Below are 144,179 nucleotides of genomic sequence, written 5' to 3' on the forward strand. Positions count from 1 at the left end.
GAATCTGGCATTGGTGACACTTGCGAACAAAACTGAAGCAATCTCGCTCCATTGTAAGCCAATAATACCCTGCCCGCAGAATCTTCTTCGCCAAAACATATCCATTCATGTGAGGTCCGCATACCCCCGAATGTACTTCACTCATGATCCGCTTAGCTTCTGTTGTATCTACACATCTCAACAAGTTCAAATCTGGGGTCCTTTTGTACAAAATTTCCCCACTCAGGAAGAAACCGTTGGCGAGCCTCCTTATAGTTCTTTTTTGATCTCCCTTAGCGTGCTCTGGGTATTCTCTCATTTTCAGGAATCGTTTTATGTCATGATACCATGGTTCACCATCTGGTTCTGTCTCAATTGTATTGCAGTAACCGTGTTGATTCCGAATTTGGATTTCTAGTGGATCGATATGGGTGTTTCCCGGATAAGGGAGCATCGAGGCTAAAGTAGCCAAAGCATCTGCTAGCTCGTTGTGAAACCTGGGAATGTACCTGAACTCGATGGATTTGAATCTTTTGCTCAAATCTTGTACACATTGTCTGTATGGAATAAGCTTGATGTCTCGAGTCTCCCATTCACCTTGGGCTTGCCGGATAAGCAAGTCAGAATCTCCCATAACCAATAGTTCGTGCACATCCAGATCGAGGGCCATTTTCAAACCCATGATACATGCTTCGTATTCTGCCGTATTATTGGTACAGAAGAACTGAAGTCGGGCTGTTGCAGGGTAATACTGTCCAATAGGTGAGATGAGGATTGCCCCGATCCCAACTCCTTTGATATTGACAGCTCCATCAAAATACATTTTCCATAGAGGGTTATCGTCTGGAACTACTTCCTCTATTGAGTTGACCTCTTCGTCTGGGAAGTATGTGGTAAGTGGCTTGTACTCATCATCAACTGGATTCTCTGCCAAATGATCGGCCAAAGCCTGTGCTTTCATTGCAGTGCGAGTGACATAGACGATGTCGAACTCTGTAAGTAGGATTTGCCATTTTGCGAGCCTGCCGGTGGGCATTGGCTTTTGGAAAATATACTTCAGAGGATCCATTCTGGATATGAGGTAAGTAGTATAGGCCAAGAGATAATGTCTCAACTTCTGAGCGACCCAAGTCAAAGCACAACATGTCCTTTCTAAAAGGGTATACTTAACCTCATAATTTGTGAACTTCTTGCTCAAATAATATATTGCTTGTTCCTTTTTGCATGTCGCATCATGTTGCCCCAGAACGCATCCAAAAGAATTATCCATCACCGATAGATATAAAAACAAAGGTCTACCAGGTTCAGGTGGGACCAGTACAGGGGGTTTTGATAGATAATCTTTGATCCTGTCAAAAGCATTTTGGCAATCGTCTGTCCACTTGATTGCAGCATTCTTTTTCAGCAACTTAAAGATGGGCTCGCACGTGGTTGTGAGCTGAGCGATGAACCTACTGATGTAGTTCAACCTTCCGAGCAAACTCATGACCTCCTTTTTGTTCTTCGGGGGTGGCAGATCTCGAATGGACTTTATCTTAGATGGATCCAATTCGATGCCTCTCCGACTGACTATAAAACCGAGGAGTTTCCCAGATGGAACCCCAAACGCACATTTGGCTGGATTGAGCTTAAGGTCATACCTTCGAAGCCGTTTGAAGAACTTTTCCAAATCATTCACGTGGTCAGCCTGTGTCTTTGATTTTATGATGACATCATCGACATATACTTCAATCTCTTTGTGCATCATGTCGTGAAAAATGGTGGTCATGGCCCTCATGTAAGTTGCCCCTGCATTCTTTAAACCGAATGGCATGACCCTGTAACAATAGGTACCCCATGGAGTGGTGAAAGCGGTCTTTTCTGCATCACCCTCATCCATTAGAATCTGGTGGTACCCAGCATAGCAATCCACGAACGACTGTATCTCATGCTTTGCGCAATTATCTACAAGAATATGGATGTTCGGCAAAGGAAAATTATCCTTCGGGCTTGCTTTGTTCAGGTCTCTGTAGTCAACACAGACTCTAGTTTTTCCATCTTTCTTTGGCACGGGCACAACATTTGCCACCCAGGTGGTGTATCGTACAGCTCTGACAACATTGGCGCTCAACTGCTTCATTATTTCCTCTTTGATTTTATCACTCATGTCCGTTTTAAATTTTCGCTGCTTCTGTTGGACTGGTGGAAAATCAGGATACGTGGGAAGTTTATGAACCACTAAATCGACGCTTAAACCAGGCATATCATCATAAGACCAGGCAAACACATCTCTATACTCAAATAAAAGTTGAATCAAGGCATCTTTGGTTTTTTGTTCAGTGTGAATGCTTATCTTTGTTTCTCTAACTTCTTCATGACCTCCGATATTGATTGGCTCAGTTTCATTGAGGTTGGGCCTAGGCTTGTTTTCAAATTGTTCCAACTCTCTTTTTATTTCATCAAAGACCTTATCTTCATCATATTCGACCTCTTGATGCATTATTTCGAATTTAGACAGCCTTTTGAGATCTGGGCGTGAATTCCGCATGCATGTCATGTTATTAAAGCCGGCATTAACAACACTGAAATGGAAATAAAAATGGCAGGAATTAGGAAAAGGAAAATATACAAAATTTAACACGAAACTGAACTGCATTTCATTGAATTCGAAAGGATAGGAGGGTTAACATCAAAATAAAACAATCATACTAAGATATTCGGATTACAACCCTGGAAGTAACCCAAAGTACAAAAGAAAGAAGCTGCAAAAGTCAACTACCAAAACTCCTTCCTTATGGGGAGAGGAGTTGCTTCCCAGTTATTGAGCATGGTTTCTGGGCCAATTAGTTGCATATCGGCACGACTAGTGCCTTCTCCCGCATGGATCATGTTCACTTCAAAAAACATCTGCCTGAGGTCTTGGCAAATTTCATCAATGTTTGCATGCGCCTCGGAATTTTCACCATATTTGAATCGTGGCTTGACAAAAGTGTGGAAAATGTGAGGGATAGGTTGCTGCAAGACCCACCCTTGCTTCTTGCAGTGCTTGGCTTTGTCTTTGTCTGCTTGTGTTGGCCTGAAGCCTAAACCAAAAGTACCCCTGTTACTGAACGGAGAAATGGGTTCTGAAATTCCTTGCAATGATGCCCCCAAACCTTTTCCTGGCTCATAACCTTGTCTCATCATAAGTGCAGCCACCATTACAGATGTGGCAGAGAGACGCGGATGTAGAATGGGTTTTCCTTCCTCAACATGGTCCACAACAACCACTTCGAAAGCCTGATAGACAATGGACTCACATCCTTCCTTGGCCTCAATACATGGGATTAACGGGTCTTTATAAATGGATGACTCGTCTTCTCCGTGAACAATAATTTCTTGCATGTTGTGCTCGAATTTGAGCATCTGATGCAAAGTGGATGGCACAGCTCGGGCTGTATGGATCCATGGCCTTCCAAGAAGCAAGTTATAAGAAGTTTTCATGTCCAATACTTGGAAGACAATTTCAAAATCAACAGGCCCAATCGTCATGGTCAGGTCGATCTCCCCAATGGTATCCCTCGCTGAGCCATCAAAAGCCCGGATGAGAACATTGCTGGGTCGGATCCTGTCTGTATTGATCTTCATTCTTTTCAAGGTAGAAAGGGGGCATACATCTACACTCGAGCCTCCATCAACCATGACTCGCTTCACATAATGCCCCTCGCATTTGACAGTCAAGTGCAAAGCCCTATTGTGACCGGCTCCCTCCTCAGGAAGTTCATCATCAGTAAAGGAAATTCTGTTCACCTCAAAAAATCTATTGGCCATCTTCTCTAATTGATTCACAGTGGTATTTTCTGAGACATGTGCCTCGTTCAGGATTTTGATTAGTACACGGGCATGCTCTCCTGAGTGTATAAGCAGAGATAACAGAGAGATTTGGGCAGGAGTCTTTCTCAGCTGGTCAATGATTGAGTAATCGTGAACTTTCATCTTTTTCAAAAACTCCTCCGCCTCTTCTTCAGTGACCGGTTTCTTTATTGGCATTTGGCCTTCTCTGATTTGCTTAGCCTTCCTCAACTCTTCTGGAGAGTAACACCTTCCTGATCGAGTCAAACCTCCAATTTCCCCCACTTCTTCTATGATTTCCTTACCTTTGTAGGTTACTACAGTTTTGTTGTAGTTCCAAGGGATGGTTTTCGTATTTGTTATACGGGGTTGTGTGGCAGGCTTGATTATGATTGGCTCTATTATACTCGTCGTACCGCCCTGATTCTCCTTTGTGATGGGGTGACCTCCAAGGACGTATAACTTTGGGCTTTGAGCATTGGAGCGAACCTCCAACCTCGAGATTTTTGGAACATATAAAATTGCCCCTTCTGAGCCCTGAGCACCTTTCACAATCAACGGTGCATCTAGGCTTGGATTTACTTCCAGTTTGGTTCCCTCTTGAATTGTTACCACTGTCATTTCTGCTCGACCAACCGGCTTGTATTCATGATCTCGGCCAATCATTCCCACAAAATGAACATCATTGTGTACTGGTAACGGGTTATTGGTCACATTAGGAGGGTCCTCACCATTCGTGACTACAATCAATTTTTCAACAATGAGTCTTTCTACGGCTCTTTTCAAGGTCCAACAATCATCAGTGCTATGCCCCGGAGCACCTGAATGATATTCACATCTAGCGTTTGCTTGAAATCCATGTGAATCGGGATGCACATGGTGGGGAGCGATGGGTCCAATCACTCCTATCTGCTTCAACTTTTGGAACAGACTAGAGTATGATTCCGCCAATGGAGTAAATTTTTCCACTGGCCTCTGCTCTCGACCATAATCCTGCCTAGGACGAGCGTTGTAGGGTGCCCGAAAATTTTGCTGCTGAGGTCGGGGTAATCTTGGAGCTGGTGCCCGTACCTGTTGATTAGGAGGACGAGCATATGATTGAGCATTAAACACTGTGTATTGTGGCGGTCCCAAAGAGTACTGAGGAATTGGCGGGGGATAGTAATGTTGAGGGTAGATGGAGTGCCCCTGCTGAGCTTGCACATAAGGGTGCGATGCCCCTCTTTGAACTTCCCTGGATCCCGAAGTCATCATGGACCCTTCATCTCTTTTCTTTCTATTTGCCAAACTTCCCGACCCATTTTGGATAGCCTGGGTGGTGGCTTTGAGAGCAGCTTGACTTACAATTCTGCCAGTCTTGAGGCCATTTTCGACCATTTCTCCTATTTTGATCGCTTCTGCAAAAGGTCTACCCATTGCGGACATCATGTTCTGAAAGTAATCAGGCTCTTGGGCCTCCAGAAAAACAGTAATCAACTCGTGGTTATCCATGGGTGGCTTAACTCTAGCTGCTTGCTCCCTCCACTTGATTGCGTACTCCCTAAAGCTTTCAGTCGGCTTTTTCTTCATATTGGACAGGGAATTGCGATCCGGTGCAATATCTATGTTGTATTGAAATTGTTTGACGAAGGCTTGGGCCATGTCATCCCAGACATGCCAGTGAGAGATATCTTGGTCAATGAACCATTCAGAAGCTACTCCCATAAGACTTTCTCCAAAATAAGCCATCAGCAATTCTTCTTTTCCACCTGCACCCCTCAGTTGGTTGCAGTACCTTTTCAAATGGGCAATAGGGTCGCCGTGCCCATCATATTTCTCGAATTTTGGGGTCTTGAACCCTGGTGGCAAATGGATGTGAGGGAACATGCATAAATCACTGAACGAAACACTTTTGTGACCCCCTAGTCCTTGCATGTTCTTTATGTTCTGTTCAAGACTTTTCATTTTCCTGGCCATCTCATCCGACTCAACCGTCTTGGCAGGCTTTTCATTTTCCACTGGTGACTCGTACTGAGGAGTCTGATTATATGGAGCCGAAACCCCGAAAGCCATGTTTGGAGAGTAGTATTGGCCATCATAAGCGTGAGATGGTGGCTCGTTGATTGGCCTCGTCACAGGATGTGGAGGCGGGATTGTGTATGCCGGTGCGCCAGACACGACTAGAGGAGTGTTCCTGACCGGTGCGACTGGAGGTCGCACATTAGAGGTACCGGGAGCAACGTGGAGGCTGTAGTTTGGCACATACCCTGGTGGTAGGATGTGGTCGCTCGTTGCATGAGGCGGTGGTTGAGTGACCAGGGGTACGGTGGAAGTTCCCTCTGAGGGACCACGGGGTGGAGGCTGACCAGACACCCAAGCTTGATACACATCAGACAATTGTTGTCTCAATTTTCTTATTTCCTCTGACTCTTGTTCAACTGATTGACCTTGTGGATCGTCACTGATCAACTCGATCTCATCATCGTTGGCCATTACTACCGCTCCCTTAGATCTAGTGAAGTAATGGTGTGTTGCCAGTTTCACCACAAACCAACCACCCTAAGCTTACTAGATAAGAGACCGCAAACGTGTTAGGGTTAAGCATTTTATAGATATGAATCACATAATGTGCCATGCTCCTATCATTGTCAATATTTCTAACATGCTTTTGGAGGCTTCATGTTTCATTCCGGCTTATGAGGTAGCTTCTTATTGACGCTTTTTTTTTTTTTTTTTTTTTTTTTTTTTTTTATTTATTTATTTTTTTATTACTCACGCCTCATTTTGATCCATCATCTTAGAATCATTGAAAAAATATTTTGATCGAACCTTTTGTGGGTTGCCTACGTATCATGTCGCCGCATGAATCAGATCATTACGTAGTTCAGGAAAATCCGAAATAAAGTAAAATAAACTAACTTTTATTTTTTACTCATATACAAATAATCCCATAAAAACGACTAGCAAAAAAAAAAAAAGAAATTCGTATTATTTTTTTTGCGAATTTTGTTTTTTTGTTGAAAGAAAACTTCTAAAGATAGATTTTTGTTTTTTGCTTTTTTTTATTTTTGGAATCTTCGAAAGAAATACTTTTTTTTTAAAAAGACAAAAAATATATTTTTTGGATTATTTTTTTTGAATTTTGGGAGAAAGGCTTTTTTTTTATAAAAAAAAAAGAAAAAGAAAATATTTTTGGAAATTTGGATTTGACGTCCCAAAAAAGACTTCTAAAAGAGAAATTAAAAAAAATATATTTTTTTTGGATTTTTGAAAATTGGGGGCCGGAACCGATGAGGTTTGCCTACGTATCTCACATCCGGTGAGAATCAGACCCGCGTAGTTCAGTTAAATCGACTATATTTTTTTTTCTTCTTTCTTTTTTTTTTAATGAAAATTAATCTTTAAAAACCATATGACTGAACCACATCATTTTTTCTTCGTTCAACCGATATATGCTAAAGTCGGTCGACATGCAAGCCTCCCAAATAATGCAACAAGTAGCACATAACATGACATAATGGTCTCAACAAGGAACTTGTCCTAAAAGACAACTCGGCTCATGAGTCGAGTGCTTCTAAGTCAAATGCACATGATGCAAATAAAGCGTAGCCTACTAGGGATATTCATTTCTTGTGGCTTGTTCTTCTAAGTTTGTAAATCCTAAAGGAGATGGTATCTAGACCTGGCTTACTCAGGCGGACAACCCGAGCCGGGGAGCGTCAAGCATTACCAGTAGTAGAACAGCACTGGCTAGCTAACGGCTCTCCCGCCTAAACATATGTGACTAAATCCTTCACCAGAAGCTGGTAGGCTAACTGGCTTTATCTCAAGACAGAAATTTTGTGATGCTGGTAGGCAAACACAACATAACTAATTATCAGAAGACTCAGAGGGATGCGAGAGAAAAATACAATTTATATGTACAGTTCAACAATATCAAAGCGGTAAAAACTCGACAAGTAACACATTAGACTCAAATAAATCACAATATATACAAAAATTAATAAAGCCAAATAAAGTCAATGTACAAGCTCGAATTCTTGAAAAGGGTCCCCAGCAGAGTCGCCAGAGCTGTCACACCTCCTTTTTACCCCCAAAATGATGAAATGAGTATTATTGATTGTGGATGGTGGGTTAAAGAGTTTTTCCAATTAAAGTGACAAACTTGAATAGGGATTATTTTATTTACAGAGTCGCCACTTGAAATTGATTTTTTTGGGTGTTTCAAGTCACCTTTTGTTTGAATCCCTAGTCAAAGGAAAGATTTGACTCTTTTATTATTGGTCTGCAAAACAAAATCCGGGTAAGGAATTCCGTTGACCGGGGAGAAGGTGTAAGGCATTCCCCGAGTCCCGTGGTTTTAGCACGGTCGCTTCATTGACTACAACTTGGCTTAATTATTAGGCCCAAAACCACACGTAGCACGTCATATTGACCCATTTGACTTAGTGAAATTTCTTACAGCTTTCTTCTCCAAAGCTTTCACAAAAATAAACTAATGATAAAATAATATTTAACTCCATGACACATGCTCAAAACAGAATTACTGCAAATGCAAGTGACATGGACAGAAACTGCAAATAATGAAGTAAATATCTAGAATATGAATTAGCGAATTAAGACGACAAACAAAGGCATGCTAATACAAGATATCAATTAAGCGACAGAACTTTTACTTAAACCAACAGGAGCAAAAATAAAATAAAAAATTAAAAAAAAATTAAATTAATTAAAGGGGGGGAGGAGACCTTATGTGAAGCTTTTCAAATATGTGTATTGATATAAAACTCCAAATGTATACAGCAAAGTGGGACTCCGATTGTCAAACTCGCCCACAGAAAACGGACAGCAACAAAACCTCGGACTGGAGCTTTCGAACCTCAAGTGACTCGAACAACGACTTCAAACAAGGAGCCCGAACTCGCCGGTAGCCTCTTTTTTTTGACATAGGAATAGTGGCTGTTTCGGGGTGGTTTAGTGCTGGATTCTTTGGCTGAAAAAATAGCTTTTTTTCTTACTGATTTTCGTCAACCTTTTTTTTGGCTATTTTTGCAGCGAATATTTGCTGGAAAAGGGCTGTTTTTCAGGTATTTTCGGAGCTATTTTTTGGAGTGATTTTTGGCTTTTTTTTTTTTTTTTTTTTCTGTTTTGAACTGATTTTTGCTGGGGTTTTGATGTGGAAACAGAGCTGGTTTATGGACTATTTTCGGATCCGATTTTGAGTGATAAAAGCAGTGTATTTTCCCCCCTTTTTTGGGTGGATTTGGACTGATTTTATGCATGTGGGAGGGGGACAAGCATGGGGGGACAAAAAGTAATGGGGGGACAAAGCATGGGGACAAGAATAATGGGGGGTTTAGACGTGGGGGACAAGGCATGGGGGACAAACAATAATGGGGGGACAAGACATGGGGGACACAAAAATAAGGGGGGACAAGACATGGGGGACCGGTATGGTGGGGACACGCGCGGAAAGACGGGAGCGGAAAATATTCAAACACGGTAAAAAATTAAGTGCTCACAATTTAGTAAGTGTTAGAATTACCTAGTCCTAGGGATTAGGTGCCGTCACGATATCCTACGAAGAGAAATTGGGATCGTGGCAAAAAGATAGAGAGATGGCAGCTTTTGTTCACTGGGAAATTGTAAAATGATGTTTAGGTTATATTAAATGAGGTTGCCATAGCCACTTACAATCAGGTGATAAAGAGTAAACTCAAAGGGGGAGAGTATGAAAGCAAATTCTCTAAATGATGGCAAAAACAAACAGGAAGATCGACTGTGAAAGCAATCAAAGTAGTTCAGTGAAGACTGTAAAACCCATTTCCAATGTGAACTTTCACTGTTTCACTAAACTAATGGAGGGAGAAGAGCTTCTGAACACTCTTATATATTCAGCAGACATAAACTGGAAACATGGCTGAAGAATCACCATATACTATTTGAGATGCTACACTCTCTATCCCCAAGTAGCAAGATACAACTTCTAAAATCCGGCAAAGTTGGGAAACAATTTTGGTAAACAACAAACTAGTTTCGTCAACTATATGAATTTAGACTTCATCATGTTAACATGGGAAACAATTGAATACATGATTACTTAACTAGAAGAAGAACAACTACACCTTGATCCTGAACTAACTAAATCCGCTTTGCAAACTAGTTTTGCTTGCATCATCTTTTATTTCCCAAAGCAAGCAAAATATCAACCTTATTCTAAGATTGAAGAATCAAAGACTTTTGATGATAGGTAGGGTGAAATACCTGTCTACTGAAAATTGTCACAGAGCAACTGCAACTTCTTTCAAACATAATTGTAGACCATAAATAGGAAAATGAAAATAAAAGATGAGCAAATCCTTTTTTAAATGCTAAGTTAAAGGACTTGAGACACTACTTAGAGGTTGGAGGAAGATCTCAAACCACGTCAACCCTTGCTGAAAGGGTTATGCAGAAAAAGATTAGAGCTGATAGAGGGTTGAATTTGCCTTTAAAAGTATCAGACAAATTAAAAACCGAAGCGAGATAACATTGATTTGAAAATGTAATACAACTAACGATTCTCTTAGTCGACATGGTTGCAGGTTAGGCAGTGTCACAATCCTAATTTCCCTCCGTAGGATGTCATGACGGCACCTAATCTCTAAAACTAGGTAAGCCCAACAAGTATGCGGAATAACTGAAATATTAAGCCAAATCTCAAAATGTCAACATCTGTAATAAATAAAATCTGCAATTCGAGTAATAACAACTCCCAAAATCCGGTAGATATAAGTCACAAGCTCTAAAGAGAAATACTAAATATCTCTATACATCAGAGTCTATTGAGGATAAGGAAACAACATAATAAAAATGGAGGGGGACTCCGAGGTCTACGGACACTGGCAGATATACCTTGAAGTCTCCACGTACAGGCTAGTTCACTGGTACCTAGTCTGGAAGGAAGTACCTGGATCTGTACAAACAAGATATGCAGAAGCGTAGTATGAGTACACCACAACGGTACCCAGTATGTGCTAAGCCTAACCTCGGTAGAGTAGTGACGAGGTCAGGTCAGGGCCCTACTAGAATTTATAAGAAACAAGGCAGCGGATACAATGGGGTAATAAAATGACAGAGAAGTGTAACAATATAAATTTATGGAAGGTAAGTACACAGAATCAAAGAAGACAGTTACAACATATAAGGAAACAAAAATCTTACAAGTTAAGGACCAACAACAACAACAAACAATACAAAAAATAAAGGAAATTAACAGGGGTACTCCCGAGGTACCGCCTCGTAGTCCCAAAAGTAAATATCTCACAACGGCACGATAGAAACCTCTTGCAAACAATAACAACCGCACGACAGAAACCTCGTGCCACAATAACGATCCGCACGGCAGAAACCTCGTGCCACAACCAAACAATTATCTCAACAAAAATTACGAAAACCAACACATAACAAATGAAACAAGGATATTACAAGCAAATAATCCTACAGTTAAAGAATGAATACAAAATCAAGAAAGCAAGTAATTCAACTAAGCATGTTGTACAAAATTCAAATAAGAGATAAGGCACGTAGACATGTGCAATTAGGCTAAACATGATGACTACACATGCTAGAGTTAATCAGTTAAGGAAATAAAAAGAAATTACTTAGCAAAAATTGGATTTTTAACGTTTAGTCCGAGTACGCACTCGTCACCTCGCGTACACGGCCTTCACATATTGCAAATTACCATAACAATACCAAATCCTAAGGTGAATTTTCTCCACACAAGGTTAGATAAGTCACCTACCTCAAACCTTGCTCAATCAATCAATAAGAAGGCATTTTCCTCGATTTTCCAACTCTGATCGGCTCGAATCTAGCCAAAACAATTTCATACTATAAATATAACTATAGGAAACTATTTTAAATAATGAAATTACGACTTTAGCAAAGAATTGAAAAACAATCACTCTAAAAGGTTGACCCGGGCCCACGTCTCAGATGCCGACCAAAATCATAAAATCCGAACACACATTCGATATCAAGTCCAACCATACAAGAATTACTCAAATCCGACCTTAAATAGACTTTCAAATCCCCAATTTTTAACCTAAGAAATTTTCCCAATTTTCCCCCAAATTTTCAACTAAAAACACTAATAATTAAATGATGAAAACAACAATAGATTCATGGGAATTAATCAAAAATGAGTCAAGAATCCTTACCCAAACGATTCCTCTGAAAATCCCTCAAAATTTTGCCTCAATCCGAGCTCTCTAGGTCTAAAAATGGATAATGAAATCAAACCCTCGAACTTAGGCCTTTTCTACCGAGCGATTTTGCATATGCGAACCCACAATGGCATATGCGGCTCCGCACCTGCGGAATTTCCATCGCAGGTGCGGTTATCACTTAAAACAACAACCTCCGCTTCTGCGGACCAAAATGTGCATTTGCGCTCTCGCTCTTGCGGAAGGGGCTCCGCTTCTGCGACCCCAGGCTTGGCTAGCTTTTCCGCTTCTGCGCTTCCTCAATCGCCCCTGCGAATCCGCTTCTGTAGAACTCTGACCGCATCTGCAGTCCTAGATGGGCAGGCCACAATTCGTTTCTGCGATCAACCCCCCGCATTTGCGAGCCCTCACCTCCGGCCTGTCCCACCGCATGTGCGAAGACACCATAACCAACCTAACATCAGCAACTCCCCTATTTCCAAAAATGATCCGATTCGCATCCGGGGCCCCCGAGACCCCGTCCGAATATACCAACAAGTCCTAAAATATTATATGAACTTAGTCGAGCCTTCAAATCACATCAAACAATACTAAAAACACGAATTGTGCATTGATTTAAGCCTAATAAACTTTAGAACTTCTAACTTCATATTCAATGTCGAAACCTATCAAATCACGTTCGATTGACCTCAAATTTTGCACACAGGTCATAATTAACATTACGGACCTATTCCAACTTCCGAAATCAGAATCCGATCCCGATATCAAAAAGTTCATTCCCGGTCAAACCTTCCAAAATATTCTAACTTTCCAACTTTCGTCAATTAACGCCGAAATGACCTACAGACCTCCAAATCAACATCCGGACACGCTCCTAAGATAAAAATCACCCTACGAAGCTATTGGAACCATCAAAACTCCATTCTGGATTCGTCTTCACACAAATCAAACTACAGTCGACTTCTATGACTTAAACTTCCAATTTAGGGACTATGTGTCCCATTCCGCTCTAAAACTCTCTCAAATCTGATACCAAGCACCCCTGCAAGTCACAAAACCACAAAATGAAAATAGAGGGATCAATAAATAGGGGATAGGGGCTAATACTCTCAAAACGATCAATCGGGTCGTTACTTCTTCCCCCTCTTAAAACAAACTTTCGTCCTCGAACAAGTATAGAGACATACATGAAGTGGTGAAAAGATGAGGATAACGGCTACACATATCATGCTCGGTCTCCCAAGTCGCCTCCTCAAATGGATGACCCATCCATTGAACCTTTACTGAAGTTATGTTCTTCGACCTCAACTTTCGAACTGCCTGTCCAAAATGGCCACCGGCTCCTCAACATAAGATAGATCCTTGTCCAAATGGACTGAGCTGAAGTCTAAAAAATGAGATAGATCGTTGTATACTTTCGGGGCATGGAAACATGTAACACTTGATGAACTGCATAGAGACTAGGTGGTAGTGCAAGTCTGTAAGTCACCTCTCCAACCATCTCAAGAGGCCCAATATACATAGGGATCAACTTGACCTTCCTCTCGAACCTCATAACGCCCTTCATGGGCAAAAATCGGAGCAAGACCCGCTCCCCAACCATGAATACAACGTCGCGAACCTTCCGATCCGCATAGCTCTTCTGTCTGGACTGGGCTGTACGAAGTCGATCCTGAATCAATTTAACATTTTCCAAAGCATCCTGAACCAAGTCCATATCCAATAGTCTAGCCTCACCCGGCTCGAACTAACCCACCGGGGACTGGCACTGCCTACCATACAAAGCCTCATACTGGGCCATCTGAATGCTCGACTGATAATTGTTATTGTAGGCAAACTCTCCCTCAAAATCCATCATGCACACATAGAGCATATCCTCCAATATCTGAATAGTGCGCTTGGACTGTCAGTCCGTCTGAGGGTAAAATGTTGTACTCAACTCCACCTGAGTACCCAACTCATGTTGTACGGCTCTCTATAATCGTGATGTAAAATTCGTACCCCGGTCACAGATGAAAGATATTGGCACGTCATGAAGCATGATAATCTCCCGAATGTAAACCTGAGTTAGCTGCTCCGAAGAGTAATTAGTAACCATAGGAATAAAATGAGCTAACTTGGTCAATCTATCCACAATCACCCAAACTGCATAGAACTTGCTCTGAGTCCGTGGAAGCCCAACAATGAAATCCATAGTGATCCGCTCCCATTTCCACTCTGGAATCTCTAGTTTCTGAAGCAATCCACCTGGTCGTTGATGCTAATACTTCACCTGCTGACAATTTAGGCACTGAGCTACATACTCTACTATGCCCTTCTTCATTCTCCTCCACCAATAATGCTGCTGATACATCTTTGCGGCACTTGGGTGAATGGAGTACCACGAACTGTGAGCCTCCTGGAGAATCAACTCATGCAAACCATCTACATTGGGCACACACAGCCTACCTTGCATCCTTAATACATCGTCATCTCCGATAGTTACTTCCTTGGCATCACCGTGTTGAACCGTATCCTTAAGGACAAGTAGATGTGGGTCATCATACTGACGCTCTCTGATACGATCATAAAGATAAGACTGAGAAACCACACAAGTCAAAATTGGCTCGGCTCGAAAATATCCAATCTGACAAACTGGCTGGCCAAGGCCTGAACATCAAAGGCTAAAGGCCTCTCTACTACTGGTAGATATGCTAAACTACCCAAACTCTCCGCCTTGCGACTCAAGGCATCATCCACCATATTGGCCTTTCCGGGATGATATAGAATTGTGATATCATAATCCTTAAGCAGCTCCAACCACCGTAAGTTAAGATCCTTCTATTTAAACATATGCTATAGAATATGGTTATCGGTGTAGATCTCACAAGGGACACCATACAAATAGTACCGCTAGATCTTCAAGGCATGAACAATAGCTGCTAACTCGAGGTCGTGGACAAGATAGTTCTTTTCATGCACCTTCAGTTGTCTAGACGCATAGGCAATCACCCTACCGTCTAACATCAACACATCACACCAGAAACCTCATGCCACAATAACAATCTGCATGGCAGAAACCTCGTGCCACAATAACAAGCTGCACGGCAGAAACCTCGTGCCACAATAATAATCTGCATGGCAGAAACTTCGTGCCACAATAACAACCCGCATGGCAGAAACCTTGTGCTACAACCAAACAATTATCTCAACAAAAATCATGAAAACCAACACATAACAAATGAAACAAGGATATTACAAGCAAATAATCCTACAGTTAAAGAATGAATACAAAATCAAAAAGATATGTAATTCAATTGAGCATGTTGTACAAATTTCAAATAAGAGATAAGGCACGTAGACATGTGCAATTAGGCTAAACATGATGACTACACATGCTAGAGTTAATCAGTTAAGGAAATAAAAGGAAACTACTTAGCAAAAACCAGATTTTTAACATTTAACTCGAGTACGCACTCGTCACCTCGTGTACACGGCCTTCACATATTGTAAATTACCATAACAGTACCAAATCCTAATGGGAATTTTTCTCACACAAGGTTAGACAAGTCACTTACCTCAAACCTCGCTCAATCAATCAATAAGAAGATCGTTTCCTCGATTTTCTAACTCTGATTGGCTCGAATCTAGCCAAAATAATTTCATACTATAAATATAAGTATAGGAAACTATTTTAAATAATGAAATTACGACTTTAGCGAAGAACTGGAAAAAAAATCACTCCAAAAAGTTGACCTGGGCCCATGTCTCGGAACCTAACCAAAATCATAAAATCCGAACACCCATTCGATACCGAGTCCAATCATACAAGAATTACTCAAATCCGGCCTCAAATCGCCTTTCAAATCCCCAATTTTTAGCCTAAGAAGTTTTCCCAATTTCCCCCCAAATTTCCAATTAAAAACACTAATTAAATTATAAAAACAACAATAGATTCGTGGGAATTAATCAAAGACGAGTCAAGCGAGCTCTCTAGGTCCAAAAATGGATAATGAAATCAAACCCTCGAACTTAGGCCTTTTCTATCTAGCGATTTCGCCTCTGCGAACCCACATCCGTATCTACGGCTTCGCACATGCGGAATTTCTATCGCAGGTGCGGTTCTCACTTAGCCTAACAACCTACGCTTCTGCGAACCAAAATACGGATCTGCGGACCATTGGTCGAATGGTTGGAATTCCTTTTTTTCCTCCACAAACTGACCAGTATCCACAATAATTGATTGTAGGGCATTAGACGCCTCAACCTTTTTATTCAATTTAGCCTGCAGGTTATGGATATCTGAACCAAATTGGTTTATCTCTTGGATGAGCTCGGTTCTTACTTCTATCACTTGTTTTGTCATATTTGAAAGACCATCACGAAGAAACTCATGAGATTTTATCTGTTAAGCTTGTTCCTCTAGCCAAGATTGACTCACTATATATGCTTCTTCAAAATTATCTTCTGGTGGGAACTCTCTCTCTTTAGCCACTTCGTCCGCCTCGGCCTTCATTCTCATGATTGCTGCACTAATTCTTTGTATAGCCTTTTGATTTTCATCTTGTTGCTAGGCTACTTGCCTCATCATGTCCATAATACGAGCAACACGCTCTACATCCTCCACTTCATTGCTCTTAGCAAACTCATAAACATTATTAGAAATATCATAATAAGGGCTTAGAGAATGGTAAAAAGAATTAGGACAACCATCCCAATGGACACCTTGACAACCACAAACATTACAAAAATTTCACTCATAAGATTGAGATTCACAATTTTGAAATAAGTGTGATCCTCCACAATATGGACAGGGATCACCAAAATAAGAATAACCAATATTTGACCAATTCTCATTCCAAGATTTCTTGTCAACAAATATAATAAAATATTAAACTAAGCTAAAATTTAAAAACTTGAATAGACAAAAAGTAAAAATCTAATCTAGTAGACCAGTTAATTTCTAAGTCCCCGACAATGGTGCCAAAAATTTATTGCTCCCAAACGCACACGCAAGTATACGTGGTCGACAAGTAATATAGGATTGTAAATCCAGATGTCGTACCCACAGTGACTTGTGATTAACTATCAACTAAATTAAACCCAAATAATTAATCTATTCAAGCGATTTACTAACGTATGAATATTAAACTATAACTAATCTAGAGTTGCAAATTAAGAGATTAAAGAAAACAAGTTGGCGAAATTAGACACAAATTCAATGAGAGTCGATATTCTAGAGCCATGGGTTAGCTAACAATCTCGTTGAGTCTTCCACTTAAATTGTTTAATTAATTTATCTGGTTTTTTGGTTGACAAGGTTAATATTACTCGTAGCCTTCTCCTGAAATACTACTCGCCTATTCAAGGTAACCTAACGCCTATATTCCTATCCTAACCACAAATTTGTTCCCGATAATCAGGTTCAAGATCTCGCTCTACTCAATCTTATATGCAATCTAGAATTCCATCGCCCGAGTTCAATCCTAGATTCGTAGATAGTATTCAATTGGTGATCGAGCAATCAAATAATTAAGCGCAAGATTGAATAAATAAATTAATATGTGATAAAATAATAACAATTCAAGTTTCAAACTATAACGTTCATGTAGTACCATAAACTCTAGAACTAATAAACTATGAAATTAAAGGAAGGGAAGAGAAGAAAACTAGTTGGAAGCCTCCTCCAAGCATGGTATGTGTTCCCTCATATAAATTCCCCTTCAAAGTATGTTAGATCCCCTTCAAATTAGTTTTAGAACCTCTTTTATATGAGTTGGGACCGTGTAAGGCCGAAATAACCTTGTCCCGAGCAAAATAGACGAATCCCGCCTACAACGTCCAGCGCAGCGCGTCGCGCTGGCCCTGGCGCCGAAAATAATATGTTTTACGCCTCCAATTCTTTCTTTGCTTCCAAGTATGTTTTCTTTGCCTTCTTTAATTCTTTGCTTGGAATGTATTTCCTTTGCTTTTTTTGTCTTTCATTCGGGGGACAAACACCAAAGGGTGTCCTTCTTTTTTTACTCTTTTAATTTTCTATCTTTTTTGTTCTGTATTTTATTCATTTTACTCCAAATCTCTTTATTTTCACACCGCTTTATTCCTACACAATTAAAATATAATATTAAGCACAAAGTAATATAATTAATACTCAAAAGATGATTAAACGTGCTACTATAATATGAGGCAATAATGGTTAAATATATGAATTTTTGGCGGAACATCAACACCCCACACTTAGACTCTTGCTCGTCCTCGAGTAAGCATTAAAATCACTCTCAATAAATCAAGCCTAGCAACACCACCACTTCGGTTGATACTAACAGTTGGGCCTTATAGCAACTAAAACCATCAAATATACACTTCATGACCATCGCGCAAAATATACAAGTCACAAACAAACAACAAACATTTAACCCCCTAACATCAAAGAGGGACTCTAACTCACCAAATTTAAGCTCGCTCATCAACTCTGTCAAATAAAGCTAATAACATCACCTATATATCACGAAACAAGTGCCCTCACAAGAATAAATAGTTCATACACTCAAATCAAAGAACGAATATAATTTAAGGACTTAAAATCAAAGAACAACTCTCTCACTCACAAGTAATTCACATGTATGTACAAAGAACCATAGACTTGCCCATTATGTACATCTCTACTAATTAAGTATGCTCAAATAGAATAAAATAGGACTTTAACGGGTTGTAATGTTGGCTAGGGGATGGGTAGGAGAACTATATAATAGTGACTTACACTTTCCTAAGTACTTTGCACATTTTTACTTCATCACCCATTGTTTTTATCTCTTAATTTTATTTTTCAGCCCTATCTTCATCAATTGTTTCACAAGTATTTCCCCCATATCAAGAACGTTTCATTTTTTTTCAAAGCAATTTTTTTCCATTCTCTTTTTTTCCAGTCACATTCTTTTCAAGAGGGCCTTTCATCACTTTTCAGCTATCACTGGTCACTATTTTTCATTTAATCATCCCTTTCTTCAAATTTATCAATTAATATCACAGTTTAAGCAACAATGCTCAAGGAAGCAGGGTGCAAAAACTAGGGATTCAACAAAAGAATCAAGGCAAAAATACGGTTTCCAAACAAAAGAAAACCGGCTCAAAGGGCTAACTAGTGGTACAATATCTGAGAAGACTAAAATTCACAAGACATAACAAAGAAAGTCTATTATCATCTTCTAAACAGAGCAACACTTTTATTTCGCTTCAATAACATGCGGGGCAAGTTCTAGACTAAGATGCAAAATATGGAATATATGTAAGAGATCCTCACCCCACATGGCACAAGTATAAATCAAGATGGATCAATTCTACTCTAAAACAGATGGGATCATAATAAACGACAAAATAATAATAAGTTATATATAGAGTCACAACCCTGAGCCTAGGTGTCAGAAAGTTTGCTATCTTATTCATTACTCAAGCACTCGCAGGAAAATCTACTCAAGATGAGTCCTAAATATGCTAGTATCAAACAAGTCACAAAAGTTTATTTTTCTCCCTCTTTTACTACTCTTAAAAAAAAGGGAAAAAAATCTAATCCTAAAAAATAAAAAAAAATATCCTGTTCAAGTTACATCCCCTGAAAAAGAACCGATACAGAAGAAAAAATCAAGGGGGATTATTATCTAACTAAAACTAATTAGAACAAAAAGAAAATATTTTTTATTTTTATTATACTTTTATTCCTTAAGAAAACTGTCCACAAAATCCATTGTCGGGAAAAGTACAAATTTTCTGCTTTTTTCTTCATTTTTTGTTTTTTTAATACGCAAAAACTAGTACATTAAGAAAGAGTACTACAACTAAACTAGGATAGCACCGAAAATCACCCAGATAATCTCTTTACCCCACACTTAAAATTGTGCAATGTCCTCAATGCATATAATAAATAACAATAGGGTAAAAGAGACTCTCTGGTAGGCCAAAGGCCGAAGCACGAGCAGTTCATGAGATACTCAGACTTCTCCCAGTTATGATCCTTTGTGCGGGCACCCCACACTTAGTTTCAGCCACTTGCTCGCTTATGCATACGCTTATTAACTTTAATTCCATGCTCCTACTCCAACAAAATACAAAAATAACACAAAAATAAATATGAAAAAATAAACAAAAAAAATAATAGAATTGGGTTGTCTCCCAACAAGCGCTTGATTTAATGTCGTGGTACGACGCCATCACTTTCACCATTTTTCCTTCCACTTTGAGGATATGAATTGCGCCCCCAATTTAGCATCAATTTTTCTGTCATGTTCCTGGGGCGGTGGTGTGAAAATAAAGGAACCAAGCAATAGATATCATATCTTGCACTTTTTGGCCCTTAAGTGAGAGGTGTCATTTTGTCTCTTTGGCATCACAAATTTCAGAATATATAGACTTTGTTCCCCATCCATTGACTCCTCCATAGGCTTGAATGGATTAATTCGTGTCACCAACCAAGCACAGTGTTGAAAAGTGGTTAGAATGAGGTGCAATGCACTCCAACTATAAAATCATTTCACTTTTAACATCCTCACTTTTGCACACTTCGTCAACCTTGGCATCATTAATAATATTTTGCTCGAATGGTTGAAACTCCTCTTTTTTCTCCACAAGCTGACCAATATCTACACAATTGATTGTAGGGCATCAGACGCCTCAAATTTTTTATTCAATTTAGCCTGCAGGTCATGGATATCTGAGTCAAATTGGTTTATATCTTGCCTGAGCTCGGTTCTTACTTCTGTCAGTTGTTCTGTCTTATTTGAAAGACTATCACGAAGAAACTCATGAAATTTTATCTGTTGAGCTTGTTCCTCTAGCCAAGATTGGCTCACTATATATGCTTCTTCAAAATTATCTTCTGGTGGGAACTCTCTCTCTCTCTCTCTCTTTAGCCAATATGTCCGCCTCGGCCTTCATTCTCATGATTGTTGCACTAATTCTTTGTATAACCTTTTGATTTTCATCTTGTTGCTTAGCTACTTGCCTCATCATGTCCATAATACGGGCAACACGCTCTACATCCTCCACTTCATTACTCCTATCAAACTCATAAACATTATTAGAAATATCACAATAAGGGCTTAGAGAATGGAAAAACAAATTAGGACAACCATCCCAATGGCCACCTTAACAACCACACACATTACAAAAATTCCACTCATAAGATTGAGATTCACAATTTTACAACAAGTGTGGTCCTCCACAATATGGACATGGATTACCAAAATAAGAATAATCAATATTCGACCAATTCTCATTCTAAGATGCCGTGTCAACAAAGATAATAAAATATTAAACTAAGCTAAAATTTAAAAACTTGAATAGACAAAAAGTAAAAATCTAATCTAGTAGACTAGTTAATTTTGTAAGTCCCCAGCAACGGTACCAAAAACTTGTTGCTCCCAAATGCACACGCAAATATACGTAGTCGACAAGTAATATAGGATTGTAAGTCCAGATATCGTACCCACAGGGACTTATGATTAACTATCAACTAAATTAATCCCAAATAATTAATCTATTCAAGCGATTTTCTAACGTATGAATATTAAATTATAACTAATCTACAGTGGCAAACTAAGAGATTAAAGGAAACAAGTTGGCGAAATTAGATACAAATTCAATGAGAGCCGATATTCTAGAGCCATGAGTTAACTAACAATCTCGTTGAGCCTTCCACTTAAATTGTCTAATTAATTTATCTGGTTTATTGATTGACATGGTTAATATTACTCGTAGCCTTCTCCCGAAGTACTACTCGCCTATTCAAGTTAACCTAACGCCTATATTCCTATGGAATTAGGATTAACAAGAACGCATTAATAATTCTCGTATAATAACCAAGCAAGGCGATTAGGTATATCCTTATCCTAACCGCAAATTTGTTCCTGATAATCAGGTTCAAGATCTCGCTCTACTCAATCTTATATGCAATCTAGAATTTCCTTTTCCGAGTTCAATCCTAGATTCGTAGATAGTATTCAATTGGTGATCAATCAATCAAATAATTAAGCGCAAGATTGAATAAATAAATCAATATGTGATAAAATTATAAGAACAATTCAAGTTTCAAACTACAACGTTCATGTAGCACCCTAAATTCTAGAACTAATAAACTATGAAATTAAAGGAAGAGAAGAGAAAAAAAATTAGTTGGAAGCCTTCTCCAAGCGTGGTATGTGTTCCCTCACGTGAATTCCCTTCAAAGTAAGTTAGATCCCCTTCAAATTAGGTTTAGAACCCCTTTTATACGAGTTGGGATCGTGTAAGGCCGAAATAACCTTGTCCCGAGCAAAATAGGTGAATCTCGCCTACAGCATCCAGGGCGGCGCGTCGCGCTGGCCCTGGCACCGAAACCAGTTTGTTTTCCGCCTCCAATTCTTTCTTTGCTGCCAAGTACATTTTCTTTTTCCCTTCTTTAATTCTTTGCTTGGAATGTATTTCCTTTGTTTTTTTTGTCTTTCATTCGGGGACAAATACCAAAGGGTATTCCCCATTTTTTATTCTTTTAATTTTCTATCTTTTTTGTTCCGTATCTTATTCAATTTTACTCCAAATCTCTTCATCTTCATACCGCATTATTCTTACACAGTTAAAATATAATATTAAGCACAAAGTAATGTAATTAATACTCAAAAGATGATTAAAAGTGTTATAATATAAGGCAATAATGATTAAATATATGTATTTTTTGTGGAACAAAAGATACTTATTTAAAACTAATTTTTATATAATTGATAAATTATATATAACCATGTAATTAAGTTAAAACTTGATTAGGGTGTGTAATAAAGTTTCATATATAGTATAGGAAGCTAAAAATTGTTATTGGATTCGTAGTAGTTGAGTCAACTTGGGCCTGAGCATTTTCACAATTAGGCCCACAATTGAAACCAGACAATAACACCCGCCCAAAACCCCTAAATGATTCTAAAACCCTAATATTTGCATAGGCATAGTTGTTTCTTCCCCTTCTTCTTCGTATTATCCCTTTACCAATTCTTCTTCGTATCTTCCCTTTTCCTCTATTGGTAAGTAAAAGCTTAAATTCTTATTGTTCGCTTGCTGTTTGTTTTTATTTCTAGGGTTCCAACTAATTTGTGATTAAGCCCTAGTAGTTGTTGTTATGATAGTTGAAGATTTGCTTTAACCACAATAATATTAGTTTAGTTTTCAATTTTGTTTGTAGGTAAGCATGATGAGAAGTAAAACCCCATGAAAAATTTAAACCCCACAGAAAGGAAGAATCAGAAGGGAGCTTGAAAAACGTGCTCCTAAACTGGTGAGTTTGATCTTTGCAAATCACTTTTTTTTTTAAAGATGGGATTTTTATTGTGATGACAATCTTATTTATTTATTTGAGGGCAGGTTGAAACTGAAAAAAAGACATTGATATTATATGGTACAAAAACAAGCCAAGTGTTGAATGAGGTGATGACTGAAATTTATCATTTGAAGAGGGATAATTCTGTTAAATATACCCGGAAGAATGATAATGTTAGACCATTCGAGAGCGGGGGCGAGGCTTCTTTGGAGTTTTTCTCTCTTAAGACAGATTGCAGCCTTTTTGTGGTAAGTGTGTACAGGCCGTTTTCCTTTTTGAGGCATTTTTTGGTTTAGTGGGTAGATAAGTGCTGATATATATATATATATATATATATATATATATATATATATATATATATATATATATATATCGCTCCATGTTAATTTGGATTTGTTTCTGTGGCTCTCTGATTATTATGTTGTTTGCTAAGGCTTGTTCTTGAAGGTACAAAAATTAATTGTCTCCAAATATTTAGTAAAGGAGAATAGATCTTTTTTCATAATAAAGAGTTATTTGTGCTCAAAGATATATATTCAATGAAATACAGAAGAAGAAACATAGGTGCAATGTTGTGAATTTGTTGCGTCATTCTGAATCTCCCTCTAACCCAGGCCAAAGAAAGTTTATTTTGACATGGAAGTGCATTGTTTTAATCAGGTTAAGTCGCTGGCTTCTAGGGAATAAGGAACAGAGTCTAAGCCGTATAATGCTTAATGGGTAGCTTGCATAAGTTCATAACAAAAATGGGTACATTATCTGCCTAAGTCCTTTTAGCTACTTGTAACACTATTGAAGAGTCCACTTTTGATCTTCAACTGCTTGATTATTTTTAAATAGAAAAGAGCTATAATATTGTTAGTTGCTTACAGGGGCGGAGCTAGCCTTTTGATTGTCTGTATATCCCTCATTGTGCTACCATAGTTCATTATTTTTAGTGCTAATAGATATAGTGAGGGGTTATTTCTGAATGGTAAAACTAAATTACTCATGTCTTGATGTTATTTTATAGGTGATTAACAATAGTCTTTTGGTAACATGTTGCTTGGTTAACGAGGTTTCTTTTCTAGCGTGGGGGAGAGCACATTTAGAACTAGAGCATCTAGAATTTGTATTTTGTAGCTTTGGAGCACCCTAACTGAAAATGTATTTATGTTCAATTTTTGGTCACTCGAGATATTTATAGTTGATATGTGGCTCCTGATAGTAATTGGTCTATAAGTTATATTACTCATGTAGTAAAATATATAGATGTCATAAAGGACATGTATGAAGGAGTTGTAACTAGTGTTAAAACAGTAGTAGGAAATCCAAAGAAGTTTCCCATATCAGTGGGTTCACACCGGGATTCTGCATTGAGCCCCTACTTATTCACCCTAGTTATGAATGAGCTAACCAACGTAACACAGGATGAGGTTCCAGGGTGTATGATATATGCTGATGATATTGTACTAAATTACGAAACTAGCGAGGGTGTTAACAAAAAGCTTGAGCTATGGAGAAACATCTTAGATTGTAAGGGTTCTGAGATATATAAAGGTAAGACTAAATACATGCATTGAGCAAGTGTTCTGAGATTTATAAAGGTCAGACTAAATACATGCATTGCAAGTTCAGGCTGCACGAGAAGAGCGAAGTTGACTAGATGGATTTGTGGTGCCAAAATGCAATCAATTTAGATATCTAGGCTCGTTTCAAGAGAATGAAATGATAGATCAAGATGGTACTCATAGGATTAGAACTGGATGGTTGAAACGAAGAGGTACTCAAGATTACATTAAGGGATGTTTAGTACGAAGGAGAATATTTTTCGAAAAATATTTTCCAATTTTTCCATGTTTGGTTGGCTTAAATATTTTGGAAAATATTTTTCTCATGAACTCATTTTCTTCCAATTGGAGGAAAATGTTTTCCTTATAAAGAGTTTCCAGAACTCCTTTTCAATCTTCCCCACCCTATTTTCCATCCCCATCCCCACCAACCCCCTACGCAACCCACCCACATCCACCCCTACACAACTCAATAGAAATATTATTAAGGGTGTGTTTGGTATGTCGGAAACATTTTCCGAAAAGTGTTTTCCCATTTTCCACTGTTTGGTTGCACAAAATAGTTTGAAAATTATTTTTCTAGATATCACATTTTCCTGAAATTGTATGAAAATGACTTTCCTAGAAAACTATAGGAAAATATTTACCAAAAATTCCACCTATCCTCATATCTAACCCCCTTCCTCCCCCTTCTCTCCCTACCCTACCTCTCCCACCCCCTCTCTCCAAAGAAGATTTTTTTTCATATTTCAATTTATTTTCTTTTCCGTCACCACCCACCTTGCTACAACCCTCCCCTCACTGCGGGGTATTTTTTTATTTTATTTTAATATTTTCAGTTTATAGGTTCGAAATTTTACGAGTTCCAAAGTTATGAGTTGAGGTTAATGATTTTTGAAGTTTGCGGGTTTAGAAATTATAGAGTTTACGGGTTTGAAAGTTTAGTGGTTCGGAAGTTTATGGAATTTGTGGGTTCGCAAGGTTGTTAGTTCGAAAGTTTATGGCTTCATGTTTACAACAACCTAGTATAATCCCACTAGTGGGTACTGGGGAGGGTAGTGTGTACGCAGACCTTACCTCTACCCTGGGTTGAGAGGCTGTTTTCGATAGACCCTCGACTCCCTCCCTCCAAGAACTCCCCCACCTTGTTCTTGGGATGACTCGAACTCACAACCTCTTGGTTGGAAGTGGAGGGTGCTTACCACTAGAGCAACCCACTTTTGTCATGTTTATGGCTTCATGTTTATTGTATCTAAATTATTTATGAATACTCTTGAGGAGTTATTTTCCTTAATTTGCATACCAAACACCGGAAAATGTGTAAGATTACTACTTGTTTTCCAAACAGTGCTTAGAGAGAAACGGACATGCCCAGTGCAAAGGATCTTCCGTAAGGCAGCGGCTGCTGCTTGAATTCGTGAAGAAAACTTAGTATTCTCCACAGGCAACCTGAACTAATATGCATAGATACAAGCCTGCAAAACATACACAGACATAGCTATCAAAGTTTATACATGTGAAGAAACTGCCTAGAGGTATTGTCATAAAACATTTGCCATCGAAGTGCAAGAAAGCAAAGGGGTAAACCCATTTATTGAGCATTTACTCTCAAATCTTTCAAGCTAAAGCTTGACAGTGGTTCACTGGCACCTATCTAGATCGTTAGGCTGGGTCTCTCAACAGAATACTAGCTGCTATGATGTCATGGCCAGTCTAAAGTAATGCCTTCTCAAATCCACCAAACAGAAGTTCAGATGCTCTAGCAGTTTCCAAAGCATCACTAGACCCAAGAAAGTGTGTCATGGAAAGATGTTTATTCCAAACATTCTACCAAATAGTTCAACTACTACTATCAGCACTCGTCACCTAGTGTCAAACTTACCTAGACTTTGACAAAAATGTGGATATACCAAGGGCAATAGCTTTAAAATTCAGTAGAACGACGAAACAGATTTCGAGATAGACAAACCTGACATAATCCTCCAAGCATTCTTCCTCCCAGAAACATTGACTAGTAACAAATGCAAATTATGTGCAGAAACCATAAAAGTTATCACACATTCACGTGAGCATCTGCATGTCTGTATGACCTGATTGAGGTGTGAGAGGAGATTTAAGATTTGGTCTCAGCATATCCATGATAGTAGAAAAGGAGGGGCGTTTCCACGGCTCACTAAAACATTATCAAAACTAATTTTAGATAACATTAAAGCAATCACGAAACTAAAAGGCATGAACTTGGGGACGAGTACAAGCAACACACTTAGTCCAGCAGGCCTCAATAATAGTCGCCACTTGAGGATTCAAATCACTTGGAATGTCAAGCCTCTTCCCCCTAAAGCCGACAGCTGCTACAACCTACAAAATTAGATTCATTACAGCACATTCTACGCCATGTACGATATAAAAAAACAAACAGTTCAATATTCATGAGGCTCGACAGATGGTCCTCTTATCTATCTTTCAAAAATCAAACTTGTAGCAGAAACTAGAATGTACGATATCACAGGGAAACAGTTTCAACAATCATGATGACCGAGAAATCAACCCTTAGGAGTAACCAGAGGCTCCGAAACTCGGGAATAATGGGCCCGCCCTTGTACCCTTCTTCGCTACAATACAAGGCTTAGTTCACATGGCGCATGGCTTGAACCTGTGACCTACATTCTAGGTCACTTGAACTAAGCCTGTGGGCATATCTATTGTCCTCCTATTTATGGTATCTACTAATTCTATTTGCTTTCCCATCAACAAGTCTATTCCAAATAACTATTCGAATCTTACTCTCTTGAATTAGCTTCTTTGTCCCCATCCTCTAACATGCGACAACCTTTTCCTATCTAGCACCATGTCAATGTGGTTGACTAACTTCTTTACCTCACCCGCATTAACAAATACAATATTTAGATGATTCATCATAATTAAACTACGATTACACTAGTCATCAACTTACCACAACTTTTAGTTCTCTACTTAACTATAATCTTGACAAACTGTACACTAACTGTTACAGACAGTAGGAACTTTTTCTTTTCTTATCTTCTCAAAATATGAACTATTAGAAGACCACAATAAGCAAAACAAAACCTAGAGAGAAGTGGAAAGTAGCATCCTCAGAACTTTCCCATTCAAGGGCCCATGAATGCGTAGCTTTCTTCATTAACCACATGAAAAAGAGAGGCAGATGAAGAAAGGAAATTGAAATGACATTCCTGGAAGAAGTGATCCCACTTGTGGTGCCCTAGTTCCTGGCAGAAGAACCATATGGACCAACTCATTTTCACATCCCAAGAGATAGCCTTTGGTCCTTTCAGTTGATATATTAGTTGTTACCCTCTAGATTCAATTGTAAGGGTAGCATGTGGGCCGGGCTCGGTCCTAAGTGGGCCGGTCCTAAGCGATTTCGGGCTTCACGGGCTTGTTGTTGGAACCGGTCCGGGACCGGGACCACGACCTAACGGTCCCGGGCCTAAACGGGCCTATATATACTTTCTATTTTTAAATTTATTTTTATACAAGTTAGAGAAAAAAAATGATAATAAAAATATCTACGGCAATTCCTAGTAAATTATATTATAGAATTGTCACCTAAATTTTTTAATTCAAATTTAAAGCAAAAATATTGTAAAGAGATATTTAAAGCAATGCGTTATAAAGATGTATATAGAGTATAGTATATATATATATATATATATATATATATATATATATATATATATATATATATATATATATATATATATATAAAGTTATATTCGATATATATATAAGCTTATATATATATACTATACTATACAATATGTATATCCTAAGATATATAAGCTATATTCGATTTACTATATATACATCTTAAGATTTATATATTAATATTTGATTTATATACTATACATATATCTTAAGATATATATACTATATATATTTATATACAATCGAATATGTCTTATATACTATGTATATAGTAAGATGTATATATATATATATATATATATATATATATATATATATATATATACACACTATATGTATAGCTTAAGATACATAAAAACATAAAAATATTGTAAAGAGATATTCAAAGCTATATATATTTTAATTTTTTAATTTTTTAATTTTTTTTAAAAAATATTAAAAAATAGCCGTTGGGACCGTTTGGCCCGCTAAGGTCCCGGGCCCTAGCGGCTAAACGGTTCCGGGCATGACGGGCCCAAATCATAGGACCGGCCCAAGCCCACTAACACCGGCCCAAACGGTCGTGGCGCGTTAGCCCGTTTGGCCCGCGGTCCCGGTCCGGTCGAGAACCGGCCCACTTGCCACCCTTATTCAATTGTTTAGTTCACCATTTACACCTAAAATACCAAGCACAAACCTGTGGTGCGCTCAAATTACTCCATGGTTGTTGTAGTATTGCCAACTCCCATAAAATAACGCCAAAGTTGTATACATCAGATTTCTCATTTGATGGTTCATCACGAAGAACTTCAGGCGCCATCCATTCCGGATGTCACATTAAGCACCAAATCATTCTTTTCCTTATTTAGTTATCAAGAAACGAGCCAAAAGACCAACAGAACACTAAAGGAACCAGAGCTTGAATCAAGAACTTACAGTTCCGGCAGCAGTCTTTGATGAAAGAAATGTATTAGCTTTGAAACGAGAAAGACCAAAATCACAGACCTGATGAGGACATTAGACAAGTGAGAACTTTTAGAATCTTTTACTGATAAAGAGAAATAATAGCTTCATAAAAACTTCCATAAACGAAAATAAGTAATAATAAATTCATTAAAGCAACAAAATCATATTCGCTAGCTAACTTTGAGTAGGACTACCAAGTTTGTTCAGAACTTAAGAATAAATTATAATGTTAACTAAAAGTACAGGTAATACATTATGCATACTGCTGAGCTATGGAGGACAGAACCTCCTTAAAAATCACAGACATTCAAATTGCCTCCTCTTTTTCAAGCAAATTCTCAATCAGACCTCAAGACCTTTTGATATTTTTTTTAAAATCTTTTTTGGTTGGGTTTGAAAAGTCAAATTGAATGATCAAGAAATTAGTGTTTTTCTCGATGGTCCAAGTTGATTAAAAGGAAGAAGACCAGACACATATTCCCGGAGTGAGAGGAGACACATCTATGCTAATATTTCCAGTTAAAAAGAAACTAATTCACCAAGAGGTCGAAAAGGAGGACAAGTTATGTTAAGGAAAAACATGAGTAGAAAAAGCATAGTCTTAACTAGACATAAATTCGTCCTCATAGTGATTTTGGACCAAGCTTCCCTCCAAAATGTAAAATTATTAATTATGTACAAGTGATTTTTTTCTTTAGATAAAAGCTTCAACATATATCCTCTCTTGTTGGAAATTAACCCATTTCATGGGATTGCAATGTTAACTCTCCATCATCTGAGAAATCTGATAAATACTTGATGGTTCACCACTTGCTTTATGTGTTTTAGCAAGTTTGATTAGGTTAGGAAGCTTGTGAAACTATAAAACTTCTCTATGTTTCTCTCTTGACCCTCCGGAAAATATCTGAAGAAGTTAATAAAAAAATATGCCCTATCCAAAATGATACTTCCTTCAGATTTGACTACTCTGACAGCCAAGTCCGACAATATATTAATCATGACAAAAAGGATTGCACCTTTATGTTTGCTAAAGAAATTCTTACTCTCACCTTCACTGTATATTTTTTGTCCACTAGCAGATTTGGAGATTTTAAATCTCGGTGAACAATGGGAGGATTGCGTTTGTGAAGATAATTCATCCCATTTGCCTGCACAACAAGACCATAGTAAGAGATTAGCCCCAATTGAAAAAAATAAGACAGCCGACGTCTTTCATCTAACAACTCTCTCGCACCAGGTCTATGAAGAAGTTTATATAAGCTACCTTTGAAATACATGATAACATGGGAATCGCTCAGCTAAATTGGGAATAGCGTAATGTTTTCTGTTAATTGGACGGGGAAATAATTCTAAGACCTCGATAAATATTCAGTAACTATGAACAAATTTGGTGGCTGAATGACAGCACCCATAAAAAGTAAAATATTTGGATGTCGCAACCGCTTCATTATTGCAACCTAGGACAACCAAAGAGAAAACAGAATTAGAAGAGTGTAGAAGGGAAAATAATTAAATAAAACAGAATTATATTTGGACATATCTTTGGGGCTTGTCTCTTAGTTACACGCTATATCAATAGTATTAGAAAATTAAACAACTCATAAACATTGGTAGTTTGCTTTAGGCGCGTTTAAATAAATTATCGTGACTATTAGTATGGTTCCTTTGGCATAGTCATGATACGTAAACCCCAATTCGAGTGTGTGTTTCACGTGACTCGACCTTACAACTTTAAATAATAATAAAAATTAACATGTTATAAATCGCGGGTGCCTTTCACGTGACGCGATTCACAATGTGTACAAAAATAATAAGTGCGCGACATCGCGACTTATTTAAATAATCTCCGTAAATATTAAAAACGATTAAAAGGTTAAAAACGCACAATAGGTTTCAAACATGTAATAAATCAGATAATTAGGTCAATTATTAATAGTTGAGCGACCGTGCTAAAATTACGGAACTCGGGAGTGCCTCACACCTTCTCCCGGGTTAACAGAATGCCTTACCCGGTCTTCTGTGTTCGCGGACCATAAATAGAGTCAAATTTCCTCGATTTGGGATTTAAAATAAACCGGTGACTTGGGACACCATAACTTATTCCAAGTGGCGACTCTGTTTTTAATAAATAATCCCATTTTGATTAATGTCACTTTAATTGAAAAAAACTCCCTTATCTCCCTTCGGAAAAAAGGAGGTGTGATAGCTCTGGCGACTCTGCTGGGGACAAGAACCCAGAATCTCTGGTTCAGGGTTCAGAATTCGAGCTTAGAATAACTGTTATACTTGATTTTTGTCTATTATCTGATTTTTACGTGTTTGAGCCTAATGTGCTAAATGCCGCTTTTTACCGCTTTGATATTATGTGAACTGTATATAAACTGCTACGAAACCCTTCTTCTTTCTGAGTCTTCTAAATCTTCTGGGGAGCGTGCGCTTCGCATGGCTTCTTTTCTGTTAGAGTCATATCCTAATTTTAGAACGAGGTTCGGACAAGTTGCAAAGCCGGTGAAGCTTCTGTATTCCCGGTACGCTACCCCCCCCCCCGCTGCCCCCCTCGGCTCGAGTTGTCCGCTCGAGTAAGCCAGGTCTAGAACAATACACCCAGGATTTAAACTTAGAATAACATAGCCTCATGCCGGATCCCTAGTAGGTACGTTTGCTTGCATCACGTGCATTTGACTTAGGAGACTCAACATAGGGGTTGAGTCCGTCTAGGACAGGTGTACCCACAATTAAAAGGACCATCCTGATGCATTTTTTACGTGCTACTTGTGCATTAATTTGCTTGGCTTGTATGTTGGCCGGCCTCTTGAGTAAGAGAAAAAAACCAAGAGTGAGGTAGGATAGAAAAATGCCCGATTTTGATAATCCTGATATTCAAAAATACGTTGCTCTGCCAAAGTCTCAAAAAAAAAAGAAAGAAAGAAAAAAAGAAGACAAAAATCATTTCAAAGCAAATCATATTTTTCTGTGCATCAAAATGACAGAACTACGCGGGTCTGATTCTCACCGGGTGTGAGATACGTAGGAAAACCTCATCGGTTCCGGCCCACAATTTTCAAAAAAAAATCGAAAAATATTTTCCTTTACTTCCTTCTTTAGAAAATCATTCTTTTAGCCTCCAATTTTTTTTTAAAAAAAATACAAAAATATTTTCCTTTTAATTTATTCTCAAAATCCAAAAATATTTTCATTCTTCTTTCGAAAATTGAAAAGAAAATTCAAGATTTAAAAATATTTTCTTTTTTTTTTCTTTAGAAGTATTTCTTTCATAAATTCAAAATGAAAGTCCATAAATCCAAAAATATTTCCTTTCTTTTTTTTAGAGGTTTTTCTTTCGAAATTCCGAAAAAATCAAAATTCAAAAAAATATTTTTTCTTTCTTCTTTATAAGTCTTTCTTTCGGAAATTAGAAAAAAATAGTTAGTTTATTTCCTTTATTCTTGATCTTCCCGAACTACGCACGATCTGATTCATGTTCCCACATGATACGTAGGCAACCCACATCAGGTTCGATCGAGAGAAAATAAGAGAAAGGAAAGAAACCAAAAAAAAGAAAAAAAAAGAGAAGGAAAAAAAAAGCGTTTATTCTAACATGCTTATTGTTTTGGAATAAAAGCTAATTGAAGGTGGTCGGTTTGTTGGTTTGCAATGGCGAGTTACAAAACAATCTAAGATCCTTCGAAAATAAAAGCATCTTCTCAACCAATGGAATAAACATAACTGTTGTTGATCCAAGGTCACAGAAAGGCAAATAGGCAAGTTTGCGGTGAAAAATTAAAAAAATGGAGACACATGTGGGGTTGACTTTACCAGATTTGAGCAATAGGATATGGCCTGCTCGGGATGATTGTCAAAATTTGAGTATTGAATCCAAAGCAATCAAAACGGGTAAATACTAGTAATGCTGATGTGCGAATGTGTGGCTAAGATGTCGCTTAGCAACTGGAAAGTCACTCCTCGTTTAGCCATGGTAGCTTATTTTGTCTTCTTTTCTTCTTCTTTTTGTGTTATCGGACTTTGCTATCCTTTATTCAATAAACAACAGTCAGTCATTTTGTGTCCATTTTTGTGCATAGTTCTTTTCATGCTAGTCCTAGTGACATGACATGCATGCGGAATTTTTGGTCAGATCTTAGAAAACTGATTTAGTCTTGAGTTGGATAACTGAGAAAGAGACACTTTTGAAGATAAATAGAGACATGAAACATTTGGAAAATAAGCATGAACCAAGTTTACATGGAACAAAAGCAATCATGCTCATAATAGTTAAGGATCTCTACCTTTTGAATTATTGAGGAGATCGGGCTTAAGGATAACCGGACGGGTTGAAGTCTGTTTAGCACTAAGAGATAGAAAGTATTTTTCAAAAGAAGGTGTATCCCAGTTAACTTGAAATGGATCAGTTTATTGGCAAAATGCATCTTCTACATCAAGACAAAATCGAAGAAAAGTCACCCAAATTGACAAGGGTCATTCACTGCAAGGAAATTATTACTCATACAACTTTACATTGAAAAATACGAGAAAGCAACATGTCCATCAATGCTGTGATTGTGAAGGGCTAACATGATTGGCATTCTCGAGGTTGGGAGGCCCTTTTTCTGATATCCAAACACTTTATACCCTTCGTTATCCTTTCGAGCCTGTGTTATTTTCTTTGACCACCCTCTTTTGGAATCAAGTTTAGAGTTAAAAGTCTAAAAAAAAAAAAAAAAAAAAAAAGAAAAAAAAAAGTCCATGTCCCAAGAGTACAAACTGGGGCGACTCTTAGAAAGTTCAAGTGAAAAAATAGAATAAGAAAAGAACAGTCAAAGTCCATGCCCCCAGAAAATAAAAGCTGGGACAACTTGTTTTGAAAAAAAAGAGAAGAAAGATGGAATAAATGAAAAAAAAAGAGAAGAGAAAGACAAAGAAAAAGAAAGAAAGATGAAAAAAACAATATTATGTCAGATGTTTGAACTACGTTAGACCTAATTCCTTTAAAAGGGATACGTAGGCAGCCTTACAGGGTTCGGTCCAACCAAATAAGAATTCAAAAAAAAAAATCCAAAAATCCCCAATATCTGAAACTGGGGCAAAGAATTTTTTTTTTTTCACTTTTGAAAGAGTCGATTCCAAGAGTTGTAAAGTGTACAACCCATCATATTGAGTCTACTTAGATCCTCCATGCCGACCCATCTTTCCAACCCTATCCAAAACCCTTCCAAATAAAGACCTTCCGATGTGCCTTCAAGAATATCAAGAGAAGCATACAATGAGCAATGGTTGTCACGCGACATAGGACACTGTCAAGTTGCTCATACAAGAAAGCAAAAGAAAAAGAAAAATAAAGAAGAAAAATGAGAGAGTCTTACTAGTGAAAACCCTCACGAGCACTGTAAGACGACGGTAAGCAGAGATGAATAAATGAGAGAGACTTGTTGGTGAAAATCCCTCGGGGCACCACTAGTCGAAAGTGAGTCATGAAGCTGATGCAAAGAATTGACACAAACAAGCCCGACTTCAAATGTCATAGGAATGGTAAAAGGAAAGATTTGAATAGTTTGAAAGATCAGGCCGCTAAGTCCAAAATGCATGTCATGATCATAAGGGCTAGCTGCCCCAAAAAAACCCAAAAAAAATAAAAAAAATCTTCCTCCTTTCCTTCCCGACAGGGGTATTTCTTGTTAATATTGTTTCTTTGCATCATTGTGTCCTTCACTCTAAGTTCGTCCTTGTCAAAACAAGCAAGAAAAGATTTCAAAATCTGCTACCAGCTTTTCAGTTGCACAAAGTAAATTTGGCCAGCACACTCAGTTGTTACAGCCAACATGTCTTGAGGATTCGTGCAATACGAAGGTTTCCCCCAAAAGACTCTTGTCAGCCTATTTGGCTAAAGCAAGCAAAGATAACCTCAAGATTAATCAGGGATTCCCTGTAGTACCGAACAAGGACTATAAAGTGGCACATTGTGCAAAAGACACTTACCAGTTGTGATTCTCTCTGAGAGACAAAATTGCTCCAAAAGCAAAAGCCATTCAAGATATTTGAAAAGGTTATCAAAGAAAAGAAATCTCTTTTTTGAGATAAGGCTGATTGAGCCACAAAACACAAATGGCATTGGGAGCGAAACAATCAGGGTTGATACAGAAAGTAAATGTCCCTTGTAAGGAACAACAGAGTCTCCCAGCAGTGCAGCCAACTACCAATGCAGTCAGTCTTCCAAAAGTTGGATGATCACAAAGTCAAGCCACCCAAGACTCAAGGCCGCAAACTGACCACCACTTTTAAAACTGAGAAAATTTTCTTTGTTTGAAACAGGAACAAAGCAGTGCAAGGAATTTGGGTTTCAAAAAAAGAAGAAGAGAAGAGCCGACAAAAGGGAAGTTTCTCAAATCTTTGCCTTTATTTGTCTTGCTAGTGTGCATAAAATATTTCCATTGCTCTTCACATTTTTCCTCCTAGGATCGAAATCTTAGTCTGATGAATCTTTCTCCTAAGATAAGAAAACCTAGTCTGATGAATTTTCTCCTAGGATAAAAATATCTTAGTCTGATGAATCCTTCTCCTAAGATAACAAAAAGACCTAGTCTGATGAACTTTCTCCTAGGATCGAAATCTTAGTCTGATGAATTTTTCTCCTAAGATAACATAAGAAATCCTAGTGTGATGAATTTTCTCCTAGGATAAAAATATCTTAGTCTGATGAATCTTTCTCCTAAGATAACAAAAAAAAAAGACCTAGTCTGATGAACTTTCTCCTAGGATCGAAGTCTTAGCCTAATGAATCATTCTCCTAAGATAGAAAACCTAGTCTGATGAATTTTCTCCTAGGATAAACGTCTTAGTTTGATGAATCTTTCTCCTAAGATAATAAAAAAGGACATAGTCTGATGAACTTTCTCCTAGAATCAAAATCTTAGTCTGATGAATCTTTCTCCTAAGATAGAAAATCTAGTATGATGAATTTTCTCCTAGGATCAAAATCTTAGTCTGATGAATCTTTCTCCTAAGATAGAAAACCTAGTCTGATGAATTTTCTCCTAAGATCAAAATCTTAGTCTAATGAATCATTCTCCTAAGATAGAAAACCTAGTCTGATGAATTTTTCTCCTAGGATAAACGTCTTAGTCTGATGAATCATTCTCCTAAAATTAAAACTTAGTCTGATGAATCTTTCACCTAAGATAACAAAAAGACCTAGTCTGATGAACTTTCTCCTAGGATAAAAATATTTTAGTCTGATGAATCCTTCTCCTAAGATAACACAAAAGACCTAGTCTGATGAATTTTCTCCTAGGACCGAGATTTTAATCTGATGAATCTTTCTCCTAAGATAACAAACCTAGTCTGATGAACTTTCTCCTAGGATAGAAATCTTAGTCTGATGAATCTTTCTCCTAAGATACCAAAAAAAGACCTAATCTGATGAATTTTCTCCTAGGATAATAAGTTTAAAAAAAGGAAAGTCTGAAAAGAAAAAAAAACAGAGGTCAATTTTTAGTTTTCTTAAGTTATCAATCTTTAGTTTTCTTGAAATCAGGGGTCCCGCCTGGAAAATATGGTCAATTTTTAGTTCAGTCAAGCTTAGTTTATAGTTTTCTCCAAGCTCAATCTCAAATTTAGGAAATGCACTCCCAAGTTTGGGTTTTTTAAATTTTTATTTCTTTAGGAGACGCACATCCTAGTCGAGTCTTCAATTTTGCTCTCATCATTTCATCCTTCATCAATAGCATATGTAATTTATAGTTCTGCTAATAACTCACAAATCTTCCTAGTGTAAACTGGGGCAGAAAAAATTTCTTTTGTTGTTTCTGTTTTGTTGTAGTTGCAGGCGCCCGCCTGGAGAATGAGGGAATTAATTTCAAGTTTTAAAGTCATCAGACACCCACCTGGAGAATGTGGGAATTTGTTTTAATTTTTAAGTCATTATCAAGCGCCCACCTGGAGAACGAGAGAATTTATTTCAAGTTTTAAGTTAGCATCAGGCGCCCACCTGGAGAATGAGGGAATTCATTTCTGTTTTAAGTCAGCAGGCGCCCACCTGGAAAACGAGAAAATTTATTTCAAGTTTTTAAGTCAGCAGGCGCCCACCTGGAGAACGAGGGAATTAATTTCAAGTTTTAAGTCAGCAGGCGCCCACCTGGAAAATGAGGGAATTCATTTCAAGTTTTAAGTCATCACAGGCGCCCACCTGGAGAATGAAGGAATTTATTTCAAATTTTTAAGTCAGCAGGCACCCACCTGGAAAATGAGGGAATTTATTTCGAGTTTTAAGTCATCAGGCGCCAAACCTGGAGAACGAGGGAAGTCATTTAAGGATTCAATTCAAGTTAGAAGTAGCAGAAGCTCGCCTCAAGAATGCTAGCTGACAGTCCGAGATGACCAAAGGAAGAAGTCTCAATCCAGAATAAAAAGAAAAAAGAGAAGTGAATCCAAAATGCAGAAGCTTTGCATTTCCCATCTTGATCCGAAATGCCGAAGAAGAATGAACTACCACCTGCAGCTAGCAAGCATCGAGGATCAGATCAGAGTCTGCATGAAGAACCAGCCAAAACTCAAGATCAAGCTTCAAAAGACTCATAGATAGGAATCTTGTAACTCGTAGCTGATAGACTTAGTTAGTCTTTTTCATTTTTGACTTTGGTGTAAAAAGAAGCTCAGCAAGCAGTAAACAGCAGAAGCAGCAACAGTGAAATCACAGCTTCTCGGTAGTCCCAGCTACCTAAACTTTCAGAACTACACTGACATGATTCCTTTATAGCCAAGGATATGTAGGCAACCTCTGAAGCACGGTTCGGTCAAACATTTTCAAAATGCTTCCCATGGAGTGTCAAACGGGCAAAAATTGCTCACTTTATCTTTGCCCGAAAAACTCTTCATGTTCTCGAGCAAAGAGGGGCAGCTGTGAGCACCTAATTTTTGCCATAATATAAAATTACTCCTAAAAAACCCAAAAAATAGCTTTAAATTATTTTTTCTATATTTTTACTTAGTTTGCTTTGTACGTATTCATATTTGATGCATTTTTAAGTTGCATTTTTAAATCCTAAAGAAAATACAAAAATATTTTTAATTTTTATATTTTGTAGATTTTAAATGCATAATCAATTGCATTTGTAAAACACTAAAATACCAAAAAATACATTAGTAACTCTACATGCATTTTTAAGCTAGTTAATTAATTAGGTCATTAGTCAATTAGTGAGTAAAATATATATAATGGTTTAGCCACACAAATTGATTTTAATTAAAATTTGAGTCCAAAGTGACTAATTTTACAATTGTTTCAAGCCCATACCTGTAGAACCCAATCCACCCCATAGTCTGGCCTATGCTCTTTCTCCCCCACTCTATTAGAGGAGAGGCTAATTTCACTCTCCCCTAAAAAAAGGAAAAAACCCAACAGAGATGAGAGAACCCTAGCGCCGCCCCTGTCTCACTCAACTATTCGGCATCCTCACAATACACAGAGAGGATTCACGCTCACCTCCCCCACTCTTCGAAGATAACGCTCATTTTCTTACCATACTCACCTCTCTGAACAAACACACAAATACACACGAACTCACAGTCCAAATAGCTAAAACAAAGGTTTTTGAATTGAAATTGAAGCTCAGATCTGAAAGACAGAGATACGAAAACAAAATAGAAGAGAAGTTTCTGTCACTATTCAAATGGATTTTGGTGTGCTTTCACGTTCTGGGTTTTAAAACAATTGGGGAGATTTGTTGCTCTGTATTGTTGATTGCTGCTTTGACGGACTCCATCCGTCCTTTTCAGCTTTCATTTGGCCAACATTCCAGTTTACTTTTGCGAAATTAGGTAAGTCATTGAACCTCTGCACCTCACTTTGATTGAGTAATGAAATTGTGTGAATTCCGAATTAGAATATTTGTGTAATCGTTGTTGTTTAGTGAAGTACGACGTGGGGAATAGCGATTTTTCTTTGTCATTTTTATGCTGGAAATAATGGTTCCATAACCTTTGAAGAAGAATTAATATGGTTTTAGCTTCTTTTATTTTGGCATCTTTAGTTACAGTATTTGTTCAAGTTGCTTGTTGACCCTTACACTACTTGTCGTTAAGCACAAATTAATCTGCTTGTTCCGTTTTATTTATGGGTGAATGCAAACAGTTCATATATTTTTATTAATCCTTTTGCTCCCAAGTGAGATTTTAACTTGAACCAGATTCCATTACACACTGTGCATTCATCTTGTAATCTTCAATTGCTGCTCAATTGCCAGACTTTTGGTGTATAATAGACCCTCATTTTGTGCAAGTGGTGAACTGCTGAAGGTGAAAAACTTCACGGAAAAGCAAGTTCACCAATTTCTCCGCTCAGTCATCTTCACTTATAAAAGGATTATTCCGTTACCCATAACAAAATTAGAAAGGATTGATTCGTAATAAGTAGATACGAATTTGTTGTTTATCAATATGATTGATTTGGGAAGGTCTCATAAAGAATAGTTTGAGGTGTCGTGAATTATATTTGGGCATATCTTTGGGGCTTGTCTCTTAGTTACACGCTATATCAATAGTATTAGAAAATTAAACAACTCATAAACATTGGTAGTTTGCTTTAGGCGCGTTTAAATAAATCATCGTGACTATGAGTACGGTTCCTTTGGCGTAGTCATGATACGTAAACCCCAATTCGAATGTGTGTTTCACGTGACTCGACCTTACAACTTCAAATAATAATAAAAATTAACATGTTGTAAATCGCGGGTGCCTTTCACGTTACACGATTCACAATGTGTGCAAAAATAATAAGTGCGCGACATCGCGACTTATTTAAATAATCTCCATAAATATTAAAAACGATTAAAAGGTTAAAAACGCACAATAGGTTTCAAACATGTAATAAATCAGATAATTAGGTCAATTATTAATAGTTGAGCGACCGTGCTAAAACCACGGAACTCGGGAGTGCCTCACACCTTCTCCCGGGTTAACAGAATTCCTTACCCGGTCTTCTGTGTTCGCGGACCATAAATAGAGTCAAATTTCCTCGATTTGGGATTTAAAATAAACCGGTGACTTGGGACACCATAACTTATTCCAAGTGGCGACTCTGTTTTTAATAAATAATCCCATTTTGATTAATGTCACTTTAATTGGAAAAAACTCCTTATCTCCCTTCGGAAAAAAGGAGGTGTGACAACTCTTTTGTTGCCAAGTACATTTTCTTTTTCCCTTCTTTAATTCTTTGCTTGGAATGTATTTCCTTTGTTTTTTTTGTCTTTCATTCGGGGACAAATACCAAAGGGTATTTCCCATTTTTTATTCTTTTAATTTTCTATCTTTTTTTTCCGTATCTTATTCAATTTTACTCCAAATCTCTTCATCTTCACACCGCATTATTCCTACACAGTTAAAATATAATATTAAGCACAAAGTAATGTAATTAATACTCAAAAGATGATTATAAGTGTTATAATATAAGGCAATAATGATTAAATATATGCATTTTTTGCGGAACAAAAGATACTCATTTAAAACTAATTTTTATATAATTGATAAATTATATATAACCATGTAATTAAGTTAAAACTTGATTAGGGTGTGTAATAAAGTTTCATATATAGTATAGGAAGCTAAAAATCGTTATTGGATTAGTAGTAATTGAGTCAACTTGGGCCTGGGCATTTTCACTATTAGGCCCACAATTGAAACCAGACAATAACACCCGCCCAAAACCCCTAAACGATTCTAAAACCCTAATATTTGCATAGGCATAGTTGTTTCTTCCCCTTCTTCTTTGTATCATCCCTTTACCAATTCTTCTTCGTATCTTCCCTTTTCCTCTATTGGTAAGTAAAAGCTTAAATTCTTACTGTTCGCTTGCTGTTTGTTTTTGTTTCTAGGGTTCCAACTAATTTGTGATTAAGCCCTAGTAGTTGTTGTTATGCTAGTTCAAGATTTGCTTTAACCACAATAATATTAGTTTAGTTTTCAATTTTGTTTGTAGGTAAGCATGATGAGAAGTAAAACCCCATGGAAAATTAAAACCCCACAGAAAGGAAGAATCAGAAGGGAGCTTGAAAAACGTGCTCCTAAACTGGTGAGTTTGATTTTAGCAAACCACTTTTTTTTTTTTTTAAAGATGGGATTTTTATTGTGATGACAATCTTATTTATTTATTTGAGGGCAGGTTGAAACTGGGAAAAAGACATTGATATTACATGGTACAAAAACAAGCCAAGTGTTGAATGAGGTGATGACTGAAATTTATCATTTGAAGAGGGATAATTCTGTTAAATATACCCGGAAGAATGATAATGTTAGACCATTCGAGAGCGGGGGCGAGGCTTCTTTGGAGTTTTACTCTCTTAAGACAGATTGCAGCCTTTTTGTGGTAAGTGTGTACAGACCGTTTTCCTTTTTGAGGTATTTTTTGGTTCAGTGGGTAGATAAGTGCTGATATATATATATATATATATCGCTCCATGTTAATTTGGATTTGTTTCTGTGGCTCCCTGATTATTATGTTGTTTGCTAAGGCTTGTTCTTGAAGGTACAAAAATTAATTGTCTCCAAATATTTAGTAAAGGAGAACAGATCTTTTTTCATAATAAATAGTTATTTGTGCTCAAAGATATATATTCAATGAAATACAGAAGAAGAAACATAGGTGCAATGTTGTGAATTTGTTGCGTCATTCTGAATCTCCCTCTAACCCAGGCCAAAGAAAGTTCATTTTGACATGGAAGTGCATTGTTTTAATCAGGTTAAGCCGCTGGCTTCTAGGGAATAAGGAACAGAGACTTAAGCCGTATAATGCTTAATGGGTAGCTTGCATAAGTTCATAACAAAAATGGGTACATTATCTGCCTAAGTCCTTTTAGCTACTTGTAACACTATTGAAGAGTCCACTTTTGATCTTCAACTGCTTGATTATTTTAAAATAGAAAAGATCTATAATATTGTTAGTTGCTTACAGGGGCAGAGCTAGCCTTTTGAGTTACGGGTTCGCGGAACCCAATAATTTTTGTCCAAGCTCTTTTTTTTGTCTCAGGAAATTTAGTGAATATATACAAATTATTAATTTAGAACCTAGTAACCTAAAAGGACTAGAATCTTGAACCCATAAGTTTCAAGTCTTGATTTCGCCTTGGTTGCTTGATTTGTTGAGACACCGAATAAGTAAAAATTTGAACTTAGTATTTGATTGTCTGTATATCCCTCATTGTGCTACCATAGTTCATTATTTTTAGTGCTAATAGATATAGTGAGGGGTTATTTCTGAATGGTAAAACTAAATTACTGATATCTTGATGTTATTTTATAGGTGATTAACAATAGTCTTTTGGTAACATGTTGCTTGGTTAACGAGGTTTCTTTTATAGCGTGGGGGAGAGCACATTTAGAACTAGAGCATCTAGAATTTTTTTTTTTGTAGCTTTGGAGCACCCTAACTGAAAATGTATTTGTGTTCAATTTTTGGTCACTCGAGATATTTATAGTTGATATGTGGCTCCTGATAGTAATTGGTCTACAAGTTATATTACTCATGTAGTAAAATATATAGATGTCATAAAGGACATGTATGAAGGAGTTGTAACTAGTGTTAAAACAGTAGTAGGAAATCCAAAGAAGTTTTCCATAGCAGTGGGTTCACACCGGGGTTTTGCATTGAGCCCCTACTTATTCACCCTAGTTATGAATGAGCTAACCAACGTAACACAGGATGAGGTTCCAGGGTGTATGATATATGCTGATGATATTGTACTAAATTACGAAACTAGCGAGGGTATTAACAAAAAGCTTGAGCTATGGAGAAACATCTTAGATAGTAAGGGTTCTGAGATATATAAAGGTAAGACTAAATACATGCATTGAGCAAGTGTTCTGAGATATATAAAGGTAAGACTAAATACATGCATTGCAAGTTCAGCCTGCACAAGAAGAGCGAAGTTGACTAGATGGATTTGTGGTGCCAAAATGCAATCAATTTAGATATCTAGGCTCGTTTCAAGAGAATGAAATGATAGATCAAGATGGTACTCATAGGATTAGAACTGGATGGTTGAAACGAAGAGGTACTCAAGATTACATTAAGGGTATGTTTAGTACGAAGGAGAATATTTTTCGAAAAATGTTTTTCAATTTTTTCATGTTTGGTTGGCTTAAATATTTTGAAAAATATTTTTCTCATGAACTCATTTTCCTCCAATTGGAGGAAAATGTTTTCCTTATCAAGAGTTTCTAGAACTCCTTTTCAATCTTCCCCACCCTATTCCCCATCCCCACCAACCCCCTACGCTACCCAACCACATCCACCCCTACACAACTCAATAGAAATATTATTAAGGTTGTGTTTGGTATGACGGAAACATTTTCCGAAAAATGTTTTCCCATTTTCCACTGTTTGGTTGCACAAAATAGTTTGTAAATTATTTTTCTAGATATCACATTTTCCTGAAATTGTATGAAAATGACTTTCCTAGAAAAAGTTAGGAAAACATTTTCCAAAAATTCCACCTACCCTCACATCTAACTCCCTCCCTCCCCCTTCTCTCCCTACCCTACCTCTCCCACCCCCTCTCTCCAAAGAAGATTTTTTTTCATATTTCAATTTATTTTCTTTTCCGTCACCACCCACCTTGCTACACCCCTCCCCTCACTGCGGGGCATTTTTTTTATTATTTTATTTTAATATTTTCAGTTTATAGGTTCGAAATTTTACGAGTTCCAAAGTTATGAGTTGAGGTTAATGATTTTGGAAGTTTGCGGGTTTAGAAATTATAGAGTTTACGGGTTTGAAAGTTTAGTGGTTCGGAAGTTTATGGAATTTGTGGGTTCGCAAGGTGGTTGGTTCGAAAGTTTATGACTTCATGTTTACAACAACCCAGTATAATCCCACTAGTGGGGTCTGGGGAGGGTAGTGTGTACGCAGACTTTACCCCTACCCTGGGGTAGAGAGGCTGTTTCCGATAGACCCTCGGCTCCCTCCCTCCAAGAACTCCCCCACCTTGCTCTTGGGGTGACTCGAACTCACAACCTCTTGGTTGGAAGTGGAGGGTGCTCACCACTAGAGCAACCCACTCTTGTCATGTTTATGGCTTCATGTTTATTGTATCTAAATTATTTATGAATACTCTTGAGGAGTTATTTTCCTTAATTTGCATACCAAACACCGAAAAATGTGTAAGATTACTACTTGTTTTCCAAGAAAACATTTTTCACGTAAAACATTTTCCGCTTTACCAAACACACCCTAAGAGTACTTTCTTTTTCATTTCAACAATATGAGTATTTTTTTTTTTTCATTTCAACAAAAAAAGTTACTTTCTTTTCATAATGTAGAAAAAGTATTTTCTTTCATTTCAATAGAATGAGTACTTTCTTTTTATATTGTAGAAAGAGTACTTTCTTTTTCAACCAAAAAAATAGTATTTTCTTTTTAGTTATGATGCACATATTTCAATGTTGAATTTGTATAGAGTCATATATTATTAGCGAATTTTTTGAATATAAATAGTATCTTTCTATTTATAGTATTTTTTAAAATTTGTTTAGTTTTATATTGGATTGCAAACAATATATGAACAAAGTGGAAAATGCAGTCATATATTATTAGTGATATTGCTTGATGTGCATTAAGCACGTTTTCTTTCTAAAATGAAAACTGTCATATTTTGTGGAAGATAGTCAAATTTGAATAAGTTTAATGAAGAAGTATATATTATTCCGGTTAAGCTTATGTCACTAAATAATCTGAGCAAAAGGAAAATTATAAGTTGTACTTGAAAAACTATTACACTTATATAATATGGGTTAACCCATATTCAACTCGCCCATTTAACACCCAACCCGTTTTTGACCCGCATGAAATATGGGCGGGTTGAGACCCAATCCATTTTTGCTCAACCCATTTTTAACCCGTCCAAATCCGACCCAACCCGCCCATTTTCCGCCACTAGTTTCAACTCTTCCAAGTAGTATTGCTCCGGTAAAAGTGTCTATTACATTATTATAATCGATAGTAGATTTCAACTCTTCATGCAGATGAGGAATAACACCTACTGTTAAGTTGGATACTCGGAGTGAGATGAGTTTTTTTCAACTTTTGAAAATCTTGATTTGAACGAAAGGCTATCTTTGTATAAACTATTGAACTCTTCTAGTTTATCGCTTTATCAGGAGTAGTTCTGTCTTTTGTGTTCAGGACTTTTTGCTTGTTGCTTTGTCTTTTGTTTTCCATACCCACTTACAGTCTTTGGTTATTTTGCAGTATGGTTCTCACTCCAAGAAGCGCCCTAACAATCTTGTTATTGGGCGAACCTATGATCACCATATTTACGATCTTGTAGAGGTAGGAGTGGAAGAGTTCAAAAGCATGAAGAAGTTCAAATATGATAAGAGTTTGGCTCCTAAAATTGGGTCAAAGCCCTTTTTTACCTTTATTGGAGAAGGATTTGATAGTGTTGAAGAGTTGAAGCATTTAAAAGAAGTTTTGCTTGATCTATTCCATGGCGAGGTCTGTTCTTTCTCAATCAACTTATTTGCACGGCTTCTTTGAATTGGAAAGAGTACCACTAATGCACGTGGGTTCAATATTGCAGGTAGTGACCAACTTGAACCTTGCTGGGTTAGATCGTGTATATGTATGTGCAGCTGTGTCGCCAAAAAAGGTTTTCTTGACACATTGTGCACTACGGCTTAAAAAATCTGGCACAGTAGTTCCAAGAATAGAATTAGTGGAGGTTGGCCCGTCCATGGACTTAGTAGTTCGGCGACATCGTCTCCCTGACGACAGTTTGAAGAAAGAAGCTATGAAAACTGCTCTTGATAAAGCAAAGAAGAGGGTTTGATTGGCTTAGTCACTTCTTCACATCTTTATTTGACTAACTTGGAGTCTGCAAAATACTTATGTTGTTACTGGCTGTCATTTTCAGGAGAAAAATGTTGTCAAAGATGCCATTCAAGGAAAATACGGGAAGATTTACATTCCAGATCAGAAGGTAAGAAATAAGAATACACTACTCTGGTTGAAAAGAAATTATAAAATTCTATGACTGTTTACCAGTGAAAAATTATTCCTTTCTGTAGGTTGGAAGTGTTGCACTGCCTCACAAAGCAAAAGGAGTTAAAAGGGAGCGAAGAGAAGCTAAGATGAAGAATGTGGCAGACCAGCCTGAAGAAAAGAAACAGAAGCTGGATTCTGAGTGATTTTCAATTCCAACCTTCTGTAGTGTGATGCTCTTCTGCTGAGTCAAATCAGTTTTGTTCTTATGTGCTTTAGGCACAATGCATATCGGAGTCTAATCCCAGCTTTCTGCGAACCAAAGGCCGGATCATTGCTGTCAAAAATATCAACTGGGAGCTTTCTGGAGCGATGGTTCTCACTGTTATTTGAATTTTCACCATTTGGTATATTTGGCGTGTTTCTAGTTATTTGGAAAAATTTCCTCTATTGCTTGTTATTTAGTTCTATCTGTTTGGAGGGTCATTCTGAAGTCTGAAATCTAGAATTTTTATCATTCTATGTAACTCGATACGAATCAACATCCTAAAAATGTAGTTATGTTTAAACATGTCTTTTATTTTCTTTAAGCTAAGAACACTCCAAGCACTCATTATCCTAAAATATTAGCGCTGCCGACTGTTCTTTCGTAGAAGCATGTTCTGAATATAAGTATATCCTGTTGCTAACTGTTCATTCAAAATTGCTGGCATTCAACTAATGTACTACGGCGTAACGCTCTCACAGCCCCAACCCTAGCAAATCCTATTTCATCGTTTTATACACGCACATATATGTTATGTATAATTGTATATATCCTCATTCATAATCCCTTCACTTACAACAACACCACTTGGTTGTGTTAAAAGTCGACCATTATCCTGTCCGCAACCAAATAATATGTATGCATAATTACAAGTACAAGCCATATTTTATTGCAAGGGAAGCGTTAAGGAACTCTACTTCCCAAGTGCGTGTGTTCCCCTTTACAAAATTTTTTAGGGGAAGCAATCAAACAGAGGAAAGCTACTTAGGAAACAAACGTAAATGTCACCATAAAGCACACACAAGTATGGTGTCTGATAGGTGTGCATTTCTATAATCCAACTTTTCATTATAATGCTTATACATATAGTTATACAACAACAATTCTGAACAGAGAATACAAAAAATGTTATTGCTGGCATCAACAAAATCACTAGGCCAAACAGTGCTTAGAGAGAAACGGACATGCCCAGTGCAAAGGATCTTCCGTAAGGCAGCGGCTGCTGCTTGAATTCGTGAAGAAAACTTAGTATTCTCCACAGGCAACCTGAACTAATATGCATAGATACAAGCCTGCAAAACATACGCAGACATAGCTATCAAAGTTTATACATGTGAAGAACATGTGAAGAAACTGCCTAGAGGTATTGTCATAAAACATTTGCCATCGAAGTGCAAGAAAGCAAAGGGGTGAACCCATTTTATTGAGCATTTACTCTCAAATCTTTCAAGCTAAAGCTTGACAGTGGTTCACTGGCACCTATCTAGATCGTTAGGCTGGGTCTCTCAACAGAATACTAGCTCCTATGATGTCATGGCCAGTCTAAAGTAATGCCTTCTCAAATCCACCAAACAGAAGTTCAGATGCTCTAGCAGTTTCCAAAGCATCACTAGACCCAAGAAAGTGTGTCATGGGAAGAAGTTTATTCCAAACAAACTTACCTAGACTTTGACAAAAATGTGGATATACCAAGGGCAATAGCTTTAAAATTCAGTAGAACGACGAAACAGATTTCGAGATAGACAAACCTGACATAATCCTCCAAGCATTCTTCCTCCCAGAAACATTGACTAGTAACAAATGCAAATTATGTGCAGAAACCATAAAAGTTATCACACATTCACGTGAGCATCTGCATGTCTGTATGACCTGATTGAGGTGTGAGAGGAGATTTAAGATTTGGTCTCAGCATATCCATGATAGTAGAAAAGGAGGGGCGTTTCCACGGCTCACTACAACATTATCAAAACTAACTTTAGATAACATTAAAGCAATCACGAAACTAAAAGGCATGAACTTGGGGACGAGTACAAGCAACACACTTAGTCCAGCAGGCCTCAATAATAGTCGCCACTTGAGGATTCAAGTCACTTGGAATGTCAAGCCTCTTCCCCCTAAAGCCGACAGCTGCTACAACCTACAAAATCAGATTCATTACAGCACATTCTACGCCATGTACGATATAAAAAAACAAACAGTTCAATATTCATGAGGCTCGACAGATGGTCCTCTTATCTATCTTTCAAAAATCAAACTTGTAGCAGAAACTAGAATGTACGATATCACAGGGAAAAAGTTTCAACAATCATGATGATTGAGAAATCAACCCTTAGGAGTAACCAGAGGCTCCGAAACTCGGGAATAATTTGCCCGCCCCTGTACCCTTCTTCACTATAATACAAGGCTTAGTTCACATGGCGCATGGCTTGAACCTGTGACCTACATTCTAGGTCACTTGAACTAAGCCTGTGGGCATATCTATTGTCCTCCTCTTTATGGTATCTACTAATTCTATTTGCTTTCCCATCAACAAGTCTATTCCAAATAACTATTCGAATCTTACTCTCTTGAATTAGCTTCTTTGTCCCCATCCTCTAACATGCGACAACCTTTTCCTATCTAGCACCATGTCAATGTGGTTGACTAACTTCTTTACCTCACCCGCATTAACAAATACAATATTTAGATGATTCATCATAATTAAACTACGGTTACACTAGTCATCAACTTACCACAATTTTTAGTTCTCTACTTAACAATAATCTTGACAAACTGTACACTAACTATTACAGAAAGTAGGAACTTTTTCTTTTCTTCTCTTCTCAAAATATGAACTATTAGAAGACCACAATAAGCAAAACAAAACCTAGAGAGAAGTGGAAAGTAGCATCCCCAGAACTTTCCCATTCAAGGGCCCATGAATGCGTAGCTTTCTACATTAACCACATGAAAAAGAGAGGCAGATGACGAAAGGAAATTGAAATGGCATTCCTGGAAGAAGTGATCCCACTTGTGGTGCCCTAGTTCCTGGCAGAAGAACCATATGGACCAACTCATTTTCACATCCCAAGAGATAGCCTTAGGTCCTTTCAGTTGATATATTAGTTGTTACCCTCTAGATTCAATTGTAAGGGTGACATGTGGGTCGTGCCCGGTCCTAAGTGGGCCGGTCCTAAACGGTTCCGGGCTTCACGGGCTTGTTGTTGGAACCGGTCCGGGACCGGGACCACAACCTAACGGTCCCGGGCCTAAACGAGCCTACATATACTTTCTATTTTTAAATTTGTTTTTATACAAGTTAGAGAAAAAAAATGATAATAAAAATATCTACGGCAATTCCTAGTAAATTATATTATAGAATTGTCATCTAAATTTTTTAATTCAAATTTAAAGACAAAAATATTGTAAAGAGATATTCAAAGCAATGCGTTATAAAGATGTATATAGAGTATAGTATATATATATATATATATAAAGATGTATAGTATAGTATAGTATATATATATATATATATATATATATATATATATATATATATATATATATAAAAAAGTTATATTCGATATATATATAAGCTTATATATATATACTATACTATACTATATGTATATCCTAAGATATATAAGCTATATTCGATTTACTATATATACATCTTAAGATTTATATATTAATATTCGATTTATATACTATACATACATCTTAAGATATATATACTATATATATTTATATACAATCGAATATGTCTTATATACTATGTATATAGTAAGATGTATATATATATATATATATATATATATATATATATATATATATATATATATATATATAGTATATACTATATGTATAGCTTAAGGTATATAAAAAGATAAAAATATTGTAAAGAGATATTCAAAGCAATGCGTTATAATATATATATATATATATATATATATATATACTATCGAATATGGCTTATATACTATGTATATAGTAAGATGTATATATATATATATATATATAGTATAGTATATACTATATGTATAGCTTAAGATATATAAAAAGACAAAAATATTGTAAAGAGATATTCAAAGCTATATATATTTTAATTTTTTAATTTTTTTTAAAAAGTTTTTTAAAAATAGCCGTTGGGACCGTTTGGCCCGCTAAGGTCACGGGCCCTAGCGGCTAAACGATCCCGGGCATGACGGGCCCAAATCATAGGACCGGCCCAGGCCCACTAAGACCGGCCCAAACGGTCCTGGCCCGTTAGCTCGTGGTCCCGGGCCGGTCCAGGACCGGCCCACTTGCCACCCTTATTCAATTGTTTAGATCACCATTTACACCTAAAATACCAAGCACAAACCTGTGGTGCGCTCAAATTACTCCATGGTTGTTGTAGTGTTGCCAACTCCCATAAAATAACGCCAAAGCTGTATACATCAGATTTCTCATTTGATGGTTCATCACGAAGAACTTCAGGCGCCATCCATTCCGGCTGTCACATTAAGCACCAAATCATTCTTTTCCTTATTTAGTTATCAAGAAACGAGCCAAAAGACCAACAGAACACTAAAGGAACCAGAGCTTGAATCAAGAACTTACAGTTCCGGCAGCAGTCTTTGATGAAAGAAATGTATTAGCTTTGAAACGAGAAAGACCAAAATCACAGACCTGATGAGGACATTAGACAAGTGAGAACATTTAGAATCTTTTACTGATAAAGAGAAATAATAGCTTCATAAAAACTTCCATAAACGAAAATAAGTAATAATAAATTCATTAAAGCAACAAAATCATATTCGCTAGCTAACTTTGAGTAGGACTACCAAGTTTGTTCAGAACTTAAGAATAAATTATAATGTTAACTAAAAGTACAGGTAATACATTATGCATACTGTTGAGCTATGGAGGACAGTACCTCCTTAAAAATCACAGACATTCAAAATGCCTCCTCTTTTTCAAGCAAATTCTCAATCAGACCTCAAGACCTTTTGATGTTTTTTTTAAAATCTTTTTTGGTTGGGTTTGAAAAGTCAAATTGAATGATCAAGAAATTAGTGTTTTTCTCGATGGTCCAAGTTGATTAAAAGGAAGAAGACCAGACACATATTCTCGGAGTGAGAGGAGACACATCTATGCTAATATTTTCAGTTAAAAAGAAACTAATTCACCAGGAGGTCGAAAAGGAGGACAAGTTATGTTAAGGAAAAACATGAGTAGAAAAAGCATAATCTTAACTAGACATAAATTCGTCCTCATAGTGACTCCTAAATTTCTTGAAACACTGGATCCACGTGTGTTTATGATATGTAAGGTGGACTGAATGCAGCACTATTGCTACATGGCAGCTGAAAAACCACTCTATAGATGGTATATGTCTAGAAGATCGCAAAGAGAGATTTTGGACCAAGCTTCCCTCCAAACTGTAAAATTATTAATTATGTACAAGTGATTTTTCCCTTTAGATAAAAGCTTCAACATATATCCTCTCTTATTGGAAATTAACCCATTTCATGGGATTGCAATGTTAACTCTCCATCATCTGAGAAATCTGATAAATACTTGCTGGTTTACCACTTGCTTTATGTGTTTTAGCAAGTTTGATTAGGTTAGGAAGCTTGTGAAACTATAAAACTTCTCTATGTTTCTCTCTTGACCCTCCAGAAAATATCTGAAGAAGTTAAAAAAAAAATATGCCCTATCCAAAATGATACTTCCTTCAGATTTGACTACTCTGACAGCCAAGTCCGACAATATATTAATCATGACAAAAAGGATTGCACCTTTATGTTTGCTAAAGAAATTCTTACTCTCACTTTCACTGTATATTTTTTGTCCACTAGCAGATTTGGAGATTTTAAATCTCGGTGAACAATGGGAGGATTGCGTTTGTGAAGATAATTCATCCCATTTGCCTGCACAAGACCATAGTAAGAGATTAGCCCCAATTGAAAAAATAAAATGAGAAAGAGGAGGGAGTAGGACACATTTATCCATACCACATCGTAAGCCATACACAGCCGACGTCTTTCATCTAACAACTCTCTCGCACCAGGTCTATGAAGAAGTCTATATAAGCTACCTCTGAAATACATGATAACATGGGAATCGCTCAGCTAAATTGGGAATAGCGTAATATTTTCTGTTAATTGGACGGGGAAATATTTCTAAGACCTCGATAAATATTCAGTAACTATGGACAAATTTGGTGGCTGAATGACAGCACCCATAAAAAGTACAATATTTGGATGTCGCAACCGCTTCATTATTGCAACCTAGGACAACCAAAGAGAAAACAGAATTAGAAGAGTGTAGAAGGGAAAACAATTAAATAAAATAGAATTATATTTGGGCATATCTTTGGGGCTTGTCTCTTAGTTACATGCTATATCAATAGTATTAGAAAATTAAACAACTCATAAACATTGGTAGTTTGCTTTAGGCGCGTTTAAATAAATTATCCTGACTATGAGTACGGTTCCTTTGGCGTAGTCATGATATGTAAACCCCAATTCGAATGTGTGTTTCACGTGACTCGACCTTACAACTTCAAATAATAATAAAAATTAACATGTTGTAAATCGCGGGTGCCTTTCACGTGACGCGATTCACAATGTGTACAAAAATAATAAGTGCGCGACATTGCGACTTATTTAAATAATCTCCATAAATATTAAAAACGATTAAAAGGTTAAAAACGCACAATAGGTTTCAAACATGTAATAAATCAGATAATTAGGTCAATTATTAATAGTTGAGCGACCGTGCTAAAATCACGGAACTCGGGAGTACCTCACACCTTCTCCCGGGTTAACAGAATTTCTTACCCGGTCTTCTGTGTTCGCGGACCATAAATAGAGTCAAATTTCCTCGATTTGGGATTTAAAATAAACCGGTGACTTGGGACACCATAACTTATTCCAAGTGGCGACTCTGTTTTTAATAAATAATCCCATTTTGATTAATGTCACTTTAATTGGAAAAAACTCCCTTATCTCCCTTCGAAAAAAGGAAGTGTGACAGCTCTGGCGACTCTGCTGGGGACAAGAACCCAGAATCTCTGGTTCAGGGTTCAGAATTCGAGCTTAGAATAACTGTTATACTTAGTTTTTGTCTATTATCTGATTTTTACGTATTTGAGCCTAATGTGCTAAATACCGCTTTTTACTGCTTTGATATTATGTGAACTGTATATAAACTGCTACGAAACCCTTCTTCTTTCTGAGTCTTCTAAATCTTCTAGGGAGCGTGCGCTTCGCGTGGCTTCTTTTCTGTTAGAGTCATATCCTAATTTTCCTTTACTTCCTTCTTCAGAAAATCATTCTTTTAGCCCCCCAATTTTTTTAAAAAAAATATAAAAATATTTTCCTTTTAATTTCTTCTCAAAATCCAAAAATATTTTCATTCTTCTTTCGAAAATTGAAAAGAAAATTCAAGATTCAAAAATATTTTCTTTTTTTTTTCTTTAGAAGTGTTTCTTTCATAAATTCAAAATAAAAGTCCATAAATCCAAAAATATTTTCTTTCTTTTTTTTAGAGGTTTTTCTTTCGAAATTCTGAAAAAATCAAAATTCAAAAAAATATATTTTCTTTCTTCTTTATAAGTCTTTCTTTCGGAAATTAGAAAAAAAATAGTTAGTTTATTTCCTTTGTTCTTGATCTTCCCGAACTACGCACGATCTGATTCATGTTCCCACATGATACGTAGGCAACCCACATCAGGTTCGATCGAGAGAAAATAAGAGAAAGGAAAGAAACCAAAAAAAAAAAAAAGAGCGTTTATTCTAACATCCTTATTGTTTGGAATAAAAGCTAGTTGAAGGTAGTCGGTTTGTTGGTTTGCAATGGCGAGTTACAAAACAATCCAAGATCCTTCGAAAATAAAAGCATCTTCTCAACCAATGGAATAAACATAACTGTTGTTGATCCAAGGTCACAGAAAGGCAAATAGGCAACTTTGCGGTGAAAAATTAAAAAAATGGAGACAAATGTGGGGTTGACTTTACCAGATTTGAGCAATAGGATATGGCCTGCTCGGGATGATTGTCAAAATTTGAGTGTTGAATCCAAAGCAATCAAAACGGGTAAATGCTAGTAATGCTGATGTGCGAATGTGTGGCTAAGATGTCGCTTAGCAACTGGAAAGTCACTCCTCGTTTAGCCATGGTAGCTTATTTTGTCTTCTTTTCTTCTTCTTTTTGTGTTATCGGACTTTGCTATCCTTTATTCAATAAACAACAGTCAGTCATTTTGTGTCCATTTTTGTGCATAGTTCTTTTCATGCTAGTCCTAGTGACATGACATGCATGCGGAATTTTTGGTCAGATCTTAGAAAACTGATTTAGTCTTGAATTGGATAACTGAGAAAGAGACACTTTTGAAGATAAATAGAGACATGAAACATTTGGAAAATAAGCATGAACCAAGTTTACATGGAACAAAAGCAATCATGCTCATAATAGTTAAGGATCTCTACCTTTTGAATTATTGAGGAGATCGGGCTTAAGGATAACCGGACGGGTTGAAGTCTGTTTAGCACTAAGAGATAGAAAGTATTTTTCAAAAGAAGGTGTATCCCAGTTAACTTGAAATGGATCAGTTTATTGGCAAAATGCATCTTCTACATCAAGACAAAATCGAAGAAAAGTCACCCAAATTGACAAGGGTCATTCACTGCAAGGAAATTATTACTCATACAACTTTACATTGAAAAAGACGAGAAAGCAACATGTCCATCAATGCTGTGATTGTGAAGGGCTAACATGATTGGCATTCTCGAGGTTGGGAGGCCCTTTTTCTGCTATCCAAATACTTTATACCCTTCGTTATCCTTTCGAGCCTGTGTTATTTTCTTTGACCACCCTCTTTTGGAATCAAGTTTAGAGTTAAAAGTCTAAAAAAACAAAAAAAGAAAAGAAAAAAAGAAAAGAAAAATTCATGTCCCAAGAGTACAAACTGGGGCGACTCTTAGAAAGTTCAAGTGAAAAAATAGAATAAGAAAAAAACAGTCAAAGTCCATGCCCCCAGAAAATAAAAGTTGGGACAACTTGTTTTGAAAACAAAGAGAAGAAAGATGGAATAAATGAAAAAAAGAGAAGAGAAAGACAAAGAAAAAGAAAGAAAGATGAAAAAAACAATATTAGGTCAGATGTTTGAACTACGTTAGACTTGATTCCTTTAAAAGGGATACGTAGGCAGCCTTACACGGTTCGGTCCAACCAAATAAGAATTCAAAAAAAAAATCCAAAAATCCTCAATATCTGAAACTGGGGCAAAGATTTTTTTTTCACTTTTGAAAGAGTCGATTCCAAGAGTTGTAAAGTGTACAACCCATCATATTGAGTCTACTTAGAGCCTCCATGCCGACCCATCTTTCCAACCCTATCCAAAAACCTTCCAAATAAAGACCTTCCGATGTGCCTTCAAGAATGTCAAGAGAAGCATACAATGAGCAATGGTTGTCACGCGACATAGGACACTGTCAAGTTGCTCATACAAGAAAGCAAAAGAAAAAGAAAAATAAAGAAGAAAAATGAGAGAGTCTTACTAGTGAAAACCCTCACGGGCACTGTAAGACGACGGTAAGCAGAGATAATAAAAAAGGACATAGTCTGATGAACTTTCTCCTAGGATCAAAATCTTAGTCTGATGAATCTTTCTCCTAAGATAGAAAATCTAGTCTGATGAATTTTCTCCTAGGATCAAAATCTTAGTCTAATGAATCATTCTCCTAAGATAGAAAACCTAGTCTGACGAATTTTTCTCCTAGGATAAACATCTTAGTCTGATGAATTATTCTCCTAAGATTAAAACTTAGTCTGATGAATCTTTCTCCTAAGATAACAAAAAGACCTAGTCTGATGAACTTTCTCCTAGGATAAAAATATCTTAGTATGATGAATCCTTCTCCTAAGATAACACAAAAGACCTAGTCTGATGAATTTTCTCCTAGGACCGAGATTTTAATCTGATGAATCTTTCTCCTAAGATAACAAACCTAGTCTGATGAACTTTCTCCTAGGATAGAAATCTTAGTCTGATGAATCTTTCTCCTAAGATACCAAAAAAATACCTAATCTGATGAATTTTCTCCTAGGATAATAAGTTTAAAAAAAGGGAAGTCTGAAAAAAAAAAAAACAGAGGTCAATTTTTAGTTTTCTTAAGTTATCAATCTTTAGTTTTCTTGAAATCAGGGGTCCCGCCTGGAAAATATGATCAGTTTTTAGTTCAGTCAAGCTTAGTTTATAGTTTTCTCCAAGCTCAATCTCAAATTTAGGAGATGCACTCCCAAGTTTGGGTTTTTCAAATTTTTATTTCTTTAGGAGATGCACATCCTAGTCGAGTCTTCAATTTTGCTCTCATCATTTCATCCTTCATCAATAGCATATGTAATTTATAGTTCTGCTAATAACTCACAAATCTTCCTAGTGTAAACTGGGGCAGAAAAACTTTTTTTTGTTGTTTCCGTTTTGTTGTAGTTGCAGGCGCCCGCCTGGAGAATGAGGGAATTAATTTCAAGTTTTAAAGTCATCAGGAACCCACCTGGAGAACGTGGGAATTTGTTTTAATTTTCAAGTCATTATCAAGCGCCCACCTGGAGAACGAGGGAATTTATTTCAAGTTTTAAGTTAGCATCAGGCGCCCACCTGGAGAATGAGGGAATTCATTTCTGTTTTAAGTCAGCAGGCGCCCACCTGGAAAACGAGGGAATTTATTTCAAGTTTTTAAGTCAGCAGGCGCCCACCTGGAGAACGAGGGAATTAATTTCACGTTTTAAGTCAGCAGGCGCCTACCTGGAAAATGAGGGAATTCATTTCAAGTTTTAAGTCATCACAGGCGCCCACCTGGAGAATGAAGGAATTTATTTCAAGTTTTTAAGTCAGCAGGCACCCACCTGGAAAATGAGGGAATTTATTTCGAGTTTTAAGTCATCAGGCGCCCACCTGGAGAACGAGGGAAGTCATTTAAGGATTCAATTCAAGTTAGAAGTAGCAGAAGCTCGCCTCAAGAATGCTAGCTGACAGTCCGAGATGACCAAAGGAAGAAGTCTCAATCCAGAATAAAAAGAAAAAAGAGAAGTGAATCCAAAATGCAGAAGCTTTGCATTTCCCATCTTGATCCGAAATGCCGAAGAAGAATGAACTACCACCTGCAGCTAGCAAGCATCGAGGATCAGATCAGAGTCTGCATGAAGAACCAGCCAAAACTCAAGATCAAGCTTCAAAAGACTCATAGATAGGAATCTTGTAACTCGTAGCTGATAGACTTAGTTAGTCTTTTTCATTTTTGACTTTGGTGTAAAAAGAAGCTCAGCAAGCAGTAAACAGCAGAAGCAGCAATAGTGAAATCACAGCTTCTCGGTAGTCCCAGCTACCTAAACTTTCAGAACTACACTGACATGATTCCTTTATAGCCAAGAATATGTAGGCAACCTCTGAAGCACGGTTCGGTCAAACATTTTCAAAATGCTTCCCATGGAGTGTCAAACGGGCAAAAATTGCTCACTTTATCTTTGCCCGAAAAACTCTTCATGTTCTCGAGCAAAGAGGGGCAGCTGTGAGCACCTAATTTTTGCCATAATATAAAATTACTCCTAAAAAACCCAAAAAATAGCTTTAAATTATTTTTTCTATATTTTTACTTAGTTTGCTTTGTACGTATTCATATTTGATGCATTTTTAAGTTGCATTTTTAAATCCTAAAGAAAATACAAAAATATTTTTAATTTTTATATTTTGTAGATTTTAAATGCATAATCAATTGCATTTGTAAAACACTAAAATACCAAAAAATACATTAGTAACTCTACATGCATTTTTAAGCTAGTTAATTAATTAGGTCATTAGTCAATTAGTGAGTAAAATATATATAATGGTTTAGCCACACAAATTGGTTTTAATTAAAATTTGAGTCCAAAGTGACTAATTTTACAATTGTTTCAAGCCCATACCTGTAGAACCCAATCCACCCCATAGTCTGGCCCATGCTCTTTCTCCCCCACTCTATTAGAGGAGAGGCTAATTTCACTCTCCCCTAAAAAAAGGAAAAAACCCAACAGAGATGAGAGAACCCTAGCGCCGCCCCTGTCTCACTCAACTATTCGGCATCCTCACAATACACAGAGAGGATTCACGCTCACCTCCCCCACTCTTCGAAGATAACGCTCATTTTCTTACCATACTCACCTCTCTGAACAAACACACAAATACACACGAACTCACAGTCCAAATAGCTAAAACAAAGGTTTTTGAATTGAAATTGAAGCTCAGATCTGAAAGACAGAGATACGAAAACAAAATAGAAGAGAAGTTTCTGTCACTATTCAAATGGATTTTGGTGTGCTTTCACGTTCTGGGTTTTAAAACAATTGGGGAGATTTGTTGCTCTGTATTGTTGATTGCTGCTTTGACGGACTCCATCCGTCCTTTTCAGCTTTCATTTGGCCAACATTCCAGTTTACTTTTGCGAAATTAGGTAAGTCATTGAACCTCTGCACCTCACTTTGATTGAGTAATGAAATTGTGTGAATTCCGAATTAGAATATTTGTGTAATCGTTGTTGTTTAGTGAAGTACGACGTGGGGAATAGCGATTTTTCTTTGTCATTTTTATGCTGGAAATAATGGTTCCATAACCTTTGAAGAAGAATTAATATGGTTTTAGCTTCTTTTATTTTGGCATCTTTAGTTACAGTATTTGTTCAAGTTGCTTGTTGACCCTTACACTACTTGTCGTTAAGCACAAATTAATCTGCTTGTTCCGTTTTATTTATGGGTGAATGCAAACAGTTCATATATTTTTATTAATCCTTTTGCTCCCAAGTGAGATTTTAACTTGAACCAGATTCCATTACACACTGTGCATTCATCTTGTAATCTTCAATTGCTGCTCAATTGCCAGACTTTTGGTGTATAATAGACCCTCATTTTGTGCAAGTGGTGAACTGCTGAAGGTGAAAAACTTCACGGAAAAGCAAGTTCACCAATTTCTCCGCTCAGTCATCTTCACTTATAAAAGGATTATTCCGTTACCCATAACAAAATTAGAAAGGATTGATTCGTAATAAGTAGATACGAATTTGTTGTTTATCAATATGATTGATTTGGGAAGGTCTCATAAAGAATAGTTTGAGGTGTCGTGAATTATATTTGGGCATATCTTTGGGGCTTGTCTCTTAGTTACACGCTATATCAATAGTATTAGAAAATTAAACAACTCATAAACATTGGTAGTTTGCTTTAGGCGCGTTTAAATAAATCATCGTGACTATGAGTACGGTTCCTTTGGCGTAGTCATGATACGTAAACCCCAATTCGAATGTGTGTTTCACGTGACTCGACCTTACAACTTCAAATAATAATAAAAATTAACATGTTGTAAATCGCGGGTGCCTTTCACGTTACACGATTCACAATGTGTGCAAAAATAATAAGTGCGCGACATCGCGACTTATTTAAATAATCTCCATAAATATTAAAAACGATTAAAAGGTTAAAAACGCACAATAGGTTTCAAACATGTAATAAATCAGATAATTAGGTCAATTATTAATAGTTGAGCGACCGTGCTAAAACCACGGAACTCGGGAGTGCCTCACACCTTCTCCCGGGTTAACAGAATTCCTTACCCGGTCTTCTGTGTTCGCGGACCATAAATAGAGTCAAATTTCCTCGATTTGGGATTTAAAATAAACCGGTGACTTGGGACACCATAACTTATTCCAAGTGGCGACTCTGTTTTTAATAAATAATCCCATTTTGATTAATGTCACTTTAATTGGAAAAAACTCCTTATCTCCCTTCGGAAAAAAGGAGGTGTGACAACTCTTTTGTTGCCAAGTACATTTTCTTTTTCCCTTCTTTAATTCTTTGCTTGGAATGTATTTCCTTTGTTTTTTTTGTCTTTCATTCGGGGACAAATACCAAAGGGTATTTCCCATTTTTTATTCTTTTAATTTTCTATCTTTTTTTTCCGTATCTTATTCAATTTTACTCCAAATCTCTTCATCTTCACACCGCATTATTCCTACACAGTTAAAATATAATATTAAGCACAAAGTAATGTAATTAATACTCAAAAGATGATTATAAGTGTTATAATATAAGGCAATAATGATTAAATATATGCATTTTTTGCGGAACAAAAGATACTCATTTAAAACTAATTTTTATATAATTGATAAATTATATATAACCATGTAATTAAGTTAAAACTTGATTAGGGTGTGTAATAAAGTTTCATATATAGTATAGGAAGCTAAAAATCGTTATTGGATTAGTAGTAGTTGAGTCAACTTGGGCCTGGGCATTTTCACTATTAGGCCCACAATTGAAACCAGACAATAACACCCGCCCAAAACCCCTAAACGATTCTAAAACCCTAATATTTGCATAGGCATAGTTGTTTCTTCCCCTTCTTCTTCGTATCATCCCTTTACCAATTCTTCTTCGTATCTTCCCTTTTCCCCTATTGGTAAGTAAAAGCTTAAATTCTTACTGTTCGCTTGCTGTTTGTTTTTGTTTCTAGGGTTCCAACTAATTTGTGATTTTGTTTCTAGGGTTCCAACTAATTTGTGATTAAGCCCTAGTAGTTGTTGTTAAGATAGTTGAAGATTTGCTTTAACCACAATAATATTAGTTTAGTTTTCAATTTTGTTTGTAGGTAAGCATGATGAGAAGTAAAACCCCATGGAAAATTAAAACCCCACAGAAAGGAAGAATCAGAAGGGAGCTTGAAAAACGTGCTCCTAAACTGGTGAGTTTGATCTTAGCAAACCACTTTTTTTTTTTTTTAAAGATGGGATTTTTATTGTGATGGCAATCTTATTTATTTATTTGAGGGCAGGTTGAAACTGGGAAAAAGACATTGATATTACATGGTACAAAAACAAGCCAAGTGTTGAATGAGGTGATGACTGAAATTTATCATTTGAAGAGGGATAATTCTGTTAAATATACCCGGAAGAATGATAATGTTAGACCATTCGAGAGCGGGGGCGAGGCTTCTTTGGAGTTTTACTCTCTTAAGACAGATTGCAGCCTTTTTGTGGTAAGTGTGTACAGACCGTTTTCCTTTTTGAGGTATTTTTTGGTTCAGTGGGTAGATAAGTGCTGATATATATATATATATATATCGCTCCATGTTAATTTGGATTTGTTTCTGTGGCTCCCTGATTATTATGTTGTTTGCTAAGGCTTGTTCTTGAAGGTACAAAAATTAATTGTCTCCAAATATTTAGTAAAGGAGAACAGATCTTTTTTCATAATAAATAGTTATTTGTGCTCAAAGATATATATTCAATGAAATACAGAAGAAGAAACATAGGTGCAATGTTGTGAATTTGTTGCGTCATTCTGAATCTCCCTCTAACCCAGGCCAAAGAAAGTTCATTTTGACATGGAAGTGCATTGTTTTAATCAGGTTAAGCCGCTGGCTTCTAGGGAATAAGGAACAGAGACTTAAGCCGTATAATGCTTAATGGGTAGCTTGCATAAGTTCATAACAAAAATGGGTACATTATCTGCCTAAGTCCTTTTAGCTACTTGTAACACTATTGAAGAGTCCACTTTTGATCTTCAACTGCTTGATTATTTTAAAATAGAAAAAATCTATAATATTGTTAGTTGCTTACAGGGGCAGAGCTAGCCTTTTGAGTTACGGGTTCGCGGAACCCAATAATTTTTGTCCAAGCTCTTTTTTTTGTCTTAGGAAATTTAGTGAATATATACAAATTATTAATTTAGAACCTAGTAACCTAAAAGGACTAGAATCTTGAACCCATAAGTTTCAAGTCTTGATTTCGCCTTGGTTGCTTGATTTGTTGAGACACCGAATAAGTAAAAATTTGAACTTAGTATTTGATTGTCTGTATATCCCTCATTGTGCTACCATAGTTCATTATTTTTAGTGCTAATAGATATAGTGAGGGGTTATTTCTGAATGGTAAAACTAAATTATTGATGTCTTGATGTTATTTTATAAGTGATTAACAATAGTCTTTTGGTAACATGTTGCTTGGTTAACGAGGTTTCTTTTATAGCGTGGGGGAGAGCACATTTAGAACTAGAGCATCTAGAATTTGTATTTTGTAGCTTTGGAGCACCCTAACTGAAAATGTATTTGTGTTCAATTTTTGGTCACTCGAGATATTTATAGTTGATATGTGGCTCCTGATAGTAATTGGTCTACAAGTTATATTACTCATGTAGTAAAATATATAGATGTCATAAAGGACATGTATGAAGGAGTTGTAACTAGTGTTAAAACAGCAGTAGGAAATCCAAAGAAGTTTCCCATAGCAGTGGGTTCACACCGGGGTTTTGCATTGAGCCCCTACTTATTCACCCTAGTTATGAATGAGCTAACCAACGTAACACAGGATGAGGTTCCAGGGTGTTTGATATATGCTGATGATATTGTACTAAATTACGAAACTAGCGAGGGTGTTAACAAAAAGCTTGAGCTATGGAGAAACATCTTAGATAGTAAGGGTTCTGAGATATATAAAGGTAAGACTAAATACATGCATTGAGCAAGTGTTCTGAGATATATAAAGGTAAGACTAAATACATGCATTGCAAGTTCAGCCTGCACGAGAAGAGCGAAGTTGACTAGATGGATTTGTGGTGCCAAAATGCAATCAATTTAGATATCTAGGCTCGTTTCAAGAGAATGAAATGATAGATCAAGATGGTACTCATAGGATTAGAACTGGATGGTTGAAACGAAGAGGTACTCAAGATTACATTAAGGGTATGTTTAGTACGAAGGAGAATATTTTTCGAAAAATGTTTTCCAATTTTTTCATGTTTGGTTGGCTTAAATATTTTGGAAAATATTTTTCTCATGAACTCATTTTCCTCCAATTGGAGGAAAATGTTTTCCTTATCAAGAGTTTCTAGAACTCCTTTTCAATCTTCCCCACCCTATTCCCCATCCCCACCAACCCCCTACGCTACCCAACCACATCCACCCCTACACAACTCAATAGAAATATTATTAAGGTTGTGTTTGGTATGACGGAAACATTTTCCGAAAAATATTTTCCCATTTTCCACTGTTTGGTTGCACAAAATAGTTTGTAAATTATTTTTCTAGATATCACATTTTCCTGAAATTGTATGAAAATGACTTTCCTAGAAAAAGTTAGGAAAACATTTTCCAAAAATTCCACCTACCCTCACATCTAACTCCCTCCCTCCCCCTTCTCTCCCTACCCTACCTCTCCCACCCCCTCTCTCCAAAGAAGATTTTTTTTCATATTTCAATTTATTTTCTTTTCCGTCACCACCCACCTTGCTACACCCCTCCCCTCACTGCGGGGCATTTTTTTTATTATTTTATTTTAATATTTTCAGTTTATAGGCTCGAAATTTTACGAGTTCCAAAGTTAAGAGTTGAGGTTAATGATTTTGGAAGTTTGCGGGTTTAGAAATTATAGAGTTTACGGGTTTGAAAGTTTAGTGGTTCGGAAGTTTATGGAATTTGTGGGTTCGCAAGGTTGTTGATTCGAAAGTTTATGGCTTCATGTTTACAACAACCCAGTATAATCCCACTAGTGGGGTCTGGGGAGGGTAGTGTGTACGCAGACCTTACCCCTACCCTGGGGTAGAGAGGCTGTTTCCGATAGACCCTCGGCTCCCTCCCTCCAAGAACTCCCCCACCTTGCTCTTGGGGTGACTCGAACTCACAACCTCTTGGTTGGAAGTGGAGGGTGCTCACCACTAGAGCAACCCACTCTTGTCATGTTTATGGCTTCATGTTTATTGTATCTAAATTATTTATGAATACTCTTGAGGAGTTATTTTCCTTAATTTGCATACCAAACACCGAAAAATGTGTAAGATTACTACTTGTTTTCCAAGAAAATATTTTTCACGGAAAACATTTTCCGCTTTACCAAACACACCCTAAGAGTACTTTCTTTTTCATTTCAACAATATGAGTATTTTTTTTTTTTCATTTCAACAAAAAAAGTTACTTTCTTTTCATAATGTAGAAAAAGTATTTTCTTTCATTTCAATAGAATGAGTACTTTCTTTTTATATTGTAGAAAGAGTACTTTCTTTTTCAACCAAAAAAATAGTATTTTCTTTTTAGTTATGATGCACATATTTCAATGTTGAATTTGTATAGAGTCATATATTATTAGCGAATTTTTTGAATATAAATAGTATCTTTCTATTTATAGTATTTTTTAAAATTTGTTTAGTTTTATATTGGATTGCAAACAATATATGAACAAAGTGGAAAATGCAGTCATATATTATTAGTGATATTGCTTGATGTGCATTAAGCACGTTTTCTTTCTAAAATGAAAACTGTCATATTTTGTGGAAGATAGTCAAATTTGAATAAGTTTAATGAAGAAGTATATATTATTCCGGTTAAGCTTATGTCACTAAATAATCTGAGCAAAAGGAAAATTATAAATTGTACTTGAAAAACTATTACACTTATATAATATGGGTTAACCCATATTCAACTCGCCCATTTAACACCCAACCCGTTTTTGACCCGCATGAAATATGGGCGGGTTGAGACCCAATCCATTTTTGCTCAACCCATTTTTAACCCGTCCAAATCCGACCCAACCCGCCCATTTTCCGCCACTAGTTTCAACTCTTCCAAGTAGTATTGCTCCGGTAAAAGTGTCTATTACATTATTATAATCGATAGTAGATTTCAACTCTTCATGCAGATGAGGAATAACACCTACTGTTAAGTTGGATACTCGGAGTGAGATGAGTTTTTTTCAACTTTTGAAAATCTTGATTTGAACGAAAGGCTATCTTTGTATAAACTGTTGAACTCTTCTAGTTTATCGCTTTATCAGGAGTAGTTCTGTCTTTTGTGTTCAGGACTTTTTGCTTGTTGCTTTGTCTTTTGTTTTCCATACCCACTTACAGTCTTTGGTTATTTTGCAGTATGGTTCTCACTCCAAGAAGCGCCCTAACAATCTTGTTATTGGGCGAACCTATGATCACCATATTTACGATCTTGTAGAGGTAGGAGTGGAAGAGTTCAAAAGCATGAAGAAGTTCAAATATGATAAGAGTTTGGCTCCTAAAATTGGGTCAAAGCCCTTTTTTACCTTTATTGGAGAAGGATTTGATAGTGTTGAAGAGTTGAAGCATTTAAAAGAAGTTTTGCTTGATCTATTCCATGGCGAGGTCTGTTCTTTCTCAATCAACTTATTTGCACGGCTTCTTTGAATTGGAAAGAGTACCACTAATGCACGTGGGTTCAATATTGCAGGTAGTGACCAACTTGAACCTTGCTGGGTTAGATCGTGTATATGTATGTGCAGCTGTGTCGCCAAAAAAGGTTTTCTTGACACATTGTGCACTACGGCTTAAAAAATCTGGCACAGTAGTTCCAAGAATAGAATTAGTGGAGGTTGGCCCGTCCATGGACTTAGTAGTTCGGCGACATCGTCTCCCTGACGACAGTTTGAAGAAAGAAGCTATGAAAACTGCTCTTGATAAAGCAAAGAAGAGGGTTTGATTGGCTTAGTCACTTCTTCACATCTTTATTTGACTAACTTGGAGTCTGCAAAATACTTATGTTGTTACTGGCTGTCATTTTCAGGAGAAAAATGTTGTCAAAGATGCCATTCAAGGAAAATACGGGAAGATTTACATTCCAGATCAGAAGGTAAGAAATAAGAATACACTACTCTGGTTGAAAAGAAATTATAAAATTCTATGACTGTTTACCAGTGAAAAATTATTCCTTTCTGTAGGTTGGAAGTGTTGCACTGCCTCACAAAGCAAAAGGAGTTAAAAGGGAGCGAAGAGAAGCTAAGATGAAGAATGTGGCAGACCAGCCTGAAGAAAAGAAACAGAAGCTGGATTCTGAGTGATTTTCAATTCCAACCTTCTGTAGTGTGATGCTCTTCTGCTGAGTCAAATCAGTTTTGTTCTTATGTGCTTTAGGCACAATGCATATCGGAGTCTAATCCCAGCTTTCTGCGAACCAAAGGCCGGATCATTGCTGTCAAAAATATCAACTGGGAGCTTTCTGGAGCGATGGTTCTCACTGTTATTTGAATTTTCACCATTTGGTATATTTGGCGTGTTTCTAGTTATTTGGAAAAATTTCCTCTATTGCTTGTTATTTAGTTCTATCTGTTTGGAGGGTCATTCTGAAGTCTGAAATCTAGAATTTTTATCATTCTATGTAACTCGATACGAATCAACATCCTAAAAATGTAGTTATGTTTAAACATGTCTTTTATTTTCTTTAAGCTAAGAACACTCCAAGCACTCATTATCCTAAAATATTAGCGCTGCCGACTGTTCTTTCGTAGAAGCATGTTCTGAATATAAGTATATCCTGTTGCTAACTGTTCATTCAAAATTGCTGGCATTCAACTAATGTACTACGGCGTAACGCTCTCACAGCCCCAACCCTAGCAAATCCTATTTCATCGTTTTATACACGCACATATATGTTATGTATAATTGTATATATCCTCATTCATAATCCCTTCACTTACAACAACACCACTTGGTTGTGTTAAAAGTCGACCATTATCCTGTCCGCAACCAAATAATATGTATGCATAATTACAAGTACAAGCCATATTTTATTGCAAGGGAAGCGTTAAGGAACTCTACTTCCCAAGTGCGTGTGTTCCCCTTTACAAAATTTTTTAGGGGAAGCAATCAAACAGAGGAAAGCTACTTAGGAAACAAACGTAAATGTCACCATAAAGCACACACAAGTATGGTGTCTGATAGGTGTGCATTTCTATAATCCAACTTTTCATTATAATGCTTATACATATAGTTATACAACAACAATTCTGAACAGAGAATACAAAAAATGTTATTGCTGGCATCAACAAAATCACTAGGCCAAACAGTGCTTAGAGAGAAACGGACATGCCCAGTGCAAAGGATCTTCCGTAAGGCAGCGGCTGCTGCTTGAATTCGTGAAGAAAACTTAGTATTCTCCACAGGCAACCTGAACTAATATGCATAGATACAAGCCTGCAAAACATACGCAGACATAGCTATCAAAGTTTATACATGTGAAGAAACTGCCTAGAGGTATTGTCATAAAACATTTGCCATCGAAGTGCAAGAAAGCAAAGGGGTGAACCCATTTTATTGAGCATTTACTCTCAAATCTTTCAAGCTAAAGCTTGACAGTGGTTCACTGGCACCTATCTAGATCGTTAGGCTGGGTCTCTCAACAGAATACTAGCTCCTATGATGTCATGGCCAGTCTAAAGTAATGCCTTCTCAAATCCACCAAACAGAAGTTCAGATGCTCTAGCAGTTTCCAAAGCATCACTAGACCCAAGAAAGTGTGTCATGGGAAGAAGTTTATTCCAAACAAACTTACCTAGACTTTGACAAAAATGTGGATATACCAAGGGCAATAGCTTTAAAATTCAGTAGAACGACGAAACAGATTTCGAGATAGACAAACCTGACATAATCCTCCAAGCATTCTTCCTCCCAGAAACATTGACTAGTAACAAATGCAAATTATGTGCAGAAACCATAAAAGTTATCACACATTCACGTGAGCATCTGCATGTCTGTATGACCTGATTGAGGTGTGAGAGGAGATTTAAGATTTGGTCTCAGCATATCCATGATAGTAGAAAAGGAGGGGCGTTTCCACGGCTCACTACAACATTATCAAAACTAACTTTAGATAACATTAAAGCAATCACGAAACTAAAAGGCATGAACTTGGGGACGAGTACAAGCAACACACTTAGTCCAGCAGGCCTCAATAATAGTCGCCACTTGAGGATTCAAGTCACTTGGAATGTCAAGCCTCTTCCCCCTAAAGCCGACAGCTGCTACAACCTACAAAATCAGATTCATTACAGCACATTCTACGCCATGTACGATATAAAAAAACAAACAGTTCAATATTCATGAGGCTCGACAGATGGTCCTCTTATCTATCTTTCAAAAATCAAACTTGTAGCAGAAACTAGAATGTACGATATCACAGGGAAACAGTTTCAACAATCATGATGACCGAGAAATCAACCCTTAGGAGTAACCAGAGGCTCCGAAACTCGGGAATAATGGGCCCGCCCCTGTACCCTTCTTCACTACAATACAAGGCTTAGTTCACATGGCGCATGGCTTGAACCTGTGACCTACATTCTAGGTCACTTGAACTAAGCCTGTGGGCATATCTATTGTCCTCCTCTTTATGGTATCTACTAATTCTATTTGCTTTCCCATCAACAAGTCTATTCCAAATAACTATTCGAATCTTACTCTCTTGAATTAGCTTCTTTGTCCCCATCCTCTAACATGCGACAACCTTTTCCTATCTAGCACCATGTCAATGTGGTTGACTAACTTCTTTACCTCACCCGCATTAACAAATACAATATTTAGATGATTCATCATAATTAAACTACGGTTACACTAGTCATCAACTTACCACAATTTTTAGTTCTCTACTTAACAATAATCTTGACAAACTGTACACTAACTATTACAGAAAGTAGGAACTTTTTCTTTTCTTCTCTTCTCAAAATATGAACTATTAGAAGACCACAATAAGCAAAACAAAACCTAGAGAGAAGTGGAAAGTAGCATCCCCAGAACTTTCCCATTCAAGGGCCCATGAATGCGTAGCTTTCTACATTAACCACATGAAAAAGAGAGGTAGATGACGAAAGGAAATTGAAATGACATTCCTGGAAGTGATCCCACTTGTGGTGCCCTAGTTCCTGGCAGAAGAACCATATGGACCAACTCATTTTCACATCCCAAGAGATAGCCTTAGGTCCTTTCAGTTGATATATTAGTTGTTACCCTCTAGATTCAATTGTAAGGGTGGCATGTGGGCCGGGCCCGGTCCTAAGTGGGCCGGTCCTAGGCAGGCCGGTCCTAAACGGTTCCGGGCTTCACGGGCTTGTTGTTGGAACCGGTCCGGGACCGGGACCACGACCTAACGGTCCCGGGACTAAACGGGCCTGCATATACTTTCTATTTTTAAATTTGTTTTTATACAAGTTAGAGAAAAAAAATGATAATAAAAATATCTAAGGCAATTCCTAGTAAATTATATTATAGAATTGTCACCTAAATTTTTTAATTCAAATTTAAAGACAAAAATATTGTAAAGAGATATTCAAAGCAATGCGTTATAAAGATGTATATAGAGTATAGTATATATATATATAAAGATGTATAGTATAGTATAGTATATATATATATATATATATGTTATATTCGATATATATATAAGCTTATATATATATACTATACTATACTATATGTATATCCTAAGATATATAAGCTATATTCGATTTACTATATATACATCTTAAGATTTATATATTAATATTCGATTTATATACTATACATACATCTTAAGATATATATATATATATATATATATATATATATATACTATACTATATATACATCTTACTATATTAAGATGTATACTATCGAATATGGCTTATATACTATGCATATAGTAAGATGTATATATATATATATATAGTATAGTATATACTATATGTATAGCTTAAGATATATAAAAAGACAAAAATATTGTAAAGAGATATTCAAAGCTATATATATTTTAATTTTTTTAAATTTTTTTTAAAAAAATAGCCGTTGGGACCGTTTGGCCCGCTAAGGTCCCGGGCATGACGGGCCTAAATCATAGGACCGGCCCAGGCCCACTAAGACCGGCCCAAATGGTCTTGGCCCGTTAGCCCGTGGTCCCGGACCGGTCCAGGACCGGCCCACTTGCCACCCTTATTCAATTGTTTAGATCACCATTTACACCTAAAATACCAAGCACAAACCTGTGGTGCGCTCAAATTACTCCATGGTTGTTGTAGTGTTGCCAACTCCCATAAAATAACGCCAAAGCTGTATACATCAGATTTCTCATTTGATGGTTCATCACGAAGAACTTCAGGCGCCATCCATTCCGGCTGTCACATTAAGCACCAAATCATTCTTTTCCTTATTTAGTTATCAAGAAACGAGCCAAAAGACCAACAGAACACTAAAGGAACCAGAGCTTGAATCAAGAACTTACAGTTCCGGCAGCAGTCTTTGATGAAAGAAATGTATTAGCTTTGAAACGAGAAAGACCAAAATCACAGACCTGATGAGGACATTAGACAAGTGAGAACATTTAGAATCTTTTACTGATAAAGAGAAATAATAGCTTCATAAAATCTTTCATAAACGAAAATAAGTAATAATAAATTCATTAAAGCAACAAAATCATATTCGCTAGCTAACTTTGAGTAGGACTACCAAGTTTGTTCAGAACTTAAGAATAAATTATAATGTTAACTAAAAGTACATGTAATACATTATGCATACTGCTGAGCTATGGAGGACAGAACCTCCTTAAAAATCACAGACATTCAAAATGCCTCCTCTTTTTCAAGCAAATTCTCAATCAGACCTCAAGACCTTTTGATATTTTTTTTTAAAATCTTTTTTGGTTGGGTTTGAAATGTCAAATTGAATGATCAAGAAATTAGTGTTTTTCTCGATGGTCCAAGTTGATTAAAAGGAAGAAGACCAGACACATATTCCCGGAGTGAGAGGAGACACATCTATGCTAATATTTCCGGTTAAAAAGAAACTAATTCACCAGGAGGTCGAAAAGGAGGACAAGTTATGTTAAGGAAAAACATGAGTAGAAAAAGCATAATCTTAACTAGACATAAATTCGTCCTCATAGTGACTCCTAAATTTCTTGAAACACTGGATCCACATGTGTTTATGATATGTAAGGTGGACTGAATGCAGCACTATTGCTACATGGCAGCTGAAAAACCACTCTATAGATGGTATATGTCTAGAAGATCGCAAAGAGAGATTTTGGACCAAGCTTCCCTCCAAAATGTAAAATTATTAATTATGTACAAGTGATTTTTCCCTTTAGATAAAAGCTTCAACATATATCCTCTCTTGTTGGAAATTAACCCATTTCATGGGATTGCAACGTTAACTCTCCATCATCTGAGAAATCTGATAAATACTTGCTGGTTCACCACTTGCCTTATGTGTTTTAGCAAGTTTGATTAGGTTAGGAAGTTTGTGAAACTATAAAACTTCTCTATGTTTCTCTCTTGACCCTCCGGAAAATATCTGAAGAAGTTAATAAAAAAATATGCCCTATCCAAAATGATATTTCCTTCAGATTTGACTACTCTGACAGCCAAGTCCGACAATATATTAATCATGACAAAAAGGATTGCACCTTTATGTTTGCTAAAGAAATTCTTACTCTCACCTTCACTGTATATTTTTTGTCCACTAGCAGATTTGGAGATTTTAAATCTCGGTGAACAATGGGAGGATTGCGTTTGTGAAGATAATTCATCCCATTTGCCTGCACAACAAGACCATAGTAAGAGATTAGCCCCAATTGAAAAAATAAAATGAGAAAGAGGAGGGAGTAGGACACATTTATCCATACCACATCGTAAGCCATACACAGCCGACGTCTTTCATCTAACAACTCTCTCGCACCAGGTCTATGAAGAAGTCTATATAAGCTACCTCTGAAATACATGATAACATGGGAATCGCTCAGCTAAATTGGGAATAGCGTAATGTTTTCTGTTAATTGGACGGAAAAATATTTCTAAGACCTCGATAAATATTCAGTAACTATGGACAAATTTGGTGGCTGAATGACAGCACCCATAAAAAGTACAATATTTGGATGTCGCAACCGCTTCATTATTGCAACCTAGGACAACCAAAGAGAAAACAGAATTAGAAGAGTGTAGAAGGGAAAACAATTAAATAAAACTGATGTTCACTGATCCTCAATCTCCACGCATCCTGGTCTGTCTCTTGTTCTTCCTAATTGCTAGTTGGAAGATGGGGGAGAAGGCCCAGACTTACCTCCCGCAAAAATTCATTGAATCCCTCCGCATGAAAATTTTGTTCCATGAGAATCTTCACAGCAACGTCCTAAATGATACAAACTTCCATGAGACGCAATCAGGAAGGAACAAAGTCAACGAAAATAGCAGCTTCAGATATTTTTATCTCCAATGGACATACAAAATACTACCCCTCCTCCCCAAAATAAAAACGACAAAATCTGGAGAAAAAAAAGAGTCAGTAAAAAGCATTTGGGAGGGAGCTTGAGTGCTACCTTGTTGGCTTGTTTAAACCACAACAGAGATATGGTTTCCCCCCAATAAAAGAACAATAGAGAGAAACAAATTTACATTGCATAAATGAATCTCTGAAGTGAGAGATACGTTAGATTTTTTCCAGATAGAAGACTTTCAAAAACTAAGATCTACATAGACAAGTATCTTACAGAGCCATCCCAATCAGCACGATGAACAGTACCAAAAGACCCTGAAAATCGACAAACGGTGTTAGCTAAAACAAACAAGAAATGTTATGGTACTATAGAATACCAATATAACATGCACCCTTCAATAGGAAAAACAAGAAATTTTATGGTACTATAGAATACCAATATAACATGCACCCTTCAATAGGAAAAACAAACATCCGACCACTATCCAAGTGGCTAGAAACAAGCAGAGACAGATTACCTGCCCCAATTCTCTCCTTCAGAACCAGATCATTCCATGGAATATTGAACTCTTCTACATCACTAAGAAGTTCTCCATCATTTATTGTATCTGCTCTTGGGTGAGACAATGCCATCAGTGGTTGAACATCTTCCCCTGATGGGGGGACATGCTTCACAGGAACTAGGTCCTTGTCCACGTTCATTGAGTTTAACATACTTGAAGGATTATACATTTTGGAAAGTTGAGATTCTTTATCACGCCCCTTTTTCCATGCATTTGATGGAGGCAGAGGTAGCCGAGAAATTGCATCACGGTTACTTGAACTAGGGACTGCATTGTTTCTATCCATGTAACTTCTGTCTGATTGTCCTGCATCTCCATCAGCTGCAGATCCTGCGCCAAATGCTAATTGTTATGAATCCCTGAAACAGGACTTGAGGGATCTGGTATTCACTAACAAAACTGAAGAGAAATTGTCCATAAACAAAATAGTACTCCCTCCATCCCAATTTATGTGGCATTGTTTGATTTGGCTCGGAGCTTAGCAGATAAATGAAGACTTTTGAAACTTGTGGTCTAAAACAAGCCATAGACATTTGCGCGGCTATAAATCATCGGGAAAATAGGAAATTTAATGTTAAATTGTCTCAAAATATAGAATGGTGCCACTCTTTTTGGGACAAACTAAAAAGAAATGTGTGCCACATAAAATGGGATAAAGGGAATAATATTTATTTGCACAAGGAAGAGAAATAATTCATACTTACTTTCCTAGTTATAACAGGTGGAGACTAGAGACACTAATGTTATTAATTTGTCTTTGCCTATTCTAATTTTAGGTTGTACCCCCCCACCCCCCCCACAACCCCACCCCAAACCAAAAGGAAGAAATATTGCGATCCAAAAATAGCTAAGTATATAAATATACATGTATATATGCGGATGAATTTCCAAGGATGCTTAACAAACAAAACCCAACACTCACTAGACAGGACTCATAGAGGTGGGGAGCGGGAGATGGAATTTTCTAATTAAAGTCATACTACCACAAGCTTTGGTGAGGAAGGACAGGCTTCCCGCATATATCGGTTTGGATTAAAAGGTGCTTCTTTGCTTGTTTGGCAGCAATTGGGAAATTTCGACGGATGAAAACTTGTGGAAGAAGAGGATTACATATGTTAGCTAGTGCTTTATGTGCAGACGTTCAAGCAAAGATGTGGATCATCCCCTGTTGTTGTATTGTCGGGTGGATTCACAATTATAGGTTGTCTGGAACTAGTTCGGGGTGCAGTCGACCATGCCAAGTTTAGTGAAGCCTTTAGAAGAATAAACGAGAAGACATAGGGCATGGGATTTTGCCCAATACCCATCATGTGGGTCCTGCGTAAAGAGAAAAATAGGAGAGCTTCTGTACATTTAAGAAATAGCCTACTACTTTAGCTTTTGGTGCACCCATGAGATCCCTGTTTTTATATGAGATTGGAGTTATTTGTAGACATTTATATTTTTGTGAAGGCTTTTTACTGTTGGGTATACTACTTGTATACGGGAGTTTTCCCAAATCAATAAAATCATTTACCTTATCTAAAATAAATATACATCCATCTATATAAAAAAACAATTCAATCTCCAGAAGACTCAAATGTCAACACCTTAAATTGATATTTGAAGTTAAATCAAGCTTTTTAATCAAATGTACACACACACATATAATGTATGGGTGGGTGTGGGTACTATTAAAAATAATCATTCCGAAAAATCAAATATCAACATCGAAACTTAACAAGCGGAGCTAGTATCAAGCCTTTTAATCACATTACCTAAACCAGAGAATAAATTAAAGAAACAAATGAAGAACAGAATAGATGGCAAGAAGATGGAATGTCGAAATTAAAAACTATGGTACAGACAGGAGGCATTTTGGTACCAAATAAGTGGCCAAGCTTGGCACTCTAAACCACATAAATATCTTGCTTTGGACTTTGCTGATTACTCACAGTTATAGAAGTCTTGGCGATGTACTGGCAGATAAAGGGAAAAAAAAACAGTAGGCTGTGAGGGAGCAAGGATGCAAGCAAAAGCATCTCCATTGGGTTTAACTTAAATTGGCTACCTACAGAAATAAACATGTATTCAGGGGGAAAACAAAGGTTGCTAGCCTATTTGACTATGAACAAGGTTCAAGTTCCATTCCTACAAGAGGGATTTAGTGTAATCTTGACAAAATCGCAGGGGAATCTTGATGAGACAGAAAAGGTCTGTGTTATGGCCAATACAGATCCAAATGGAAAGGTATGTACTTTATAAAATGAAATGCCAATTAGTCTCTGGAACAATATACACAAATAAACAATATATTGTCTTCAATCCTGTGTTATGTCATTTAAAGAGTAGATAATGCATGGAAGCACCAGTGAGCTCTGGATTGCCAATGAAATCATGTATTCAATTATGTTTTAGGTTATTACAGCATTGAATATAGTTACAGGCAAGCTGAAAGTATACTCCATTCAAGTAAGACAAATAACAAAATATACCGCCAAAGTTTTCAGGAGACACTAATAAGTTTGACAGATTATCAGATCCCAGACTCTTTTTTATCCAATGAAAAGAAACTTGGCACAAGTGGGTATTTGGTGGACGCAGCATACTAGACAGGAGCCATCTTAAATTTGGTTAAGGAACTGAACGTCTCTCAATACATCATGGCAAAGGCCAAGTTACATGTCGGAAAAGAGTTAGATAATTCAAAACAAACAAAACGACTTTACAAAAATATTCAAAACAAACAAAATGAACACCAAAAATGCATGTGTTTAAGCAGGTAAGAGTTAGAAAATCACCAGCTGAAGAATCATCAAACAGTAGATTAAGTGATTGACTATCCAAGAAATACTGTTTGGCCAGTGACCTGAAATCAATTGTAGGTTCAACTTGTCTGTATCTCGGAAAGCGCAAAGGTGAAGGAATTGAGATGGAAGATGGACCATTGATCAAGGAATCTGGTTCGCATAAAACTCCTGGCTTACCGACCAAATCAACCAGGTACTCCCTGTATGGTCAAGAGTTACATGTCAGTAGTAGCACTCCTTCCTAATATGAGACTATCCAAATAGCGCACAAATGTTTAGCATATTTAAGACTAATATATATCCATCATATAAACTGAATCAAGAATAATAGTTCAACAGATGAAGACGACAGGCATATCATTAATTACTAAGCTAATCCCAACTTAAAGTAGCAGTGACAGCAATAATTTCCTTTCATTCACTAAACCATCTGCCTTGGATATCTGATTCTGCTTGCTTCTAGTTTTAGCACTTTGGTTCTTTTTCTCTGCATTTTGGAGCTGAGCGGAAGAAGAAAAGGATGGGATCATGAAATCAGAATCTAAGCTATTAAGACTGTATGAGAAATTAAGGTACATTACCTATCTCGTGGACAATGGGGGTCAGTTTTTTGAACTTTTTTTTTCAATCTCAGCATATTAATAAAGAATTACCATTCAACTCACATATCTTAATTCCAAAATCTCTAAGTTTTGACCTTCTCAACAAAACAAAAAAAGTCTCTAAGTTTGGTATAGCAGGTACTAAGAGAAGCAAATTCCTGCTAGGTTTATTTAGTTCATAAACTAAAAGTAGTGACTTGAATCTTTAAAGATCTGTTTTATCGCATCGGAAAGTTCACATATTCAATAAGAAAATTCGCCATAGTCATAAAAATTCACATAATACAATAAGAAAATTCGCCATAGTCAATTTTCTGAATACATATATATATTTTGAACTGTTTCTTTTGACAAGTGTATTAGATTTTGAACTTCTTGTTCTTCACCAGCTTACGTAATCAAAGAACACATAAACCAGTAGCGTTAAGAAAAAATTAAAGTTGAGCATATCATAAATAAAATACCAGGTAAAAGAGTTGTAACCAGTACAACCAATAGGCACAAATCATTTCCATAATGTTATCAACAGATGTGTAATAGCAATAGGAAAGTAAATATTGATCATATCATACACAATAAATGAGGGATAATTGTTTTCCAAACAAAAAGTAAGTGGCAGCATTTATTACATCTGTTAAGGCTTCAACATCTAAAAGACACACCATCCCCGAAACTATACTTATCTAGCAGAAAGGAATACAAAAGATGAATCAGAGTGTTCTTCCCCTTTTTCTATCCTAGTACGAACATTTTCAAACTAAGTAAAGACGATAACATAAACTATATTTATTCTGAACTTTTACCTGTCAAGTCCTAATCGAACTAGACATGAGGAAGCATCGGATCTGTTACAATATTTACATCCCTTGGCAATTCGACATGGTAAATCAATTATGTCAGCTAGCACCTGTAATGATCACATTGAAGTTAACGACAAAACATCAACCTTATACAGGCCATATTTCACACTGACGGCAGAAAAAATAAAATACACACACACACTCTATCCATAAGGTTTTTCTATTTTGGTGATAAAATATACCGTTAGTCTGATTATTATCCTTAAATTCCTTAGAATTTAGATCTACTGACTTATAACAGCACCAACTAAACAGGTTTAACATACTTTAAAAAGCAACGCTCGGTGCCTGCAAATCCCAACTGACAGGCTACCAATTGGAAGCACGATAGTTCCTAGACAATCCTTGAGCTCATCACTGCGCTCCTTCGACATGGAAACCAAGTCATCTTCTCCAGCAGGAGCTGCACCCCTTGTAAAGGGAATAAAGCTAATTACAAAAAGAAAAACAGAAAAAGTGTGTCTGTTGGAGCTTCTGAGAAAAAGCTTGTAGTACTCACCCCATATGATCACAGACAAGCTTGGCAAGCTGATCAACAACTTCTTCTACGCTGATGCAACTAGCGGACATGCTAAGAATTCCAATCTGCAGTTCCTTCAAGCTGGGATCGTTACACCGATCAATTAAAATCACTTCAACAGATGGTGCTACAGTGGGATCCACTGCCTTCAATGATTCAATTGATGGAATACGGCCGCTTTCTTGCAGAACTGAGCAGACAGTCCAGACATATGGATCCATCCCATATATCCAATAAAATCCATCAGGGACTTTGTCAAAGTACGATAAGCATCCATTTATCTGGCATAGAATAAAGACAGCAAAAAGATGTCTTTAGGAATGATGACCTGGAAAATATGGACAGAATAAGCGTGTCGATTGAGAATGAGAAGAGATCTACACAAAGAAAGACTCCATCCTTCGCTTGTCAAAAGCACCCATTTATTCTCAACCTCCATATTAGTTTGATACTTAAGTTTGAAACATAGGAGAAAAACAAAGTTGAAGCGAGCAGAACTACTAAGCTTGGGAAAGGAAGTTAAAACAAAATGGACATTAAGCCTAACTCAATCCCAAAACCTAGTTTGCGCGGTTAGGCTGGTCTAAAACAATATAAATAGACTACAATCTATACTTTCAATCTGTTGAATACATTATCAAGAAAATAAAAATGTGCTCTCTCTAGCTTAAGTTTTTAGATAAGATGGCCACACACTTCAATATGGTATAACAACAGGGCGAGGTCCTGAGTTTGAGTCTCACCGCCATCCATTATCAAAAAAAGAATTTTCAAGCACCTGGTCCATGGAAAAGAATGAGGCCCGCACGTGGGGATGCGTGTTGAAGACATAACTAAGAAAATAAAAGTATGTTACCTCTAACAGCTTAAGCTTTTAGATGAGATAGTCATACACTTCAACACAATTATATAGAGCTCTAAGACCCCCGCAGTTCAGCCATACTCTCAAGTCTCAACAAATATGGAATTCTAACATTCCCTCATGCCTAGAGTTAGACACTTGGAGCGTGGATAACATAACTACGGGTCCAACATTGGGTTACTCGACATAAGGGATGGATCTTTTCTAATACCATGTTAAGAAAAAGGCAAAATATATAAATAGACACTTAAAGTTGGCCCCAACTGTCAGTTGAACACTCCAACTTACCAAATGATCATTTAGACACCTCAACTTTCCCCCAATGTGTTGTGGACACCCGGTGCTAGACATGGTAAAATAGACAGTCGGCGCTAACATGGCAAAATGTTTGTCTTTTAAACAAAATTTTAGCGCGTGAATCTTTAAATTTTGTGTTTTAATCTTCTTTTTTTTAATTATGTGGATCTCATGTTTTCACCCTTTTCCTCAACACTTCTTCTTATTCAATTTCCCATTCACCATTAAAAAAGGAGAACTCACCATTTTAGACACAATACACATAGATCCCACCATTTTGGGTCTCGCATTATCACCCTCTTCCTCACAATTCTTCTTCTTCTACTCCTTAAACCACCCTTTCAACCACCTCTCTCTACCATCGTTCCACCATGCACCATCGCGATTCCACCATGAATGTCACCTGAGAACACCATGAAATCAGCCGCAAAATCTTTAAAATCTCCTCATCGATTTTCCCATCCTCTCCAAGAACACAATACATTAACAGAGCTACCAATAATTAACAATTGGGTGTTCTACCAATTGAAAAGGGGGTGGAAGGGGAGGAGGAAGGAAGAAGAAGAATGGAGATGGGGGGTTGCTGTTATGGTTAAAATAAGAAAAAGAGATTTTTTTCTTGTATTCTTTTTTTTTAATTACATGTTTCAAAAAAATATTCACTAACAACACATGTTCATTGTATAATTCACTCATTTGCACGTCATTGGCGATTGTAATGCACACATCTGGTCTGGTGGCTTCGAGTGTCCACGAGACACACTGGAGGCGAGTTGAAGTGTCTAAATAATCATTGAATAATTCGTTCATTTGGTGATGGAGTGTTCAACTACCCGCTTAATCACCAACTTTAATGCGTGGAGACAATTGTAGTCTAAACCAAATCCTAAGTTGAGTTATATTGTGGTTCTACATAAGTTTGTCTAAGGACTTCCAAAAAAGTTCACAAAAGGTCTTGAGTCACTCCATTCAATATCAAAAAGGATTTAGGTTGGATGATCAGATTCTTTCAGATAGTATTAGAGGAACGCCCATTCTCACACCCATATGTCCATATTAAAGCTCACGTGTAAACCAGAAAAAGGGATGATTGAGTCACATATTATTGCTCTGCGTGATTATGTAAGGGCTTTCAAATAAGTTTATAAAGGTCTTGGACCATTTCACCCATTATCTCAAAGTTTTGGGTTGGACTGTTAGATTCCCTCATAATCCACCACTTAATCAGCTACTACATTATAGCATAAGGCATTTGTAATCTAAACCAACTCCTCTTATTTCTCTCGTTTACCATTACGAAATGGTCAAAGGATTTCTAAAGCAATAAACATCTTACCCACAATCGATGTGACATTGTTTCCGCTGATGCAGAAGAATCTGAATCTTGGGATGCTGATTCGTCGGCCGCAGGACCTAAGAAGTTTGGATTATCAGCACAGGTTGCTTCTGAAGAGAGCCGTATTGCCAACGCTAACTGCAGCTGGTAACTCTCCTCCGTCTGCAGCGCCCAACTCCTTGCCGCCGCCGACGAGCCGCAGCCGTCATTTCTAAGCCCAAAGGAAGTCTCCGCGTAGTACTCCCCGGAGATCGAGCTACCACCGAAGCTGCCTTCACTTGATTGCCTATGCGACCCTCCCGAACCGGGTAACTGCAATGATCCGACCCGGCTCTGTGATTGCATCATGCGGTCCTCAATCAAGTCAGCTCCGGCGGAGAACTTCAGCGGTGGCGGCTGGACAAAATTATCGTCAGGAATTTGATTCAACAAAGTATAATTCGATCGTCTACCAGAAACTTCCATAGAGAAAATGTTCAATTTACAAAAATCCTAGCAACTGCCATTATACTGTAGCAGTGCAGTTTCTCACCTTAAATCACTTTCTCTCTTTAAATTTTTTCTCACAGAGAAAGATGAAGGAGATAATGGATGTTCAGTTTTCGAGGGCGTAATTGCAATATTTTGTGAAATTTTGTGGGGTAAACAACTATTAAAGCAGTGCTGGCTTTATTTGAATAAACGGAAAAGGGTCAAAATTGTACTCAAACTATCGAAAATAGCTCAAATATATCCTCCGTTTATTTTTGGTACCAAATTTGTCCTCGCCGTCTAAAAATTAGACCATTATTATCCTAAAACTAACGGTTGTCACATCAATTTTTGGACATACTTAAATATTATGAGAAAATGTTCAAAATTGCCTTCAAACTATCGAAAATAACTCAATTATATCCTCCGTTTTGTGTATGGTACCAAATATGTCCTTGACGTCTAAAAATTGGACAATTACTGCCCTAAAAACTAACGGTCGTCACATAAGCTCATGTGAACAACAAAAGTCTATCTCCAACAGACGGTCCTCCATCTTGACAAAAGTCCCCACGAATAAAATTTCTTTCTCCATTTTCTGCGAGGTTGCTGTATTTCTTGTGAAGGCGCAGTGAAGCACTTCAGGTGGCCTGCTAGCTAGGCCAGTGAGAAGGGGAAGGATTAGGTGGTGTCTAAAAAATATATCTTTGTATGAGGTTTTGGGTCTAGGTCTTATTTGCGGTCGGTCTTCTTTTCTTTTCTGTTGATGAAGGCGGGAAGTGGAAGGGTTTAGTATTTTAGAGGATGGTTTCATTCTAATGGTTTTCGAGTTTTTTATGAGAGTTGTTTTTAAAAGGATATATCTCTGCAACTGATATGTGACATTTTTGAGATATGAGCTTGGATAGCTAGCCATAGGAGTAGTGCAATATACAGCTTTTGTTGTTCTCCACCATTTTTGTGATAAGATTTATGCTTTTAAGTGATAAAAGTTGGTATTTTATTTTTTGTATAGTATATTGATTTTTTTTTTTTTTTATAGATTTGTGAATCTTAATAATAGCCCAACTAAATTTCTCATAATAAGATTGGTGTTACTTTAATTATTTGGAAGGAGCAACACTTCGATGAGTCAACGAATGAAAATGGAGAAAGAAATTTTATTCGTGAGGGCTTTTGTCAAGATGGAAGACAGTCTGTAGGAGATAGACTTTTGTTGTTCACATGAGCTTATGTGACGACCGTTAGTTTTTAGGGCAGTAATGGTCCAATTTTTAGACGTCAAGGACATATTTGGTACCAAACACAAAACTGAGGATATAATTGAGCTATTTTCGATAGTTTGAGGGCAATTTTGACCTTTTTTTCGTAATATTTAAGTATGTCCAAAAGCTGATGTGGTAACCGTTAGTTTTAGGGTAATAATGGTCCAATTTTTAGACGGCGAGAATAAATTTGGTACAAAAAATAAACAAAGGGTATATTTGAACTATTTTTGATAGTTTAAGAATAATTTTGACCATTTTCCGTTGAATAAATTATAGTAAGTGGCGCTGTTTAGTCATGAGGCGGAAAGATGCAGAGAATTTTGTGTGTAAATGCGTGAACGGTTGACAGTTCCGGCTTCTGACCTTTACTTGTTTTTTCCTTTTTTGGGAGCTGAACTTAGCGCATGGCTTTTAGCCTTGTGCGTTAAATCTATATTTCTATCTTATAATATTAAGTATAATAACTCACAATAAAATAATATAACTAGAATTTTAGATATTAGCTTTGTAATACTATTAATTTTAGGATATAATACTATATATTATGAATCATACATGATTACCTTTAGGAATACTATTAATATAATTAATTTCGGGCATAGACATATAATACCACATGTTATCTTGTAAACCTAATACCTTTAGGAACACGCTGAGTTTCCTTTTAGTATAATTACTTTCAGGATAGACACATATTTTTAGTCATGTAATCCTATTACTTTTAGGATATACTTCTTAAAAAATTCTATTACTAATTTTTAGAAAATGAGAGCCTATATATTATAGCACGAATACAATATTGATAGACCAAAATTGCCCTAAAATATTAAACAGAAGAACTCATAGGGAAAGGACATAACTGTAATAACTTTTTTTTTTGGACTATAATACCTTCTATGTTAATTTTTTTAATATATAAAATTTTAAAATTAATAATTTTTTCTCTATTAAATTCTTATTAACAATATGCATGAAGGTTTAATAAAATTAATTTCATAAGAATCCTCCGTGTTGGAAACACATTACCACTCCATAATGTCCAATACCAAGAAACAATAAAAGTAATGTTAAATGAACTGCAAAAGGCGTGTAAATTGAGACAAAAATATCCCCATGATAATATATTTTTATCTTATTTTTGAACTATTTTCCTACTCAAATACTATTTTTTTAATCAATTTTTCGTGTAATATTAAAAAATATACCCAATTATTAAACAACAACTAAAAAAATATTTAAGAATATAAATGTGTGAGAAAGAGAAAGAAAAATGGATGATAAGAATTAATACCACTAATGATTATGTATATATAAAGCTCTAAAAGTGGAACGTTAAATCGATATTTTTACTCTTTGAAAATAAAATTCATGTGAGGATAAAATTATAATTAAGATTAAATATTCAAAACAAAAGATGAACTAATATTAAGAATTTGAATCAACAAAAAATAAATTATTTTTTATGTTAAGACCAAATAATTAATTCTTTCAATTAATTATTTAGCTAAATAATCCAATTCAATTATTGTTTAAATTCATCATATGAGTAAAATTATTTTTTAAGTTAAAAAAAATCTTAGGGTACATAGATTTATTCCATAAAAAGAGCGTTAAAGATTAAAAATATTAGAACACAAAGTAAAAAAGGTTAGTATAGTATTAAGAATTAAAAGACCATACAAGTGACTGAAGAAGCACAATCAAAACTAAATCCTGAACAAGAACAATCTTTCAAGACTATATTATAAGGAGTCGATTCTGGTATAGCGGAATTATCCTTTGTAGATGCCTTCGATGGAATCGAAATATATTTTGTGTCAATTACTTGCAAATGTCAGATTAAGAGGCATGATACTGTCAGCAATAATAACAAGTGGTGTACCAACAAGCAACAACGATTTATCATGAGACCACTCACTTTATATTTGATACACCTCTTCAAATAACTGAAATAACCTTCACAAATATATCAAAGCAAAGCAATAATGATAAATTTATAAGAAAAATTGATAATATGAGATGAAGCGCTTATGGAGAAGTGTCAAACGATCGAAACAATTGCTCGGAGTTTTAGAGATAAATTGGATATCAATGAACAACTTGGTAAAAAATTAATGGTTTAGAAGGTGATTTATGTCAAGTACTGCCAGTAGTTCCAAAATCGACCAAAGTAGAGACTGTAAAAGCTAGCTTGTCAAAATTATACTTATGGTCTCAAATGAAAAAGATTCAACTGAGAAGAAATATAAAGTAAGAACATATCCAGTATTCAGTGATTTATTGCTTCATGTCGGATATAAAAAATGATTCGATTCTTCCAGAACACTTGGTTATCAACCCCAATGGCAGTAATAATGCATTTAAAAAGGGAAATATTTTCATAATTAGATTAAAATGCAATTTGTGCAAGTTGTATAATATAAATTAAAAATCCATCTTAGCTATCAGAAATGAATATGTTGATCAACTAAATTAAAGGTTGATTGCAAAATTTTGCGGTAAAAATAAAATATTTTTTAATTTTTGACTTAGTAGAAGATGATACCAACAATTACTACCAAGAAAAATACTTAAATACTTTAATACCAAATGGCCTTCTACCATACATATTTGTTGTCAAGCTTATTATTTCGTACATATGTTAGTGTCACCGTATATATAATAGACTAAGTTAAAATTGATCTTCCATTGCATACCGGTTGATTACGAAGAAAAATATGCATGTCATGCTATTGAAAAACTTATGACAAATAGCTTATGTAATAGCATACATATGGTATATAGAAATTTTGACAATAACGTCATACATGCAAAAAATTATGATACTACTCAATACTTCTAAGTACATTTTTATCATTGAATTCAACTTTCATCTTCTGAAACTAAAGAATAACCTTTTAAATTTGTGTGAAAATAATTTTTAGTATGTTTATGTTTTGCAATTGTAATAATAAATAAAGTACAAAGACAAAAATAACAAATATTGGACTATATTTACCGCAAAATATTTTTTCTTGTACGAACAATTATATGTTGCACTTTCAAGAGGGATATCAATATCGACAATAAGAGTTCTGATTATGGCAGAGTAGCCAAAACAATAGAAGGAACCATACACAAAAAAACATCGTCTACAAAGAAGTGCTCGGTAAGATATCGTCACATTAAATACTTTTAAACTATGATACATAATTATCTAACTAATATTAGTAAATTGATCATTTGTGTAAGTTTTGATGATGTCATTTCAATTTGAATTCACGTATTATGATAATGTAATAATATTTTTTGGTATTTAAATGATTATTGTATTATTATACATAAAATTTCTCTCATTAATTAAATTTTATTGTTCCTTCATATAAATAAATATTTAAACCATCACGTGTCATTATTAATGTGCAATGCACGCTCATAGATACTACTTAGGTGTCACGACCCAAAATTCCACCACCGGCGTCGTGATGGCACTTAGTCTCTAAGACTAGGTAATTCGATTACAATTTCATTTCGAGCCTTTTTTTAAAAAACATATAATTATAACAACCTCCCAAGACTGGTAATACCGAGTCACGAACTCTAATTGAATACATACACTGATCTCAAGGATCGAATATACAATAATATTCGAATAAGAGTTGACAGTACAATATAATGGAAAGACTCCAAGGGACTGCAACGACCAAGCAGTCATACCTTGAATCCTTGCTATCACACTATAATATATGTCCGAATCCGATATCTCCAATACATGGCTCTGCACAAAAATATGCAGAAGTGTAGTATGAGTACACCACAGTCGGTACCCAGTAAGTATCAAGACTAACCTCGGTGGAGTAGTGACGAAGTACAGTCAAGACACTCACTAGTCAAATAACCTGTGCAATATAGCATACACAAACAATAAAAAATAAATAGTAGTGATGTCAACAATAATCAACTTGTGACATAAACAACAAGGCAACATGAACACCATAAATATTGCTCAAACAAATAATAAACGCAAGTACAACCAATTAATCAAGTCCTTCAAAATATACATCTTTTATCTATAAGTTTTTCAAATAAAAATCTTTAGAATATAATTTGTACAATTAAATATATCTCGAATATACTTCCTTCAAATAAATATCTTACGAATATAATTCTTTCAAATAAATATATTTCAAACATAATTCTTTCAAGTAAATATCTTTTGAATATAATTCTTTTAAGTAAATACCTTTCGAATATAATTCTTTCAAGTAAAAGTCACCATGTGACACCTCATTTAGCTTTCTTGGTGTGAGAAATATATTAAATATATCACATCGAATGACAAGGTAATACCTTCGTGCACTTGTCTCATTCTCACCCGATATATATATGTAGATCAAATCAATTGGCACGGTAACACTCTTCGTGCATTTATCTCTTTCTCACCGAGTATACATATAACAGTACCAACTAGGTGGGAGAAATGCCAATAACAATAAAAGAAATAAAGTGGGAGGTACACAGGAAGTAAAAACGACTACAAGTCACATAGAAAACATAGGTGCATAATAACTGTCGCAACCCAAAATCCACTATAGGTCGTGATGACACCTAACGCCACCGTCAGGCAAGCCAACAATAATTTACCAACTTCATTACCCATTTTAAAAGTTTGAAATCAATTTTTTTCATTAATTAAATAATGTGAAATAGAATTTACATGGTGAATGATAATATGAACACGAGTTACGATGACGAACTACCTGTAGTAACCCGCAAAACCATGTGTCGCAAGTGCATAAGCATTTTCTAAGGAGTACAGTAATCTCAAAATTTTCTAATTATTCCCTTTAGAGAATTATTTCTCAGGCTTTTTATTATTTTATTAATATCTCAGAACATGCCAAGTGTCAATACCAAATAAATAAGAAATACCATAAAATATCGGGCATTAGTGGAAAGACTAGCTCGTGAATATTTGGCTACTAGCAATATAACGCACGATGAACCATCCTCAGTGAATGAGAAACAAAACACATAGAAACAAATTGTGGAACCGTACCCAACATCTCACTGTTGCGGCGTGCAACCCGATCCACACACGGTACCGTTGCGGCGTGCAACCCGATCCAACAACATACCCATGGCGGCGCGCCACCCGATCCGCACATAACAATCAAGAAGAAAACATACACATCAAGCCATAACGCTTATACTTACGAAATGCCCGGATATAGACCATAAGCACGCCCAGTGCATAATATAAACCCTGAGACGAATAGCGCCATGCGCTACGAAACTCAAGTACACCTAATGTGCGATAAATGACTTGCATCTCGAGAGCCATCATACTCACATAACACTACGAGCTACATGGGACCTCATACCGATTCTGATCATACCATACTGGGCTAATAACCTTTCAAGGATCCACAGTGACCATATTTTTGACACACATGAGCAGCCGTCCCAATCCGGAACAAACTCCCACATTAACGATAGTACCCCAAAATCTCCATACTTGGTTTCAATCTTTAACAATCAAGTGACTAATAGGTCACAATATACAAGTTTACCCGTGGGATACGCTCCCCCAACCTTCCGTTCCAGGTGACAAAGTCTGCACATCCCTAATACCAACCGTACTAATTATGTAAGGTAAACCGCAATCCGTAAATCCAAATACAATGACTCTTCCACAGAACACCATTTTCAGGCGACACTAAGATAACGTCAACTTAATCTAAACATATGAATTATTCCCTGCTCATCCGAGCTCGTGACATTCTTATCAACACTGAACAACAACCTTGATCCTCAACTTCAAATTCCATACCCCTCACTGTACCCATCATGCCGCTATACGAGAGTACAAGAATTCATCATAACCCCTGAACTACTAGTAGAATGAACACTTCATTGGCTAGACACCTTTCACTTAGCTAATTTCAGAAGAACCAATGCAACACGCAACTGAATTCCTAAACCGCAGAAAAATACAAACCTCAAGTCATGGTCTAAACTGCCATGACTCTTTCGGAAATCCATTTACACCACAAGATCATTTGAATCAATACCTCCCAGATCAATCAAGTTATGGGGAATGCCGATCCCGCACGTGTAACCGCGACCACATGAATAACTTCACATAATGAATGAGTTGATCATTGCCATAATTAGGCCGATTTAAACCATTACCAACCTACCTTACTTCCTTCAGGTTACTCTTGACTTGTCTTAGAAATAATAGCAACTCCATTCACAACATAACGAACCCAATTCACACGCATCCCGAGCGACCCGAATCGCAAGACCACATCGTCTAAATGCCCATGAACCATCTCATACCCTTCTCAATGCACAATAGCATCTCCAACTAGTACACCCATTTTGCAAGACTTTCTGTGAATCTGAAGCTATTTCTTCCTTTCTTCCCATACTGCACCGCATACCCAGTGATAACATAGAACACTCCAAGTCCCGTTCATAATTAACTACAAAACTCGATCCTTAACCGCACAACGAACCCAAAATTCTTAGGTACTATACTTGAATCCTTGAACTCACTGGACTGTTATTGAGAGTCACCCACTACGTCCTGGTCCCGAATATAACCAAACTTCAACACTCTGCTAGCACATGAATACCCTCTCAAAGAAGCAACCGGCTGAATTCTTTTTCCTTGCACATTTCATCCACAAGAAATATAACTCTAAATTTTCCCAAAACCTGCATCTGAATCGATAAGACGAAGTTTGGCACACATTCATCAAGTTCCTTGCACACGTTCATTAGTTATAAATAGTTCACCCATGCACCGATAGCTAGAAACCACACAAGCAGAAAACCATGTTATACAATCATAGACAGTTGGGGCTCCCCCACTTAGCTTTAATCTACCATCGCATAATGTAGAGCCTACAATGATTCCTCCTTCTCAATTACCATGATCTCGCACTGTTAACCCGCCAAATTTCCCGAAGTCTTTTGTTAATCTTTTCATGAACATTCATCAATCTCATATTCGACCTCTTACCAAGTAGCAAATAAAATCATTCGTAGTAGCTTCATCAACACCACGCACCGCTAGCCTGTTCACAGGAGATAACCCACATGTGGAAATTCCATTCCGACGTCTTCCAACGACGTTGCACTGGGTGCAACTACCATGCATTCAGTAACCCTCCCGAGCCCATGCTCGTCCACCAGTTATACATGTCCGTTCATTCCCTATTGACATCAACTGAGAGTTCAACAATAACATCCAACTCAAGTCATATTGCATCTGAAACGATAATCAAATCTTCACACCCCTCCTAATTTCAAGCAAACTTCTTCCTGCCATATTAAATCTCTCTACATACAATGACCATTATTACAAATAAAATAAGTAGACCAAATCATCTTTCATCATGATTCCCAAGTCGTTCAACACTTTCTCAAGGCACGTGGTTATTCTACCACATAATCCATATGACACTCTTCATCTCCCACTTCGGTCAAACCATCTCCTTTAAACAACTTCTCGACTTCCGCTTCTCATACTTGACTCGCTAATAATTCAACCACCGCAAGGCACCTCCTACATGTCCTTCCTCATTCTTCGTTACCTAGTGTTGTATCAAATTAAAATCCATCTCTGTAAACCTGAGCTAATAATTGTTACCGGCCTTAATCCTCCTGAAAGATCATCTTCCTCGAGCCGTCACATTAGAAATACCAATCCGACCCTGAACCGCTGCACACCGCATCTCAGGCACCAGTCCACAACACCCTCCCCGAAGGCAAAACAAATTAAAAAAGACCATAGCACCGGCAACGAAAATGCTTTCAAACAAGGACGACGACACTATATCACAATGAAAATTCCACCACGCTCAAAAATACCCTGTATCGTTACTCCATTAACCCAAACCTGGATATTCATAGTCCAATTGCCTTTCTTTTGCTGGGATTAAATACTGAACCTCTAAATCATACACCGAGAGATACTCCTTTCAAGTCATTCACTAGCTCGACATGTAGACATGCACCCTACCATTACACCAACACTGTACATAGCCTCAAACCATACCAATACTGATCTGAAATAACAGAACCTTCTTCCGCAATAAGACGATAATAACTTGCTTAAATGCGCAAGGAAAAATATCTTGCACCACGTCAGTAGTACCACTACAACTCCTCGATGTTCAATTGGCACGAGCGCTCAACATCATATAAGAATGAGTAGGAAGGAAATAAAGGTACAAGCCTCAATGGAATTAAACCGCACGATAAAGGAATCAAGAAGGGAAGTGCTCCTAATAACCATGTAGCCTCCCGAAGATAAATACAAACGTATCTTTACCGATCCGCAGGACTCTACTAGACTTGCTCATGACTCGTGAGACCTAAGTGAACCTAACGCTCTGATACCAAGTTGTCACAACCCAAAATCCACTATAGGTCGTGATGGCACCTAATGCCACCGCCAGCCAAGCCAACAATAATTTACCAACTTCATTACCCATTTTAGAAGTTTGAAATCAATTTTTTTCGTTAATTAAATAATGTGAAATAGAATTTACATGGTGAATGATAATATGAACACGAGTTACAATGACGAACTACCTGTAGTAACCCTCAAAATCTGGTGTCACAAGTGCATGGGCATTTTCTAAGGAGTACAATAATAAATACAACCCATGTCCCGAATGTAATAAGACAGAATAAAGTAAATTGTACAATAGAGACTCGGAAGGCTGCGATGCATAGCCTGGAATGCAGCTCACATAAAGTTTCCCAACATGTACTCCTACACGCCAAGGTGATCACCAAATGGACCTGCCAATTTCTCCACATTTAGTGCAGAAGTGCAACATGAGTACGTAAACCAACGTGTACCCGGTAAGTATCTAGACTAACATCGACACTAACTAGAGGTCCAAATAAATAATAAGATAATTCATAACATGTATGAAGTATACAACTGTAGTGAAGTAATTCTATAATCTCAAAATTTACCAATTATTCCCTTTAGAGCATAATTCTCAGGCTTTTATTATTTTATTAATATCTCAGAACATACCAAGTGTCAATACCAATTAAATAAGAAATACCATAAAATGTCGGGCATCAGTGGAAAGACTAACTCGTGAATATTTGGCTACTAGCGATATAACGCACGATACTGCCGAGGGACGTTCGGCCCGATCCGGAATAATGTGTACACTGCCGAGGGTCGAGCGGCACGAACCATAGATGCATCTATACTACCGAGGCGTTCGGCCCGCTCCACAAGAAAGGGAAAGAAGTTCCCAGAATTTCGAGACGTGTGTTTTACATTATAGAACATGAACTTAATATGAATATAATCTTACCGTTTTCTCAAATAACTAGTCAACAACTCAAGGTGATAAGGCTTGGCCTATGATATATGTAATTTCTAAATCATGTTCAGTTATAATTTTAATTAATTAACCCAGGAGAACAAGTTCAAGTAATTCAAATATTTCATGATAAAATCCTAAGTCTACCCGGACATAAACATGCTTTAGCTACGTACAGACTCTAGTCACCTTGTGCATACGTATGCCCACAACTAGCGCACATAACAATAATATCACCTATGGGGTAGTTTTTCCCTCACAGGGTTAGACAAGAGACTTACCTCACTCTGAAGTTCCATAGCCGGCTCCAATGCTACTCTAACACCTCAAACCAATGCTTGCTGATCCAAAACTATGCATACAATGTGCAAACCAATCAAAATGTGTTCTAATACCCATAATTAATCAATTTAAATAATTTTCAACTCCGCTCGAAAAGTCGATAAAATTCTCCCTCGGGCCCACGTTCCCGGATTCCGAAACTTTTCAAAGATGAACTTTACCCATAACACTACAAACTCAAATATATCATTTATTCTAAATTCCATGTCTAATTTCGTAGTAAAAATCCAAAATATACCAATTTCTAAGTTTTTTTTCAAAATGCCAATTTATACTAATTTCCATGAATTTACAAGCCTAAATTCGTATCTTTAACTCACAACTAATATAAATCACTTACCTAATGATTGACATTGAAAATGGTGCTCCAAAATCGCTCCAAGGTCGGATATCGTGGAGGAAATGAAATGAAAATGGCCAAAACCCCATTTTTAAAACTTTCTGCCCAATACAGTCGCCCCTTCTTCGCAAACGCGTCCAGGGCCTCGCGTTCGTGAAGGCCAAATACCACTGCCCCAAAAATTCATCTTCGCGTTCGCGTCACCTATGCCGCGTTCGCGATGCCTTCAGGTCCTGATGCTTTGCGTTCACGGTCAACAAGCCGCGTTCACGAAGGATTAACACTTCCAGGCCCCCAACTCCCCCTCCCTTCTTCGCATTCGCGACCCCTGTGTTGCGTTCAAAATTTTAACGGCCCAAAATCCTTCTTCGCGATTGCGGGACTCCCTTCGTGTTCGCGAAGGACAAAACCAGAACCAGCAATAACAGCAGTCAAAACAGCCAAAATTGGTCTGAAACACACCTAAGGCCCTCAGGATTCGTCCAATCACACCAACTAGTCCCAATACATAACACGAACTTGCTCGGGGCCTCAAATCGCATCAGACGACATCAAAACCACGAATCACACCTCAATTCAAGCTTAATGAACTTTAGAACTTCAAACTTCTACATTTGACACCGAACTCTATCAAAAAAAGTCCGATTGACCTCAAATTTTGCACACAAGTTATATTTGACATTACAGACCTACTCCCACTTGTGGAATCGAAATTCGACCCTGATATCAAAAAGTCCACTCCCGGTCAAACTTCTCAAAATCATCCAAATTTTCAACTTTCGCCAATTGATGCCGAAATGACCTACGAACCGCTCCTAAGACCAAAATCACCATACATAACTATTCGCAGACTCGGAATCCCAAATAGGCATCGATAATATCAAAATCCACTTCAACCCAAACTTAGGAAATTTTTAAACCTTCAAAATGCCAACCTTCCGTAATAGTCGCCAAAATACTCCTGGGAAACCTGATACTCCACCCAAACATACGCCGAAGTCCGAAATCATCATACGAACTTATTGGAACCTTGAATTTCTGATTCTGAGATCGTTTCCTAAAAATCCAAACCTTAGTTATTTTCTAACTTAAAGCTTCCGAATTTAGAATTTGTTTTCCAAATCAACTTCAAACTTCCCGAAATTCGATTCCGACCATGCATACAAGTCATAATACCTGAAGTGAAGCTACTCAAGGCTCAAATCGCCTAACGACGCGCTATAGCTCAAAACGACCGGCCGGGTCGTTACATTCTCCCCCACTTAAACATACGTTCATCCTCGAACGTGCTAGGAGCTGCTTCGGAGTTATCCAAAAACATTGTTTAACACCTCGTGCACCTGCCCATGCAATCACAACCCAGTTTGGCAATTCAGCTCGAGCCGGAGTGAAGGTCCTTCATTTTATTTAGTCAATAAGCCTTAAAACCAAACCCCAACCTCCGAATTTCTTTACAATATCCGATTCTAACATACGAACACTATAACAATCACTACACATTGTACAAAAACATGATTGTGCACTTGTGCTGAAATCACACCATCCAACATGCTACAAAGTTGAATGAGATACATAAAAAAAAGTGAACTATGGAATGGAACTTCCCAGCCCGCGTAAAAAGTAAAACGGTCGAACAGACGCTATGAACTCTCCTCAGTGAATGAGAAACAAAATACACAGAAACAAATTATGGAACCGTATCCAATATCTCACGGTTGCGGTGTGCAAACCGATCCACACACGGTACTATTGTGGCGTGCAACCCGATCCAAACAACATACCCATGGCGGCGTGCCACCCGATCCGCACATAAAAATCAAAAAGAAAACACACACATCAAGTTGTAACCCTTATACTTACGAAATTCCCGAATATCGACCATAAGCATGCCCAATGCTTAATACAAATCCTGGGGGATACGAATATTACCACACGATACGAAACTCAAGCATAACGAATGTGTGATAAATGACCTACATCTCGAGAGCTATCCTGCTCACATAACACTACAAGCTACACGGAACCTCACACCGATTCCGATCATACCATACTGAGCTAATAACCTTTCAAGGATCCACAGTGGACCTATTCATAACCCACACGAGCAACCGTCCCAATTCAAAATAAAATCCCATATTAACGATAGTACCCCAAAATCTCCATACTTTGTTTCAATCTTTAACAATCAAGTGACTAATAGGTCACATTATACAAGTTTACCCATGGTGTACGTTCCCCCAACCTTCCACTCTAGGTGACAAAGTGTGCACATCCCTAACACCAACCGTACTAATTATGTAAGGCAAATCACAATCCACAAATCCAAACACAATGCCTTTTCCACATAACACCATTTTCAAGCGACACTAGATAACATCAGCTTACTCTAAACATCTGAATTATTCCCTGCTCATCCGAGCTCATGACATTCTTATCAACACTAAAAAACAACCTTGATCCTCAACTTCAAATTCCATACCCCTCACTGCACCCATCATGTCGCTATACGAGAGTACAAGAATTCATCATAACCCCTGGACTACTAGTAGAATGAATATTTCATGTGATACCTCATTTAACTTTCTTGGTGTGAGAAATATATTTAACATATCACATCGAATGGCACGGTAATACCTTCGTGCACTTGTCTCATTCTTTCCTTATATATATATATATATATATATATATATATATATATATATATATATATATATATATATATATAGAGAGAGAGAGAGAGAGAGAGAGAGAGAGAGAGAGATCAAATCAATTGGCACAACAACACCCTCCATGCATTTATCTTTTTCTCACCGAGCATACATATAACAGTACCAACTAGGTGGGAGAAATGACAATAACAATAAAAGAAATAAAGTGGGAGGCACACAGGAAGCAACAACGACTACAAGTCACATAGAAAATATAGGTGCACAATAACAACTCAAGATAAAGGCATAAATGTATATACAACGAAAAGATATCACAATATAATATATTCCTCTTGTCCTCGCCTGCACGAAAATACCCTTCGTGCCATGAATATATGATAATATAAAAATAATGGCACGGCATCACCCTTCGTGATTTTACTCTTATCCTCACATGATAATGTATATGAAATGGTACGGCATTATCATTCGTGCATATTAATGTATATGAATGGCACGACATCATCCTTCGTGCTTTATACCTTTCCTCACATGATAATATAACTTAAATGGCACGGCATCACCCGTCGTGCTTTACACTCTCCCTCAAATGATAATGTATATGAAATGGCACGACATCACCCTTTGTGATTTACGCTCTTACTTACCAAGCACATGTATATCATTAACAAGCAATGTAGGAAACATAAATAATATCAAGGAGAGTGTTTAAACGACAACACAATACAACAATTCATATCACAATTTTCCCACATGCCGCAACCAACTCCAAAGATACAACAAAATCAATTAATTTCATAGCAAATAGCCCAAGGCTCCACACAACGTATATAAAACCTCAAAAACAACAGAGATGGAAAAGTAACTCAGTATAGGACAACGCCTTCTTTAATCCAAATTTTTGATAAATATATATTAATGCCTCATTTTAAACTTATTTAATAATTATTTACAGATAAGGAATCCATAATGAGATTATTTCCAAGAAATGTCAACCCAACTAACCACGGTATTTCATATAATAATCAAAGTGGAAATCACACCAAATTATCATATAAAAACAACCTCGACAAACAAGGAATGAAGGATGACAAACAAAGAATTTAATAGGTGCCAACAATTTCTATTTTAATACATAAAGGTGTCACGAATTTTAATCGATATAATTTGCACATATAAACTAAGTACGTACTCGTCACCTCGCGTACATGGTTTTCAATTACACAATTTCCACATAAGACTCAATGCATAAGGTGTAATTTTTCCCACTCAAGGTTAGGCAAGATACTTACCTTTTTGAAGTTAGACCGATATTCCAAAATAGTCTTCTTTCTTGAATTGACCTCCGGACAACTCAAATCTATCCAAATTAATTGTATAACTTTATTAAAATTCATCAAAAATAATTCTGGATAATAAAACGTTGACTTAAAAATTCACATTAAAAAGTCAACCAAAAGTCAACGCGGGGCCCGCCTCTCGGAACCCGATAGAATTTTCATGTAATCCGAACACCCATTCCAATAAGAGTTCAACCATACCAATTTTATCAAATTCCGATAACAACTCGACCTCCAAATCTTAAATTTTGGTTCTTGAAGAGTTTTATAAATTTCTCCAATTTATTTTCCATTTGATTCACTCATAATTGATGAAAATAACCATGGAATCATGAAGTATAATCACTTCTGTATATAGAACACTTATCCCAATGCATATGGTGAAAATCGCCTAAAACATCGCTTCAATCCGAGCTCCATAGCTCCAAATATGTAAAAATAGCCGAAACCCCCATTTTTAGAATCTGTCTAAGCAAGTCGCATTTGATATTTGAGACTTAAAACTCGCATTTGACACCTGCGATTTGCCTCACCCCCAGAAAAATAGCAATCTTTTCCGATACGGAAATGTGCATAACTCTCTTATACGATGTCTGAATGATGAATGGTTAAACTTTCTTGAAACTAGACACTAAGGCCTACAACTTCCATATTTTGCTTATCTCCTAATCCTTCTAGATAGCGAGATATAAGCTCCCAAAGTCAGCCCTGCACAGTAAAAATTTCTTCTTCGCGATTTCAAAACTCTTCCCAGGCAGCCTGTAGTGTATCAACCATAACTTTTTGTACCCAACTCCAACTGCCAAACGGTTTAAATTTCTGAAAACTAGATACAAAGTGCTACAACTTTTATTTTTAGATCATCGTCAAGTTCCTTATAGATTACGAGATTTAAGCTTCCCCATGTGCGGCAGAAATTTATGCGATGCACACTGCCAGGCAAAACAACTACAGTACCAGGCTTCAGTTAATCGATCATAACTTTCTGTATAAATATCCAAAAGATAACTGGTTTACATTTCTGGAAACTACATTTAAAGGATACAACTTTCACTTTTGTATCATCTCCAAATTCCTTATAGATTACGAGATATAAGCTGCCAAAATAAGCTTTGTGCAGCAGAAATTTCTACGATGCACACTGCTGTAGCCAAAAATCAACAGTTAAAAATGGCTTAGAAATGGTCTGAAACCACTCTGAAACTCATCCGATCCCCTCGGGACCCCATCCGAACATACCAACAAGTATCAAAACATATTACGGACTAAGTCGAGGCCTTAAATCACATCAAACAACACTGAAATAATGAATCACACCTCGAATCAAATTTATGAGTTTATGAAATTTTTCAAATTCTATATCTTGTGCCGAAACGTATCAAATCAATCCGCAATGATCCCAAAATTTGCACACGAGTCATAAATGATATAATGGACCTGTTCCAATTTCCGAAATCAAATTTCGATCCCGATATCAATAAAGTCAATTCCCTGTCAAACTTTCAAAAAATCTTCCATTTTTCAACTTTCGCCAAAATGCGTCGAATTGCCCTACGATCTTCAAAATCCAAATCCATACATGCGCCTAAATCCTAAATCACCATACGAATCTATTGGAATCATCAAAATTTTATTTCAGAGTCGTTTGCTCAAAAGTCAAACTCCAGGCAAACTCTTTGTATTTAAGCTTCAAAAATAAGAATTGTTCTTTCAGTTAAATTCTGAATCTTTCGAAAATCAAACTCTACTACACACGCGGGTCATAATACATATTACGAAGTTGTTCGGGATCTTAAGTCGGTGAACAGAACGTTAATTCTCCAAACGACAAGTCGGGTCGTTACATTAATACAAATTCATCTATAACTTAATGATTGTAATTTTACGCTATAGGAGTATTATTTAAGTATATAAAATTTAGTTTTTCTAAAGGTTCTTCTCTTTTTAATTATTAAGAGACTCACTTGACGAGAAGAAAAAAAAAGTATTTTCTTGAGGTTATTCATTTCACCATGAGAGCAGTAAGGGAGTATATGAGGTTATTCATTTTTGGGTTAACAGACCTATCTATGCCCAAAAGCGGCGGATGCAATATAGAGTTACTGGGTTTAATTGAACCCAGTACCTTTGGCGCGAAGCATAATTTTGTGTGTAAAAATCATTAAAATTGTATAATAAATAATAGATATGAACTCATAACTTTAAAAATATAATGAGTTCAATACTAAAAAGTTTAAATATTGTACCCACATAATTAAAATCCTAGATCCGCATCTAATGCCCAAGAGTCATGTGTTTAAATTCAAAAGTCTTCTTAAAAGAAACTATATTAATTAAATAATTTATTAATTGGGAGATGAGTGAAAAATATAATTATTATCCGTCTACTCATGAGGCCTAATTTCCCATCCTTGACTATATTATTATAGTCACATTTGAATTTCTCTCCAAATTTTACCAAGTATTTTATTCCACAAATATAATATTTGGTTAGAATTTATAAACATTTATTATTACCAATACGAGGACTTCTGACTTCGTTTTCAACTTATAATAAAAGAGTCTCCTTCGTTCATTTCGAAAGCTTGCAAGCTTACCGGTTGACACCGTCATCATCTGCATGCCTAGTCACTTTCATGATAAGGCGCTTAAAAAGACTAGATGCTATATATTTTGGGAAGTAAAATAATGGTTGGTTGAATGTAAAGGTAAGTAGTCAAGTCTTATGATCTAGGGCTCAGAAAAAGACCAATATGAATGCCACATAATGAGAAGTAGCAAACATGACTGCTTCTACCACTTCATTATAAATACTCAAATAGTACTTACCGCAAGAACTGTCACCCTTTATTCCCACTAGTTTCTAACCTTTTGTATTCCACCAATAATGGACAAACCCTCTCTTCTGTTGATCCGTAAAACGGTACAACTGAATTTGTTGCGTGGTTTATAGACAAGCGAACTGATTTGATCCCAAAATGATAAATAAATTAAATAAAATATAAGACTTAGTGTTGAAATCGAGAGAAATAGCAAGTAGCCTGGTTTTGGAGCAAGTTACGAAGATAGCGATAAGGACAATATTACACAGAAAATAAAGTTATATTATTTAGCTTGAGAATAATGTGTAGCATATGTTTTGCTAGAGATTCTCTGTCTTACAATGATTGTTGAAGTCATTATTTACAACTATACATATGGAACAAGATCCTTGGATCAAGCCCCTCTTAAATAACAATAAAGGGGGTCATTGATGAATAAGTAACGGCAGACCATGAATGTTAAAATTCTCTGCAATGACTGCATATTTAATACTAATGAATATTCTTCATTAAATGCTATCCGATGACAAACATTCGTTTGCCTCTGTTGACTCGATCCTTTCGGGATCTACTCGATATCAACCGAAGTTGTTATCTTCGGCCTTGGTTCCCACTCGCTTCATCATCTATCCGCCTCCAGTTCCACGTTTCATTTAAATATTCGAGCATTTAATATAAACCAATTTCACCCTATACAGATAGTCCACCATACTTTCCGATGGCACATCTTTGTGTCATCGTGAAGATTCCTTTCTTGGCGAAATTTTTTGTACCCTTTTGAAAAAGTTTCTGACGCTTGATAAGACACACATCTCCTCGTATTTCATACCCCGAACACGTGTTACCCTACAATTTAGCAATATTTTCTCCGGTTCTCGAGGTAACCATGGCCACAATTTTAACCGACTATTTCTTTACTTATACGCCTCATTTTTCTTCTTTCACCTCTAATAACTTCACAAGCTCTATCAACCATATTGCACTAAACTCTCTTATGCTCTCATCTCTCTTTGTTATTCTTCAAAAAAACTTTATCATCTCCTTATCATTATGTCTTCTTCTAAATTTTTCAAGAACTCGGGTATTCTCTTTGGTAGGGGCCCGAAGAGGAGCAAAGATAAAGAGGTTGATGTTGATGATGACCCTCCCACAGTGGGCAGCATCATACCTAAACATATCAACACTGCCAAAGATTTTGAAGAGAAATTTCCTACTTCAAATCTCCGAACTTGGATTGTTGGTAAATACCCTTCTTGTATTCCTGTTGTGAAGGAAGATTATGACTGTCATGACCTAATTATCATTTCCCCTGCCCTGGTGGAGTGGGTGACCTTCACTAAGAAGGGTTTTACTTAAGTTTACATGTATACATTCACTTTGGGTCTATTTTCTTTAAGTGGGGGACTTGACCCCGTGATTTTGGAGTTGTACCACCGATACCAAGTTTGTTTGGCTCAGGTGGGGACCTTCGGTGTGGATAACGGTGGTCTGTCTGTGACGGTTGTACCTGGAAACGAGGGAACCCCTAACCCTGGCATATATAATGAACCTCTACTCCCCCAAAATTTTCAGTGGGGGAGTAATAAACTTCAACAAGCGTGGTCACCATACTTTTCTTACCAATATGGATGATGACAATGACCTTGGATGGATGGAGCGGTTTGTCGTCATTGCCACCAAGGATATCATCCCGACCACGACTCCATATTTCCCCGAATCCTGGAATCGTTAACGTTAGTTCAAAGTCTATCTCTTTCTCTGAAAAAAGTTGTTTCCATGTCATTGCTAACAATTTTTCTTTCATTATTTAAGATACTTGGTCGACACCACCAGAGGTTGAAAGCCTAGACCAATGGGTTCAGATGATCCTGAACATCACTACGCTAGAGACCCGCCGGTGGAAGGAGTTGGCTCTCAAATGCGGGCGGAGGGCCAAGAACCACGGTGAACTAACTCTTCTTACATTCCACCTTTGTATATAAAAAAACATGCTAACTCTATCTTTTTGTTTGATTTAGATCTCCCGCAGGGTTCTATTTCCTGCCTTTAGGAGGATGTTTTGGTCGATCCTGCAGAGACTGCGAGATTGTTGCAGGAGGCTCTCACTCGGACCGGTGCCCTCGGGTCTACTTCTGGTGCGAGTGCTTCCTCTCGGAGTCCCCGGCTAGAGAACAAGCAACTAAAAAGGTTGCGTTCTTCCTCGGCTGGGGGTAAAAATAAGAAGGTGAAGAAAGCCACCCCGAGCCAACCACAACCACTGTGGTCATTGACGATGATGGTGAAGACAGTGATGAAGGGGCTTACCTACAAAGGAGACAAAGATCTTCATCAGCTCAACAGAATGCTCAATCTGGAGAGCTTAGAACCCTAACTGAGGGCGAGGTCCGAGTGTTCTAGGGAGAATTGGATCTAGTAGATAACAATGATTCTCCCTTTTCAGTCCCAGTTGCTGGTCCCGGCCCCATACGGTCGGATACCAGGCCTCTTCTATCTTTGGTTGGTGAGCAACCAACAAACAGCACTGCCTATCCCGCAGCTACTTCTTAACATACAACAACATCAACTTCATCTCCCTCCACACCAGATGTGCCTTCGCCACCAGCAACTGTTACATCTTTGCCCCCGGCCACAGACGCCCGAGAGGAGGATGTCCCTCCTCCACAGTCCCATGACCATGGAAATTTGGGGCACAACTATTCACCCCCTTCTATAGATCCCCAAGGGAGGAGGAGCGTCTCTCTCTCGGTCTCAAAGGAGTGTCACCTGCTATCCAGGCCGGTAGAACTTTGCCAACTATCTGAAGTCGTTGGCTTCAGAAAAAGATAAAAAGAAAATACACTCTATTTCGGGGGAGTGTATGTTGAATTATGCCATGCACAATGCAGCAACGGTACCGTACTTGTTCTTTTGTTGTTTGTTTCTATTTGGCTTGTTATAACATGGTTTTTAAATTTGATATTTGCTTCGTAGGCCAATTTCCTCGTTTCCAAGGATCTTCAGAGATTGCTCCTAGATAAAGAGGGACTTATGTTCGAGCGGGATAAACTGTTGGTCGAGGGGAATCAACTTGCCACGCCCCTCCTGGTGCTAGAGGCGAAGGCTGCTAAAGCGGCCGAGCTTGATACCCGGTTGCAACAGAGTGAGAATGAGGTGATGGCTCATAGTCAACAAGCCACTCAGCTACACGCACATCTTTAGGATGCAAAGGCTGGGTGGGATGAATCTCAAGATGTTGCTCTTGCTGCTACCAAGCGCGAGTCAGCTATGAACTCAAAAGCTGAAGAGGTTGCTGCTGCCGAGGAGAAGCAGGACCGGATGGAAAATATTTTAAGAAAATCATGAAATAAGGTTCACATAAACATAATTCGTGATCTTGATCTTAGCCTTAGTGCCATGAGATCCGAGCGGGATGGCCTTTTGATCTAGCTTGATAGGCTTAAAGCAAAACTTCAGCACCAAGGGGATTCCCTCATTATTGAAAAAACATACTCTATGTACTATATGAGGAGGAAAACCTTGGAAGTGTACAAAAAGGGTGTTATTGATATCGAAGATGAGATTGCCAAGGCCCGAACGCTGGAGTTAACTGCTCGAGAACACCTCCCGACTCAGCTTGATGCAATTGACTCTTCTAGTCCATGTTTCGAGTTTTCTGGAACCTAGGAGGAACTTGAAGAGAATGATGATAAAGTCCAAGACCCTGCGCCGATGAAAAATTCGCCTACTTCCCCCGGGGGCATAAATGCTTCTCTTCCGCCGAGTTCCGGTGGCGACAAATTTTAGCCTTTTTGCTTTCTTTTCTTTTGTTGTCTTCTTTTGTATATTTGTATTCATGTCGCTTGTCATGTTTGATAAATAAAAAAGGATATTTAGTTTAAGTATTGCACAAAGTTTATTCTTTTTGCGTCGAATTAAGTAAGACTTTGGGTGTGTTTTTTTCCGATAGCATTTGGGTTCCGGACATAAACTCTTCCAGAACCAACCCTTTACTATGAGAGTTTCATAAGAGAGGGTCCTCTTATGTTTACAGTGGTCTTGAAGAGGACGTCTTATGTTCATTTCGGCATTAGCATTTGCAGTTTTTAGTTAACTTTCAAATGATAAAATCAATTCATCGTTTTGACATAAAACAAGATAAAAATAAAAGGACTTCATTTTATTCCTGATATCTTCAAAAATACATAAGCATTCGTTTGCTGAAAGAAAAGAATTTGCCAATACATGTGGATAATTTGTACAACTTATTTCTACGAGGCTAGCTGTGCAGTTACCAGTTCCAATGAGACATTATTGTTCCTAGGTTTCACAGTCTCGGTTTTCGTGGCAATCAAGTTGTTGTATTCTCATAATATTCCCCCCAGTATTCGAATGCGAAGAATATGAATTGTAACGCTGGAAATCTTGCTCCTTTGAGGAAAAAACACTTGTGAAAGGTTGAATAATCTTTGGTATGATGGCATATTTTACTTCCCATTAGGATTTTGCCATCGAGCCAAAGACTATTTAACCATCCCGCAGTGGTTTGTTATTTCAATGCCTTGTCATTTAAAGGTCTTAACTCTACTGATGACGTTTTCTTCGTAGTATGCTTTCCATCGCTACCTTGCTAGAAAAACTAAATTTGGACAAAACTGGGTGAAGGGAAAAAGAGTGTAGCACATACTTTCAGTGTTAGCAGGATCCATCAGCAGTAATACCTTTTGAGATGAGTCACGTTCCATTCACTTGGCAATTTTACTCCGTCTTAGTTCTCTAGTTCGTATGACCCTTTTTCGGTGATAGCTGAAACCCGATAGGGGCCTTTCTATGTCGGACCCAGCTTTCCCGCATTTAGCTCCCAGGTATTCCGAGTCACCTTCCTCAAAATCAAGTCTCCCACTTTGAAATAGCGGAGATTGGCCCTCTGGTTATAATATCTTTCCATCCTTTATTTCCGAGCCATCATTCATATATGCACCAAGTCCCTTAGTTCGTCAAGCAATCCCAGTTTGACCAGCAATGCCTCATTATTTTCTTCTTTGTCCGCCAAGAAGTACCGCAAGGTCGGTGATCCTACTTCCATTGGGATCAGAGCTTCTCTGTCGTATACGAGAGAGAAATGCGTCTCCCCCATGCTTGACTTGGCCATCATTCGGTATGCCCATAGCACTCTCGGCAACTCTTCGGGCCACTTGCCATTGGCTGCTTCCAATCTCTTTTTGAGGTTTTGAATAATTATCGCATCGGTTGGTTTCTCATGTCCATTTGCGCTCGGATGGTATGGTGAAAATATGATTCTTTTAATTTTCATGTCTTAAAGAAGTTTTGTGATCTTGGAGCCTATGAATTGTGGTCCGTTGTTGCAAGAAATCTCCTTCGATATTCTGAATTGGCAAATTATGTTTTTCCATATGAAATCGGCCACTTTGTGCTCACCGATATTTTGGTAGGAACCTGCCTCAACCCATTTAGTGAAGTAATTAGTTAAAATTAAAAGAAATCTTACCTTCCCCGGACCCGGTGGCAGCAGTTCAACTATATCCATCCACAATTTCATGAATGGCCATGGGGACAATACCAAATGCAGTAGTTCTGCCGGTTGATGCGCCATCGGTGCATGGTGTTGACACTTGTCGCATTTTTGAACGCACGCCTTCGCGTCTTGTTCCATCTGAGGCTAATAGTATCCTACTCTAACTAATTTTATCACCAACGAATCTGCATTGGAATGATTCTCACATATCCGTTCATGAACATCTCTCATGACGTAATTTGCCTCCGAGGATCCTAAACATCGGGCCAACGAGCCTTGGGACGATCTTCTATATAGATGCCCCCCAGAAACTGTAGCGAATTGCTTTGGTGTGGAGTGCCCGGGATGCCTTCGGGTCTTCGGGCAGCTTGTCGTGCTGAAGGTAATCAATGAACTCATTCCTCTAGTCCCAGAGTAGGTTGGTTGAATATACTTCACAATAACCATCCACATCCAGTACCGAATGCATGAGTTATACGACAGTACCGAAATCTGATCCCTTTTATCTCTGTAGATGACCCCAAATTGGCCAATGCATCTGTTTCTATGTTTTCTTCTCTCGGGATGTGGGTGATCGACCACTCCCTGAACCGTGTGATCAAGGTTTGAACTTTAATCACATAATTTTTTTGCGTTCCTCCTTCGTGTCAAAGATCCTATAAACTTGGTCTACCACCAGTTGCGAATCACAATTGATTTCTATGACCTCAGAGCTAAGTCCTCAGGCCAATTCGAGCCTTGCAATCAATGCCTCATACTTGACTTCATTATTAGTCAAATAAATAGTTTTTATGGTCTGCCTCATAGTTTCTCCCGAGGGAGTGATTAGAACCACTCCGAGCCTGGACCCTTTCACATAGGAAGCTCCGTCTGTGAATATGGCCCAGACTCCCTCTGTCATTTCCGACACCATCACCGCTTCTTTTGCAACCAAAGGCAGTAACTCGAGACTGAAATCGCTCACGAAGTCAGCCAAAACATGAGATTTGATCGCAGTCATGAGCTTATACTCAATATCAAATTCACTAATTTCAACTACTCATTTGGACAACCAACATGACAACTCAGGTTTGTGAAGGACATTCCGTAGGGGAAAAGTTGTCACCATGGCTATCGGGTGGCACTGAAAATAAGGCCTAAGCTTTCGAGAGGCGACTACGAGAGCTAAGGCCAGTTTTTCAAGGTGCGGATAACGAGTTTCCATTTCTGACAAAATTTTGCTAACATAATAGACATGATATTGTGTACCTTCTTCCTCCTGGACTAGAACGACACTTACCCCTACCTCCGATATCGCTAAGTATATCAGCAATTATTCGCCTTCCTCCGATTTTGATAGTAGATGAGGGCTTGATATATAATGTTTCAGGTCTTTTAAGTCATGTTGGCATTTCGAAGTCCATTCAAAGTTGTTCTTCTTATTCAAAAAGTGAGAGGAAGTGATGACATTCTTTTTGAAGACCGAGAAATGAACCTGCTAAGAGCGACCAATCTTTCGGTTAGCCTTTGGACTTCTTTCACGCTTGTTAGCTGGTCTGAGATGTCCTCGGTGGCTTTGATCTTATCGGGATTGACATCGATCCCTCTTTGTGACACCAAGAAACCCAAGAATATACAGGAGCTAACTCTGAATGCGCATTTTTCGGGGTTGAGCTTCATGTTGTGTTTCCTTAGGATATCGAAGGTTTCCTAGATGTGTTTTAAATGGTCACCTACATTCAAAGACTTGATGAACATATCATGTATATATAATTCCATTATATTACCTATTTGTTTTTCGAACATCTTGTTCACGAGCCTTTGATAAGTGGCTCAGGTATTTTTAAGCCCGAAGGGCATCACATTATAACAATATGTTCCAAAGTTCGTTATGACTGAAGTTTTTTCCTGGTCCTACAGGTTCATCTTAATTTGATTGTACCTGGAATAAGCATCAAGGAAACTCATTAACTTATGCCCGCCAATCATTTGATTGATGTTCAGCAGTGGAAACGAGTCTTTCGGGCACACCTTATTCAAGTCCTTATAATCTACGCACATTCGAAATTTATTACTACATATTCTTTTGGAACTACAACTACATTAGCTAGCCAGGATACTTTATCTCCTGGATTGAACCGATGTCAAGTAACTAAGTTACCTCTTCTTTAACAAACATGTTACTAATCTCGGCAATTGGGCACTTCTTCTGCCTTACCGGTGAGATACTCGGGTCTAGGCTTAGATTGTGTGCAACCATCTCTAGTGGGATACCTGTTATATCTGTGTGCGACCATGCGAAACAATCAACATTAGTTTTAAGAAAATCAATAAATCTTGACCTGAGCTCGAGGTTGAGTCCTGTCCTTAAGTGAAATTTTCTATCCACGAATTTTTAGAACAAAGCCACGTGTTCGAGCTCTTCTACCGTGGACTTGGTCACCTCTGTTTCTTTTGGTATCTGAAAATATCTTGGTACCTAGTAGGATTCCGACGACTCCTCCCCTTTGTCATATTCTCTTGGTTCAGGAGCAGGCGTCGGTTCATGTAATTGCTATGTTGAGTTCCTTCCCTTTACTACTAAAAACTGATACCGCACTCATTTCCCTTGTTGTCGGTTGATCTCCTCTTATTTGTTTGATTCCCTCTGGAGTTGGGAATTTAAGCAGTTAGTGATATATTCATGGTACGACTTTCATATCATGTAGCTATGGTCTACTGATAATTATGTTGTAGCCCATGTCATTGTCTACCACTTCAAATAAGGTAGTCTTTGAGACCCCTTCGACATCCGTGGGTAGAAAGATCTCCCCCGGGTTGTCACACTCGCTAAGTTGAACCCGACGAGGAGCTTTGTTGCCGAAATTTGCTTCCGATAAGTTTGGCTTGTTCCAACACCCTACATTGAATTATGTTGGCTAATTTCATGGGTCAACCAAAACACGTTTAATCTTGAAATCTAAAACGTTAAGAGAAATTACCAGGGAATCGTTGTGTGGCAGAAGAATTCCATCGGCGTCTTCTTCCGTAAAGGTGATGTCGTCTTCAGCTACTTCCCGGAGTCACTTGCTATAAGTCGCTGATACCTTTGTCTTCTTGGCTACAGAAAAAGATACACCGTTGATCTCTTTCCCCCCGAAAATCACGTTGATAGTTAGTCGACGAGGGTCGTCCCCTATCTTTGAGGGTTCTGCGTTGTCTCGGTTACGGCCGTAATTGTTCTTGGCCCGCTCGCTTAAGGATTCTCTAAGATAGTCATTCTTTAACAACGTTTCCACCTCCTCGTGCAAATGTTGACAGTCCCCAGTTCGATGGTTATGAGTCCCATGATATTCACACCATAAATTAGGATCCCTCTAGGAGAAATCAGATCTCATCGGCCTCAGGAACCTTGCTTCCTTGATGTTTCTCATTGTCGATACTAGCTCCACTACACTAACATTGAAATTATACTCTGATAGTATGTGATAAGTGGAATACCAGGAAATATTTGTTATTTCGGTCGCAATGACATGTTGTCCTGCAACAACTTGTTATTTCGGCCGCGATCAACTCTTCTATCGGGGGCGAACATATCCACTGATCGGAACCCTTTGCTGCAGCGTCCTACAAACCTCTCATATGGCAAGAATCGGCCCCTAAAAGATCGCCGATCTGCATTAAAATCATCTTTTGATTTATCCATGTTCTTTTCTCGATCCCGGCCATTAGTTGATACCGGGAACCCGAGCTGATCATCTTCTATCCTTATCTATGATTCATAATGGTTATGGACATCCGCCTATGTAGTTTCTTGGAACTCAAGAAGGCTTTCTTTCAACTTCTTGGAGGCGTCAGAGCTCCTCGAATTCAACCCCTTAGTAAATGCCTCAGCTTCCCATTCATGTGGAACGACCGATAACATCATCCTTTCTTTCTAGAACCTGATCACAAACTCACGCAACAATTCAGACTTTTCTTGCGAAAATTCTGAATATGTGGCCTTTGATGAAAGAATCTATAAGCATCTCAAAAGAATCGATTGAGTGTTCAGGTAGACGTGAATACTATGTCAAGGTCCCATTCGTGAGGGTTTCCCCGGATTTATTCAGCAAGACCGACTCGATATTATGTTGGGCCAAGTCATTTCCTTTCACCGTCGTTGTATAAGTTGTGATGTGCTCCTGAGGGACCAAAGTTCCATCGTACTTCGGTATGTCCGGCATTTTAAACTGTTTTGGAATCAATTCTAGTGCTATGGGTTTGAACGACAATTGGGTATACTTCTTCGAGTCTGGGCCCTTCAACACTGGGGGTGCATCCGGAATTTGTTCCATTCGAGCGTGGAACTCTTTCGCATTCAGATCCATCCGCTAGTTCATTTTTCTCATGAATCTCATGAGTTTGGTTTTGAAGGGATCATCGTCGTTGTCGTTACCGGATCCGTTGTCGATGCCCCCCAGCTCCATCAAAGCCGACTTCACCCCTTGGGGTTTTGTTATCAACTCTTTAAGATATTTGATTTGCGGGAGCATTGGGAGGAACATAGCATATTCCATTCGCATTGTTGGAAGCACATGACAATACCTGCTTTAGTTCCGTCATGGCCTAGTCTTGCCTTGAGAGATGGACCATGATAGTCTTTTGTTGTTCTCTCAAGATCCTTACTATTTTCGCAACATGCTCGTCCTCGACGTCATCAGGAGCTGTTTCCTACACATGTCAGGGATATTTCCCGCCATGGACCGGAGTTGCTTCTCTCCCTCGTTGTAGGTGTCACTAATTGAATCCTCATGTTGAGGCACATTTTCTTGTGCATCAACATTGTGTGTGATGGTGACATCGTTAACTGCCATTTTTTTCGATTTTTTGCTATGAAACAAAGAATCAAATAAGTTAGTAATAAATGTAAGGATCAACTCAATTACATAATTGTTTAATTCCCACAGTGGGCGCCAAATCGTTTACCCGTAAAATTGTACAATTGAATTTTGTTACATAGTTTATAGTTGAGCGAACTAATTTGATCCCAAAATGATAAATAAATTAAATAAAATATAAGACTTAGCGTTGAAATCGATATAAATAGCAAGTAGTCTGGTTCTGGGATCAAGGTTTCCGAAGATAGCGATAAGGACAATATTAGACAGAAAATAAAGTTATATTATTTAGCTTGAGAATAAGGTGTAGCATAAGTTTTGCCGGAGATTTTCTGTCTTACAATAGTTGTTGAAGTCACTATTTATAGCTATACCTAGGGAACAAGATCCTAGGATCAAGCCCCTCTTAAATGACAATAAAGGGGGGCCATTGATGAATATGTAACGGCAGACCATGAATGCCAAAGTTCTCTGCATCATCTGCATTAAATACCATCCGATGACAAATATTCATTTGCTTCCGTTGACTGCTTTCCCATCGGGATCTACCCGATACCAATCGAAGGTGTTGTCTTCGGCTTTGGTTCCCATTCGCTTCATTTTTCGTCCGCCTCCGATTCCACGTGTCATTTAAACATTCGAGTATTTAATATAAACCAATTTCACCTTATACATCTTCCCAGTTACTAACAATATAGACACTAACTAAAAGTTTAATACCTTCTCATCAATGGTTACATGAGTTGTTTAAGATAAGTTGTTTCAAATTTCGGAAGTTATTATTCTTTTTAGAGTATACTAAAAAGAAAATGTGTGCCACATAAAGTGAAATGAAAGAAGTATTATTTTAGAGTCTTACAAATAAAGGATCTTAACTTATGGGACTTGTGAAAAATGATGGACAAAATTATAATTGAAACTTATTGGAAGAAAAAATCAATGAATCAAAATATCATATTTTTACACTATCACGTGTTTTCAGTTAGTAGATTTACATTATATTTTCTTGATGCATTTTCCTGGATCTTGAAAATTGGTGTTCGTTTTTGGGGGAAAAAAAGAAAAAAATATTTTTTTGTTGGTGGGGGCAATTCTCAATTTTAGGGATTGATATTCTCTTTTGTTTAGTTTTGTTTTGTCTTTTTTGTGTTTTTAGATTTGTAAGAGTTTAGAAAGTCATTTTTTCCGAAGAAAATCAAAGACAATATACGCTTAACCTCCCTATCGACAAATTTCTCGTTCTAAAATAAAAAAACTTATCTATAAATCTCTTCGAAACACTCAGTAAAGTTAAAACATATAAAGATAATTAACATACTCGTAAAAATGAATCCTCTATCTCCTCTCCCCTCCCCCTCACCCGTCTTACTCAAACTTTTATTCTCTTTGATTTCACCATACGGGCCACGTCAATTCTCACTTCAGGATTCTTGTTGAAGCCATTTCAGTCTATAGACTCCATTGTGATCATTATATTTTTTCAGGTAATGATAGAGATAAACTACCTGATTATTTGTATATACTCATTTACCTAATATATTATTTATATTAGCACTGCAACTTGTAATATTATATGTATAAATAAATATGTTATTCTAGACTTAGCAATTAAGGAGACCATCAAATGTTTATTCTCATCTTGGTATCAGAGTATCATAACTTTTTTGGCTCCTCAACTATCTTCTGCTCAAATCACAAAATCCAAATCTTCTCAATTGGGCTACCTCAATTATCCTTCTTGAAAAAAACTTTTTTAGATAATTTAAAAGATCAAATACGTTTGATTAATGGCTGAATTCCATTTCACCACCAAGTATCAACACACGAGGAATATATATTTTGAATTTAATGTGACACTATTACTTTAAGTTTGATCAATGTCACTTTATCTCATTTAGTTGTTGACACTTTTCTTAATTATGATTGTGAAACATCCAAATAACCTTGGGACGCTTTTGCTTCCCTATACCTTGACGATCAAGTTTCCTCTTCTTCGATTCGCTTTAATTCTAAGATTTAGAACTTCAATAAAGATTCTCTATCATTGGAGGCTTATTTACAATAAATTCATTTCATTTTTGCTTTTTGAGCAATTCGAAAAATCTATAACTAATAAGGATCAAGTTACTTAATCATTGTAAGGCCTGATTTTCTTAAATAGTGGTGTGCTCCCTTCATTCATAGCATCGAGACAACTATAAGGTTCTAATTTCTCGGCTTTATCCACTTATGATGCATTTTACCGCACCACGACCTTTTTCTCTATTTCTATTCATCATATGGAAAAAAGTTCGATCTATCTTATTTATTTCGTTTATGAATGAAACTGTCTTCTCATTACCTGAAAAACAAATTCGATCTATCTTACTTTTATATACATTTATTTTGCAGTTTTAAGAATGAAGAATTTGAACTAATGAGATTTGTGAGAAATGATGAATGAAACTGCTATTGAAGCATTAAAAGCAAAAGCAATGAGTTAAAATTCCATATTTATATACGAACACACTTTTTCCTTTAAAAGATTTACATTTTGTTTTCTTGAGGTGATTATTTTTAGATTTGGGGAATTCTTGACTTTTGTTTCATAGGCAAAAGAATGAGGAAATTTGTATGTTTTATTTTTTGGATGGGCAACTTCAACATTCGAAATACTGAAAAAATACAAAAATTCTTATAGCTTGAGATGTGTCAAAGACATTATCCTTAAGGATATTTCACCAGGATGATCTTATCATTCAAAATACAATAAGCTCTTTTAACATAAAATAAAAGTAGAGATAATATTTAACCTAAAATTTGACTAGATTAAGCAATTGAATTTATATGCTAGGCTACAAAAAATCTGATTATATCAAAGCGATTAAATCATTTCTTGATTAAAAGTGGTATAACAGTAGTTATGATGTAAATAAAATAATAGAATGAACAATGAAGAATAAGAGTGAGATTCTTATTGATGAATCTCTAATGAACTAAATGTGATGAATAATAATGTTGGTGATTGCTACAAAAAAACTCCATAGTGTAGGTTTGTAAAGTAGAATCCAAATGGGATACAATCGGAGAAAAATATGGTATTTACAACATAACCCTAATGTAATTGCCCCTAAATGTTATGGACACTACCAATATGCTCAGTACGTTACACATGTCAATTGTAACCGTTGAGGAGTTAATGCATAATCCCAGATATTTTGGAGTCCATTGATTTGAGAATAATCTTATCAAGACTACGAAGACTAGTGGGGTGGTCTACTTCGAGATTGCGCTAAACGAATTTGGGACGAGTTTCTAAGATGGTTCCTTAATTTTCGATCTAGGTGGGTCCTTCGGTGCTGACTAGGTATTGCTTGTCACGTGTTAGCTTATGTATCGTCCACGAGTATCCATAATTTACCAATACAGACAACAAACTTATTCAAGAGAAATAAACTTAACATATTAATAGAAAGAAAGAATAGATTTTCTAATGCAACTTCACAAAAGGGAAGAATATGTATATAGGTGAAGAAAAATGAGAAAGTTGCAATGAATGAGTAATTGTCATAATGATCCAATAGCTGGGGATTTTAGAGCAATGACCCATTATGTGAAATAAATACATATACTAATTTTAAGAGGATGAATTTGGACATTTTATGTAAGCATGAATTTAAGTACTTCTGAATATTTTTTTAATCAACAAGAGACTCTCATCTTTTGAGATATACTATTCTCGGTTTTTCACTTTCCTATCAGGGGTATAGTCGTTTTTGTCTCATTATCTATCCTTTGTGTTTTCAAATCAGTCATAATTTAAAGGTAATCTCCCTAATACAAATCAAAAGGAATGTATCTCCAACCTCCCCTCTACTCAAATCTCTCGTCTCTATTACTCTATATCCTAATATTATATGCTCAATAAATCCCTTCAACACTCCATAATATTGGAATATGCCGAGAAAACTAACACACAAAAGAAATCCTCTACTTGTTCTTGAAATTTTGTTCTCCCCTGATTTACGGCTTACAAGCCAATGCTACTCTCACTCCAAAACTCTAGTGAAAGCTACTTCTATCTATGAACTAAAGAGTCATGAAAACCACCACCTCATAATCTGAATAATTTAAGATATCTTTAAATCGTGGCTAACTTTTAAATACACACCAAAATGTGGCTATACTATGTAAAAAAATCTCCAAAACTTCATCAGTTTTTTTTTGTGGGTAACAATGTGAATATTACCATTAACAAACCAAATTAATACACCTATAGAGCATTTATTTCCATAACTAGTTACAATTATGCAAAACTGTACTTCAACTAAGTATTCTATATAAAAACTCTCTACTCATATGTGCTTTTTTTGACGATCTAAGTACTTATATTCTCTGTATAATTTCTCTCTTTATCTGTGTTGCTACTTCTGTTGGTTGTAGTATAGCACCCTTGAACAGTTTATAATTCCGAACTCGCCAGGTTTGGTATGGCATATCTCCCCAAACAGCTGCTATAACCTCATTTTTGAGTGTTTTCCAGTGCTTCCTCTTGATACATTCCAACACATGTTTCATCTCTCCAACGGGGAGTTGAGAATTAGTCCATTGAATAAGCTAAGCTCTCAAAGTTGTGATCCAATTGCAGTCCACAAATAAATGTGTACTTGTCTCCATAACATGATGGTCACATAAGCAGCAACTGGGATTCTCTACTGGTATGTGCAATCCGAGCAATCTTTCTTTTGTCAATAGTCTACCATAGACTACTAGCCACATATGAAATATGTATCTAGGTAGAGTTACTGAGTTTCAAATAATATCTGACATTTCCATTTTGTTGTGCTCTCCTTTCAACTGCAAGTAGCTTTTTAATGATTGAATATCCTCCCCGAGCTATGAGAATGTATCTTTCCTGGTCATAGTTGATCTTTCTCCAGTACCAACTACTATCTTCAGGTACATTGTGGCTCCATATATCTGAGTCTGTTTTTATATACACATCGTGAAACCATATCACCCATAATGAGTCCTTCCTTTCTATCAATTGCCACAACAGCTTACCCACTTAAGCAATGTTCCAAGTTCTGCAATCCTTGACACTTATACTTTCTCTACTCTTAGGCAAGCAGACTTTATCCCAAAAGACCAAGGATGTTTTCTTTTGTTCCCCTATTTTACTCCATAGGTACTCTCTACACTTACTATCAACTCCTTTTAAGATGCTCTGTGGCAGGATAAAAACTGAGCCCCAAAAGTTATGTAGAGAAAACAGGACAACATTAAGTACATGCAGCCCTCCAGCATATGATAATTGTCTTACATAAGTAGTTGTTATCCGGCTTGTAATCTTGTTGATCAACTGTTGACATTCAAGCTTACTCCATTTCTTATATGACAATGGTAATCCTAAGTATCTAATAGGAAAAGTCCTCTTGGCAAATCCAATCTTATCCAACAGTTGAGCTTTAACTTGATCAGGCACATCAGCAACAAACATATGTGACTTATCCATGTTAGCAATAAGTCTTGTAGCAACACTAAAATGGTTTAAAGCCTCTAGAGCTTTGTTGACTGAGTCTTCATCCCCTTTACAAAATACCATCAGGTCATTCGCAAAGATCAGACGAGTAAGTTTTAGAGATTTACATATTGGATGATATTTGTCTGGTAGCAAACTCATGCAATTGAGGACTCTAGTTAAATATTCCATTACAAACACAAATAATAGATGAGGTACATGATCTGCTTGTCTGAGCCCTCTCTGACCATCAAAATAACCTTGGCTTTCTCCATTAATTTTGATAGTGAACTTTGGGGTGGATACACATGTCATGACCAACCTGATGAATTTCTCAGGAAATCCATACCCCCTCAAAGCTTCCTCCAAAAATTCCCAACTTACCATGTCATATGCTTTCCTGAGATCTATTTTCATAAGACATCTTGGTGAGGTTTTCCGATTGTAGTGTCTGAGGAGATCATGACATATTAGGATATTATGGATCATAGACCTTCCTTGAACAAATGTAGATTGATTATCTGTAACTATATGACTCATTGCTTCTTTGAGTCTCCTGCACAATATTTTTGAGATGCACTTGTATAACACATTACAGCAAGCTATAGGTCTATACTGACTTGCACTTTTCGGATGATCACTTTTTGGAATAAGGGCAATGTTTGTGGCATTGATCTGTCGAATCATCTTCCCATTATGAAAAAATTCAAGAACAACTTCAATGACATCTTTTCCCACAATACTCCAAGTTGCTTTATATAATCCACTTCCATATTCATCTGGCACAGGACTTTTGTTTTTGCCAATACTAAACATGATTTCTTTGACTTCTTCCTCTGTGAACTCCTTTATAAGATGCATTTGTTGTATTGTAGACAAAGTGTTTCCCCTCTTGATGATTTCTGAATGAGCTGACACCCTAGTTATTGCCTTCTTTCCTAGCAGGTCTTGATATTTAAAAATACCCGAGCTATACTGTCTTGGTTAGTGTTTAGCCCACCTTGGTCATTCTTGATATGAGTTATTGCTTGCTTCAGTTTTCCGTGTTTTATAACAGAGTGAAAGTAGCTAGTATTATCATCTCCCAATTGTAGCCAAGTGGCTTTACTCTTTTGTTGTAAATACACTTCTGCTAAGTAAGAAGATGTTTTGAATTTCAGATACTTCTCCTTTTCAATTGCTTGAAGTTCAATATCTAAAGGTCTTGTATGTAATAGTACCCGAGCCTGGTGCAAAGACTTTCTATCCTCTTTTGCCTCTGCTACTATATTACTGGAATGGTCCTTATTTAGCTTTTTTAACTTCATCTTGAGCAATTTCAGTTTCTTAACTATCTGGAACATTTTGTACCCTTTAACTTGCACCAACCATCCTTCTTCTATCAACCTTGTAAAGTGGGGATGTTGATTCAAATTATTGCAATATATGAATGATTTCACATGATTGGACCTGTCTTCAGCCATGATTACCTTAGTTGGATAGTGATCACTAATCCCTTCTAATAAGAAAATGGTCTTACTAGAGGGCAACACATCCAACCAAGCTCCATTGATAAATGTCCAGTCTATTTTAGATAAGATTCGATGCTCATACTTATCACTCAAAGTATATCTGCTCCCTTGATAGGGTAATTCAATCAACCCACCTTCCTCAATACAATTAGCAAAATTCACCACCTCTGCGGCTCTGCCCATGATATTGGATTACCACTTACTCTATCTTCAGTTGTTAGTATTGAGTTGAAATCTCTAAGTATCAACCAAGGTTTTTGAATCTCTACATTCAACCTAAGCAGATTGTTCCATAATCCCCTCCTATCTTCTTTTGTATTAAAGGCATACACAAAAGTCACTACAAATGAAACTTGTAGAGGAATATGCAATACCTCACATGTGATCATTTGTGTACTCATAGTCATTGGCATCACCTGGAAATAATCTGGCCTCCAGGTAACCAAAATTCTACCATTGTAATGGTATTCTAATTTTGTTAAGTACTGCCACCCTCCAAAGAGATTTTCTGTTACTTGGCTGATTTTATTACTTTTTATTTTATTTTCTAGTAGTCCAATCAGTCATATTCTTTCCTTATTGCAAAGGGGTTTAACCTCATTTTGCTTATTCGGGCCACTTAAGCCCCTTACATTCCAGATGAGGATGCTATCCATGCCCTGAGTGAGGCATATGTTGGCCTCCCTCTTTCTCCATTGTCACATTTGTTTGTCTACTAGTCTCAGGCCTGGAAAGTACCTGAAATATATTTTGCTTTACCATTTGCTGATTTGGCTTTTGTTAGTATCTCTTTTGATTCCTTGGTGTGACCCACCATGTAGATTGCATCCTAGGTTCCTCATCATAGGCATCTTTTTGTATTATTTGTGCTTCCTTCTCTTTTGGTTGTTGTTCCTGAGCTTTTTTTGGGTGTTACTTGTCTGCCCCTTCTCACTAATTGAGATAGTCCCTTTCTGCTGCCCCAGCTTGTTCTGTATTTGTTCCTATGGAATTTGTGGATTCTTAAGAGATATCTCCTGCATATTCTCTGCATTGATCACTTTGGTATTTTATTCTCCTTGTTTAGTTGCCTTCTTCTTCCTGCACATTTCCTCTGAGTGGCTATATTTCTTGCAAAATTTACATAGTGTGGGCTTCCAATCATAACTAACCTTCTACTCAACTATGTTTCCTTTTTAATTCCTGAAGTAAACTGTATCTGGTAGTTATGCATCCAGTTCCATTTAAACTAATAGTCTTGCAAAGTTTAAACCAAGTTTATTCTCTGTATTATGGTCAGCCATTAGAGGTTTCTCAATTAAACTGCCTATTTTGCTTAAACCTTTCACATAGTAGTATTTGAAATCCAAACCAGGAAATCGTATCCATATAGGGATAATTCTCAACTCTTCCATACTAAATTTCATGTCTGGGCTCTAAGCCTTTACAATAAATGGTTTATTGTCAAATGATAAATTCCTCCTTGGATCATTTCGTTCTTTTCTTCAGTTGCATCGAACCGTACCAGCACAACTCAATTCTTCATCATAACAATCTTATTTATGTCATTTTTAGCCCATAACCTTTGAATAAATCATTTAATCACCTAAAATGTGGGATGGGCTCCTAACACATAGCACACAATAGTATGTTTCCAAAATTTAATTCCATTGCTAAAGTCCTCATAGTCAATGTCAACAATAGGGGACTCACCATATAGATTAGGTGCAATGTATTCCAATTTAAATCCAACGTTTGTAATTTTAGAAATGTAAAAGTTATCCCATATCGAACTTTTGTTCGTTGCGATCTCCTCTTCAACTTGATATGCCCAGGATTTTTTCCCGCTACTTGATGTTGTTTGATCTCCTTTGCTAGGCGTCGTAGACGTTATCTATGTCCACTGTTTTATTGCCTCATGTTGTTGGACTTTCTCCATTACTTTATCTCTGCCTTGAACTTCAATTTGTACTGGTTATGCATCCAATTGGTTTAGAGAAGATAATTTCTCCGTTGATTTTGTCCCAATTTGATTAGGTTTACTTGCCGCATTTATCCCCAACTTGCTGCTGCTCAAACTAGGTTCAAGTAATTGAGACCTAATTTGTTCAGATTGCACTTCGATTGCTGGTTCGCCTTTGTTTCTTTGACCTCTCATAGCTGCTGCATGTGAGGCTTGTGCTTCCTTCGCCATTAATGTCTTCTCAATGGGTATGCACGCTCTCTTGCCCATGGCTGGCATAATTTAAGCTAACGTGCACCTAGAGAGAATCAGACTCATCCCACTAAGACTTTCTTCATCAGTGTTAATTGGGAATAAATGAGAATAACCTGATTTACAACTAGTATTTGAAAAATCAGCCACAATTTGAAAAGTAACTGGAATAAAATCACATTTTCATGTAAATATAAAATATGAATAAAAACGCCCTTAAAAATTCTAGCATAATATGCTGGAGTTCCGAAATAATTTGCTGGAAGTTTATACGTAAGAGCTTCATAATTCAGCTGATTATGCTGGAACTTTTTGTGTTTTCAGCTAGAGCATTTTTATTCAGATTTTATTTTCGTGACTATTTTTTACTGACTTTGTAAACACTAGCGAGTTTTCGATTATCGATCTAAAAACTGGCTAGCCCATGCTATTTACACGTGTTAATGGGGTCGACTTGCAAGAGCAAGCAACTAAACGAGTCGGGTATCGATTCGGAAATGCTGAATCAGTGCAATCCCGACTCGCGAATGGCGCGTGTCCTCAAGCACGGAGACCCAAAAAGGGAGGGAACGCCAAAAGCTACCCGGCGGCAAATTTTTCCCATAAATGCATTAAAAACACAGAAACTCTGCATCAAACGATATATTCCTCCCTTCCTTCTACACGCTAATACGCAGTTCTAATTTCGGAACTATGGTTAAACTTTGATGGATAGAACATCTGTGGACTTAAGGTGCGCTTAAGATGGACTGGATACTCGGTACCGTTTCAAAAAGCCTAATCTGTGTATTATCGTGATATTGATTGATGTTGCTATTGAGTGTTTCTTATGATTAATGTATGGTTTGCTGTCAAATTGAAGTTGTAACACACACGATATAAACATCAAATCGTTTCAAGAGGAGTACGTGATTAACAGCGTGATTCCGCCGTAGTTTATCTATGTGTTTTTTACTTAAATGTGAAGCTTCATCTGTATGAGTTGTTGATAATTCTGGTGGACGTACATTTGCACATCATATCTCACTATCTGATGTATGTAGTGGCTGAATTGGTCACTGGTTGAATCAATTGCTTTTGATTTGAACTGTGTATATACATGCAAATAATTTAAGAACAATATCTGTGAATTGTGAACATTAACGATTCACTCATTGTAAATAGCTTGAATCTACTGTGATTGTGCAGGTTAAGAAGTGGTCATCATGCATTTTCAATAGCTATTTGGAACGTCAAAATTGTAGAAATCGTATTTCTCAGCTGATGGCAAGGCTGTCCTTTCCAGCAAGTTAAGAGACTTGTTACACTGATACTGTACGTGTGTGTATATAAGCGAGAGCGAATCCAACGTAAACTCTATGGGTTCAAACCTCTAAGGTTTTTAGTATTGAACCCATAGTATTTTTGAAATTATGGGTTCGTGTCTATTACTTTTCATACTTTTAGTGGAGTTTTTTAGACATAAATTTATGTTCCGCGTAAAAAGTACCTAGTAACTCAACACTGCATCCACTCGTGTCTATAAGTTACTATATAGAAGGCTGGTATCATGTATACATGTGTGTACCTGCATTAGCAGGTGCATTCACATGTTTACCTTTGCGTATTATTGCATATGTAGCAGAGAACAGGAAACATTACAACTTTGTTCAGTTCAGGCTATTAATACTAAAAATTAAAATAATGGGCTCTGTAAGTCCATTATCTTACAGAATTCGATCGAACTAAATGGGAATAAACTGACCCAATAAATTGTTGCTATTTAAAGAAACATCATAACTGTTATTTACAAAAAAAAAATTATCATCTCATTTTCGTTTCTACTTTATAAGTTAACAAGATACTTATCTTCTTTCACCATCTGGCTTAGAACTGCATGATATTGAATGCTGTTAGTTTGTTTGGCATGATTACCTGGGTAGCTATATTCGGTGGGCTGCTCCATGTTCTTCATCCGTTTTTCCTTTAGTCTTGTTTAACTTGCTGGCTGGAAAGTGCAACCGTGCCATCAGCGGTCGAGGTGCTCGTGTCTTATGATCAAATCCCCGCACACAAACAAACCCTGGAAAAATACAATAGATATTTATCAGAAAAGCAAAAATGTTTTGCAGCAGGGTACACCAACTTCTTCCTGTTAGTTTCTGAACTGATTACTACTCTTTGTTCATAGCTAAATTTACCATTTATCCAATGCTGTGGAAGGCAATCATGAAACAGGTCCTAGGTCTTCTGATACTTCTATATCATTTAAATTTTTGACTATAATATTTTTTTTTTTTTTTTAACATGGTATGTTAAATTTTAAACAGACTAGAATGTGATCCATTTTATCTATTTGTTTTACAGTATGCCATCCCGACATAAAGCTAGTTTAAAACACATGTCTTTACAAACCCTGCTAAAACTGAAGGATTTCCATCTACATACCTCTCCAAAAGCAGTGTTGTATACTTTCTGTGGTTAGTCCTGATGAACACGAGAGATTTCAATGTTAATTTTACTCCCAAAACTTTCTAAATGAGGTTTCATCAGTTTAGTGGTTTTTTCACCTTTGAATATCGTCGGTATTGAGGTTCCAAAGTAGACAGTCCGCCGTGGGAGATTCCACAGCCAACCCCTTGGGACATTAATTGGGTTGAGGCTGGAATCATGGTCTGCGAACACCTGCAAAATAATTTGTTCACTGAAAACCTAAATATTTGACATAGAAGCTGTCTTTGACGTGTGAAACCTGTAGATGAGCTAAAAGTTGGTTATATTCACCTCATTGACCTGAAAATAGGTACCATTGAGTGGAAAGCTTCCTCTCATAGCTGTTCGACATGGTATCTATTAACAAGAATAACAATTAACATAAACTGAGTGTATCTCTTTAGTCATTTACTCGTATAAAATGACCACTGTTATAGTCTATGGGTTTTCTTACCAGAAGAGTCCCTCTTACTGTCTGAGAATGTGCTTCACGTATGCTGTTGCATGAGGAACATGTCTCATTTTCACATAGTTTGCCAGATTCTTGAGAGTTGCACTGTGTTTCTGGAGGTTGAAAAGAATTTGCTGTTTCACCTGATATGAATTTGATACAAGCGGTAAATCAGTTAGTGCTGAAAGGGGAATATGAAAGTTAACTGATTTTACCTACAAATCAGACTAACCCATGAGATTTGTACCCTAGAGTTACCAAAGTGATGGGCTATGTCAATAGTTCCCGAAGCATGACTAAGCTAATTCATCTATTTTCCACATTACAAGAATATTGTGACAGGATGCCAAAAATCTCTTTCATATATAGCATTACAGTTCTTGTTGTCCTACCCGGTGTCCAAATAGCAAGAAGATAGGAGCAAGGATCATCTGGTTCTCTTTTGTCCAACTGCAAAATGAAAAATTTATTCATTTGGAGGATTAATTTCTATATCTGCTTGGCTGCTGGTTACATGTTGGACATAAGACTACTGTGGAATCACTTACCCCTTCCAAAAGTGGATGAGAATCTGGAAGTTCATATCTGTAGGAGGAAAAACAATTGAGTGAGTACAAGAAGTTCTTCAAACATTGTATTACCTTGAAAAGAACAGTCTATTCTTGTCTGTTGAGTCAGTGCTTTTTTTGGCAGCATAATTCTATTATTATGATGTAGGATCAGGATTATTTACTTACACTTGATGTTCAGTTCTCAGCCGGCTGACATTCTTAAGTTTAGGCACGGGAATTGATGCAGCTTCTGAAGTTAAGGCTACTAAGGCATTCGACATTTCTACCTGATGAAGCTCCATATTGTTTTTGACATACTTCTTTAAGTTTTGAGTGAACTCTGCCATATTCAATTCAATTGTAGGAATTTCACAAGGATCTTCAAAGTAAGTGTCCTCTATGTCAATTTCTGGTGCTTGTATTTGCTCTTGCTCAGGTGTGGCAGGAAGTTCAACAATGGGCTCTGGTGTTGCTGGCACTTCAATAATAGGAGCTGAGTTGATCAACTTCTGATGCTCCACTGGTTGTTGATTACCCGGAGGTAATGGCAGAGGCAGGTGAGTGAAGTTTTCCCTTGGATTATTGTTAGAGGCTTTGTTTTCTGTTGCAGACACAATGCTTTTTTCTTCCGGCGCGGGAAGGGCAAGCCTCGCACTGAATGGTGCATTATCATTAGATCAAGTTTATGAAATAAATGTACTTCATCAAAGAAATACAATGTTTCTGAATATTTAAACAGATAAAATAGCCATTCAAGTCTTATAGTCTCAGTTAATGTGCTTGCAGTATGGATATGACCAACAAGAGAGTTCTATTAGGCATTAGCTATCTTAGAAATAAGTACATCTAAAAATTTTAGCATGAAATTGCTTCGTCAGTGACTTGAGTTTTCTTATCCAGAATGCCTCATGGTTGTATTTTATATATTGGTGGATTAGCTTGAAACAGGCTAGTGGTTCACTGACATACAGTAGATTTTGCATACCTAAAACATAGTGGAACTATGGTCCTTTAGGTTTGAGTGGAATAGTTTATGTACTAGAAACAAGATAGTTGGACACACAAGACAGAAGTATTTTAGCTGCAGAAACAGTAATAAGCTAACCTTGCAAAGGCACTTGCAAAGTGTCTGCATTCTCCTCTCAGTGGACATGCGTTGCAATTGGGTTTGCTTTTTGTACAGAAGACCTATATGAGTTGCAAGAGTGGCTTTAGCCTTTGATTGCAAAGATCTACTAGTTTTAGGAGATATCATCTAATAGCATTGACATACCTTTCCGAAGGTGATCATATGGTAATGTAGCTCATATCTGTAATTAAGATCTTAAATAAATGATCTGTTACTTGTTGGAAGAAAACAAAAATAGTTTCTAAACTATCTAACTATAAGTGCACATGCATTGTTCATAAGTCCCTCTGACCAAACTCTGAATCAACCATGCTACTATTTTCTTCACTTTATTAAAATAGACAAATACTTGTATCATTTGATTTCACCAGAAGATTGACATTGGAATACTTACATTTAGTTACAACTTAGGGCTCGATATCTGTGAGTGGTCAAATTATGACACTACAATTGCGAAGGACACTCATACATATATGTCTGTGGATGCTACTTACAATGTTCTTTGATCAAGCTTGCAGAGACGTGGCCATAGGTACTTTTGGATTGACTCCAGTATTGGGTACCTGTAGGAATACGACAGAGTTAGCCTTGCACCACGTATGCAATTAGAGATATTTTAGAGTCAGGAATACTCACAGCTCAAGAAGATGCAATTGTAGTGACTCAGGCAACGGCTGCAGGGGCACCCACCCTAGCCTAACAGCAATACGCCCTACATTTGTGTCAACCTTTTTGCAGATACACAGTCATTAGTGTGATTGAACTATTTCTCATATATTAACTCTTCCAAAATTGGTTCTAGATCTTACTGGGAAAGCTAGGTGGTGAAGTGTTAAAAGTCTCACACACTCCACGCTCTTCAGACCCAAGCCCCTTATGCTCAATAGATACTCTCTGAAACCATACATTTGAAGTGTGTTAAAGTTTGTAGATGACTACTATTTTAAAGGTGAGAGATTATTTGGAACAATTGCTAGCTTACTTTGCTTTGTCTGGTGGAACATCTCTCAGCCATTCAAGATCAATGCTTCCATGTTCACTAACAATCCGGTTAAGAAAATTCTGCAATAGCAAGTTTAATATCATTGAGCAATCACTTGGGATTCCAGGCCAAATAATTACTGTATATGTATATGTTCTCTTGTCCTCAGATATTGCAAAAAGGAAATACACATGTATGTACCTTGATCCTCTCTGCCAGCTTGTTGTTCATTCCTCGTTCTCTAATTGTGTGGGCTATCTCATTGACATTTGCGCACCTCACTGCTTCCCAGTCCAGTGAATCCAATGTGTTCGCTGTCTTTTCTCTTTTCTTGCCGTTGGCCTGGGCCTCTAACCGTAAGCTGTCCCAATCAATGTTCTCTTTCTCCTTCCCGAGCTGTCCTTTTTTTGCTTTAGAAGGATTGTCATTTACACTGTCTACTTTGCTACAAGCATGATCACTGACATTTTTCAAGTTTGACTCCACAGCTCTTCGCTCAAACTTACATGAATCAACAACTATGCTGGCCCTTTCTGTGACTTCTATATTGGTTTTTGAAGAGGTTGGTGCTTCTGGAACTTGGGGTACATTGCAATTTCTATCTTCAGTTTGAAACTGTAGTTCGACATTGACTTCTGCATTATTAACTGTCTCTATGTCCAACTTATTTTGAGGGTTATTGCATGAGATATAAGTTTCACTCCTCAGTGTTGTGTACAGTTCTGGATGTGCACATTCTACCAATGATCCACTTTGTTCAAGGGCACTACCTTCCTTGCGAAGGACTGGGAAGTTTCCACATTTGTGTAAGTATTCAGTGCACGTGGTTCCTCGTGCTCCTGAAGTTCCTGCCATCTGTAATAGCTTCAAAAAAGAAGTGGAGCTGCAAAAGCTGCTTGTGTCAGTTCTTTCTGAAGTTTGAATAACCGCAGAGTTCTCAGAAGAAACTACAGAACTCGGAGAAGAAGGCAAATCGTTCAATTCTTTTTTATCTCTGAAACCCATAAGTGTTGATTCATGATACAGATCTGAACCTTCTCTAGAAGAATCTGATTGCAGAATTACAGAATGTTCTGCTGACTTTATGCAATGTGTGCTATTTTCACTTGATTCAGAGCTGCTGACAGCTGTTTTTTCTTCATTTGAATATGTATTATGGACTCTCCAGGAATCCTGACATCGAGTTGACTGATTTTCTTGATCTTCATGCCATCTGATAGAAACAATGGGATCTGTTGCACACGCTTCAGGTTCTTCAATTATGATAGCTGTTCTCCCTTCATGCTTCTGAGTACTGCTCTTTGTCTTCAGAGGAAAGTGAGCAGCGAGTGACATGAATGCAGAACTGTAAAGTGGACAAAGTAAGTATTTTGGGGGAAGGTGGACAAAGTAATATGTTGAACTCCATCTTTGAACTTTAGAAATTTGCTGGAGGACAGAAAAAAACCCAAAAATTACAGAATTTTATTGTTTCAGCTACCTGGAAAGGTGATCTGAAACATTCTGTGTAAGAAATACTCCAACTACGGAGTCCACAACAGATCCCTTCCAAGGTGAGAAGCGCCTGTCTCCTGACTCACCCAGAAAAACAAAAAGAAAAAGATAAATAATATGTAGTTATGGTTATTACAATGGATAAAAACATGTGACTGACATCTTTTTTCTTTAATATGGCATGTTTTAAACTCCTAAAGTATTCCAAGGGGAAAAAATAGCAAGGGTACATGGAATCTTGGTGTTTAAGATTGATAATAGGTGTACAAGGTCAGCATTTAGTTTCTGCCTCACTTTCCAATAGTTTCTATGAGACTATGACCACATGGTGAGTCGCAGATTGAAGATATTAGCATGGCTGTTTGCTGATTGGATGTGATGTTTATGGATGCAGTGTCGTTACAGATTGAAGATATTCTCGTCGGACTGATCTCTTCATCCTTAACCTACTTCCTCTTTAGCGCATACACGTGTTGATATGCATGTCAGGTTGGATTCTGGTTTCTTGCTTGAGCTGTTGCAAGCGCATGCGTTTTGTAAGTTTGAATTAGTTCTGAGTTCACTTAGCTGGTGTCAAAGTTGGTATGTGGTGAGATTCTGTAAAGTATTAGATCCATATCCTCTATCCTCCTTTTTTTTTTTGGGGGGGGGGGTTGGGGGGGGGGGGCAAGCCATCTTCATATTTAAACTCCACACCTTTTTCTAGCTATATTTCAGATGAAGGGAACCTAGCTATCATTTTGAACTTAGCCACAACGAAGGCTTGAAGACATTGTACAAATACCTTGGACAAGACGCATTCGCGCAATAAATGAGTCTGCTCTACTATTAAACACTCTACGTTCTTCTTCCCACCATTTTGCCTTGTCTTCATCTGTTCCATCAACGCCTTCACTGTTTATATCTTGCAGCAAAAGCTTCCATACCCTATCAGTCTCATCATCAACATCAACTTTTGGCCGTGGTTTTCGTTTCCTAACCAATGAACTTCCGAAAGGAACAATACTTCCATCTCTTTGATAAAGAACAAGGGCACTCTCCCCTTGAAACTTGGTGTGGTAGGCGACACTTCCATGTTGACCTTGAATTTGGCTGCTTTCTCTATTTAAATCAAGGCGCTGCAAGTGTTCTGCAATTTCATCAATTGGAGACATGCCTCTCCATGTTAAAGCTGGCGGGAGACCTGCATTCAATGTTAGTTAGCAACTAAAGAGTTATGATGTAATTGATTGTTTTAAGAATATGCCTTTTAAGTACCCCTTGCATTTGTTGTGAATTGTTGATGGATGTACATGTTGGAAGCTGTTGAGCTGACAAAGGTGCTTTTCTTTGATTGCTTTTTTGTCTTCATCGGTGCTCGGGTGTCTGCAATTGGAGCTTCCATGCATGCATTGGATAGATGTGAAGTCTTGTATCTTTCTCCAAGTCTGCATTTTGTTGCGTATTTGGATGTAGAAGTCTGAAATTGTTTGTAAATATCATGCACAGATGCTAACTCATGCACTTGAGTTGCGCCTTTTGATCTCCTCTTCCTTAACTTCTCTGCTTCCACAACTGCTGGCACAAAATCGGAGTTCTGCAGTCTGTTGTAGGCTATATTGGTTGAAGAATTGTTGCTAGGGGAACCACTGATATTGCACTGCGATGAAGGCACACAGTTAATTTCGCTAGTAAAATGCTTAATGTAAAATGCTGCTGAGCTGTGGCCCTCTTCTGTTCTCTTTTTCTTGTAAATTGCAGGACAATGCATCCCTAGGTCGCTATAAACTTCAGGTTCATTTGCTGGAAGGATTGCTTGATAAGCCTGCATGGAATTGAAGTACACTCCCCTGGCATTTAAGCTGTAGAATTGTGCTTCATCAGTTCTATATGAATGCTGTCTCTTCAAGCCTTTCCCATGTGGCAAGCATGTGCTGCTGCTGCAGTTGGAACAATTCGGGCTCTGTGGTGTCATTTGTACTATGCTTGCCTGTTTATCACGAGTTAAATCTGAAAAATTGATTCTATAATTTCCTCTTGTGCTTTCATTTTGATTACCAACCATGACTTTATCATGATTCCAGCCAACCTTGTCTAGAGATGGAGAACCAAGGTATTGCACTTCATGCTGTGACAAGTAATTTCTCAGCTCCTGGTTCAGGGAACAGTTGATGTTATAAGTTGTTCCCACTGCTGTCTTTTCATTGGGGGCTTCCACACCTTGTCCAAGTTGTGCAGACTGTACACATTGTGCAGTTGATTCGGTTTGATTCGCATGCAAATCCAAAGTTGAGGACCTGTATGATGAGTTTTCATCACTTGCTTGTCTTTCAAATTCAAAATTCAACGTTCTCCTGCAGGATTTTCTAGGAAGAGAAACTTTTTTCGGCTCAGTTGTTCCACCGCTCCCCTCTTCAGAGGGCTTTTCTGTGCTCTTCTTAACTTGATTTCTTCTGACGTACTTCCTCTTTGCTGGTGGGGTTTCTTTGGAACTAGGAGTCTTTCCCTCGTCAATTGTATTGTTTACCTCTTCAGCAGAAGTGGGTGCAGGGCTGCCAACCTTGTTTCTTCGGACATACTTCCTCTTTTCTGTTTTTGTCTCCACTGAACCAGGCAGCTTTTCGGTTCTTCGTTTAGGAGTCCTTTTAGGCTTGCTTTCTACAACCACCTTGGGCCTGTGTTTTCTTCTTCTTTGTTTTTGCTCTGGTGTATTATTCAGTTCACTATCCTGTTTGCCTTCCATGTCAAGCTTGTGATTCTCCTGCAATTCTGATTGATTTAAGACCAGCTCCGACTGCTCTCTGCTCTGTTGGAGTTCATTTGCTTCAGCTCTCTTTATTGTATCTTCATTTGACTGTACACCTCTTGGTAATGTAGTAACATTAATGTCTAGGTTTGACGCATTAGATGCGTGCCCTGTACTCTTGATCAGATCTGGTGTTACTGGTTCGAACTTGAATGGGACGTTGCTTAAGATTGCATCCGTCATTCTTAGGGGTGAATTCAGGTTGAAAGGGGAGCTGGGAAAAGTAGAGCTTCCATCTGCATGATGGATCCTCTTAAGTCATATTAGTTTATCAAGGAAATAATCCCAAAACATGAAGCAATAAATTTCTTTAGGCTGTGACATGTTAGCTAAACCATGATATTGTTTGATGCTTAGCCGAATTGTTTTCATGGAATGAAACCCAAACACAATATGTAGAAGCATGTGCTATTAGCACTCAATTAGAGGAAAAACTTAGTGTCATAAATCTTGTATGTAACCTTTTTGTTTCCGTTCTGATTTGTTATTCCAAATGCAACTTTATTGAGTACCTGCAAGAATGTTAAACTCAATGCAAGCAAGTTCATGCATGCTTTAGTAGATGTAAGTTTCAATTTACCTGAGAACGTAATACTAAACTTGTTATTTTTCATTCTCTAATGTTTTTCAGGTCTTAGTATGCACGAAGATGCTGTTGTGTTAATGAGGCAGGTAAAAGACACTCTTGACATATATATGGAATTGTTGTTTTAATCCGAAGATCCTCAAAGCAGTAGGGTCATTACAATAACACGAGACAATGATGAATTAGTGAATACTTCATTTGTTACCTGGACTCTGGGAACTGATGAGCGGTTTGAAAGAACTCCCCGCACTATAAACTGTATCATCTTTTGCATTTTCAGCTGCGGGCGTGGTGCCAGCAGCATGTGCCATCGCCAAGAGATCTCCGAAAGACACATTAGTCCACATGTCTACGTTATCACTAGAGAAGTTATTGCACATCTTTATACCACCTCCATACATTTCCAATTTTGTGCCTACTGCTGCTTCCCAGGTGGTGAAGCACTGATCTACTGTTACTGAACTTGTTGAACCATTGTATGCAGCTGCATTTTGAGCTTCGGCTGTGGCGCCAGCAGCATGTGCTGCTACTGCTTCTGCTTTTTTCGTCTGCAACTCCGACCTATCAACTTGAGCCAGCTGGGTTTCCTGCCTATTCTTGCTAATTGGTGGCAATGTCGCAAAACCTGGCTTCCCCGGAGTTGCTGGAATCCATGAAGTGTTGGTCTGTAAATCCTTAATTTCTTCAATCGAGCTGCCTTGGCCTACATCCATTTTGCAGCTCTGGAAAACTGGTAAAAATCCAATCTTTTCTCCCCTTTATCTTCTTCAATTTGAAATAAACAATTTTTTATGAGAAAAATCAACCTTGTCCAGGACTTAGAGAAGATTATTAATTCTTCAGTACCAATTTTTTTTATGAAATTATCCTGCAAAAGCAACAATCAAAGATGAAATGACTCACAAATTAACAAAAAAAGAAAGAAGAGAATTTGCAGGAACAAGAGAAACAGAATATCAGAAACTCTACAAAAACAGAATTTATTAGCTCTGTTATTCAGATTTGTGAGATTACATCAATTGATTCCTTTTTAGCACAGATCCCTAAAGACAAGCAGAACTAGTTCTGCAATGGAAGTAGCGTGTGGAAGACCAAATCAGAATGTAGATTCTAAAACAGACTAAGAAATCTTAGTTTTGTCAAATTTAAGAAATTAGTGAGAAAAATTAGATCTTGATCAGTGAAAATTGCTGCAAACTGACAGAACAACAGAATCTGCATACAATCTTTAAAATTTCCATTTTTTTTTCTGCAAATTCATTATGTCTAAATTAGAAAATTTAAAAAAATGACTTGTCAAGAAGTATAATTTGATTTTAGAAAGCTCAGTGAATTTTACTCACCTGAGAAATGGATAATTGACGGAGATCTCATGGAAGCAGAGTACACCATTAAAGAGGGTGAGGGAAAGTAGGAAAAAGGCCAAACAGAAACGGCAAGGCATTATTCATAGACCGGAACAAAAGTTCTTTGAACCGATAACTTCTTCTCGGTAAACTATAAAAAGCCCATAATTAATATATTTTTAGTGCTCATTTAATTACTGTATGTGTTAATAACTCAGTGTGGCAGAAACATTTATAGGTAGGGGTTTAAAGTAAATGGTATATCTGCTGTTAAACGATAAAAACGCCGTGAGTTGGCTAACCGAGAGTTGACCACGTGAATGAAGTACCGGGGGATAGGAGAGTGGTTTCACTTGTGGTTTCGTGTTTGCATTATTTGTGCTATTAAGTTGGTTATATTCCGTTAGGGATTTGACAGTTATAATTATTTCAGTTTAAATATTTAATATGTATGTATATATATATATTACTGGATTTGTTGTTGTTATTATTATTTGTTACAATTAAATGGTTAGAGTTAGTAATTAGGGAAGTGATAGTTATATTTACTGCAATTTTGAATGTTTGGCATGTATATATATTACAAGTTAAATTATTAGAGTTAGTTATTAGGGAAATAATAGTTATAACTTTTTCTCGAGTTATTTAATTAGAAATATGAATTGTAATTTTAACATCGGGATAAAAGGGAGAATTCATCTTTGAGAGTGAGGAGTGAAAGTTCGAGTTTTGAAGCAGTTGTTTCGCATTGAACAAGATGAGGAATAAGAAGGCATCAACGCCCACTAGAATTTTTTGGGTTAAATATTAGTAGTAATAGTAGAAGAATATGAACAGACGATGACATGTTGGTTGGTCATTGAAGGAAAAGAGGATGATTTTGGTATTTTATAATAGAGTTAATGGTAAAAATCTAAGTTATGTGGTAGAGAGTGAGGAGGTAGTGCAATGGAGATAGAAAAAGATGGAGAAAAGATGTTGGGGAAGAGACGATGACTCTAGTGATTTTTTGTGGTGCTTTCCGGTGGTTTCAGGTGGTTTTTGAAGTGAGATAAATAAGAATAGTGAGGAGCGTAGTCTGGTAAGTAAGAATATGCGGTTGGGAGACAATGGCAAGCTGATGGTGCTAATGGTGTGAATGGCAAGTTGATGGTGCTAATGGTGTGAATGTGAAGATGAGCCTAAAAGAAAATTATGTTTAAATAGTGAAGGGAAGGTAATTGAGGTTGTTGTTAGTCGTAGAAGGCGAAGATGGGTGACAGAGCAATATTAGTTAATTTTTCTAGAGATGGGTGAATTTAAGTTTTTTTTTGTACAAAAAAATAGTTTTTGTAAAAATAAAAAAATAATGTGGCATATATTATTTGACGTGGATATTAACATTAGAGCGTTTGAGAGACACGCAATGTCAGAGGGTGTAACGACCCGATTAGTCATTTTGAGCTCTAGCATGTCGTTCGGCGGTTTGAGACTATGTGTAGTTTCACTTATGACTTGCGCGTGTAGTCGGTTTTGATTTTTGGGAGGTTCAGAGTTGATTTGGAAGAATAATTCTTAAATTGGAAGCTTTAAGTTGGAAGAATTCACCAATATTTGATTTTTGAGTAAACGACTTAAGAAACGGGATTGAAGGTTCTTATAGGTTTGTAAGGTAATTTCGGACTTGGACGTATATTCGGGTTGAGCATTGGATAGTCCGGGAGCGATTTAGCGCTTATTATCGGAAGCTTGCATTTTAAAGGTTTGAAATTTGCTAAGATTGAAATTTGGTGTTATCAAACTCTGGGCGGTGTTTTGGAACCTTGGATATGTTCATTTTGTTGGTTGGAACTTGTGTGTGAAGTTTGGTCGTGATCCAGTATGTCTAAGTGTGATTTGGGCTCGTTTTAAAGTCGTGCGGACCTAGGCCTAAAACGGACAATATCACTAGTGGGTCGGACTATTACATATGGTATCAGAGCGAACAATATCACTAGCATGATATGTTGTTATAGATGGTATCAGAGCCCCTCTTGTGTCAGCTTTGCCGTTGATGGGCCAGAGTTTAACTGAGTTTAGGCAAATCTCGGTTAGACAGGCCAAACCTCGGTGTTAAGTCCATAAGAAAGGGTGTATGCAATAATGTAACATTTCAGACTTTAAACAAAGTCCCGCATCGGCAAAACACAAAAGGAATGTTGGGTATATAAGTTAACAAGCCTTAGACCCTAGTGACGTGTTTTAAAGTCGTTACTGGTCGAGAGCGGACAATATCACTAGCGGGCTGGGCTATTACAGATGGTATCAGAGCGAATAATATCACTAGCGGGCTGACTTTACATATGGTTCAATTGGAATTGTCAGTGCTACAACGAAATCGAGGTGAGTCGGACCTTGTGGAGAACAATAAGTATTCAAATGAAACTTCGTGGAGTATAGGGATAAAGATAACAAACACAACAAGTGCATGTTTCTATCAAGGTATTCTGTCGGTTGAAAATATTCTGAAGACTATGGGCCCGTTTGGCCATAAAAAAAATTCACTTTTTCGGAATTAGTGTTTGGCCATAAAATTTTCAAATTTCACTTAAAGTTAAATTTCAAAATTTTTCAGAAATTTAGAAAACTCCAAAGAGGTGTTTTTCAAAATTTTCGTTTCAAATTACTCACAAAAATTCGGAAATAATTCCAAATTGTATTCATGTCCAAAGATAACTCTAATTTTCAAAAATTATTTTTAATTACAAAAATTTCACTTTTTCTCGAAATTTCACAATTTTTATGTCCAATGCCCACTAAAAGTTTGTTATTTTGTTTTTTTAGAAATATTGTGTTCTGTTTGTTTAATGTCATATTTTTGAAGTAACTTTTCTTTTAAACATACTTTCGAGCTCTTTTTTTGATAATCTGCATAAACCAAAGACTACTTTTAAACATCACTTTATAATTGTTCGTTGCAAATTCCGTTTTTAGAAGTTTTCAACCAAAATTGAAAGGCGTTAATTTTTTGGTCTTTTCTGTTGCATAATTCACGGCACCGTCAGTGACTCCGTTGGTGGTCCCGTTTCAGTAGTACAATTATGCACGCAATTTGTTGTATTTGGTGCTAAGTTTCTATGAAATCTTATCAGATGATGGTGGAAATTGTAATTTACGGTATTACTTTAATTTTGGGCGTATAGACAACCGGTTCTTTCGGTAATTTGGTGGCAGCTAGTGGTAGTATTTTATTGGTTTGATATTTTCAAAATTCAGTTGAAAACGATAGTACAATCATTATTGTTGTTATTGTTATTCTAACTGTCGAATCAATCGTTGTGCTGTAATCAAAAGTGATATCTTGTCTTATAATATATTTGGTCAAACTTTTAAAATTTAAAAATTATTTTTTTCAATGGTACTTTTTAAAAATGTACTTTTGATAAAAATAGTTTGTATTTGATTAATTAATTTAAAAAATACTTTTGAATAATAATTAATGCTTGATCAAACTTTTAAGAACTGCTTTTCACAAAAATATTTTTGAAAATACACTAGTATTTTTTTTTCTTATCAAAAACTGCTTTTGCTTATATTCAAAATCACTTTTTTCACTTTTAAAAACTTGATCAAACATCTTAATTTTTAAAAAAATATTATTTTTGTTCCAAAAAAGTACGTTTGACTTAAAAAAAAAACTTGGTCAAACAAACTATATATTTTGAATTGAAGTGAGATGAACGACAACGACATAAGACAATTTATGAGCCCTCTTTCATTCTCAGCTTGTGAGACATTTTTCCAAAATATGTTTGTTTACCCTTAAAATAGCTAATAATTATATTTGTACGCTGTTTTAAGAATATGTGGATAAATTCAACATAAATATTCAATAATATTGGATAAACGAGTTAAAGACAAAATAAGTGATCAAACCAATCGTAATGTCAAGGCCCAGCTCGAACATAGATTGGATAGTACATTTGCATTCGATCGGACCCTTGGTTTGAAGCCAATTATGAATGAAGAACAAACATTAAAGTAAGAACTTTGCAATAGCTAAAAAGCAGGAAAATAAATTTGTATTGCCTTGATTTGCGTGTTACAATGTGTGTTATTAAAGAAAGAGCTTCTCCTTTATATAGTAGGAGAGTTTCATCCCTAGTATAATTCTAAAAAAGATAAAAATCCTCATTTCTCGCCAATTACAAATTCGTAACCGACATCGGGCGAGATCTGTGTCGTGATATTCAGTTAGGTACGGATATCACGGCCCTCTATTAGTCATGCGCAACCGCTTGCCATATTTTTCGAGGTCTTGAAGCTCGTTTTAGGCCCGAGGAGTGTTGCTTCATCACGCCCGACGATGAGCACATCGTTCACCTGTTATAGGTCTCAACACGTGTTACGACCCTAAATTCCCTCCGTAGGATATCGTGATGGCACCTAGTCTCTAAGACTAGGTAAGTCTATCAATGCAGAATAATAATAAATATCTGAAATAAATAAACTACAATTCAAACAATTTCAACTCCCAAAACCCGGTAGAAATAAGTCACAAGCTTCTAAGAATTTATTCTCTATGTCTCTATACATCAGAGTCTAAAGCAAATAAGGAAGACAATATAGTAAGATAGAAGGGGACTCCGGAGTCTGCGGACGCTTGCAGATATACTTCGAAGTCTCCTCGTACAACTAGTCTACTGATACCTGGTCTGATGAGATGTACCTGGATCTGCACAAAAGATGTGCAGAAGCGAAGTATGAGTACACTACAACGGTAGCCCAGTAAGTGCCAAGCCTAACCCCGGTAGAGTAGTGACGAGGTCAGGTCAGGCCCTAATGGAGAATAAATAATGGCATGGTAAAATATTTAAACAATATTATAAGATAAAATAAAAATGAAAATGAATCAAGTTGTATGTCATATTTAATTACACCAAATAATGGCAAATAAATACCTCGTGAAAACAAAACAAAATTCTTTTTAACTTTAAGAAAATCACAACAATAATCAAAGGCAACTGCGGCCATAAATTAATATCAACAAGGGCACTCCTGAGGTACCGCCTCATAGTCCCAAATCATAAACAAATTAACAATATTTCATATCCTTATCTCACCGCGGGAGCCTTCACAATTTATTTGAAAGAAAATATTTTCCCGAAATAGCATCCCGCGTTTTAGCCATCTTTATCACACCGCATGACTTCTAGTACTTTCCCCTACTAGCCACCCTTATCTCACCGCAGGCGTTTCAATTCCCAGACCTTATACCACCGCATGCGTATCAATATCACAATATATCACAATTTGCACCTCAAGTGCTCAAATAATGTAACTTGCCAAAATAACTCAACATCAATATTTTTCCATAATAAAGAGCTCACGGCTCCATCACAATGAGTACAAAAATCTTACAAAAATATTCAGGAATAAATAATTCAGGAAAATAATATTTCAAAATCTTTAATACGTTGCTTCAATATCAAATAAAAAATATGTCAAATTCTTCATATTAATAATATTTAATTTAAAAGAAAATCAACCTTCAAATAATGCACAGAATAAAAGAAACCAAGTTTAAACTAAACAAGTAAAACAATTAGCAGAAAAAGGTCAAACAAATTTAAAGTATATATCTCAGATCAATGATGAAGAATATAACAAGATAAAATAATTTAATAAATGTGCAACAGTGATCTACACAATTTAAAAATATAATCTTTCACATTTAGCCCGTGTACACACTCGTCACCTCGTGTACATGACTTTCAATACATTTCAATAATCAAATCAATTCCAATCCTAGGGAAAATTTCCCTCACACAAGGTTAGACAAGTCACTTACCTCGACTTGCTCCAATTTAACCAAGTAGTATGCTTTTTCCTCAATATTTCGATTCTGATAGACTCGTATCTAGTCATAATTAATTCGATATAGTCAACAAAAATTATAGAATCAATTCCATAAGAAAATACTTTATTTTTCAATAAAATCCGAAATTAACTGAAAAATGGCCCGTGGAGCCCACGTCTCGGAATCCGGCGAAAGTTACAAAATATGAATGCCCATTCAACTACGAGTGCAACCATACCATTTTTACAAAAATCGACATCAACTTGACCGCAAAATCTCAAATTCTTATTTTGAAATCCCTAGGCCCAAATCCTCTAATTTCACCTCAAAAACATGTAATCTATTCGAAATATTCAATGATAATCCAATATAATTGACTAACAATGATCACATGTGACTTATCTCAAGTTTCCCCGTAAATTCTCTCAGAACAATCGCCCAAAACTATGTTGAAAATGTCCAAATGACAAAAATATCGGAACCCCTTTGTTTTTGTAATCTGGTCAGTGCTTTCGCACCTGCGGACAAAATTCTCGCACCTGCGAAAATTGCTCAGCCCAGTTGCCTTCGCTTCTACGAGCTTTGGACCGCATCTGCGCCTTCGCAGGTGCGGAAAATTCCATCGCACATGCGAACCTGCCCGCACATGCGCCCTTCCTCACGCTTCTACGCAACATGAGCCGCATCTGCGGCTCCAACTGGGCAGCCCTTCGTCCGCTTCTGCGAGCCACAACTCGCTTGTGCGAGTCCGCACCTGCGGTCAGTCTCTCCACAGGTGCGATGACACCATAAGCTACAAATTTTAGAATTTGCCTAAGTCCAAAAATTGATCCGATTTGGATCTGGATCGCACTCGGGGTACTCGGGACCCCGTCCGAAAATACCAACAAGTCCTAAATCATCATACGAACTTAGTCGAGTCATTAAATCACATCCAACAACACTAAAAACACGAATCACACATAGATTCAAGCTTAATAAATCTTAAGAATTTCCAACTTTTACATTCGATGTCGAAATCTATCAAATCAAGTCCGATTGATCTTAAATTTTGTACACAAGTCATAAATGACATAACGGAACTATAAAAATATTCAGAACTGGATTCCGATCCCGATATCAAAAAGTCAACTCCCCGGTCAAACTTTCAAAAATTTAAATTCTTATTTAGCCATTTCAAACCTAATTTAACTACGGACTTCCAAATAAAATTTCGAGCACGCTCCTAAGTCCAAAATCACCATACGAAGCTGTTGGAATCATCAAAATTCTATTCCGGAGTTGTTTTCTCAAAATGTTGACCGAAGTCAAACTTAGCATTTTAAGGCCAACTTAAGGAACCAAGTGTTCCGATTTCAACCCGAACACTTCCAAATCCCGAACCAACCATCCCCGTAAGTCATAAATTTATAAAAGCACATACGTGGAGTTTTATTTAGGGGAACAGGATTCTAAAAATAAAAATGACCGGTTGGGTCATTACATTCTCCACCTCTTAAACAAACGTTCGTCCTCGAACGAATTTAGAATTATACCTGGAGTGGTGAAAAGATGAGGATAACAGCTGCGCATATCATTCTCGGTCTCCCAAGTTACCTCCCCGACCAGATGACCCCTCCACTGAACCTTCACGGAAGCAATGTTCTTTGACCTCAGCTTTTGAACCTGCCTATCTAAAATAGCTACTGGTTCCTCAACATAAGACAAATCCTTGTCCAACTGAACTAAAGTCTAACACATGAGATGGATCGCCGTGATATTTTCGAAGCATAGAAACATGAAATACCGGATGAACTGCAGAGAGACTAGGTGGTAGCGCAAGTCTGTAAACCACCTCTCCAACTCTTTCAAGAATCTCAAAAGGCCCAATATACCTAGGGCTCAACTTGCCCTTCTTCCCGAACCTCATCACACCCTCATATGCGAAACCCAGAGCAATACCTGCTCACCAACCATGAATGCAACATCGCGAACCTTCCGATCCGCATAACTCTTTTGTCTAGATTGGGCTGTACGAAGTCGATTCTGAATCAACTTAACCTTCTCCAAGGCATCCTGAACTAAGTCTGTACCCAATAGTCTAGCCTCGCCCGGTTCGAACCAACCCATTGGAGACTGGCACCGCCTACCATACAAGGCCTCATACGGAGCCATCTGAATGCTCGACTGATAATTATTGTTGTAAGCAAACTCCGCAAGTGGTAAGAACTGATCCCAAACACCCCCAAAATCTATCACACACGCACGAAGCATATCCTCTAGTATCTGAATAGTGCGTTTGGACAGTCCGTCCTTCTAAGGGTAAAATGTTCTACTTAACTCCACATGAGTACCCAGCTCTCGCTGTACAGCCCTCCAAAACCGTGAGGTAAACTGTGTACCCCGGTCAGAGATGATAGATACCGGTACACCGTGAAGTCTGACAATCTCGCGAATATATACCTGAGCCAGTTGCTCTGAAGAGTAAGTAGTAATCATAGGAATGAAATAAGCTGATTTGGTCAGCCTATCCACGATCACTCAAACTGCATCAAACTTTCGCTGAGTCTGTGGGAGCCCAACAACGAAATCCATAGTGATCCGCTCCCATTTCCATTTTGGAATCTCTAACTTCTGAAGCAATCCACCCGGTCGTTGATGCTAATATTTCACATGTTGACAATTTAGACACCGAGCTACATACTCCATTATGTCTTTCTTCATCCGCCTCCACCAATAGTGTTGTCTCATGTCCTGATACATCTTTGCAGCACCCAGATGAATGGAGTACCACGAACTGTGAGCCTCATGGAGAATCAACTCACGCAAGCTATCTAAATTGGGTACACATAGCCTGCCCTGCATCCGTAGTACACCGTCATCTCCAATAGTGACTTCCTTGGCATTACCGTGCTGAACTGTATCCTTAAGGACAAGCAAATGGGGGTCATCATACTGACGGTCCCTGATATGATCATAAAGAGAGGACTGAGAAACCACACAAGCCCAAACTCGACTCGGCTTGGAAACATCCAATCTGACAAACTGATTGGCCAAGGCCTGAAGATCCAAGGCTAAAGGCCTCTCTGCTACCGGTAAATACGCCAAGCTGCCCAAACTCTCCGTCTTATGACTCAAGGCATCAACCGCCACATTGGCCTTCCTAGGATGATAAAGAATGGTGATATCATAATCCTTAGGCAACTCCAACCATCTCCGCTGCCGCAAATTAAGATCCTTCTGTTTAAACATATGCTGTAGACTACGGTGATCGGTGTAGAGCTCACAATGGACACCGTACAAATAATGCCGCCAAAATTTTAAGGCATGAACAATAGCTGCTAACTCTAGGTCATGTACAAGATAATTTTTCTCATGCACCTTTAACTGTCTGGACGCGTAGGCAATCACCCTACCATCTTGCATCAACACTGCGCCGAGACCAATACGCGACGCGTCACAATACAAGTATAAGACCCTGTACCTGTAGGTAATACCAATACTGGGGCTGTAGTCAAAGCTGTCTTGAGCTTTTGGAAGCTCTCCTCACATTCCTCGGTCCACCTGAACGGAGCACCCTTCTGGGTTAATTTGGTCATAGATGCAGCAATAGAAGAGAAACCCTTTACAAATCGGCGATAATACCCTACTAAACCAAGAAAACTCTGGATTTCCGTAACTGAGGTCGGTCTAAACCAACTCTGCACTGCTTCAATCTTCTTCAGATCTACCTTGATTCCCTCGCACGAAACTATATGGCCCAAAAATCCCACTGAATCAAGCCAGAATTCACACTTTGAAAATTTTGCATATAACTTCCTTTCTCTCAAAATCTGAAGCACAGTCCTCAGGTGTTGTTCATGATCTTCCCGACTCCGGAAATACACCAGAATGTCGTCAATAAACACAATGACGAAAGAATCAAGATAGGGCTAAAATACACTATTCATTAAGTGCATAAATGTTGCTGGGGCGTTGGTCAGCCCAAAAGATATCACAAGGAACTCGTAATGACCGTACCGAGTCCTGAAAGCAGTCTTCGGGATATCTGTCTCCCGAATCTTCAATTGATGATAGCCTAAACGTAAGTCGATCTTAGAGAATACTCTGGGACCCTGAAGCTGATCAAATAAATCATCAATCTGTGGCAATGGATACCTGTTCTTCACGGTAACCTTGTTCAACTGGCGGTAATCAATACACATCTGCATAGAACTATCCTTCTTCTTCACAAATAAGACAGGAGCACCCCAAGGCGATACACTAGGCCGAATGAAACCCTTATCAAGAAATTTCTGTAACTGTTCTTTTAATTCTTTCAACTCTGTTGGGGCCGTAAGGTATGGTGGAATAGAAATGGGTTGAGTGCCCGGTAACAAATCAATGCCAAAATCAATATCCATGTCGGGTGGCATACCCGAAAGATCCGCTGGAAATACATCGGGAAAATTCCTTACTATAGGAACTGACTCCACTGTAGGAGTATCAATTCTAACATCTCTTACATAAGCCAGATATGCATCACACCCCTTCTCAACCATTCGTTGAGCTTTAAGAAATGAAACAACCCTGCTAGGAACATGATCCGAGGTACCTCTCCTCTCTAGCCGCGGTAGACCTGGCATAGCCAACGTCACCGTTTTGGCGTAACAATCAAGAATAGTGTGATAGGGCGATAACTAGTCCATGCCCAAAATAATATCGAAATCCACCATACTGAGCAATAATAAATCAGCTTTGATCTCAAAACCACCGATAACAATTAAACACGACTGATACACACGGTCCACAAGAATAGATTCACCCACGGGTGTAGATACATAAACATAAGAACTTAAGGAATCACGTGATACGCCCAAATACGGGGCAAAATAAGATGACACATAAGAATAAGTGGAGCCTGGATCAAATAAGACCGATGCATCTCTATGACAGAACAGAATAATACATGTGATAACAGAATCAGATATAATATCTGGCCTGGCCTCCCCCTCTAGAGCGACCTCTACCTTCCCGACCTCCACCTTTAGCTGGCTATGCAGGTAGAGTGGCAACTAGTGGAGTAATCATGGCCTAAGAAGCCTGAGGACCCTGTGGAATAGGTGGGGCCTGAGAAATCCGTGGAGGTGCACCCCTCCTAAGTCTGGGGCAATCCCTCATGATATGACAAGTGTAACCACACTCAAAACAAGCCCTCGGAGTACGTGGCTGCTGGGACTGGCTCGGGCCTGATCGACTAGACTGCCCGCTGAAAGCACCCCGTACCGGAGGTACAGAAGACACTGGCGATGCATAATATGGAACCTGAGGTCTGGGAGTAGCAGGAATACCATTGGAAGCTGGAAGTGCTGAATGAATATGACAACTCACATAACCTCTACCATGACGGGCTGCAATTGGGGCACGAGAATTATTATATGTGCCAAAATCTCGGGGTCTCTTAGCTTCCCTCTCCCAAGTTCGCATACCTTCCAATCTCCTAACAATTGACACCACATGTTGGTATGTGATGTCCATCTCTATCTCTCGGGCCATACTGTGTCTGATACTAGGGTGAAGACCCTCAATAAATCTGTGAACCTGCTCTTGAACAGTAGCAATTAAGGCTGGTGCATGCCTAGCCAAATCAGTGAATCAGACAGCATATTCTGACACGGTCATAGAACCCCGGCGCAGCTGCTCAAACTATGCGCGCCATGCATCTCTAAGACTCCAAAGGACATACACCCTTAAGAACATATCAGAAAATTGAGTCCAAGTAAGTGAAGATGCCTCAGCGGGACTATCCAACTCATATGCCCACTACCACTGGTAGGCTGCTCCTCTAAACTGGAATGTTGTGAAAGAAACCCCACAGGAATCCACAATACCCATAGTACGAAGGATGCAATGACATTCCTCTAGAAAATCCTGAGCATACTCTGAAGCTAAACCGCTGAAAGTGGGAGGGTGGTACTTCTTGTACCTCTCAAGCCTGAGCTGCTCTCCTTCTGAAACTGCTGTCATAATCGCAGGTCGAACAGGGACAACTGGCTGCATTGGTATACCCTCTGGGGCATGGTCAACTTGGGTCTGTGGCTCTGGAGTACGGGCGGCGGGAGTCTGTGCTCCTCCCCCTGCCTGAGATGTGGCAGGAGCAAGTGGAATTAACCCTGCCTGAGCTAAAGTGCCAAACATGCTCAAAAACTGGGCAAGAGTCTCCTGAACTGCAGGAGTAGTAACAGGCGTCTCAAGTGCCTGTCTCCAACTAGAGCTACTGGTGGCTCTAGTGCAGCAGCTCGTGCAGGTGCTCTGGCTGCACCGCGTGGTCTTCCTCGACCTCTGGCTCGACCTCTGCCCCGACCCCGGCCTCTTGCGGCTCCAACAGGGGGCGCATGTGTCAGATCATTGGATCTAGTTGTGCTTGTTCTCACCATATGTGAGAGAATAAAAAGACAATTGTTTAGAACTTTGAAATCAACAAAGGCGCACGATAAGAAGTCAAAGAAGTAAATATTTCCTAATAGTTCCATAACCTTTCGAAGATAAGTACAGACGTCTCCGTACCGATCCGCAAGACTTTACTAAACCTGCTTGTGACTCATAACATCGATGAACCTAGAGTTCTGATACCAACTTGTCACGACCCCAAATTCCCTCCGTAGGATGTCGTGATGGCACCTAGTCTCTAAAACTAGGTAAGCCTATCAATGCAGAATAATACTAAATATCTGAAATAAATAAACAATAATTCAAACAATTTCAACTCCCAAAACCCGGTAGAAATAAGTCACAAGCTTCTAAGAATTTATTCTCTATGTCTCTATACATCAGAGTCTAAAGCAAATAAGGAAGACAATATAGTAAGATAGAAGGGGACTCCGGAGTCTCCAGACGCTTACAGATATACTTCAAAGTCTCATCGTACAACTAGTCTACTGATGCCTGGTCTGATGAGATGTACCTGGATCTAAACAAAAGATGTGCAGAAGCGAAGTATGAGTACACCACAACGGTAGCCCAGTAAGTGCCAAGCCTAACCCCGGTAGAGTAATGACGAGGTCAGGTCAGGCCCTAATGGAGAATAAATAATGGCATGGTAAAATATTTAAACAATATTATAAGATAAAATGACAATGAAAATGAATCAAGTAGTATGTCACATTTAATTACACCAAATAATGGCAAATAAATACCTCGTGGAAACAAAACAGAATTCTTTTCAACTTTAAGAAAATCACAACAACAATCAAAGGCAACTGCGATCATAAATCAATATCAACAAGGACACTCCTGAGGTACCGCCTCATAGTCCCAAATCATAAGCAAATTAACAATATTTCATATCCTTATCTCACCGCGGGAGCCTTCACAATTTATTTGAAAGAAAATATTTTTTTCCGAAATAGCATCCCGCGTTTTAGCCATCCTTATCACACCGCATGACTTTTAGTAGTTCCCCCTACTAGCCACACGTATCAAGCCACTCTTATCTCACCGCATACATTTCAATACCCAGACTATATCCCACCGCATGCGTATCAATATCACAATATATCATAATTTGCACCTCAAGTGCTCAAATAATGTAACTTGCCAAAATAACTCAACAATAATATTTTTCCATAATAAAGAGCTCACGGCTCCATCACAATGAGTTCAAAAATCTTACAAAAATATTCAGGAATAAATAATTCAGAAAAATAATATTTCAAAATCTTTAATACGTTGCTTCAATATCAAATAAAAAAAATGTCAAATACTTCATATTAATAATATTTAATTTAAAGAAAATCAACCTTCAAATAATGCATAGAATAAAAGAAACTAAGTTTAAACTAAACAAGTAAAACAATTAGCAGAAAAAGGTCAAACGAATTTAAAGTATATATCTTAGATGAATGACGAAGAATATAACAAGATAAAATAATTTAATAAATGTGCAACAGTGATCTACACAATTTTAAAATATAATCTTTCACATTTAGCCCGTGTACACACTCGTCACCTCGTGTACATGACTTTTAACACATTTCAATAATCAAATCAATTCCAATCCTAGGGAATATTTCCCTCACACAAGGTTAGACAAGTCACTTACCTCGACTTGCTTTAATTTAACCAAA

At 37.3% G+C, this 144,179-nt stretch overlaps 6 protein-coding genes and 3 long non-coding RNA genes across 17 annotated transcripts in view; 4 read left to right on the forward strand and 5 right to left on the reverse strand.

Moving 5' to 3' along the window:
* The window catches only part of LOC138906388 (uncharacterized), a 13,269-nt gene extending 6,741 nt beyond the window's left edge, over positions 1 to 6,528 (forward strand). The window contains exon 2 of the long non-coding RNA XR_011413714.1: positions 6,474 to 6,528. This is a non-coding gene — a long non-coding RNA (uncharacterized lncRNA). The remainder of the gene's footprint in view (positions 1 to 6,473) is intronic.
* Positions 6,529 to 26,323: 19,795 nt separating this feature from the next.
* Positions 26,324 to 29,332, reverse strand: LOC104119455 (serine/threonine-protein kinase CTR1-like). The gene is made up of 3 exons (XM_033652346.2): positions 29,206 to 29,332; positions 27,106 to 27,200; positions 26,324 to 27,015 (listed from the first exon to the last, which is right to left on the reverse strand). Exons 1-3 carry the CDS (start codon positions 29,326 to 29,328, stop codon positions 26,904 to 26,906), a joined length of 330 nt encoding a protein of 109 aa, XP_033508237.2. The 5' UTR covers positions 29,329 to 29,332; the 3' UTR covers positions 26,324 to 26,903.
* A 151-nt stretch (positions 29,333 to 29,483) lies between these two features.
* On the reverse strand, positions 29,484 to 30,632 carry LOC138906387 (uncharacterized). Its single transcript, XR_011413713.1, has 2 exons — positions 30,524 to 30,632; positions 29,484 to 29,513 (listed from the first exon to the last, which is right to left on the reverse strand). It is a non-coding gene; the product is annotated as an uncharacterized lncRNA (long non-coding RNA).
* A 5,557-nt stretch (positions 30,633 to 36,189) lies between these two features.
* LOC138906389 (uncharacterized) lies at positions 36,190 to 36,878 on the forward strand. The gene is made up of 2 exons (XR_011413715.1): positions 36,190 to 36,583; positions 36,767 to 36,878. It is a non-coding gene; the product is annotated as an uncharacterized lncRNA (long non-coding RNA).
* Positions 36,879 to 38,831: 1,953 nt separating this feature from the next.
* Positions 38,832 to 47,008, forward strand: LOC104099660 (ribosome production factor 2 homolog). Of its 3 annotated transcripts, none has more exons than XM_070195042.1 (7): positions 38,832 to 39,284; positions 41,421 to 41,532; positions 41,623 to 41,826; positions 45,706 to 45,951; positions 46,037 to 46,279; positions 46,370 to 46,435; positions 46,524 to 47,008. In XM_070195042.1, the coding sequence occupies exons 2-7, from the start codon at positions 41,446 to 41,448 to the stop codon at positions 46,641 to 46,643; spliced, it is 966 nt and encodes a 321-aa protein (XP_070051143.1). In that variant the 5' UTR covers positions 38,832 to 39,284; positions 41,421 to 41,445; the 3' UTR covers positions 46,644 to 47,008. The 3 variants fall into 3 exon arrangements, with proteins under 3 accessions (XP_070051143.1, XP_070051142.1, XP_070051145.1); XM_070195041.1 differs by having other exon boundaries at positions 41,440 to 41,532; XM_070195044.1 differs by lacking the exon at positions 38,832 to 39,284 and adding an exon at positions 41,258 to 41,281 and having other exon boundaries at positions 41,440 to 41,532.
* Positions 47,009 to 47,349: 341 nt separating this feature from the next.
* Positions 47,350 to 52,767, reverse strand: LOC104096742 (serine/threonine-protein kinase CTR1-like). Of its 3 annotated transcripts, none has more exons than XM_070195033.1 (8): positions 52,637 to 52,767; positions 52,462 to 52,546; positions 52,279 to 52,377; positions 51,065 to 51,133; positions 50,826 to 50,957; positions 48,526 to 48,620; positions 48,232 to 48,435; positions 47,350 to 47,775 (listed from the first exon to the last, which is right to left on the reverse strand). In XM_070195033.1, exons 1-7 carry the CDS (start codon positions 52,726 to 52,728, stop codon positions 48,324 to 48,326), a joined length of 684 nt encoding a protein of 227 aa, XP_070051134.1. In that variant the 5' UTR covers positions 52,729 to 52,767; the 3' UTR covers positions 47,350 to 47,775; positions 48,232 to 48,323. The 3 variants fall into 3 exon arrangements, with proteins under 3 accessions (XP_070051134.1, XP_070051133.1, XP_070051135.1); XM_070195032.1 differs by having other exon boundaries at positions 52,273 to 52,377; XM_070195034.1 differs by lacking the exon at positions 47,350 to 47,775 and having other exon boundaries at positions 48,382 to 48,452; positions 52,273 to 52,377.
* Positions 52,768 to 58,479: 5,712 nt separating this feature from the next.
* On the forward strand, positions 58,480 to 66,691 carry LOC104096743 (ribosome production factor 2 homolog). Of its 2 annotated transcripts, none has more exons than XM_070195035.1 (7): positions 58,480 to 58,937; positions 61,124 to 61,216; positions 61,307 to 61,510; positions 65,389 to 65,634; positions 65,720 to 65,962; positions 66,053 to 66,118; positions 66,207 to 66,691. In XM_070195035.1, the coding sequence occupies exons 2-7, from the start codon at positions 61,130 to 61,132 to the stop codon at positions 66,324 to 66,326; spliced, it is 966 nt and encodes a 321-aa protein (XP_070051136.1). In that variant the 5' UTR covers positions 58,480 to 58,937; positions 61,124 to 61,129; the 3' UTR covers positions 66,327 to 66,691. The 2 variants fall into 2 exon arrangements, with proteins under 2 accessions (XP_070051136.1, XP_070051137.1); XM_070195036.1 differs by having other exon boundaries at positions 58,517 to 58,937; positions 61,105 to 61,216.
* A 341-nt stretch (positions 66,692 to 67,032) lies between these two features.
* On the reverse strand, positions 67,033 to 82,451 carry LOC104089168 (serine/threonine-protein kinase CTR1-like). 4 transcript variants are annotated; one of them, XM_070195038.1, is made up of 17 exons: positions 82,319 to 82,450; positions 80,328 to 80,994; positions 77,812 to 78,113; positions 77,579 to 77,723; positions 77,256 to 77,359; positions 75,842 to 76,050; positions 73,017 to 73,382; positions 72,773 to 72,813; positions 72,346 to 72,414; positions 72,087 to 72,187; positions 71,912 to 71,996; positions 71,726 to 71,824; positions 70,511 to 70,579; positions 70,272 to 70,403; positions 68,198 to 68,292; positions 67,904 to 68,107; positions 67,033 to 67,458 (listed from the first exon to the last, which is right to left on the reverse strand). In XM_070195038.1, exons 2-16 carry the CDS (start codon positions 80,790 to 80,792, stop codon positions 67,996 to 67,998), a joined length of 2,394 nt encoding a protein of 797 aa, XP_070051139.1. In that variant the 5' UTR covers positions 80,793 to 80,994; positions 82,319 to 82,450; the 3' UTR covers positions 67,033 to 67,458; positions 67,904 to 67,995. The 4 variants fall into 4 exon arrangements, with proteins under 4 accessions (XP_070051139.1, XP_070051138.1, XP_070051141.1 ...); XM_070195037.1 differs by having other exon boundaries at positions 73,017 to 73,391; positions 82,319 to 82,449; XM_070195040.1 differs by lacking the exons at positions 80,328 to 80,994; positions 82,319 to 82,450 and adding an exon at positions 79,235 to 79,548 and having other exon boundaries at positions 73,017 to 73,391.
* A 37,841-nt stretch (positions 82,452 to 120,292) lies between these two features.
* LOC104114311 (DNA glycosylase/AP lyase ROS1-like) lies at positions 120,293 to 130,475 on the reverse strand. The gene is made up of 20 exons (XM_009624718.4): positions 130,275 to 130,475; positions 129,137 to 129,799; positions 126,818 to 128,581; positions 126,345 to 126,743; positions 125,547 to 125,637; positions 124,268 to 125,411; positions 124,067 to 124,146; positions 123,894 to 123,978; positions 123,721 to 123,812; positions 123,579 to 123,647; positions 123,229 to 123,265; positions 123,061 to 123,143; positions 122,142 to 122,609; positions 121,953 to 121,989; positions 121,797 to 121,854; positions 121,408 to 121,547; positions 121,245 to 121,310; positions 121,031 to 121,145; positions 120,909 to 120,947; positions 120,293 to 120,543 (listed from the first exon to the last, which is right to left on the reverse strand). Exons 2-20 carry the CDS (start codon positions 129,642 to 129,644, stop codon positions 120,404 to 120,406), a joined length of 5,415 nt encoding a protein of 1,804 aa, XP_009623013.2. The 5' UTR covers positions 129,645 to 129,799; positions 130,275 to 130,475; the 3' UTR covers positions 120,293 to 120,403.
* Between the last annotated feature and the right edge of the window lie 13,704 nt (positions 130,476 to 144,179).

This window comes from Nicotiana tomentosiformis, chromosome 2 (assembly GCF_000390325.3).
Source record: "Nicotiana tomentosiformis chromosome 2, ASM39032v3, whole genome shotgun sequence".
Lineage (NCBI taxonomy): Eukaryota > Viridiplantae > Streptophyta > Magnoliopsida > Solanales > Solanaceae > Nicotiana > Nicotiana tomentosiformis.

Excerpts from the sequence above, each read along its gene's own strand:
- LOC104119455 (XM_033652346.2), bottom strand. The coding sequence starts at position 29,328 with ATGGCGCCTGAAGTTCTTCGTGATGAACCATCAAATGAGAAATCTGAT. Across the intron at positions 27,201-29,205 it reads GTAATTTGAGCGCACCACAG|GTTGTAGCAGCTGTCGGCTT; the intron begins GTTTGTGCTTGG and ends CTAATTTTGTAG. Across the intron at positions 27,016-27,105 it reads ATTGAGGCCTGCTGGACTAA|TGAGCCGTGGAAACGCCCCT; the intron begins GTGTGTTGCTTG and ends ATAATGTTTTAG.
- LOC104099660 (XM_070195042.1), top strand. The coding sequence starts at position 41,446 with ATGATGAGAAGTAAAACCCCATGGAAAATTAAAACCCCACAGAAAGGA. Across the intron at positions 41,827-45,705 it reads CAGATTGCAGCCTTTTTGTG|TATGGTTCTCACTCCAAGAA; the intron begins GTAAGTGTGTAC and ends GTTATTTTGCAG. Across the intron at positions 46,280-46,369 it reads TTGATAAAGCAAAGAAGAGG|GAGAAAAATGTTGTCAAAGA; the intron begins GTTTGATTGGCT and ends TGTCATTTTCAG.
- LOC104096742 (XM_070195032.1), bottom strand. The coding sequence starts at position 52,728 with ATGAAGCGGTTGCGACATCCAAATATTGTACTTTTTATGGGTGCTGTC. Across the intron at positions 50,958-51,064 it reads CAAAGACTGCTGCCGGAACT|CCGGAATGGATGGCGCCTGA; the intron begins GTAAGTTCTTGA and ends TTAATGTGACAG. Across the intron at positions 48,436-48,525 it reads ATTGAGGCCTGCTGGACTAA|TGAGCCGTGGAAACGCCCCT; the intron begins GTGTGTTGCTTG and ends ATAATGTTGTAG.
- LOC104096743 (XM_070195035.1), top strand. The coding sequence starts at position 61,130 with ATGATGAGAAGTAAAACCCCATGGAAAATTAAAACCCCACAGAAAGGA. Across the intron at positions 61,511-65,388 it reads CAGATTGCAGCCTTTTTGTG|TATGGTTCTCACTCCAAGAA; the intron begins GTAAGTGTGTAC and ends GTTATTTTGCAG. Across the intron at positions 65,635-65,719 it reads TTGATCTATTCCATGGCGAG|GTAGTGACCAACTTGAACCT; the intron begins GTCTGTTCTTTC and ends TCAATATTGCAG.
- LOC104089168 (XM_070195037.1), bottom strand. The coding sequence starts at position 80,792 with ATGGAAGTTTCTGGTAGACGATCGAATTATACTTTGTTGAATCAAATT. Across the intron at positions 77,724-77,811 it reads CTTGTCTGTGATCATATGGG|GGGTGCAGCTCCTGCTGGAG; the intron begins GTGAGTACTACA and ends TCCCTTTACAAG. Across the intron at positions 72,814-73,016 it reads GAAGGAGAGAATTGGGGCAG|GGTCTTTTGGTACTGTTCAT; the intron begins GTAATCTGTCTC and ends GTCGATTTTCAG.
- LOC104114311 (XM_009624718.4), bottom strand. The coding sequence starts at position 129,644 with ATGGATGTAGGCCAAGGCAGCTCGATTGAAGAAATTAAGGATTTACAG. Across the intron at positions 123,266-123,578 it reads AAGCTTGATCAAAGAACATT|ATATGAGCTACATTACCATA; the intron begins GTAAGTAGCATC and ends TCTTAATTACAG. Across the intron at positions 121,855-121,952 it reads CTCATCCACTTTTGGAAGGG|TTGGACAAAAGAGAACCAGA; the intron begins GTAAGTGATTCC and ends TTCATTTTGCAG.